The sequence below is a fragment of the Marmota monax genome, unplaced genomic scaffold (assembly GCF_021218885.2).
Source record: "Marmota monax isolate L192 unplaced genomic scaffold, Marmota_monax_Labrador192_F-V1.1 WCK01_AAM20220418_F8-fsc00051, whole genome shotgun sequence".
NCBI classification, from domain to species: domain Eukaryota; kingdom Metazoa; phylum Chordata; class Mammalia; order Rodentia; family Sciuridae; genus Marmota; species Marmota monax.
The window spans coordinates 11003828-11115957 of NW_026695202.1; the positions used below are offsets into that span (position 1 = coordinate 11003828).

The 112130-nt window shown below is 53.4% G+C and overlaps 3 protein-coding genes and 1 long non-coding RNA gene across 29 annotated transcripts; 3 read left to right on the plus strand and 1 right to left on the minus strand.

Moving 5' to 3' along the window:
• Window positions 1–23024: 23024 nt before the first annotated feature.
• Window positions 23025–45820, plus strand: Syngr1 (synaptogyrin 1). 3 transcript variants are annotated; one of them, XM_046429693.1, is made up of 4 exons: window positions 23025–23179; window positions 37396–37633; window positions 38675–38820; window positions 42693–45820. In XM_046429693.1, the coding sequence occupies exons 1-4, from the start codon at window positions 23081–23083 to the stop codon at window positions 42912–42914; spliced, it is 705 nt and encodes a 234-aa protein (XP_046285649.1). In that variant the 5' UTR covers window positions 23025–23080; the 3' UTR covers window positions 42915–45820. The 3 variants fall into 3 exon arrangements, with proteins under 3 accessions (XP_046285649.1, XP_046285650.1, XP_046285651.1); XM_046429694.1 differs by having other exon boundaries at window positions 42759–45820; XM_046429695.2 differs by lacking the exon at window positions 42693–45820 and adding an exon at window positions 40045–40743.
• Window positions 45821–46890: 1070 nt separating this feature from the next.
• Window positions 46891–61682, plus strand: LOC124083101 (uncharacterized). Of its 23 annotated transcripts, none has more exons than XM_046429677.2 (10): window positions 46891–47006; window positions 53828–53913; window positions 57136–57201; window positions 57341–57731; window positions 57933–58218; window positions 60149–60180; window positions 60296–60374; window positions 60555–60696; window positions 60939–61042; window positions 61205–61682. In XM_046429677.2, exons 3-10 carry the CDS (start codon window positions 57195–57197, stop codon window positions 61430–61432), a joined length of 1269 nt encoding a protein of 422 aa, XP_046285633.1. In that variant the 5' UTR covers window positions 46891–47006; window positions 53828–53913; window positions 57136–57194; the 3' UTR covers window positions 61433–61682. The 23 variants fall into 23 exon arrangements, 17 of the variants coding, with proteins under 17 accessions (XP_046285633.1, XP_046285626.1, XP_046285636.1 ...); XM_046429691.2 differs by having other exon boundaries at window positions 46903–47006; window positions 57330–57731; window positions 57961–58218; XM_046429675.2 differs by lacking the exon at window positions 46891–47006 and adding an exon at window positions 47013–47479.
• On the minus strand, window positions 60583–64447 carry LOC124083105 (uncharacterized). Its single transcript, XR_006848630.2, has 3 exons — window positions 62892–64447; window positions 62303–62437; window positions 60583–60683 (listed from the first exon to the last, which is right to left on the minus strand). It is a non-coding gene; the product is annotated as an uncharacterized LOC124083105 (long non-coding RNA).
• On the plus strand, window positions 64226–90339 carry Tab1 (TGF-beta activated kinase 1 (MAP3K7) binding protein 1). Of its 2 annotated transcripts, none has more exons than XM_046429668.2 (11): window positions 64226–64368; window positions 77352–77488; window positions 77824–77977; window positions 79123–79209; window positions 79645–79783; window positions 80073–80186; window positions 80846–80957; window positions 83711–83855; window positions 85774–85996; window positions 87279–87441; window positions 88762–90339. In XM_046429668.2, exons 1-11 carry the CDS (start codon window positions 64336–64338, stop codon window positions 88967–88969), a joined length of 1515 nt encoding a protein of 504 aa, XP_046285624.1. In that variant the 5' UTR covers window positions 64226–64335; the 3' UTR covers window positions 88970–90339. The 2 variants fall into 2 exon arrangements, with proteins under 2 accessions (XP_046285624.1, XP_046285625.1); XM_046429669.2 differs by lacking the exon at window positions 88762–90339 and adding an exon at window positions 88505–88753.
• The last annotated feature ends 21791 nt before the right edge of the window (window positions 90340–112130 follow it).

Below are 112130 nucleotides of genomic sequence, written 5' to 3' on the forward strand. Positions count from 1 at the left end.
TGGAGAGAATTTGTAAACTGTGGAGTGCCAGTCCCTCTTTAGGCACCCCAAAAGAGTACACGAAGCCTCTCTGGCCAACTGTTTTATGTCCTGCCATAAATGGAAGGACACGACCAATTCATGAATGGACTGGTTTAATGTCTTTGAAATGTCAGTTATGCTGGGCGCCATGGTGCACACCTGTAATCCCAGCGGCTGGGGAGGCTGAGGCAGGAGGATCAGAAGTTCAAAGCCAGCCTCAGGAAAAGTGAGGCACTAAGCAATTCAGTGAGACCCTGTCTCTAAATAAGATACAAAATAGGGCTGGGGAGGTGGCTCAGTGGTCGAGAGCCCTGAATTCAGTCTCTGGTACCCGCCCCCCAAAATGTCAATCGCTTCTATATTGGTCTATAAAGTCATTATAGTTCCAACCAAAATCCTGAGGGATTTTTTTTTCTAGCAGGGATGGGGGGATTCAAACAGACACTAATATGGTATGAAAAATCAAGGCCCTTGAAAAAGTAGGGCAATTTTGAAAACCCAGAGCCAAGATGTGGATTGTCTACCAGATTTTAAGATATGTTACAAAGTCCCAGTAGTGAAACAGTATGGCAGTGGCAGAAATAACAGAAAAATGGAATAGAATGCAGAGCCTGATGTAGGCCAAGATGGGAGCTTGGTACCCAAAGAGGCGACTTCCCAAATCAGTAGGGAGGCAAGGGTTATTTAACAGGTGAGATCGGAGAAATCTGGTCACTATGTGAAGAAATAGAGAAATACCTAGTTGTTGAGAACCACAGCCAAAGGGGCCCCAGCAAACTTCCAGCTGCCAGCAAACTTCCAGCTGCTGGCTGATGATTGGCTCACAGCGGCCCCAGCAACATCTAGCTGATTGGCTCCTCGGCCCCAGCAACATCTAGCTGATTGGCTCCTCTGCGGTGATGCTCATTGGGCTGTTTCCCTGCCCTTTCAGACCACGGAGCTGCTCATTGGGGGACTTTTTTGGCTCCGCCCACGTGACCCAGCCAATCGGCCTCAAGAGCAGGAGGATTGTGGGAGGTGGAGAGAAGCTTGTGTGGGAGAGAGAGGCTTGTGGAAAGCCGGTGGTGGCAGTTGAGGCTCTGAGGGTTTTTCCTGAGAGGCTGTTTTGTTTGGCGTGTGTGGTTCTAAAAATAAAGTTAGTTTCTTTTGACAAGTGGCTCCTGATTGTGCCCAGCCAGACTGCGGCATTTGGTGGCTCGCACGGGGAGCGACTGAGGGTAAGTGAAACTGCTCGCCCCTGAGGGCAGGGCGAGAGGATGGGTAGCCATTTTAAGATTCCTCTTTTATTTTGCTTCACTTTTGTTTTAAGTTGCCTGTCCCTGGAGATGAGTGAGACGGAAGAAAAACCGCTCACATCTGAGGAAAAACTATTTACGTCTGAGGAACAGATAGGGAGAAAGGACGGATGCCCATGTCAGGAGGATAGAAAGGCTATAATGACTTTTTGTTTTTCCCTTTTTATTTCATTCTGTCTCGGTTTTGTTTGGCGTCATCTTGTTGGGTTGTATTATAGTAGAAATACGGGATCAGAAATTAGTAAAAAACAAACTGAAAGAGTGTTAAGTAAATTGTTAGAGGAAGGAGGCATCTCAGTAAAATCAAGAGCAGTCAGGGCATACGTTGATACAATACAAAAATGTAGCCCATGGCTTTTTAAGGAGGAGTTGTTAAATATATCACAATGGAACCATCATGGTGAAGATTTAAAAAGAATAGAAAAGAAAAGCCCAGGGACTCTGCCAGTTGGCACATTGCCATTGTGGACATTCGTATCTTGTTTGCTTAGTCCAAAGCCTTCAGTTCAGACAATGGTAGAGGAAGGAGAAGACATAATGATTCAAGTAAAAGAGAAGGTCTCTCAAGTTAGTCAGACAGAGGAAAAGATTCAAGTAAAAGAGAAGGCCTCTCAAGCTAGTCAGACAGAGAAAGAAAGTGTAAAACAGAAAAAGCCATCAGGGGGAAAGTTACAACAGGAGACTGCTACTAACACCTTTCTATCACCAGAGGGTGTAAGTGTCCAACCAACAGCACCACCTCTACAGGAGACTGCTACTAACACCTTTCTATCACCGGAGGGCGTAAGTGTCCAACCAACAGCGCCACCTCCATATGCTGGGAGGCCCCCAACCCCCGCAGTTGATAGTTGGGATCCTGAGACAAGGTCTCAAATACTAACATGCCCTGTATTTGAGGCAGGAGGGCAGCGATTTTACCAAGTTTTAAATTTCAAAACAGTGAAGCAGCTAAAAGAGGCTGTAACAACCTATGGTCCTCAAGCACCCTTCACTGTAAGCATGGTCGAATCCATTAACAACTTGAACATGACGCCAGCAGATTGGGCTAATATGTGTAAAGCTGTGCCAAATGGAGGACAATACCTGTTATGGAAGGTTGCCAATGAGGAATTTTGCAAGGAGACGGCTAGGCGAAATGCAGCAGCTGGTTATCCTCAGAGAAATCTAGATATGTTGTTAGGAAAGGGACCTTATGAGGATCAGCAGCAACAAATTGCATATGATCCTGGCGTATACGCACAAATTGCTACAGATGCAATTAAGGCATGGAAGACTTTACAAGGACATGGAGGTTTACAAGGTCAATTATCTAAGGTAATACAAGGAGCTAATGAACCTTATGCTGAATTTGTAGATAGGCTTATTCAAACAGCTACCAGAGTTTTTGGGAATACAGAACAAGCAATGCCATTACTAAAACACCTGGCTTATGAGCAAGCGAATCGTTGGTGCAGAGATATCATTAGACCATGGAAACATGAAGATTTAAACACATATATTAAATTATGTAGAGACATTAATGAACAAGAGCAAGTCGTGGCAGCTGCAGTAAAACAGGCTTTAGATGCCAGAGACATTAATGAACAAGGGCAAATTGTGGCAGCTGCAGTAAAACAGGCTTTAGATGCCAGGCCAAGAACATGCTACAATTGTGAACAAACAGGACATTTTAAAAGGAATTGCCCCATTGGAGGAGGGTTTAACAAAACTAGGTATCAAAGGAGTAGAATACCAGGTATTTGCCCACGGTGCCGTAGAGGGAGACATTGGGCTAATGAATGCCGTTCTCAAACCACCATAGAGGGTACTCCATTATCAAAAAACGAACAAGGACCAGGTGTTTATCCACGATATCGTGGAGAAAGGCATCGGGCTCCATTGCCAAAAAATGGACAGGGGGGCCCAATGCTCCGGGGCCCAAAACCACAAATATACGGAGCACTGGAGGAACCCAGCAACCCCATCAGGGTAGTGCCCAGGACACATTGTCCATCAGATCCCTCATCAGACAAACCAGAGGGAGCGCAGGGTTGGACATCTGCGCCTCCGCCAGAGCAGTACTAACTCCAGAGATGGGAGTTCAAATCATTCCCACAGGGGTGAAAGGACCTCTTCCCAAAGGAACAGTAGGCTTATTATTGGGACGCAGCTCTTCTACTCTAAAAGGACTTATGATAAGTCCTGGGGTAATTGATCCCGATTATGAAGGTGAAATAAAAATTATAGCCAGTTCTCCAAAGGGTATATCAGTAATTTCACCAGGAGATAGAATAGCACAGTTACTAATAATACCCAGCCTACATGATAAATTTTCCAGTCGTACTGTAGAAAGAGGTTCCAAGGGATTAGGCTCCACAGGTGTAGATTGGGCTATGCTTTCTTTAAATTTAGATTCTCGCCCCATGCTAAAACTAAATATTCAAGGACATGAATTTAATGGGCTACTGGATACAGGTGCAGACCTTAGCATCATCTCTCGTCAAGAATGGCCAAAACATTGGCCATTACAACAAGCCACTCAAACGCTTCGAGGCCTAGGAGTGGCGACTAATCCCCATAGAAGTGCAATGGTATTAGATTGGAAGGATCCTGAAGGATGTGAAGGAACTATACAGCCATATGTATTGGATCATCTTCCCGTAAATTTATGGGGACGAGATGTCCTAGATCAATTAGGTTTGACATTAACAAATAACATCAACCAAAATGCACCCACTATTATGACTAGACAAGGTTTTAGGAAAGGAAAAAGATTAGAAAAACAAGAACAAGGTATAGCAGCACCAATACAAATAGATCAAGGAACAGACAGACATGGGTTGGATTTTCAGAAAGGGCCACTGAGACAATAAAAATTACTTGGAAATCAGAAAGACCAGTATGGGTTCCTCAGTGGCCCCTGACTAAAGAAAAGATACAAGCAGCCCATGACCTGGTCAAACAACAATTAGCAGAAGGACATATACAACCTTCTGTATCTCCCCATAATACTCCCATTTTTGTCATCAAAAAGAAATCTGGTAAATGGAGATTATTGCAAGATTTAAGAGCCATTAATAATGAGATGGTTATTATGGGACCTGCTCAATCAGGGATTCCTCAGTTGTCTGCTTTGCCAAAAACCTGGTATGTTTTAGTTATAGATATTAAAGATTGTTTTTTTTCAATTCCAATTCATCCTGAGGATAGTCCACGTTTTGCATTTACTATCCCTGCACTGAATCATGAAGGTCCTGATCAGAGATATGAATGGAAAGTACTCCCTCAAGGGATGGCTAACAGCCCAACTATGTGTCAAATTTATGTTAACAAAGTAATCCAGCCACTTAGAAATCAAAATCCTGAACTACAAATATTTCACTATATGGATGATGTATTATTAGCACACAAAGATAAAAACACATTGCTAGAATGTTATGCCACACTTACAAACTTATTAAAAAATTATAATTTAGAGATAGCAATAGATAAAGTACAATTAAATTTTCCAATTAATTATTTAGGAGTTCTATTATCCTCAACCATGGTCCGTCCACTAAAAATTCAAATACGAGTAGATCAACTCAAATCACTTAATGACTTTCAAAAGTTATTAGGAGACATAAATTGGATAAGGCCTTATTTAGGTATACCAACAGGAGAGTTGGGACCTTTATTTGATATCCTAAAAGGTCCATCAGATCCAAATTCACCCCGAATGTTAACGCCTGAAGCAAGAAAGGCATTAAAAATCATTGAAACATATATGGAAAATATGCATTTGGATAGAATTGATATAAGTTTGCCTTTATTATTTATTGTACTACCAACAAAAAATATTCCTACAGGAGTATTTTGGCAAGAAGGTCCATTATTATGGATACATTTATCTTATTCTCCTAACACTATTCTTACTAGGTATCCTGAGGCTGTAGGACAATTAATACTCAAAGGAATAAAAGCAGCAAAGGGAGTGTTTGGAATTTCTCCCAATAAAATTATTACTCCATATACTATGAATCAAATTGATGAGTTAGCTAATGAGTTAAATACTTGGGCAATAATCATGTGCAAATCTAATGTTTCATTTGATAACCACTTACCATCTAATCCTTTATTGTCTTTTTGGTCATTGCATCCTGTAATTTTTCCAAAAATGACAAGAAAAACACCTATCATGAATGCTCCAAATATATTCACTGATGGGTCAAATAATGGTACAGCAGCAGTAGTTACCCCTGATCAAACTTTTACATTTTTAGTACCCAAACAATCAGCTCAAAAGGTAGAGCTTAATGCAGTTTTACAAGCTTTTGTGATGTTTAAAGATTCTGTATTTAATTTATTTTCTGATAGTCAGTATGTAGTAAATGCTATAGTATCTCTTGAAGATGCTGGTAGGATTTCCCCTTCTTCTACTGTTTTCTCTTTGCTTTCCACTATACAAAGTCTAATCTGGGACAGAAAAGATCCATTCTTTATAGGACATATCAGGGCACATACAGGATTGCCTGGAGCCCTTAGTTTGGGCAATGATTTAGCAGATAAAACTACACATGACATACATATTTTCTCTACACTAGAAGAAGCTATAAATTTTCATAAAAAGTTCCATGTCAATGCTAATACTTTACAAAAGCGTTTTAAAATAACTAAGGAACAAGCTAGACAAATAATAAAACAATGTCAAAATTGTGTGACCTTTTTACCACAAGTTAATCTTGGAGTCAATCCTAGAGGATTGATACCTAACCATATTTGGCAGATGGACGTCACACACTTGCCAGAATTTGGAAAATTAAAATATTTGCATGTTACAGTTGATACTTCTTCTGGATTTTTGATGGGCTCCTTTCATGCCGGAGAAAAAACTAAAGATGTTAGAGCTCATTGCTTACAAAATTTTGCCACTGTGGGTGTTCCAAAACAGTTAAAAACAGATAATGCCCCTGGTTATACTTCTACCTCTTTTAAACAATTTTGCTCAACATTTGGCATTACTCATATAACAGGAATCCCATACAATCCACAGGGACAAGGCATAGTTGAAAGAGCTCATCAAACTATTAAAATGTACTTATTAAAGCAAAAAGAAGGAATTGGGAAGGGGTATATATTCCCCAAAGATAAACTTAAAATAACCCTTTTTACTCTAAACTTTTTAAATTTGGATTCATCAGGACTTAGTGCTGCGGAAAGGCATATGTGTCCCAAAAATGTACATAAGCCCAAGGTACTTTGGAAGGATATTCTAACAGGACAATGGAAAGGTCCTGACCCAGTAATTGTCTGGAGTCGGGGGTCTGTTTGTGTGTTTCCACAGGGAGAACAGCAGCCGATTTGGATTCCAGAGAGATTAACCAAGGTCCTGACCCAGTGATTGTCTGGAGTCGGGGGTCTGTTTATGTGTTTCCACAGGGAGAACAGCAGCCGATTTGGATTCCAGAAAGATTAACTAAAGCGATTTCTACAGACCAAAAAGAAGATGATTTGGCTCAAATCCATAACAACTGATATCCAAAACTCCAGTTTGGCTATTCTTACATCTGCAACAGAACCAGGATGCTTTTTTCAATATCTATTTTATTATTGCCCTTTGCCATATCATGAAGTTCTATTTTGTTTTTTGAGCTCATACAGACCTAGGTTAATGTTTTGCTGATCAGTTCTATTTTTTGACTATAGAGTTTTTAAGCATTGCAATGGAGATTTCACCTGTAAAAAGTTATAAGGCCTTTACTATAATGTTATGTGTTGTATGTATTATATTATGTGTGCACACTTGTGTTTTGTGTTATATGTTTGAATGTACGTATGTCCATATATCATATATGATGAGCGCTCATGATAAAATGGATCCAAATATTTTTTTTCACGTGATTTATATGGTTTAATTTAAATTGGGTAAACAACTGTTGAGGATTGTTTTAATATGTAAACAAAAAAGAAGGTTAACAGATCTGTTTGTTTACTTTCACCTTTCCTTTTCATTATATTTAATAATTCTCTTAAAGATAATGTAAATTGTTAAGAAAATTGTTTTCTTTTAGTGCCTTCTGTAGTGTTACATAATTTTTTCTTTAGCCATTATTGCCAGAATTCCTATCTTCATCCCAGTGCCGGTGAAGACAATGTAAATTGTTAAGAAAATTGTTTTCTTTTAGTGCCTTCTGGAATGTTACATAATTTTTTCTTTAGCCATTATTGCCAGAATTCCTATCTTCATCCCAGTGCTGGTGAAGTCAAAGATAAAACCAATCTACAGCTTCTACAATAGCCATCACTGAACTGCTTGCAGAACTTGCCTGGACACATTGTGAGCTCACCTGTATGCATTGTGAACTATCTGTTGGTACAGCGACTTGTGGTAGTGTTGGGGTATTTTTGCTGATGATGTCACCGGTGGTACAATTTTTCAAAGGAGCCCTCAATTGGCTTAATGTCATGGCATTTTGCATCCTCCTCTACTAGTGATGGTCTAAAATTTGGGGGCCAACAGAGGTGAGGCAAAGAACCTCACCCCCCCACAGGTGCAAAGGCCTATCCACAAGTATGGCTGTATGCTGGACCGGTAGTCAGTGACGGGTATGATCCAATTGCAGTGGTACCAACCTAAGACAGGAGGCTGACGCCTAGAGGTCACTTCATCCGATGACGGGTAAGGACCATATGTTGAATTGGACTGCCTAACAGGCATGGTCCCTAAGCCACATGCTTGTTGTTTAAACAGAGAGGGGGAGATGTTGAGAACCACAGCCAAAGGGGCCCCAGCAAACTTCCAGCTGCCAGCAAACTTCCAGCTGCTGGCTGATGATTGGCTCACAGCGGCCCCAGCAACATCTAGCTGATTGGCTCCTCGGCCCCAGCAACATCTAGCTGATTGGCTCCTCTGCGGTGATGCTCATTGGGCTGTTTCCCTGCCCTTTCAGACCACGGAGCTGCTCATTGGGGGACTTTTTTGGCTCCGCCCACGTGACCCAGCCAATCGGCCTCAAGAGCAGGAGGATTGTGGGAGGTGGAGAGAAGCTTGTGTGGGAGAGAGAGGCTTGTGGAAAGCCTGTGGTGGCAGTTGAGGCTCTGAGGGTTTTTCCTGAGAGGCTGTTTTGTTTGGCGTGTGTGGTTCTAAAAATAAAGTTAGTTTCTTTTGACAAGTGGCTCCTGATTGTGCCCAGCCAGACTGCGGCACCTAGTGGGGTGACTGGTGCTCCCTAGGGGTAAGGCCACTGAGCGCTGGCATGGGGGCACACACCCGCAATCCTAGCAACTTGGGAGCCTGAGGCAGGAGGATGGCAAGTCTGAGCAGCCTCGGCAACAGTAAGACCCTGTCTCAAAATTTAAAATGAGGGCTGGTGTATAGCTCATTGGTAGAGCTCCCCTGAGTTCAGTCCCCAGTACCAAAAGGGGGACAAAGGATAAAAATACACCTAGAACCTGTGGATGTGGGTGGCCCTATTTGGAAAAAGGATCTTTGCAGGTAGAATTAGGCTAAGGATTTTGAGATCAGACCATTCTGGATTAGGAGGGGCCCTAAACCCAACATTATAAGAAAAGTGAAGCTGGGTACGATGGTGCTTACCTGTTATTTCAGCAGCTTGGGAGGCTGAGGCCAGAGGATGGCAGATTTGAAGCCAGTCTCAGTAACTTAGGCTGTAAGCAACCTAGTGAGACCCTGTCTCAAAATAATAAGTCTGGGGATGTGGCTCAGTAGTTAAGAGCCCTTGGGTTCAATCCCTGGTACCGAATCAATCAATCAATAAATAAAAACAAGGAGAAGAAAAAAAGTGAAGAGGAGGAGAAAACACAGAGAGGCCACATGAAGATGGTCACAGGTTAATGTGACTAAGCCAAGGCAGGCTAAGGGTTGCTGGCAGCCACTGGAAGTTGGGGGAGAGGCGTGGAATAGGTTGACAGAGCCTCCAGTAGGAACCAACCCTGCAACAACTTGATATTGGACCTTCTGCATCCAGAACTATGAGAGAGTAAATTCTCTACTGTTCTAAGCCACAAGTATTACGTAGTTTGTTATAGCAGCTACAGGAAACTAACACTGATTCCTACTTTGTATCTCAACTGTGAACCTAAGTTCCAAAAAATGTTTTTTAAAGTGTTACATCAATGTAAAGGTCATTTTGTATGCCAAAGACATTTATTATTTGGGGGAAATAATACTAGCCACATTTTTTCTTGGTGCTGGGATCAAACCCAGGGCCCACGCAGGCTAAGCAGCCCTCTGCCATGAGCTACACACCCGACCCTCAGCTGCCATTTTTATTTATGTATTTTTTGGTGGCAGGGCCTTATGCACCCGAGACAAGCACTCTATCAACTGAGCTACATCCCAGCCCCCTGCCATTTTTGAAGGCAGAATAATCCTTTATCTCATTTTCTCATCCCAGCAACTCTTTGAGGAAAGCACGGTTCTGTTGATCTGTTTTATATCTAAGGAAACTAAGTTTGAAAAACTTATAAATTCCTGAAGTCACAGAGGAGCTCTCGCCTTGAACCACGGGCCTTGCAGCCCCTCCAGGGTTCCTCTCACGCCCCTTTCCTACTCTTCCCTCTCCACTAGCCGAGTTCCCAGTGTCCCTCCAGGCCTAGGGCAGTGCCTGCCCAGCTTGAGCAGCGCATGACCAGCTCCAAGGCCAGAGGCCCTCCTAGGCCCCTCCCCCACGGCGCCCATTCACTTGCTGCTCAGGGAAACTGGTGGCTTCCTCACTTAGCCCACCACACCCAAGCCCTGTCCTCCTCCCCCTGGACTCCTGCGCCAGCCCCTGACACGCCATCAGGGGAGAGAACCACTCTTCTCTCCCAGTGTCCAGTGACTGCCGGCAACCACTGTGCTCCTCCTGCCCCCCCCATCCTGACCCAGCACCCAGAGAGGTCTTATTTATTTATCTATCTATTTAATTATTTATTTGTTAGTTATCGATGGGCCTTTATTTATGTATCTGTTTAGATGTGGTGCTGAGAATCAAACCCAGTGCCTCACACATGCTAGGCAAGTGCTCTACCACTGAGCCACAACCTCAGCCCCCAGAGAGGTTTTATTGACACTGTAAATCAGACCAAGGTCATTCCACCAATTAGTACCCTCCAGTGACTTCCAGGAGTTTGAGGTCCATAGGGACTTCGAGCTGCATCCAGGCACATCCCTGGGCTTCCCAGCATGGCTAACTCTTATTTTAAAAGTACATTTTGAAAGAAGATTAAGTTGATTCGTTTTTGGGGAGGGGTGGGGTATGGGGGTTGAACTCAGGGGCACACAACCACTGAGCCAATCCCCACTGAGCCAATCCCCAACCCCCCCCCTTTTTTTTAAGAGAGAGAGAGAATTTTTTTAAAAAATATTTATTTATTTATTTTTTAGTTTTCGGCAGACACAACATCTTTGGTTTTTGTATGTGGTGCTGAGGATCGAACCCGGGCCACACGCATGCCAGGTGAGCGCGCTACCGCTTGAGCCACATCCCCAGCCCCTCTTTTTGTGTATGTGTGTATGTTTATTTAGAGACAGGGTCTCACTAAGTTGCTTGGTGCCTCACTTTTGCTGAGGCTGGCTTTGAACTCCTGATCCTCCTGCTCAGCCTCCAGAGCTGCTGGGATAACAGCTGTGCACCACTGTATCTGGTCAGTTTTTTGACTCTTGGTGGTGGGGCGCCTGCCCAGGCTTTGGGGCCAGTTCCCTAGTTTCCTTTCTCAGCATGAGGAAATTTTGTTGCAGGGGAAAAAAAAATTGATCAGGAAATTGGGGAGATGGAGACTTTAATTTTTTCTTTCTTATTTGTTTGTTTTGTTGTTTTGTGTGTGATACTGGGGATTGAACCCAAGTGTGCTCTACCACTGAGCTTCACCCCTAGAATTTTTAAATCTGTGTTTTTAATTCTTTTAAATATTTCTTTTTTAGTTGTAGATGGACACAATATCTTTACTTTTAAAATTTTTTTATATGATGCTGACGGTGGAACCCAGCCTCACACATGCTAGGTGAGCGCTCTACCCCTGAGTCACAACCCAGCCTGTTTTTCAAATTTTGAGACAGAGTCTTGCTAATCGCTGAGCCTGGCCTCCAGTTTTCTGTCCTTTGCCACCACGTCCCTCTTGGGCTTACATTTTTTCTTTATTTTTTCTTGGTGTTTATAAATTTAAAGGGCTCTGTGACAACACCCACTGGCTGGGATCTATTTGCAGGTATATAGATCAGGTTCCTTGCATCACTCTTCTTTACTGGCAACATACAAAGCCTTGAAACAGTCTAAGGGGAAGAAGAGCCTGTCGGGGACACAGGACCAGACAATCCCTGGGTGCCGGCATGTCATTGAAAGAAGTGTCAGTCATCTCTTTGGTTTATTCCAAAATCTTCCCATCTTCCTTGCCCTCCTCTCATCCTCTTTCCTCGAAACCTTCCCCCGTCCCTCCTCCTCTGTCCCCCTCCCCTCCCGGTCCTCTTCTCAGCCCTGATCCTCCTCTTGAGATTCTAAATTGTCATTGTCAGCTCCACCAGAGATAGGGTCACCTCTGTGATGCCCAGTACCGGGCACACAGTAGGGCTTCATGAGCATTTGTGGAGGAACGCGAGGTGAGCATGTTTGTCTGTGGGATTGTCAACAGCACTGGGTCGCCTCCCTCCCTCGAAGCTAAGTGGTGTCCCGTGGGAGGCTGGGCCACCCTTCCTCCTGGAATGGCCATTTTGTGTCCCGGTCTTCAAGTCTCTAGGAACCTCCTCTTTACCCTCCCCTAACACCGTGGGGGTGCCCCCAGCACTTTGCTATTCTAACAAAGTGACCAAATAGCCTGAGCCTTGATTTCCTCTGGTGTAAGGAGGGAAAGGCCTTGTCTAGGGCGGTCACATGCCGGGGTCTGTTATAGACGTTACATACTATTCATTATATAGTTCTAGTAGAAGTTTTAGATTGTCTGTCTCATCAATCTTCAAAGTCCCCCAGAACAGTGCTCTTAAACCTGTTTTGTTTTTGCAATGCTGGGTTCTAACCCCGGGCTTTGTGCGTGCTAGGCAAGGGGTCCGCTACTGAGCTACCTGCCCAGGCAAAGTCTCCATAAATCACCCTCCAGCAGCTTAATACATGGGTTCTGATCCCAGCATCTAGGGAAGCTGAGGCAGGAGAATCATGTGTTCAAAGCCAGCCTCAGCAACTTATCAGGGCATTTAGCAACTCAGCCAGACCCCGTCTCAAAATAAAAATACTAAAAAAGGGCTGGGGGTGTGGCTCAGTGGTTAAGCACCCCTGGGTTCAATTTTAATACAAAAAAAAAAGTGTGTTCTGGCCCAGGAGGACTGGGATGCTGAGGCTGCGGGTTGGAACGCTCCTTAAGTAGCAAGGTCCTAAGTAGATCTTATTGTCCCCATTTTGTAGCCCAGATTACTAAGGCTCAGAGAGGTTGAGGGCCCCACAGCTGACAGAGGTCAACAGGAGATCCAGGGACAGAGTAAAGCAGAAGTCATCAGCCTTGGCTGCCCATTAAAGTCACCCAAGGAGATCCTAAAAATTCTGACTCCCAAGATAAATCTCAGAACAACTAAATTACAATTTCCAGGGGTGAGAAGCAGGTGTAGAGTTTTGTTTGTTTGCTTACTTATTCATTTTTTGTTTTGTTTTTGTCGTGGTGGGGGTCACATCCAGGGTCACACACATGCTAGGCAAGTGCTCTACACTAAGCAGCATCCCCAGCACTCCTTATTTTATTTTATGACAGGATCTTACCAAGTTTCCCAGGATGGCCTCAAACTGTGATCCTCCTGCCTCAGCCTCCCAATGGCTAGGCTCACAGGCCTGTTCACACTCCTGGCCACCATCGGGCATTTTTAAAAGCTCTCTAGTAATTGCAAAGTGGAGTAAAAACTGAGAAGTACTGGACTGAAGAACCCGGTTTGCTGGGGTTAGGGCACATCCTAGCCCTTTTTGTTTTTTATTTTGAGACAGGTCTTGCTAAATTTCTTAGGCCTTTCTAAGTTGCTGAGGCTGGCCTCAACCTTATGATCCTCCTGCCTCAGCCTCTGAGCTCATGCCCACCTCTTTTTATTTAAAGTGTATTTTTATTTTGACAAAGGATCTCACTAAGTTGCCCAGGCTGCCTCAGTGTCTGGAGTCACTGGGATTATAGGTGTGTGCCACCACACCTGGTATAAGAGATATTCTCAGTTTAAAGGTTGAACAAAAGCTGGCAGCAAGCTGAATTTGGTGACCCAGAGGAAGAGTACAGCCACCCACCTGGGAAATTATTTGCTGGTAAGGGCTGTGTAGAAAGACTAAAAAGAACTACAGATCAACAAGAAAAACACAGAAAGACTTCATTTCCCAGGCTCCTTTGCAGCTAGGAGTGGCCCGGACTGCACTAGGCCAATGGAATGTGGGCTGAGGGATGGGCCCAGCCCTGCTGCCTGGCCCAGATCGCCAGCACCTGATCCCTTAACTTTTCTCTTTGCTTCCCCCCCACCCCACCTGTGGATTGAACAATCCTGGGCCTTGTGCTCTACCACTGAGTTATCCCCAGCCCCATCATTTTTTTTTTTTTTTTTTTTGGTAATAGAGATTGAACCCAGGGGTGCTCTGCCACTGAGCTGTATCCCCAGTTCTTTTTATTTTATTTTCAGACAGGGTCTAAATTGCTGAGGGTCTTGCTAAACTGCCAAGGCTGGCCTCAAACTTGCAATCCTCCTCCCTTAGCCTTCCAAGTTGCTGGGATGACAAGCACGTGCCACTCTGCCCAGTTTCACTCTTTTTTTTTTTTTTTTTGGTACCAGGGATTGAACTCAAGGGCACTTGACTACTGAGCCACATCCCCAGCCCTATTTTGTATTTTATTTAGAGACAGGGTCTCACTGAGTTGCTTAGCGCCTCACTTTTTACTGAGGCTGGCTTTGAACTCGCCATCCTCCTGCCTCAGCCTCCTGCGCACCCAGCCACTCTTTCCTTTTCCAATATGTTCTGCAGTATCATCAGAAACCACACACTGAAGCCAAGCATGATGGTGCACGCCTGTAATCCCAGTGACTCCAGAGGCTGAGACAGGAGAATCACAGAGGCCAGCCCCCATAATTTTGTGAGAACTCGTCTCAAAACAAAAAATAAAAAGGGCTGGGAATGTGGGCATGTAGCTCAGTGGAATAGCGCCTCTGAGTTTAATCCCCAGTACCACAAAAAAGGGGTGAGGCCAGGAGATGGAGGCTGGATTGGTTTCAGTGGGAAAGTGGTTGCCTGGCATGTGTGAGGTCCAGGGTTTTTATCCACAGCACCACAAAAACAAAGACATGGTATCAAGGGGAATTGTATTTGGACACAATACTTTTATCTATTTTTATGTGGTGCTGAGGATGGAACCCAGTGCCTCACATATGCTAGGCAAGTGCTGTACCTCTGAGCTACAATGCAGCCCCAAGGGAAGTCTTTAAAGGCCAAACTGGGGAGGATTACACAAGATATTTTGAACTGATAATCTTTGGCCACAGCAATCATAACAGGTGACGGTGTGAGGTTGAACTGACAGTTGCGGGGGGTGGACGTACTTGTGGAAGTACTTTTGCCCAAGACTGAAGTGGCTTTTTTGCACGGGTTAGTTCTGGCAGTCTCGGGTGGTGGTTAGTAGCAGGCAGTCGTGTGTCAGACCCTTCCTAACAACCTCCTGGCTTTCGTTGGTGCTGGGGATTGAACCCAGGGCCTTGTGCATGCATGGAAAGCACTCGACCAACTGAGCTATATCTCCAGCCCCCTGCGACTCCGTCTTGATCCTGGCAACTCTCTTCTTTCTTTCCCACGGACGCCAGCTGGGTAAACTAGAGCTCAACTCTATCGCCAACTCCCGGGGAACTAGTGCAGACCTCCCAGGTGAAGGGCCCAGCCTCCCGGGACTGCCCCTTGCTGCAGATGCCAGTCTCAAGTCCAGGTGGTCAGCTGTCTTCTGACCCTCCCACTGTAAATCAGAGCTCCCACACCCCACCGGGGCCTCTGTCACTTGCTGGGGGGCTCACGATGCTCATGCTTTATTCCATTGCGTGGCTTATTATAAAAGATATTTCAGAATAGGAATGAAGAGACACGTGAAAAGGGACACCAATTAAGGACCTGAAAGGTGCTCTGGGCAGGAGCATCTGTCTCCTTGGAGTTGGCATGTGCCACCAGGATCCATTCCCTAACCAGGATCCTCTGAGCCCTGCTTGTATTGTTATGGAAGCATCATCAATGATTGGCTAAATCATTGATCATCGGTGATCACCTTAACCTTCAGTTCCTCTCCCCTCTCTGGAGGTCAAGGCTGGGGCTGAGAGCCAACCTGGTATGCCCTGGTTGCCATTCCCTTGGTTACTCTAGGAGCCCCCAGCTCCCAGTGATGTCGGTAGCACACGGAAAGATATTATCAATAGGACGTTCCAAGAGCGCCGGGAGCTGCGCGCCGGGAGACAGGACCCAGACGTTCTTATTTTCTGGTTATTTCACCATGCCCACAGACACAGGATGAGTATTCCTTGGAGAGCTGACTGAAGGGGGCTCACCAATGGTGGGCATAGGGGGTGGGTGCGAAAGCAACCTTCCAGATGGTTCTGTATACCCTGCTATATTCTTCACAGTGAGAATGTACGCAGCATTAATTGTGCAATTAAAAAAAATGTGTTCTGAAAAGAAACAAAACAAGGGAATCATCTGGGATTTTTTGAATTATAAATAAATACCTCCTGGCGCCTTCTGAATCAGAAGCTGGGGGAAGGGGAAACAGGGGTGATCATGAAGACCCCAGGTAGTGCTGCGGGGCACACGGCTCTACACCACTCAGCTGGGGCTCGCAAACCAACCAAGCTTAGAACACAACTCCACTGTCCCATGGTACCCGCCAGCAACCCCAGCTACTCAGGAGGCCAAGGCAGGAGGATTGCAAGTTCAAATCCAGGCTCAGTAACTTAGCAAGGCCCTAAACGACTTAGTGAGACCCCATCTTTAAATAAAATATTTTTTAAAAGACAGGGGGTGTGCCTCAGGGGTTGAGTGCCCCTGGGTTCAATCCCCAGGATCAAAAACAAAAACAAAAACAAAAAAACCTGAAACTGGTGGCTGTGCAGACCGAGTCCGGACCCCGGCCCAGGGAGTCAGTGTCCCTCTGCTTTCTACCCATGGAGCTGTTGGCTTCTGAGCCTGGCTCAGTCTGTTTTATTTTCCCTTCTTATGTTTTATCCACTGTCTCTCTGGGCATGCACCAGAGGCCTCTGGTGGCTTATTCTTATGCTGCTCCAAGTGCTGGTGACTCAAAACCCCTGCCATTTCATGACATCTGTCGTGATGTTGTGCTGCAGGCATTGGGGCTCAGCGAGTCTTCTCAGAGGTGCCAACTGAGGTCCCCTGGAGGCATTGGGCTGATTCCATGGGTTAGTCTGGAGGGTGACAGCAGGGGATGCCTGGAAGCTGCTGTCCCCTGGGACCCTTGGCAGGAGTATTTACAGGAGGTCTCCGTGGTCTCAGGACTTCTTGCTTAAAAGCTCAGGCTTAGAGAGTTCCAGTGAAAGCTGGTATTGTCTGTCATTCTGTCAATCAACCAATCACCAGCTGGTTTACATTCAAGGGTAGGAGACACAGACCCCTCCTCTCCGCTAGAGAAGTTTTTCTTTTTTTCCTTTTTTTTTTTTTTTTTGGTACCAGGGATTGAACCCAGAAGCACTTAACCACTGAGCCACATCCCCAGCCATTTTCATTTTTTATTTTGAGTCAGGGTCTTGCTAAATTGCATAGGTCCTCACTAAATTGCTGAGGTTGACTTTGAATTTGCAGTCCTCCTGCCCCAGCCTCCCGCACTTCTGGGATTAGAGGTTTGTGCCACCGCGGCTGGCCTCAGGAGAAGTTCTGACGAATATGTGTCCATACTTCATTTGCCACCTTGCTTATTTTTTAAAATATATTTTTAGTTATAGATGGACACAATACCGTTAGTTTAATGTGGTGCTGAGGATCAAACTCAGTGCCTCACATGTGCTAGGCGAGCCCAGCCCAGAACACCTTGCTTATTTTCACTCCCTGGACCATGAGATCCTTATAGGGCAGAGATCATGCACAATGTCACTGCTGGATCCCAGGAGTCTTCAATTACCTGGCAAACCGCACTGTTCCACATGTATTGAAGAAGTGACTGGCTGAGTGTGTGACACACAGGCTTGGCTTTAACCTCACCTGTGTGAATGGACTCCCTGGGTTTGATGAGAGAAATATTGTTGAGTTGTGCTAAATTTTATTTCAAGGACCAGAGGATAGAGTAGGAAAGAAATGGAAAAAATTATCAGTTAAAAATATCAGTAAGGAGGCTGGGGTTGGGGCTCGCGGTACAGCTTGCCTCCCAGTTGAGGCTCTGGGTTCCATCTTCAGCACCATATAAAAATAAATCAACAAAACAAAGGTATTGTGTCCATCTACAACTAAAATAAATAAATAAATAAAACAAGAATCAATGATCGGCTCACATTACTGAATATATGTTAAACCTTACTCAGATCCATTGGCACCCATTGCCACCCTGAAGGGCCCACCACATCCTGCTAACAACCCCCAACCAACCCAGAAGCAGCGAGTCCTTCCTGTGGTCTAACCGCCCACTCCAAGCTTCTCTGATTCACATCATCCCACCCCCTTATCCGTAGCCGATGAAGGTTTAGGGTGTTTTTTTTCCCCCCAAGTCTACCTTATAGAAACCGCTTAGCTCTAGATCCAGCAGACATTTCCCAGCTGCTATTTAGTCCTGGAACTTGTCCCAGACCTGGTCTTTCTCTAGCGAGCGTCCGGAACAGTGCATTTATATCAGCCATCTCTGGGTGTCAAGACAGTTGAACACATCGGCAAAGAGCAATCCTGAAAGGTCCCGGGGGATTGCATTACGAGATTGCAGTTATGCCCAGGTGCTCCCAGCGCCGGGACCGCCCCGCCTCCGCCCAGTCAACTCCACCTCCGACCCGCACCGAGAACACCGCGGACGCGTGGATGCCAAACCGGCCTCGTGGGGGCAGGAGAGAGGCGGCGCGGCCGTCCGCGCCTCGGCCGGCGGGAAGGTGAACTCCGGCAGAGTGGGACGGGATCCAGGCAGCCCCAGATTTGCAAAAGCCTGACTTGCAAAACCAGCCTGACTTCCTTCTTTGGCCTGATCACTTGCACGGAACACATCAGCACAGATGGTCGGGGGATGTTTCCACACTGTGCAATGAGAGATCAAAAGTAGAGGTTCACGCGCAGGAGCGCGCCAACCTCCCCACTATCCATAGCTTGGAGTTCTAAGAAAACGCCTGGTATGTTATCTCATTTAATTCCGACCATTATCCCCAGAGGCAGGTAGTATCCTTATTTCCATTTTTCAGATGAGAAGTAAGGTCAGAGAGGTGAAGCTGATGGCCCAAGATCACACAGTAGATGTGCGGGGGGTGGGGTGGGGGGAGCCAGGACCTCCACCCATCCCCCCAAATATCTGATCTTGAAGCTCAGGATCCTAAACCCTTTCATTCCTTTGTATGATCAAGTCTTAATGCCAGTGGATTAAGGACAGTCTTAATTCTTCACCCTGTGCCCCTATGACTACCACAAAGCCTGATGCAAATAAATAATTATTGAATAAAAAAGGAGTGATATTACTTATTGATCTGCAGCACATTATACGTGCACATTTTTTTCTCCATTAAAAAAATAAAGGTATTCCCTTGTTTTCTTTTGTTTGGTACCAGCCTTGGAACCCAGGGGCGCTTAACCCCTGACCCACATCCCCAGCCCTTTTTTATTTTTATTTAGAGACAGGGTGTTGCTGAGTTGCTCAGGGCCTCACTGAATTGCTGGGGCTGGCTTTGAACTCATGATCTCCCTACCCCAGCCTCCCAAGCTCCTGGGATTATCAGGCATGTACCACTGCACCCAGCTCAAGGGGTACACCTATAATCTCAGCTACTTGGGAAGCTGAAGCAGGAGGATCACAAGTTCAAGACCACTCTGGTTCAAAAAAATAAATAAAAAGGGTTAGGGATGTAGCTCAGTGGTAAAGCACCCCTGGGTTCAATCCTCAGTACTAAAAAAATAAAAATAAAATTAAGGTAGAATTTACATTCAATGAAAATCATCCCTTTTAATGGGAAATTGTGCAAATTTTAACACACATTTTCCATTTTATTAATAAAATATACTTGCTAGGTCAGTGGCACCTGCCTGTAATCCCAGCTACTTGAGAGGCTCAGGCAAGAGGATTGAAAGTTCAAGGCCAGCCTTAGCAACTTAGTGAGGCTCTGTCTCAATAAATAAATGCATAAATGAAATTAAAATAGGTATAATAATAAAAATATAAGAAGGGCTGGATGTATAGCTCAAAGGGAGATTGACATTCAGTTCAATCCCCATTACTACCATAAATAAATAAATATGCTTTATTTTCTTACTAAAATAAATAAGCAACTTTATTGTGTATCATCAACATATACAAGTATAGAATGTTTCCATCATCTCCCCAGAGTTCCCTCTTCCCCCTAGTAGTAAATCTTTTCCAGGCCCATAGTCCCTAGGAACCACTGATCTTTTTTCTGTCCTGATACTTTTACCTTTACAAGAATGTCCCATAACGCCAAGCCAAGTGCAGAGCACCTGGAGTCCCAGCTACTTACTTGGAAGACTGCAGCAGGAGGATTGCTTAAGCTCATAAAGGTGGTTTGGTTTGGTTTGGTTTTGGTACTGGGGGATTGAATTCACTCAGCTACATACCCAGCCCCTTTTATTATTCAATTTTAAGACAGAATATTCCTAAATTGCTGAGGCTGACCTCAAACTTGCGATCCTCCTGCGGAGGCCCTGGGATTCCGGGCATGTGTCACCATGCCCTGCTGCTCATTGCTTTTGCCCCTAAGTGGAATTGTAGTCTCTTCTCCACAGATTGGTTACCGCTTCCCTATTTGCAGGATGTTTAGATTGTTTCCAGGTTTGGGCTACTACAAATAAAACTTCTACAAATATTTCTGTACTGGTTTTCAATTTTCTAGGGTATATCTAGGAATGAGATTGCAGGACCATATGGTAAATGAATAATTTACTTTATAAAGAACTGGTACAGTATTTCCTGAAGAAGCTATCCATTTTGTCTTTCCATTGGTGTTGATAAGAATTCCAGTTGCGATGTGTCTCATTGGCATTCAATATTGTCAATTTTAAAAAGTATTTAGCCATCTTAATAGGTTTGTGGTGGTATCTCATTCTGGCTTTTTCGTTTTTGGCAGTGCTAGGGATGGAACCCAGGGCCTTGAGCCTGCTAGGCAAGCTGCCTACCATTGAGCTACATCCCTAGCCCTCATTCTGGTTTTAATTTGCATTTCTTTTTTTGGGTGGGGTGCTGGGGATTGAATGCAGGGGCACTTGACCACTGAGCCACATCCCCAGCCCTGTTTTGTATTTTATTTAGAGACAGGGTCTCACCGAGTTGCTTAGCACCTCCCTTTTGCTGAGGCTGGCTCCGAACTCGCAATCCTCCTGCCTCGGGCTCCTGAGCCCTTGGGATTACAGGTGTGGGTAACTGTGCCTGGCCTTAATTTGCATTTCTTTAATGGCTAATGATATTGAACATCTTTTTATGTGCTTAGTTACCATTTGTAGGCTGGGGTTGATGACGCATGCCTGTAATTCCAGTGGCTCAGAAGGCTGAGGCAGGAGGATGGAGAGTTCAAAGCCAGCCTCAGCAATTTAGTGAGACCCTAAGCAATTTAGTGAGAACCTGTCTCTAAATAAAATCTGAAAAAATGGGCTGGGGATGTGGCTCGGTGGTTAAGTACTCCTGGGTTCAATCCCTGGTACCAAAAAAAAAAAAAGTTGCCATTTTTATGTCTTTGGTGAGTGCATGTCTGTTCAAATCATTTACCCACTTTTTAAAAAGTGTGTCATTTTCTTACCATTGAGTTTTGACAGTTCTTTGTATATTGGGGATGCAAGTTCCTTATCAAATATACGCTTTACAAATATTTTCTCTCAGACTGTGATTTCTCTTTTCATTCATTCTCTTGTTTCTTCTCCCCCCACCATTTTTTTTTTCCTCCAGAGGGGTTCTCCCTGTTGGCTAAGCTGACTAGATCTTCTTGCCTCAGCCCCCTGAGTTGCTGGGATACAGGTGCCCACCACCATCCGTGGCTTCATTCCTTCTTTTAGCAGTGCCTTCAAGGAACAAGGTCCAATTTATTGATCGATTGTTCCTTTGATGGAATCTACTCTTGGTATCTATCTACTAAGAACTCTTTGCCTAATCCCCAAGTCACAAAGATTTTTTCTTGTTCTACAATATTTTTTTGTTTTGTTTTTGTTTTTGGTACTTGGGATTGAACCTGGGGTGCTCTACCTCAGAGCTATATTCCCCAGCGCTCTCTCTCTCTGTATGTGTGTGTGTGTGTGTGTGTATATATATATATATATATATATATATATATTTATTTATTTATTTACTTATTTATTTATTTAATTAATTTTATTTTTTAAATTTTGAGACATAGTCTTGGTAATTTGCCCAGGCTTGCCTTAAACTCCTGACGTCCTCCTCCTGAGTAGCTTCTAGAAGTTTTATATAATGTGAGTTGCTACTTCATAAATTTGCTAGACTAAATGTGATAGTTAATGATAACCCCTTAGCACAGACCAGGTAGAAAGTAAACAATAAATTGAGTCTAAGATGGACATTGGCCTACTCAATGTTAGAGGTGCCCTCAGCCCCACCACGCATTTCCTCTGCACAGATCTTTCTGGGATGACCGGACACCAGGGTGGCAAAAGTCTCTGCAGACATCCTTGTCCAAACTGCTCTGGAATCAGAAGGTCGGGAAAGGCAGAGACCCGGTCCGCAGGGCGCCAGACCTGGGAGGCGGCCCTTTCCACTGCACCCAGAACCGTTCCTTCCAGCCTCTGTTTCCATAAAACCCGGAGCTGTAGCCCAAGCTGTGATAGCATGATGGGGACTAGGGTGTGTTTATTGAGCACCTACTGTGTGCCAGGCCCTTGGAGACAGCAGTGAACAAGACACAAAAACCTGAGCATCGGCAGCACAGAGACTAGCAGAGACAGCGAAAAATAATTACATAATTAATCTGGAATTAAGGAAGGGGGCAGGGTGATGGGAACCAGGACGGAAGTCTGACAAAGAATTTATTGTCCTTTCCCAGTCTCTGCCCCTGGGCCGGGTCGCTCCAGGAGCGGGTGGAGGTGGCGCTGGGACTCGCATGACGTCACCTAGGAGCCAGGTGCAGAGGTGGTCCCGGGAGGCGGGGCTGCCTTGGGGGCTCTGGGAGGAGGTTACTCATTCCCGGCTCACTGACTCACGCGGTGAATGTCCCTGCGGCGCCTACTGTGTGCCACACACTCCGTGACGGGGACGGAGGCGCCCCCTTTCCTCTCTATATTTGGGGCAGACGGTGACAGGAAAAGGGCAAACCCATACATAATCACGGAGTTGGTTTCAGGCAGAGCCAAGGGCTCTAGGGCGCCCGGGACCGGACGCGTCCGTACGGGCTGCACAGTCCACTCCTCCCCCTCACTTTGCAAAGAGGTCACCGCGCTAGCGACGAGCGCGTCCTCCGCCCGGGGCCGCAGCACGCGCGCCCCCAGCACGCGCGTCCCCCGCGAGCCGGGCGCGCGCCGCCCAGACCCCGCCCGCGCCCGCGAGCTGGGCCCGTCGTGCACGACGCCCCCTGGCGGGAGCCCTGGGCCGCGCCGGCTGCGCGCAGGGGAGGGGGCGGGGGCGCCGCGCACGCGCACGGGCCGGCGGCACGCGCCGAGCGGGGGGCGCCGCGCGGTGCAGCCACGATGGAAGGGGGTGCGTACGGAGCGGGCAAAGCCGGGGGCGCCTTCGACCCCCACACCCTGGTCCGGCAGCCGCACACCATCCTGCGCGTCGTGTCTTGGGTAAGGACAGGCGCGTGGCAGGGCCAGGCCGGTGGGGTGTGGAGGGCGGCGCGCCGGGACCGACCCCGACCCCACCGGGCCCCGCGGAGACGCGACCGCGGGCGGGATCTGCCCTGCTGGCCGCGCTGGCGCCGCCGTCCCCATTCCCCGACCCGTGCGTGGGCGCTGGCTCCCGAGGACCCCGTTTCCCGGGGCCCCCGGCTTGTGCGCCCCGCGCCCCCATCGCGTGACCTCGCACCGCGGCTCTGCAGCTAGCTGCTCCGGTGGCGCGCGACCGTGGGGACCCCGCGCGGGTCAGGTGGCCTCAGGAGGGAAGCGGATCAGGGCGTGGATCACCTCGCCGGGGCGCACGCCGCGCCTGCCCTGGACGCTCTAGTAGAGGACAGGGGACCGGGATTTTGTGGCCCGGCTGGGAAAGTGTGGAGCGAGGGGTCTGGAGCTGAGCCGGATACCTGGGTTCCACCAGGATCTGCATCTCCTTCGCGGCGTGACCTTGGGCAGGGAACCACCCAGGAAATGTTAACTGGAAAGGAGAAATTCAGATCCGAGGTGCGGAGAGCTACCGCTTCTGTCATGCCTCAGTTTCCCTATTTATAGAGCAGGTGGGCGGAGCCTCCTTGAGGCCCCCTTGCCGCTTACATTTTATGAGTCCCTAACCCCGCCTAGGGTACACCTGGATGTCTCTGGGGCGCGTGTGTCTGGGAGGAAAATCCCCTCCCCACAGTGAAAACAGGGGCCCATTCTGGACCTGCAGCCCAGTGAAGCCCAGGACCCCCAGTGCTGAGTGGGTTCTTAATCAGATCTGGGGATCTGAATCCCCAAACAGTGAGCAGAGTGGGGGTTCAACATCCCAGGGAAAGAAGGCTGGGGGGGTGCTTGGGGCTCCCTGAGGTTGGTTGGTCATTGTGAAACACACTCAAGGAAGGTCTTGCCTCTGTAGTCTTGGGGCACATTACTGCTGGGCCCAGACAAGACGAGCTTGGATTGGGGATTCTGGGCCTGGAGACTGTCAGGGGACTGTTTGTGACCCCGACCGTTCGGAAGTGCCTTTCTTTCTGGGGTTTTTCAGGGCCATATCAGGATCTGGTAGGTGAGACAGCTTGGGTACTTACGAATCTCTGGCCTCCCAAAGTGGAAGCAACTCTTTATCTAAAAAAGTTAAAACCCCCTCCTGAGGCCATAGGAAGGGTGGCCCACCAGATGGGGAGCTTTTTAAGGGTAGAGAAGCCCAGTTCTGTTTGTCTTTGTGTCCTGGCACCCCAGGAATATCCACAAGGGTTTGTGGCACTGAATTCATCTGGGCTCCTAGAGACCCCAGCAGGCCTGCGGCAAGTTGCGGGCCCTGGCGGGCCCTGGGGACCTGTCTGGTCAAGTTCACTGGCTGTGTGCACTGCTCCCTCTTGCCAGCCCTAGGGCCTCTGGCCTGGGAGGCTTGGCTTGTGTGGGGGTGTGCTGTTTTATCTGCTTGGGTCATTTCTCCCGTGATGGCTTCATTTAGCAGAGCTTTATTGAGTCTGTGAAGCCCTAAGGGAATCAGGGCTGCATGACTCAGACACAGCCCTTGTGCTGGGGAGCCCACAGTCCCACTGGAGAGAGTGCCAGGTGCCCCCAGGCCGAGGTCATGGGAGGCAGGGGAGTCTCCCTGCCCTGGAACTGGTGGCCTACATGGAGAAGGGGGTGTCAAGTTGGCAGGAGGAGGAGGGTTTGCACTGTGCACATCGGGGTGACAGAAGGACATTCCAAGCGGGAGAAAGGAAAATAGCTGGATGGAGTACCCATGGTGGGCAGGCGCAGCAGCTCCCCAACACCTGAGGAGCTGAGGCAGTCCCGGCCTCAGGTTACTGAGCATGAAAGTGGCAGAGGAAGCCTGGCGTGGTGGCGCATGCCTGTAATCCAGAGACTCTGGAAACTGAGACAGGAAGATGGTGAGTTCACAGTCAGCCTGGGCAACTTAGCAAGACTGACTTAAAAGCAAAAACTGGGGGCTGGGGATATAGCTCAGTGGGTAGAGTGCTTGCCTTGCATGCACAAGGCCCTGGGTTCAATCCCCAGCACCACAAAAAAAAAAAAAAAGAAAAAGAAAGAAAGAACTGGGCTGTAGTTCAGGAGTAAAGTGCCCTTGGGTTCAAGCCCCAGTACCAAAAAATAATGCTCAATAAAGGAAGAGTGCAGAATCCTGGAAGTTCGGGGTTGGAAAGGACATAAGGGGTATCAAGCAACCCCATCCAATGCCCAGATTTCTCCCTCCACCTCCCGGCAGTGCTCACACACCTAGATACAAAGTGCTCCTCACCTTTGTTGGGGCAGAGACATCTGATACAGGCTCATTGACACCTTTTTTGGAGGGGGGGATTGAACCCAGGGACACTTTATCTTTAAACTCCATCTCCAGACCTTTTTATTTTTCATTTTAAGGCAGGATCTCACTGAGTTGCCCAGGCTGGCCTCAAACTTGTGATCCTCCTGCCTCAGTCTCCCGGGTCTCTGGCATTGCAGGTGTGCACCTGTAAATAAGCTTTGCAAGAAATAAATAGTTCTCTTTTCTGGTCATCATAATAATACCTGCTGATTATTGGAAAATGTAGAAATCACACATGATGTTTGCACAGGAACATGAACGTGCTTCATACCACTCAACTGTCCATTTAGAAGTGGTGAAATTGGGGTAGGGGTGCAGCTCAGTGATAGAGCACTTGCCTAGCATGCACAGGGCCCTGGCTCTATCCCCAACGCTACAAAATAGAAAAAGAAGAAAAGAAACGATGAAGATGGCAAATTTCATGTGACATGTATTTTACCACAATAGAGAAAACTGGGCAAAAACACCCATGTGAAGGGTCTAGGAGGAGCTGCCGTTCGGCAGTCTGTGGTGTGCTGAGACATCTTAGTGCACTCGGGCGCCGGGGGCAGATGCAGCCAGCTAAGGGCCCTCAGAGCTCCCAGTCCCCCTGCACCCAGAGGGCTTCCCTGTGAAGCTGATGGAGCTTGAACTCTGAGATGCAGGTGACTGATTCATCCTGGCTGCCAGAACTTTCCTGGAGGAAAAGGCACTGGAAGTCCTGTATCCTGGGAGCCCCTCAGTTCCAGAGAACTGAGCTGGTACTCCAGTACTACCCAGGCCCCCATCGCAGCTCTGAAGGTCCCCACCAGTATGTGCACCTACACTTGTGGTTTTCTACAATCTTACAAGAAAGGTGGTTTTCTGTTGTTTTTCCTAAGGAGGGCCCCTAAACCAGGCAAGCTGCTGGACCTCCCCAAAGCAGGACCAGCCCTGGACCCTGAGCCACAGGCGCCCTCAGCCTGGTGTGTCCCTTGACCAAGGCTCTTCTGTGTCACTGTTCCCCCAGGCTGGGCAAGGCCAGACCTGGGTTTTATCAACCCACCATCATCCCAGTGGATCCTGACTGGAGAAGCCGGGCTCGCTTTGCAGATGCAGCAGCCTCCAGAGGAGCCCCCTCGCCTGTTCCCCACCAGGCTGCATGTCGGGGCGTCCTGCAGAGAAGTTCTGGAGCCTACTGCAGCAGGAAGAGGTCCCGGGGGAAGGCCGAGCCCCTGGCCAGCTGACTTACTCATTCCACAGATACCAAGTCCCCTGCTCTGTGCCAGCTTATGTCCCACTCAGGGGCACTTGGTCCAGTGAGGACAGAATTGAGCTGGCAAGCACTGCCCAGGAGGCTCAGATCACTAAGAAAAGGAAGCCCTGGGGGTAGGAGACCCCTCTGTCTTGGAGCGCTTTCAGGGGAGGTGACAACTGAGCTGTTAAAATAGTAGGAAGGCCAGATGGCACACAGTGGCACACGCCTGCATCCCAGCAGCTCTGGAGACTGAGGCAGGAAGGTCACAAATTGAGGCTGGCCTCAGAAATTTAGCAAGGCCCTAAGCAACTTAGCCAGACTCTGTCTCTAAAGGGCTGGAGATATGGCTTGTCACTAAGCACCCCTAGTACCAAACAAAGGTAGGAGGGACGTTCCTGGCAGAGGAGCAGCCTGTGCGAATGCCTGGAGGCATGAGGTGAGGCTGGGTTTCAGAAATGATGAGCCACTGGGGCCCCAGGGAGTGTAGGTAACAGTGACAGGGGTCAAGAGGTTGCCTGGTGGCTCTGGCGAGGTCTTGGTTGACACCAGCTGGACTTCATCTGAGGACATGGGGAGCTGGAGAGAGGGCTTCGGGTGGGGGAGGGTGTTTTGAAAGCACCTGTGGCTGTCTCAGGGGCGCTGGGCCCGGAGAGGCCTCTGGGGGCTGATGTCCTTGCTGGAAAGGTGTGGTCAAGTTTGGTCTGCCCTTTCCCACACCAGGCATGGCCCTGTCACCTAGGCAGAGGTGGGTCCATGGCCTTGTTTGGCGTTCATGGCCGACTGTCTCGGCTTCCTCCTGGCCTGCCTGCCTGCCTGCGGCGACTCCTGAGCGGCCCCTCTCTCCAGCCTCTGTTGGGGTCACCCCCTGCAGGAGACGTGGGCTCTTGGGTTTCTGCCTTGTATCTTGAGCAGCTGGGGGTTGGGAAGCCTAGGGAGTCTTGGGGTTTAGCTCAAGGACCATCGTGGGGACTGAGGAAGACCCCTGCCTCTCCTGGCCTTGACCAGGGATTGGAGGCCACATTGGCCCGGGTGTGGGGAGGGTGGTGAGCTCCTGGAGGGCTCTGTTGTCCCCCTGTAGATGGAAGCTGAGGCCTCGAGAGGAAGACTGAGTGCTGGGTGGAGGGAGCCACGGCCCCGCCTGAGGGAGTCCCCAGCCACGCGGGAAGCGGCACCTGACCAGCCCCACATGACCTGCCTGGGCAAAGCCGCGGGGCAAGTCTTGGCTGGAGAAGAAAGAACAGAGGCTGTGAGGGGGGGAGATCCCACGGGAGGCGGGAGGCAGATGGCGGGGCTTGGAGGAGCCACACTTGGCATCTAGACCTGAAGAACTGGCTGTCCTGGAGGGGAGGCAGGCGGGGCGTGGGAGTGTCTGTCGCAGCCCCGTCCAGCCCTCGCTGACTGAGTGACCTGAGCAAGATGCCAGCGCTCCCTGGCCTCAGTCTCCCCATCTGTCAATCGAAAAGAGGCCAGATGGAGCGGGCTGCGGTTCCCAAGCCTTCTGGTCTTGCAGAACCCCACTCCTGCTTCTAGAGGGTTCCAGGCAGGCAATTTAGGATTGGCATGTCCATCTTTAAGTAACAAATCAAGAATGTCCCCCCATGCTCTTGGGTGGCCTGCAGCACAGCTCCCTAGGGGGGGTCCTCGTGTGTGGCAGAGCATGTTACTGGAGTCTGGGAAGGTGGCCGTGTCCCCGTGTTTCTGGGGGAGCTCCCTCTTGCAGAGATGGAGTTTGCCCAGCTCCTCTCGGCTGGGAAGGCAGGCGCCAGGTGAAGGGGACTTCAAGGGACCCGGTAGCTGGTTAGCTAGGGTGGCCTCAAGCCATCAAGCCCACGCTGTGCTGGTGGCCAGGACCCCAGTTAGCTGAGGCTCCCCAAGTAACTCGTAGCCCATGGGGTGGGACGTGGCCTGTGTCCCTGAGTCTTCCCAGTAGCTGTGGCCTTGACGTTGACTGCCTTGTAACCTGGCCTGTCCCCCACCCTCTGGTCAGCCAGCTTGGTGGGGCCTAGAGGTGAAGGTCTCCTCCTGGCTTCTGAGGCCACCAGGGGCCATTCTTCTGAAGCATCAGGTAGGAAGCCCCTTCCCTCCAAATAGACAGCCCAGGACATGTCCCCTGATGCCACTCCTGCCCTCAGTCCTGGTTCTTGTCATGCCCACTCCATGGTCCTTCCCACACCCAGACGCCCTCCTCCCACAGTCTTCTCGTCACCTGCCTCAGCCACTGTCTCAGCCAAACCTGGGCTGTTCACGGCCTCCTCCAGGTACCCAGCCCTCCCCTCCCCCTCCAGCTCCCCACGCTCACCCTGATTCCAGGGCTCCTTGGGCCTGGACCACTGCTGACCCACCTGCTGACCACCCTCAGCCCTGGTCCACCTGGGGCCTCGGCTGGTCACGGAGCCCCAGCTCTGGCCCTTCTGACGGGGCACCCCCAGCACAGCTCAGCCGGCCCGCCGCCCTCCCCTCCTCCTAGGTCATCACTCCTGTTCGTGGACCAGGCCACTAGACGTGTCCCTCTCGTGCTCGAGGCCGCGGATCCAGAGCTCCTCCCCTCCCTCCCCGCTCGCCCTCTCCTCGTGGCTCTTCCTCAACTTATGATGGGCGAAGCCGCCTCTGAGGAAGACCCCCCTCGTGTCTCTGGTCCCGTCCAGGGGCTGTGTGTCCAGGGCCTCCTGCTTTCTGTCACACACCCCAGCAGCCTCTCCCGGCTGTCCCATCTTGTCAGGGTCATCTGTGACCTTCACCTTGCCAAATCCGGTGGCTGGTTGTCATTAGCAGATCTCTGAGCAGCATCGGGTGTCAGTGAGGGCTTTTTCCTGTCCTCCCATCGGATCCCAGCCGCGCAGGACAGGACCCTGTGGGCTAGAGTCGGCCCTGGGTGCCCCACGCTGGCCAGGGAGGGCTCATTTCTAGTGGAGGGAACCGGGAACCCAGGTAAAATATGGGGCGAGCACGTACCTGAGTGAGGTGACACTAGCTCAGGCCCAGGGACAGGGAGGGGACACTGGAGCCCGTCAGGCAGAGAAGGGGGCGGTGCGTGGGCAGAGGTGAGGCGTGGCAGGGGCTGCAGGTCACTGTCCCAGGCTAGGGACCCTGGCTGCCCTGCCTCCCTCCCTCCACCACTGTCCCCATTCAGGTCTCCCGCCCCACTTCAGTTCACGTTCCCCGGCTGGTGGGGTGAAGCCTCCTGGATCCCCACCTGCGCCCACTCCCCATGGGCCCTGTGCCCAGGGTGATGGCTGCGGGAACCCTCAGAGCAGGGGCTCCCCTCCTGGCGCCGGTCTCTCCAGGAGGCGAGGCAGGCCCGGGTCTGGGTTCTCCCTCTGAGCTGGCTCTGATGTGGGGGCCGGCCGGCAGGCGGACCCAGACGAGGAGAGCAGACAGACCTGGGTGAGGGAGCCCCTGGGGCCAGGGGCCGGGAGTGCTGGTTGACAGCCCTTCCCCAGGCCGTGACCCCCGCCTCCCTGCTTCCCAAGGGCCTGGGCTGGCGGAGGTTCTGGCTGGAGGTTCAGTTCGGGGCAGGAGTGCAGGTAATTCTGCCACCCAGGGGCCCTGGGCCAGTCAGGTGAGCCCTCCCTGGGCTCAGTCCCTCTCTGATGAGACCTCAGGGCCCCTGTGGTTCCACAGCCCCGGGAGGGTGAAGAAGGGTCAGTCTGCACCCACATCTCAGCATCTGGAGCCCGGCCCTGCTGGCCAGCTAGAGCCTGTGTGAAGATTACCACCTAATCCCCTGCAGGTCCCTCCCAGGCCGCAGGGCAGGGCAGGGAGGAGGGAGCCAGGTGTCATGCGCAGCCATTTGTCCCTGTGCTGGCGTTTCTACCACAAGAGCTCGGGTCAGCCCTGCCCTGTGGAGCTGTGAAGGGGGCCCTCGCAGCACCCGGCCTTTCCCAGGCCCAGGAGGGGGATCAGGCCTGGGGCAGGTGCCTCCGGCAGGCAGGGCCCAACTCCCAGGAGGTGAGGCCTGGGCTGGGGCACAGGCCCAAGCTGGGGCACTAGCGGGGAGCCCTTTCTCCTGGCTCCCTGGTGGCTGCCTGGGCCTCTGTCAACCGGCTTTCACTCCCCTCGAGGGTCTTCCCTCAGTCTGGGAAGGGACTTTCACCCAACAACAGGGAGGAGCAGTGTTGTCAAGGAGAGCACTGGGGGACTAGGGGACACTGCTGATCTGGAGTCTGAGGAGGGCTTTTCGGAGGACTTTTCAGAGGAGGGACCTCAGGAGGGAAGTTAGGTATCCCAGGGAGCAGCCAAGACAAAGGTCCTGAGGCCACAGTAGGGGAGGGGATGGAAGAAGACCTTCATGGGGTCTGGGGTTCATAGGGGAGGGGGTTGTAATTCTGGGAAGGATGAGCCTCAGGGGAAGGGCTTCCACAGGGTAGTGACATAATTTGACTGCTGTGAGGGGCAAGACTGCTGTCCTTGCTGGAGCAGGGTGGCCAGGAGTGGCTGGGAGGGTTGAGGATGCTGGAGGAAGGATGGAAGTCGAGGGCAGAGCCAGGACTGGGCCTGGGCTGCAGCAGTTGGGGAGCCAGCGTGTGGATGAGGGGGTAGCTTGAGGTCTTGGGGAGGCCAGGAGTGGCCGGAGGCAAGATCGGTGGCCCAAGCCGGGCCTCTGAGCTGTCTAGAGAGTAGACTCCATCCTTAGCTGGGCGGGGTGGCAAGACTGGAGGGTGGCAGGATGAGCCCCGCTGTTGCCAGGGCCTCCTTGGAGGAGGCAAGGAAGCCCAGGGGGAGTACCAGGCATCTGGATGTGGGCAGTAGCCAAGGCCACAGATGGAGGGCTATTGAGCAGGCCACCTGGCTGCCTGCAGTGAAGGGCAGGGACCGTGGGCTCCTCCCAGCTGCCTGGCTTGGGGACAGATATCTCTGTGCAGAACCGGAGATGGTGCTGGAGGACGGGGTACCACAGCCGCCAGGTGTCGTTTTCTGCAGCTTATCTGGGACAACCCCTGCACTTGTCCATGGGTGTGGTAGTGACCTCTGCACCCCACGGCCGCTGGTCGCGGCTCCCTAGCAGCCTGGGCCATCAAGAGGGCAGCGAGCCCCTGGCACGCCTGAAGGCTCCATCTGAAGTGGAGACATCCTCTGGTAATCAAGACGGGCGGCCAGGGCCCCCTTTTGCCCTATAGGGCGGGGCTCAGGGATGGACTGGGGCCGCTCCTTGGTTTCCTGCTGATCTTGGAGTGTGGGTCTGGAGTCTGCTCCTTCATGGGGAGGGAGCTGATCACAGAGGTCACAGCTGTCATCTGGAATGGGCTTAGTGGACAGACCCCACTGGACACTGTGCTTCTACATCCTGCTGCAGCGCCTGCCACGGGCCTTTCTGACCTCAGGGTCCCCCTCTATGCAGTGGCCTGAGGCTACGCCATGCAGATGTGTTTACCTTTATTTTTCTTTCGGAGGGTCTTGGCGAGGGTTAGTGGGATTTCTTCCCCTCGGGCCCAGCCCACGCGGGCCCAGGTCTCACGGGGGAGACAGATGGGTAAATAAGTCCCAACCAGGGGTACTGACATGGGGGAGAGTGACTGGGAAGGTGGTTGTCCCAGAAGGTGGCGAGGGTGTCACCACAACCCAGCAGGGTCTCCAAGGCTCCTGACAAACAGAAAGGTGGGACACACCCTGGGCAGGGGACAGCAGGCGCACAGCTTCTTGACAGCCTGTGTCTGCGCCATCCCCTCCCTGTGGAGTGGCGGAACAGGCCAGGGGCAGGGACAGAGGCCTGCAGGCCACAGAGACCTAGTCCATCCCTGGGTCTCTGATTCTCTGTGTTTTTTAATTCATGAGCCCAAAATCCTGGAATTCGGGTCTGGGGTTGTGGCTCAGCAGTAGAGTGTTCATCTACAACTAAATAATTAAAAAATAATAATAATAATAAAAAGAAAAGATCCTGAGATTCCAGGAACCCGAGCTTCCTGCAGATTTGTTTTTCTGAGTCTGACGCGGACCAGCATGGAGTGCCATCTGGAGCTGTTTCTAAAAAGACTCGGGATGGGATTCAAAAGAGGGTGGGAGCCGCGGGAGAGGCCTGGCTGTTGGCTTGGTGCTTGTTCTTCGCGTTTTTCTTTAGCTCAAGGGAAAGAGGCAATTTTTCCTGGGCCTATGGGTGCCCAGCGGCCTCCTTGGGTCCTGCCCAGCTGTCACCCGAGGTCTCGGGCCCCTGGTTTTGGCTCCGCAGGCCCCTCTCCTCCCCCCGCAGGTCTGCTGTTGTGTGAACTTCCCCCAGGCCTTGGCCACTGGTGTCACATCCCGTTCTCCGGTGGCTCCTGGGGTGCCCTGGGCGTGCCTCGCTGTCCCTGCAGAATCAGCCTTAACGAGTCACTCATGGAGGCTGGCTGGCCTCTGGAACCTTGGCTTCAGAGGGACTCTGGTTCCGGTGCCGACTCGGCCCAACCCAGAGCGAGTGTCCCAGGGACACCCAGTGGCCGGAGAGAGTCCCCCTTCCTCCTGCCTCCTACTGTGGGAGGCCCAGCAGTGGAAACCTGAGGCCTGGCCTGTTCTTGGGGGGCTGCTCCTAGAGACGTTCCCTCCCCTCCTGAGCCTGGTCTTCATGTTGGACCCCTGGCCTTCAGGGACGTGGCATCTTGGGGTGTGCGCCATCTGTTCCCAAGCCCGCCTTCTCAGCACCCCCCTCGTTCCCTGGCAGGGTCTGTTGGCATGTTCCTGGGGCTGCCCCTCCCCCCCAGCTTTCCCCCCACACTACCCCCTTAGGTTCTTTTCAAACCTAAGTCAGATCTGGTCTCTCAACAGCTCTTAAGTCTGCCGTGGCTCCTGGAGTCACCCGAGAGAGGTTAAGTCACTGCCCGGGGCCACCGCTGGGCAAGCGACCGCTGGGCAAGCGGCTGGACTCCTGCCCCACTGGTAGCTCCCCACAGCAGGGTCTCAGCAGGCCAGCCTTGGTGGCCCTCCCAGCACAGGGCCACTGCAGCCTGCTGGGGCGGGAGGCTGTCCTGAGCTGAGCTGCCCTGTCCCTCCCAGGTATTTTGATCTTGCGCTTCCCCTCTTGGGGACACGTGTGCAGCTCTTTCCTTCTGGCCTCTCCAAGGACCAAGAGGACCCAGCCTCACCGCTGCTCCTCTGCTGCCGCCTTCTGCTTTCCCTCCCAGGCTCTCCTCTTGGCCTTTGGGAGCCTGAGTTTTCCTGCTTTGGGAGGGGGTTCTTTCAGGCAGCAGTGGCTTTTTTCCAGCCACAGGGAATGTGGGTCTGTTAGGAAGTATTGCCCCAAAGGGGTCCTTCTTTCCTGCGCCTTTGGAGAAGGAAGTGAGCCCTTACTAATTGCCTACGGGATGCTGCCTGGCTCTTGGTATTTGTGTGTCTAAGTCTCCCCAGAGGAGAGGTTCATTTAAATTGTGTGTGTGCTGGGGACAGAACCCAGGGCTGCACATGCCGGGCAAATGCTCTACCACTGAGCTACACTCCAGCCAAGAAGTTGATTTATTTTTTTTAGAAGAAAATCACATTTATTAAATTTCTAACCTATGATAGGCAATATACTGTGTTTCATATTTTATTCCCATTTTTATGCTTTTATTTATAGATGACAGAAGAATGCATTGCAATTCTTATTACACATATAGAGCACAATTTTTCATATCTTTGGTTATATATAAAGTACATTCACACCAAAATTGTGTCTTCATACATGTACTTTGGATAATAATGATCATCACATTCCACCATCCTGCTAACCCCATGCCACCTCCCTTTCCCTCCAACCCCTCTGCCCTATTTAGAGTTCATCTATTCCTCCCATGCTCCCTCTCCCTATCCAACTATGAATCAGCCTTCTTATATCAAAGAAAACATTTGGCATTTGGTTTTTTGGGATTGGCTAACTTCACTTAGTATTATCTTCTCTAAATCCATCTACTTACCTGCAAATGCCATGGTTTTATTCTCTTTTATTGCTGAATAATATTCCATTGTTTTTTTATCCATTCATCCATTGAAGGGCATCTAGATTGGCTCCACAGTTTAGCTATTGTGAATTGTGCTGCTATAAACATTGATGTGGCTGTATCCCTGCGACATGCTGTTTTTAAGTCCTTTGGGTATAGACAGAGGAGAGAGATAGCTGGGTCAAATGGTGGTTCCATTCCCAATTTTCCAAGAAATCTCATACTGCTTTCCATATTAAGAAGTTAATTTTTATAAAGGACCAATCTGAGGCTCAAATTACTTGCCCAGGATCCCACAGTGTGAGCAGCAGGCCTCATTTTTGGGTCTGACAGGTCTGTGTGAAAAATTTTCTCTAACCAAGAATTTTTATTTTTATTTTTTTTTAACATTGATGGACCTTTATTTTATTAATTTATTGAGAATTTGCTGAGAATCAAACCCAGGGCCTCACACATGCTAGGCAAGTGCTCTACCTCTGAGCCAAGACCCCAGCCCCCCAAGAGTCTTTTCTTTTCTGATGGTTTGGTGACATCTGGCGACATGCAGGACTAGACCTCAGACTCCTGCCCTGGCAGTTTTTGGTTGCAAACTGGAGCTTGTCGCAGTGCCAGGGTTCAAAGTCACAGTTCATAGGAGCCCACCTTTCCCTGCAGTGTGCAGAGTCTGCTTTGCCTGAGGGGTGGCCAGGAGCCCCTTTGACAGTTGTTTTGAAGCCTGGCTTCTTGTCACTCTATTTCTGTCTTCTGAGCCTCAGACTTGGACTCGGGTCCAGCTGCCTGATCCAGTCGCACTGATGCCGCTCCAGTTCTTTCTCCCTGCTGGTCCCTCTGATGCCACGCTTTCTACAGATGCCCTGAGGCTGAGCACCTGCTTGGCCAGGTGAAAGGAGCTCTGGCGGGAATCCGGAGACCTGGGCCCTCTCCCGCCTGTGCTGGCGACGCCAGGACATCTGCCCATTGGGGCTGCACCTGTTGCCCTGTTAGTTTGGGGGCTGATGGAGAGGAGGCGGAGCCGTGGTGGGCGGGGCCGTGGTGGGCGGAGCCGTGGTGGGCGGAGCCATGAGCCAGGACGCCCTGCCTCCGCCAGGGGCCTCCCAACCAGGTCTAGCAGATGGGTGCTGTGGCCAATCCAGGACACGCCTCGGGTTTTTTTTTTTTTATTGCGGCCACCTTCGCGCAGCTTGCGATTCCTCACCAGTGCCTGACTCAGTGGCGGGGGCGCACTCTCCCTGCTGCCCGCCGGATGCTCGCCACCTCTCCCTGGTTCTCCCTGGTTTCCACACCTTTCATCTGTCCCTCCGTATGGCTGAACGACGACCCTAGCGCGGCCGAGCCATTGCTCGTTTCTCTCGGTCCCTCTGCCAGTGCGCATTCGGCTGGAAATCGTGTCCTGGCCCAGGGTCTTCACTTTTGATCATGCCCTCCTTTCAGGAAAAAATGGAAAGTAAAGACAAGTGGACCTGGACGATAGCACTCCCTGCCAGGTCTGCCACCGGCGGCCACACTTGGGGCCAAATCTTCTGGAGTGTATGTGCCTCAGCTCTGGGTCCCCTCCTCGTGGTTTCCGGGGAGGCAGGCAGCCCAGGGAAAAAGCATGGACTTTGGTGTCGGGTCCCCTGGGCTTAGAGCCCAGCTGTGCCACATCCCAGGCTGTGTCTCTGGGCACGTTCACTAATACCCATGCCCTCATCACCACATTGGTAAAATGCTGGTGGTACTGATGTATTCAACAGCTACTGCTGTGTAACAAACTGCCCCCAGACTCAGGTCTTAAGGCAACAAACACGGCTGCCTCACAGTTTCTGTGGGGCAGGGCTCTGCCTTGCTGGGTGCTGCTGCCTCCAGGGCTGTCACAGGGCCATACCCACAGCACCCGCCAGGGGCCCTGGTCTCATCTGACAGTCCCCCAGGGGCAGATCCAGTCTCAACTTCACTAATGCTGTACTGGAGGAATCCAGCCTGCGGGGGGTCTCAGTTCCTGGGGGCTCTTGGCTGTTTCTTTCCGGAGCTCAGAATACCATGCTGGCTTCCACCACTGGTGCAGGGACAAGCTGGGGGTGGGCAGGGCTTCTCGTGACCTGTACCCAGGAGGGAGACCTCATCACCTTTGCCATATTTTTTGTCTGTTAGAAGTAAATTGCTAGGTCCAGCACTCTCAAGGGACCTTAGGGACACAAGGTCATGCACTGCTGGATGCAGGGTCATTGGGGCCACCTCAGCTGCTGCCTACCCAGCTGAAACATGCCTGTCTGGGGGCCGATGAGGATCTACATGAGATGGCACATGTGGTACTGCTGTTGGCGCTGGCAACAGGGCAGGGACTGAACACAGCCTGAGACCCCAGAGGGAAGGGTGGGGTGGGGCTGGGCATGTTCACACTAGGAGGGCCAAAGGCTCCCCATTCTGGGGCTAGTCCAGCCTTGATGCTGTGTAACAAACTGCCCCCAAACTCAAGTCTTAAGGCAACAAACACGTTTGTTGTTGTCCTGGGCCCTGACTAGGGGACCTTGGTGTCAGGGCCCAGGACAGTTTCTCTGGCTAGGGGTTAGCGCTTGCAGCTCAGAAAGGAAGCAGTTGACCCTACTTGCGCTGTGTGACCCCAGGCAAGCTGCCCTAGTGGTGGGCATCTCTGGGCCTCTGGGCCTCTCTCTGAAATGCCCATTCACCGCCTGTCCCATGGCTCAGAGAGGTCAGAGGGGTGGGGGCAGGTCCCGGGGCTGGGGCAGCGCCCCCCCAGGCTCACCCCGCACCCCTGCAGGTGTTCTCCATCGTGGTGTTCGGCTCCATCGTGAACGAGGGCTACCTCAACAGCCCCTCGGAGGGCGAGGAGTTCTGCATCTACAACCGCAACGCCAGCGCCTGCAGCTACGGTGTGGCCGTGGGCGTGCTGGCCTTCCTCACCTGCCTGCTCTACCTGGCCCTGGACGTCTACTTCCCCCAGATCAGCAGCGTCAAGGACCGCAAGAAGGCTGTCCTGTCCGACATCGGCGTCTCGGGTGAGCCCTGCTGGGGGACGTGGCCGCCGCCCCCTCCCCATTTTCCAAGGAGGAAACCGAGGTGAAGGCGGGTGAGGGGACAGACTCAGGGTCTGTCAGGTGGCTGGCAAGGCCTGAGACCCCAGAGTAGCCTTGCTGCGCCCCCTCCTGGCGGAGCCTGTGAAAATTAAGCCAGGGCCATGGGACCCTGGCACACAGTGTGGGTCCCTGGAGCCCGACCCCCTTCTTCTGGTATTAGCATGACATGACCTGCCACCCTTTGCCCTTCAGAAGTGACCTTCAGCCCGGCCCCCTGACGGTGTCCTGTGAGTTGCAGAATCTGCTCAGTGGAGGGAACTCCCCCGGTTTCCAGGCCTGAGGCTCCCTAGGCCTTCTAGAAGGAGCCACAAGCAAATCAATGCTTCTCAAGCTCCCGCAGAGCCCCAGGGGTCCCCAGCAGTGCCCCGGGGAGGTAGATCATGTTACCACAGACCCCTCGGAGCCTCACCCCAGGTCTCAGAGGGCCCGTTCTGAACTAGGGGGCTTTGTGAGGCTCCACCCCCGGAGCTGCCCCCACACCAGCCTCTTCCCCCAAATCCCCACTAGTTTTCTGGAAGCCTGAGCAGGGGCGCCACAGCCTTCCTCCCTGGACAGCGGCTGGCCTCAGGTGGGCCTAGTCAGGGACGTGGCTATAAATTGGTGTCTGGCGGTTAGAGAACCACTGGCCTGAGCTGACTGCTCTCTCTCCCTCTCTCCTCCTCCCTCCCCTCCCCCCTGCTGTGGCCTTCCCTCTCTGCCCCACCCTGCCCTGTCCACTTGACCCTGGCTTGACCTCCTGTGGCCTCCCCCTCTGCCTCTGCCTGAATCCTCCCGCTCCTCCTCCTCCCTTCCCCCTGCACCTTCTCCTGCTCCCCTCCCCCTTGCCTTGCCCGCCGGGGGTGGGGAGCGGGGGAGACCTGCTTGTGAACTTGCCCTGTTCCTCGGTTTCCCTGTTTGCTTTCCACACACCCTGTCCCTCACGCTCTGCACCCTCACTGTTCTGCCTGGCCCCCGGGACCCCAGCCTTCTGGGCCTTCCTGTGGTTTGTGGGCTTCTGCTACCTGGCCAACCAGTGGCAGGTCTCCAAGCCCAAGGACAACCCACTGAACGAGGGTACGGACGCCGCCCGGGCCGCCATCGCCTTCTCCTTCTTCTCCATCTTCACCTGGGTGAGTACAGCAGCCACAGGCCCAGCCCCCAGGGGGCAGCCTTCCGGCAGGTCCTCTGGCTACCTCTGGAGCTCCACCTGCAGGCCCGGCCTCACAGCCCAGCCTCACAGCCCGGCCTCACAGCCCTGCTGCCGCCCTGGGCACAGCCAAGGCCCTCACTTTGATTCAGAGCAGCTGCCCCAAGGTCATAAACTCTTGGGCTCTCTGGATGGTATTTATCATCCCATTTTACAGATGGGAAGGTGGAGCCCTAGACAGGGAGGTGGGGCTTCAAGGTTCCCAGGCTCAGGAGACCCGGTTCACACGGTGGGGCTGCCTCTGATTCCCCAGCTTCTGTCTTCCCATCTGGAGAATGAGGGGATTGGAGATGGCCGGTGGGGTGGGGGGATCACAAACCCTGGTGTCCAGGCAGGGCCGAGAGCAGGTGAGTGGCCAGGTGGCGTGTGCGCTCTGTCTAAGGGGCCCCTCTGCAAAGCGCCTGTGGCCATGCAGAAATTTTTCCAGAGAAACAAGAAATTTAAATTTTCACATGAAATCTGATCTTCACGTGTTGGTAATTTATTCACATTTTTAAAAATATATATCCTGTGAGTCAAAGAGAGCAGGCCCCTGAGAACCAGGCTGGAGACCGGGTCTTTGTGGGCACCCTGCCTGGCCTCCCGCAAGTCTAGGAAGTCTCTCTTCTCCCTGAGATCCAGGGTCACCCCAGCTCCAGGCCCCCCTCAAGGGCTCTCCCTTCCCCGCTGCGCAGTCCCCGCCCAGCCTCCTGCAAGGAGACCTTCGAGGCTGCGTGCACCCAGCCCTCCCTGCTCCTCCACCCTCTTGCGGTGACTTCTGTCTCTTCTCGAGGGTCCCTGGACTTGCACTTTCTTTGGGGACACCCAACCCACAGCACAATATCTGGAGCTGGAGTTTGGAGAGGAAACCGGTAGCCCTGTCCCCGTGGGCCAGCCAGGGCCACTCTAGGCTTTGATGTCTTCAAGTCTGGGTGGGAGACGGGATCTCAGTCCAGAGGGGCACCCAGAACTGGGCCCCGACGCCTGCAGGCAGAGCTTGGAGGCAGCTAGCCCAGAGGTGGGGCCCACAGAGGAGCGGAGGTGAGGGGACACCAGCATTTCCGGGCTATCTGAAGCACCTGGCCGAGGTGCCAAGGCCTCCCTCCCTGCTAGCACCGCTGCCCTCCGGCTCCACTCCAGCGGCCTCACCCCTGCTCTCTCCTGGCAGAGCCTGACTGCAGCCCTGGCCGTGCGCAGATTCAAGGACCTTACCTTCCAGGAGGAATACAGCACACTGTTCCCCGCCTCGGCACAACCGTAGCCCCAACCTGCAGAGCAGGGAGCCCCGTGCCCACCTAGTGCCAAAGATACCCGGGACCCCAGGCAGGGCACGGCTGGAAGAGTCAGACCCTCCCTGGCTCATTCCTTCACTCCTTGCTCCTTTGTCCGTTCTTTGTCCATTCATTCATTAAGTAAACGTTTATTGAGCAGCTATCTTGTGCCTAGTGCTGAGTTAGACAGGGATCCTGCTCCCCAGGAACCCCCAGGCTGGGAGGGGAAGACAGACACCAAAACCTCCCCAATGGGCTACAGGCTGCTAGAAGGCTGGAGGTTACTCCATCCACGGGCTTGCCAAGGGTGTCCATGGTCCAAGGTGCTGAGCTGCAGGCACCGTATGATCTCTGTGGCCACAGTTGTGGCATGAAGGATGGTCTTACTGTCTCCCTGGAGGCTGGCTGCCGAGAGGGGCCTGGCCTGGACTGTCAGAGGCCTTTTGATTTGGTTCTGCTCTTGTGTGCTGTGTGACCTGGAGCAATCCCTGTACCTCTCTGAGCCTCAGTCCATATTCCTGGACTGACAGGTAATAATGGACCAACCTTTCAAGGTTGGCACAGGAATGCTCAATAAATGTCAGCTTCTGTATTCATTCATTCACCCATTCACTCATTCACTCACTCACTCACTCACTTATCCTCCCCACAGTCAGGGGCAATTCCATCAGCGCTTTGGGAGGGAGCCTCTTGTGAATTCTCATTCTGCCGAAGGCTTGGCCTCCCTGGTGCCCTCAGCTGCCTGGACAGGAGCCTGCCTCTTGCTCTACTCTAGGGCAGCAGAAGGCAGTGGCGCATCCAGGCCTCAGGGCAGGGCCTCGGCTTGGTGGAGCTGAGCCCAGGTGGCTCCTGGCCGGGAGCCGGGGGCGCTGCAGGTGCAGGTGGCTGCTGCCCCGCGGGCGTGCTGCAGGGATGTGCCTGTTCTGAGGAAGAGGGCCAGGTGTCCAAGGACCCCAGCCACCTACTGCGGCCTGGATAGTGGGAGCCCAGGCCTGGCCTCTGCTCCCAACTTGTGGCCCATTGAAGTGGTGGCCAGATGGGGCCTTGAGCCCACAGGGTGGGGGCTGACCACAGCCACAGTCCTCGCTGCCTATGGCCAGAGCCTCTCGGAAAAGGGTTCACCGAGGTCATCTGGGCCAGCCCTCTGCCTCTCTGAAGGAGACCAGCCTCCACAGTGGGAGTAGAAGTGCCGGACGGGCCAGGACCGCAGGCCTTGTCCCTTAGGGCTGCTGACAGCTCAGGGCCCAGTCTCCGAGCCCCAGCAGCCAGGACCCCAGACCAGCACCGAGGGCAACCCCAGAGGCCACCTGACGCCTCAGCCCAGCTTCTCCGGGTCTGCTCCGCCCTCCTCGGGACCGTGGTGCTTTGTGGCGACACCCACTTCCCAGCAAGGGCTGCCAAGGCCGCTGCAGTTGGCACCTAGTTACCACGCTCCCGGCGCCTCCTGGGCAGAGTGCCCCCGCTGCCTCCCCCCGGCCCTGTGGGGAAGGAGTTGGGGACCTCCGTCTCCCAGCCCTGCAGCCGGGGTGCTCAGCACAGCGTCTCCCCCAGGCAGGGTCCCCAGGCTGAAGATCCCCAGAGCAGGCGTCACCAGACCTCTGAGCTGGATTCTGATGGCGAATTTGATTTACCCTTAGCTCAGAGTGACCAGCGTCGTTGTCCTGAAGACAGTGTAATTGCTTTTAATGAGAAAGAATGTCCCTACGCATGTGTGCACAGCCGAGTCTCTTCGCCTGGGCTCTGGGAGAACCGGGCGTGGGGTCAGATGAGGTTAGCAAAGTTTGGGTGCCACCATTCCCCCGTGGGGATCTGGCAAGTCCTATGGTCCTGAAACTAGTTTCCTTCCATTTAGTTCCGTTTCCCAAACTTCTCTGACCATGTGTTTCAGCAAGAATTAGAGTGAGCAGCAAGTGATGGAAATCTCAAATAACCGCGGTTTCAAAGAAGTCTAGGTGTATGGAGGGGCCCAGGACTGGCGCAGTGGCTCTGAGGTCTTCAGTGACCCAGCCATCTTCCCTCCTACAATGTAGCTTATGGACTTTGTGGTCCATTTTGGCAACTCAAGCTCCAGCAATCACATCTGTGTTCCAGGTATCAGAGCAGAGAGTGGGACAGAGAACATGGGGGCACCATAGTGGCTAAAACTTAGTCAGGTGTCTATGCCTAGCTGCAAGACAGAGGATGGCTTTTAGGAGGTGCCAAGATTTCTCTGACCTATTAAGAAACTTTTTGCCCCATTCCACAGAGCAGCCCTGAGGTCACAGTTCGAGGAGGAGGCTGTGGGCTTTGGGGCCATCTTAACCCTCCACAGTAGAGGTCAGGACTTCTTGGTGGCCTAGAGTGACCTCTGGGCCTCAGGCAGGGTGGCCGCCAGGACGGCCCTCCTGCCCCCAGTTGGACTTACTTTCACTTCAGTGCTTTGAGGGCCTGAGACCTTCTACTGCCTGTGTCCTGTGAACTAACTTCCACTAACCCCGGCTCTTGTCTGTCTCTCCCCTAACCACCCCTCCCACCTGTCCTTGTCCCTGCTGGCCCCCGCCCCCAGGCGGGCCAGGCTGTGCTGGCCTTCCAGCGGTACCAGATTGGCGCCGACTCGGCCCTCTTCTCCCAGGACTACATGGACCCCAGCCAGGACTCCAGCATGCCTTACGCCCCCTACGTGGAGCCCAGCACCGGGCCGGACCCCGCCGGCATGGGTGGCACCTACCAGCAGCCGGCCAACGCCTTTGACACTGAGCCCCAGGGCTACCAGTCGCAGGGCTACTGAGCCGCAGTGACCGCCTGCCCCATCCTCGCGTGCCCTGCCCCCGCCCTCTGCCCTGCTCTCCGCCCCACACCCTCCCCTCCCAGGCTGCCCTGCCCAGCACCCCACAGCCTCAAGGTGTTCCACTGAGGTCCCGGGAGCTCTGGAGGGGTGGGAGCAGCCAGGTGTTGGGTTCTCTCTGCCTGAGTCTGCAAGTGTGTCCAGGGCATGTGCCCAGCAGGGACTGGGGGACAGGGGTGAGGTGCATTCATTCATTGTGTCCTCAAGTGCTTGTTGAGCGCCTGCTGTGTGCCAGGCCTGTGCTCAGCACACATGGGAAAGAGGCAGAGGTGATCCCTGTCAAGGGCTGGGTGAGATGTGGAGGGAACCCTGTTAGCACCAAGGCAGGGCTGGGGTGATGCCCAGAGGTCTGGTGGCACGGGGCTCAGGCTGTCACCCCCAGAACCTGTCAACACACCCGACCTGCTAGGACTGGCAGGTTGAGGAAGCCGAGGCCTGGGAAGGTCAAGGTTGCTTGCCCAGGTGGCTCAGGAGGCTGGCAGTGAAGGCAGGGCTGGGCAGGAAGCCCCGAGGATGGTGCCTGCCCGCTCTTCCTGCCCTGCCCGCCCCCCGCATCACGAGCCTGGCTCCGTGGTGTCCTCGTCCTGGGGCCATGGGCGCCTCAGCCCCAAGACACCACAATCCTGCTGCAAGCCAGGGGCCTGCTCCTGTGGGTGCCCACCCTTGGCCTTCTCCTTCTCCCGGGGTGCTCACCCTGCTTGCCCATGACCCCGTGCTTCCTGCTCTATGTCCTGCAGGGAGCTCTAGCAACTCCCTCTGTGGTCTCCCAAACGACTGGCTCCCCAGGTCCATGCCCAGGGCTGGTGGGTAAGAAGGCCAGGTGGGGGGCAGGGCTGGCCCAAGGTCCCAATGAGCCGGTGGAGCTGAGCTGGGTTTGCTGCCTGGGTTTCTTGACCCCAGTCACCCAGCAGGTGCCTGATACCCTGCCTGATCTGGGACACTCATCCTCCTCTCGCTGGGGTCAGCCAGGGATTCCGGCTGGAGCAACCCTGGACATGAGGCATCTTTCCCTGGCCTTCCAGAGGCCTGCTGTGGGAGGCAGTGCAAAGCCCCCAAGGGGACCCAGGGAGGGCGGCTGGTGCAGAGTGGCTCAGGGTGACTGGGCTGCAGTGGGTAGGGCATTGGCGACCCCTGAGACACAGGCATGGGTGGGGCCTGCGGGCATAGCGGGCCCTTCTGAGCTGGGCAGGGAAGGCTCTTGCATAAGGTTCCTCCACCCTGAGCTGCAAGTGACAGGGAGGCTGCGTGTCTGTGCCGTCCGTCCTCCTGCACCTCTCTGCCCGGTGCATACGAGCCAGTACCTCAGGCAGCAGAGCAGAGGGGATTGTGGGTTGGCCACAGGGATGGGGAGAGAGAGCCCTCGCCCCCTGACCCCTTCACCCCTTGCCTTGCTCACTCTCAGCAGCCAGTTGTCAGGTTCCTGTGCTGGGGACACAGAGGGTGTGCATGGTCCCTGCTCCCTGCCCTCAGAGCTTATGGTCCATTGGGAAGACAAGCACCAGCCAGAAAAGGTACACAGAGCCATTGAGGGCGGGAGGCGTGGGGCAAACCCCCGTGAGCCCAAGGCTCCCCTGAGCAAGGGTCCTGAGGTGGGCCAGGAGCGGGGAAGGAGCGGCACTGTCCCCCTGAACAGAAGGGACGCTGAGGTTCCGTGAGCACAGGCAAGCTAGCAGTGGGCGTGGATCAGAACTGGGTCTGTCCAGGCCCCCCAAGGGCAGTGGGGGCAGAAGGCCTGAGACAGCTGGACAGCAGCTGGGTTCTCTGTGAAAATGAGACAGGGTGACAGATGTTCGAGGGTAGGATTTGGACGGGACACACCCCTGAGTGCTGCTGGAGGCCTCATCCCCCTTCTGCTGTCTGCACACAGCCCCTTGGGGCCCTGAGCCCGAGGCCCCGGCATCTCGAATCCCCTCTGGCTCCTCCAATGCCCTTTGCTTTCCTTTTTTTTCCCAAATTTTCCTTGGAGAAGTGCCCCACACCTCGCCCTCAGCCCAACCCTGCAGGGTTTGGACTCCCCCTTCCCCATCAAGCACAAGAGGCCCTGGAAATGGGTTCCACAGTGTGGAGCTGCAAGGACCCTTAGAAAGGCTCCAGTCTGGACAGGAAGGCAGTAATCTGTCCAAGGTCAAGCACAGAACAAGAGGTGGGGAGCCCTCTCTTCTGCCTCCTGAGTTGACATGATCCTGTGCAATGGGCCGTCAGGCCTGGGTGGCTCCTCATCCACCTGGAGGTGTGATAATGGAGGGGCTAATTCCCAGGGGCCTGCATCGGCTTCCCCTCTCCCTCCTTCCCTGGTGAATCTCGATCTCAAAGACTCTTGAGGGCCCCAGACTCTTCCTATGTACCAAGAGCTCCCATTTGTTACCCCTGGGGGCTGCTACCCTTGGCCCAAGGCTCCTTTGATTCTCTAAGGAGCATGAAGGGGGATTGACGCCCAGAGTTTATGGAGGATGGATTGGTCCAGCCACCTCCCAGCGCTGCCCCTGACCTGACACTCCCAGCCCCTGGTGCCCACAGCCCTTGTCTGGGTGCCCTGGCCCTTCCCGCAGCGGTACTGCCTGTGTATAGTATAAATATATATATTTTCTATATATAAGATGTATAATATAAGGCTCCACAAATATATCTATGTGTGTGTGTGCGTGCACGCGCACGTGTGGTGAAGGGTGGTCCCCATCCTGGGCCCCCATCTAGACCCCCACCACTACCTGGTCAAGTCTCTCAAGAGTGAATCCAGTGGCCCTGTGGCACCCTCCTTTATGACATCTGTCCATTTGTGGTGAACCAAGTGAAGGTGGTGACTTCTGGTGACATAGTAATAAAGTGAAGACTCAGAACCCACCAGCGGATCACAAGTTGTCAGTGTTTCTTTGTGGCTTGGCGTTGCCATCGCCTCTGTCTCCCCTGACCTGGGCCATGTCTTATTTGTTTTGCAGGACTGGGGACTGGACCCAGGGTGCTCTACCACTGAGCTACATCCCCTGCCCATTTTCCTCTTTATTTTGAGACAGGTGCTTGCTAAGTTGCCCAGGCAGACCTCAAACTTGCAATCCTCTTCCCTCAGCTTCTCAAGTAACTGGGGTTACAGGCGTGCATCACAGTGCCTGGCCATGTCTTATTTATTTATTATTGTTCGGTTAATTTTTAATTACACAGGAAGCTATTAATTACATGAAGCTCCAAATATATTCTCCTTTTTAAAAAGTAAAATTGTAAAATCACTGCAACTGAAGCCAGTCTCCCCCTGATGTGCACAAATGCACACCCCTGCCCCCCACTTCCCTGTCCTGGTCTCTCCTCCAACCCCACAGGTAACCAGGATGAGGCCAAGGCCTCATTCCAGACCATTTCCATCTCTTCAGTATGCAAGGTCTGGGACTCTGTTTTTAAAGTTAGTGGCCCTGAATTGGCCACTGAGTTAGCCTAGAAAGTACCAGACACTGTGCCGGGCCTCGGAGTTCCACAGCAGATAAGTCCCCACCCTTCCAGAGATGGTCACCAAGTAGAGGAAGTCTGGGTTAGACAACCGCAAGTATAAACTGTGAGCTGTGCTGGGGCGGGGTTGGCAAGAAGGCCAGAAGATGCGGGTGAAACCAGGAGCTCAGAGGCAGCCCTCTGAGCAAGTGACACCCCGAGTTCTCTAGGATGAACAGGGGTTTGGCAGCAAGGGGGCTGGCTGGGGAGGAGCTTGAGAGTGGCAGGCACGGAAAGAGGAGAATGAAGAGGGACAGGCTGAAGGGGACCCACCACTCGAGGTCTCAGGAATGGGGCTTGTTCATTCTCTAGGGGTTCATTCTCTGGGGGTCTAGATGGGGGCCCAGTGACATGGAAAGCCACTAAGGGTGGTGGCCAAACTGGTGTGTTGTGGGCCGAATGACCATTGAAAGATGCCAACCATTGTGCAGACAGAAGGATCACCTTGATGATGAAAGAGCGGAAGAGGTCAAGATGAATTTCGAGGAGCCATCAGAAGGACGAAAGAGGTCCCAGCTGATCAGAGCAGGCGCGGGAGCTCGGGTTGGGGTGGAGGAGCAGGTAAGTCGGCCCACTGTCAGTCATGGTGTGACCACGCCCACACCTGGTGATGGCTAAGCCAATCAGGTCGCCTTCCTCCACGATGGGGCACAAGGATTGGCTAAGCAGAAGTGGGAGGGGCCAAGGGCCTGGGGGGGTTCGCACTTCCGGTTCCCCAGGCGCTAAGCCCTTGCCTTGAAGGGACTTCTGGGCCTGGAGCCCCACCGCCTGGAAGACGCGGCCGGGAGGCTGCAGCCTGCCGCAGGGAACGAGCCCTGGGGCCCGCGGCGCTGAGCCCTACCCAGTGCTGCCGTGGGCTGGCCAGGCCACCCACCCTGCTGGACCCCGGGTTAGCTGCCCATCTCAGTCAAGAAGATTAACTGGGACGCGGAGGCGGTATTGCTTAGTGGTCACGCCACCCCCCACGTGCAACTGCTCCCCGCCCTCATTCAAGTAGGAGCGGCAGTCTTCAGACACCAAAGCACTTGTCACAGGTATTACCTGCCAGGGACCCGGATGTGCCCCGCCCCGCCCCAGGGTAATTCAGAAGCAGGAGTTTCACTTTGAGAGCTCTCTAAAGGGGATGATGGGAAGACAAATTGGAAAAGTTGGAGCTCCAGGCGAATGTGCCAGCCTTCCCAGGTGACCAGAACAGTTGTTCATGCTGTGATGTTTTAATTAATTTTTATTTATTTATTTATTTGCTAGTGGAACTGGGGTTTGAACCCAGGGGCACTCTGCCACTGAGCTGTATCTCTGGCCCTTTTTACTAAGTAGCCAGAGGCTGGCCTCGAACTTGCAATCCTGCCTCAGCCTCCTGAGTTGCTGGGATTGCAGGTGTGCACTACCTCGCCAAGTGTGATTTGCATATTGTTATTATTTGTTTATTTATTTATTTTAAAATATATTTATTGCTTTTTTTTTTTTTAGATGGACACAATATCTTTATTTATTTATTTATTTTTATGTGGTTCTGAGGATTGAACCCAGGGCCTCACATGTGCTAGGTGAGCACTCTACCGCTGAGCCACAACCCCAGCCCTGTTATTATTTTTTAAATATTTATTTTTTAGTTTTAGGTGGACATAATGTCTTTATTTTTATTATTTTAATGTGGTGCTGAGGATCGAACCCAGTGCCTCACATATGCTAGGCGAGCGGGCTACCACTTGAGCCACATCCCCAGCCCATGTATATTATTTTAATAACCTGTTTATGTGAGTCACCTGCTTTTTCTTCTATTACAAAAAAAAATTAATCTTAAAATTGTCTTCCTCAATAACAGTGAAACTTCACCTGAACATACAATTATTTTCTATAGAATGTGATGACCGTTCTACTTAAATTTCCATGTGTAAGCCTGAGGATTTTTGCTTTGCAATGTTGCAGCAGTTTTCAAAACCAGAGATTCTAAACTCTTTGGAAAATTCTCTGTTATGTTTTATTGCAACATCCAGGTGGATGCTTTTATTTTCTAACAATTTAATAATTCACATGTTATATTTTAATAACTCACATATCATGACAAAGTTTACCACCCTGGTGCAGGTGGCGGGCCAGTGGTGGGCGGGTGGCACCTGGCCAGTGCTTGGGCCGAGAGCTGGGAGTGCCTTTCCAGGTGGACCCCTTCTCTTGCCTTGGCGTGGTTGGCTTGGAAGTGCCACCACCATTGTTTCTTCTGTTGCTGCCAGTCTGGGCACAGATTCTGGCCCCTGCTGTCCCCTTGCAGCCCCACAGTGTCCCAGGCTGCCCAGCCATGTGGGTGCATGCCAGGTGGCCAGGGCAACTACTAGGCACCTGTGCTACTCATTGCCAGTCATTCTCACTGGCCTCAACCTGCTCGATGCCACCTGGTATGTCCTCTCTGCTCCCGCATGTACTTCCTTTGCACTGGATTTGCTTGCAAAACACAAGTTCAAGGATGAAATTATGGAGCGTTCCAAGACAGCACAGGGATTTGGCAGCACATTATTCTGAGAGCAGGGCCGGTCTGTCAGAGTCACGCCCGAGAATCCAGCCCCGCTCCCAGCACTGATTCCAGCCCTGTGCATTTCCCCTTTGTTCTATTTTGGATCCTTTTTGCTTTTCCTGCTCTCCCTGTGAATTTAGGCAGCTGCACTTGACTGTGGGTTGGAGCTACGTGGAGCACTTTATAAAGCGTTATCTGGTTCACAGCTTCCGATACTTGTGATAGAGACGCCCTGATGCTCCTGTTTCACAGACAAGCTAGGACAAAAGGACAGTGCCACATCCAGAGTCACCGTGGGGCAGAGCCTGGCTTGAACCACAGTGTGTCCATCTTTGAAGCCGCGCTCCCAGCCCCCGCTGCCTTTCCTTCAATCCTTCTGCACGTTTTGGGTCACTCGCGCCCCCTGAAAGCCTGTCTCTAATGTGAACATCCTCCCTGCGCTGCGTGTCTCTGGAGTGGCAAAGGCTTCTGCTTTGGCTCCCCATCTGTCCCCTGTGCTTCCTCTGTGTTCTGGTGTCTTCCCAAGCCCTGTCCCAATTATGTGTCCTAGAAATGCTACTTCAGATGTGTGAGAGATTTCAGGCAAAACAGAAAGCCCTCTGCACAAGGCGCCTCAAAAGTGCAGGCATTTCACGATGCACCTCGCTGAACCCGGCTGGGGGGAGCCCTCGGTGTCCACCTGGCGGCCCCAGGCCTATCCTGGGGCCTCCTCTCCTCCACACTCCCTTCCTTGCCAGCCCATCTGGTCTCCCAGCACCACATGTCCACTGTGTCCCTGCTGCTGTCCAGTGTCCTCGCCCAGCTCAGGCCACTCCAGCTGCGTTTACCCTGAGACACTCAGGGCCCGTCTCCCAGCTGACACGCTCCACGCTGGCGCCCAGGCTTCCTCTTGCAGCCTCTCGTCCGTCGTCAAGCGGCAGCTCAGGACAGAATCCCTGAAGCAGTGCTCAGCGCCCCTCCCTTTTTTTACATCTGACCCGTCAGCACATTCAGCCAGCTCCACTGCTGACCACCTGGCGTGCACTGTGGTCCCCCTAGTCCAGGCCACTCCATCGCTCTGCCCCACGGCAGGGGCCACTCAAATGGTGCCCGTTTCCACCCTGACCTTAGCCAGTGTATCCTCACCAAGAGCATCGTGTTGATTATCATTAGTATGATAACTGCTTCCATGTGTAGTGATCAGAATTCACCAGAGGCTGTCCTGAGCGAGACCTTTCTTTCTGTTAATCTTATTTGATCTTCAAATAACCATACAAAGGGAGTCCTGTTACTATCCCCACTTTACAGATGGTGAAGGCATGGAGTTCTCCAAACTCATCCATCTAGAGTGACAGCATTGGGATCCAAAGACCAAGGAAATTTTAACCATTAAGCATTTAAAATACAAATCAAAGCCAGGCATGGTGGCACACACCTATAATCCCAGTGATTCAGGAGGCTGAGGCAGGAGGATGTCAAGTTCAAAGCCAGCCTCAGCAAAAGTAAGGTGCTAAGCAACTCAGAGAGACCCTGACTCTAAATAAAATACAAAATAGATGTGGGGATGTGGCTCAGTTATCTAGTGCTCTGAGTTCAATCCCCAGTAACCCCCCTGTCCCCCACAAAATTTCCAAGGCCCCACAGGATCTGCCCGCTACTTCTCCCATCTCGTGCCTGGCCTCTCTCTCCCTCGTTCCAGCCACTGGCTCCTAGCACATTTCTGTCTCAGGGCCTTTGCACTTGCTGTTCCCTTGGCCTGGAATGCATGTTTCCCCTCTCCCCAGGTCTGTGCTCAAAGACACCTTTTAGTGGGACCACCCTTGGCCATGCCTTTTTAAAGGCAGTTCCTCTTTATTTTCCTACATAGCACCTGTTACCACCTGACACACATTTACTGATTGATTTTTTAAAATTGCTCTATTTTAAAATGTATCTTTAGTTATCAATGGACTTTATTTAATTTTTTTTTTCTGTTTCAAAATTTATTATAAAGCTCCAGCAAGCAAGACTGGTACTGGGATAAGGATAGAAATATCGATCAGTGGAGTGTATTTAATTTATTTATATACGATGCTGAGAATCGAACCCTGTGCCTCACACCTGCCAGGCAAGCGCTCTACCACTGAGCCCCAGCCCCAGCCCTGCTTATTGATTTTTTTTTATCGTCCATCTGTCCTCACTGAATGTAGGTCCCCGAGGGCAGGGATGGTGTTGGTCTATCAGGTGCTAAAGTCTGACACACACAGCTGCTTAATTGAAGATTGGTTAATGAACAGATCTGCCCATCAAGCTTCCTCTTTCCCCTGTGTCACACCCAGTGACCCCCAGGTATGGTCCTAGACTAGTTCTCCTCTCACCCACCAGATCTCCTTGACTCACCTTCCTAAATATTTTCCCAACCGCCCACTCCCGCCGTCCCTCTGCCCTGCTTCGGCCCTGGCCTCCAGGAGCCTGGAGAGCACACACTGCGTGCCGCGGTTTCCACGTTCTGAACTTCTCAGCGTCTCCCACCACACCCTCTGTCCCCCGCAGCCCTCCCCTGCCAGGCCTAAACCTGCTGTCCCTGGAGTGCCCGCCCCCACCATCTGTCCTGCTGCCCGAGCCAGGAGCCTGCGGTTTTCCCACCCCCCCTTCCTTCCCCTGCCGGCTGCTGCCAGCTTTGACCATTAGGATATTCCTGTGAACTGTCCCTTTCCTTCCACCCTCACGGCCATCGTGACCCTTTATCTAGGCTGTCTCAGTAGCCTCCTAAGGCTGGCCTCCCTGCCTCCCATCTGACCCAGGGTGATCTTCCTAAGTCACGGAGACATGACCATGTGGCTGCCACTCCATGAGCCCCTCACCTTACAAGACAAAGCCCCTCACCCTACAAGCAGCTCCTTCTGGGTGAGCTGCTGCCCCCCTCCCCCTGGGCTTCCTGTCCTTGCCCAATGTCATCCCCACTTGGGTCATGCTGTTTCCTTGGCCTGCAGGGCCCTTTCTCCCTGCTCCACTGCCCACTCCTCTCCCCTCCCACACCCAGCTTAAAGGCCATCTCCCTGTGAAGTCTCCCTGACAGGCCACCCCACCCCAATCCACCCCAGCTCCTGAGCCAGATCACATTGACGGAGGTGATAAAGACCAGAAAGTGGCTTGGGGCCTAATGGTGAGGAGCTGTGGCCGCACCCCAAGGTCAATGGCATAGCATATGGAGGGAGGGAGGGGAGGGGAGACCACACACCTGGAGCAGATCCCATGTCCCCCGTGCTCAGGCCTGATGAGGTTACTTCTTTAATCTCATAACACCCTGGGAAGCAGGGATTTTAAGAACAAAGACACCGGTGTAGGTGTACAGGATCTACTAAAGCGATAAAGGTAGCATTTCAAAGCAGTGAGGGGAAGAAGAGATTATTCAATAAGCAAGTTTCCTAGGAATTTGGCTCTGTATCTAGAAACAATGAAATTGGATCCCTTCCATTGCATTGAAATCCCAAACAAGAATCAAGGTTGCCCTCATAAATGAATGTTGACATGAATTTAAGGTGGGGAGTCTTTTCCTCAGGATGACACAGAAGACAGAGGTCATAGAGGAAAATATTTTATTTGGCCATGTAAAGATGTAAATGTTTAGCTGTCAGAACATAAATGAAATGAGAATGAAAAACTGGGAGAAATAATCCCAACATGTTAGCAACAAAAACATAAGCCTGTCATTGAAATAGGCAACTCACATAGGAAGAAATACACATGGGCCAATATTATGTACCCCAAAATGTCCAATTTCTCTAGCAATCAGAGAAATGCAAATTAAAACAAATCAAAGTACCTTTGTATATGTGTGTGTGTGTGTGTGTGTGTGTCCTCTAGGGATTGAAGCCAGGGGCCCTTATCACTGAGCCACATCCTCAGCCCCTTTTTATTTTTTAGTTTGAAACAGGGTCTCACCAGTTGCTTAGGGCCTCACTAAATTGCTGAGGCTAGCCTTAAACTTATGGTCCTCCTACCTCAGCCTCCTGAGCCACTAGGATCACAGGCGTGCACCACCACACCCAGCCAAAGTACCCAGACGAAAAAGTACCGTTCTGAATTGCCAATTTTCAAACATCAGTGCAAGTGGAATGAGCGCGTGGTGGGGTGCCACGGGAGAAGGCATCTTAGAGGTGCCAAGCTGTAAACTGCCATTTTTAAGATGGTGGGCAGTTTTTGCATTAAGGGCCTGAGAGGGGATTTATTCTGGGAAGACCCTCCTTTTGTTCTTGAAAGGCCTTGTCGGGCAGCTGGAGGGAAGAGCTCTGCCCAAAGCCAGGCACTTCCGACTTCAGTGTCACGTCTTCCATTCAATCCTGTGAGCTGGTGTGTTAAAGAATAAAAAAACGTTGACAGCAATATGCAGGAAAATCTTGTGATTGTGTGTGTGTGTGTGTGTGTGTGATTGTGTGTGTGTGTGTGTGTGCGCTCACATTGTAACTACCGCTTCCACAGGAGGATGTGGGGGGGCTGCCCAAGTTCAGCAGGGTGCCCTGGGCCTGCTGGGGCGCCCTGGTGTTAGAGTTTATATATGAGGCGTCCCCCCGAAACTCACGTGTGAGTCAAAGCAAGAAAGTTCAGGGGTGAAACACTGGGGATCCGAGCGCCTTAGCCCACGCAGCCCGTGATCCACTTGAAGAGACTGAGTGAGTGGAACAGGTAGGACGTGGCTGGAGGGCGGGTCACTGGGGGTGCATATTTCGTCCCTGGGGAGTGGAGCTCTCTGCTTCCTGGTGCCCTGGTCTGAGTGGCTTCCCTCCACCACACCCTTCAGCCAAGATGTCCTGCCTCGCCTCGGGCCCAGAGCAGCGGAGACAGCCATCTGTGGACTGAGACCTCTGAAACCATGATCCCAAATAAACTTCTCCTCCTCTAACTGTTCTGCTAGGTCTTCTGCTCACAGGGAAGACAAAACAACAGCAGCAACAAGACCTGAGCGGAACAGGCTGGCAGAGCTCGCCTGGCTTGGAAGATGTACGGTCACTGGCGTGGCGGTCTGGCCGGGCCTGGGGAGGTGACCAGCCCTCTAGCGGAGTCAGGACCTTCCCTAGGGGAACAGTATTCCCACTGTGGACCCTTCAGGAGCAGGAGCTGCAGCAGCCTCGGCCAGGGCCCTGGGTGCGGTGCCAGCCTGTGGCACTCCCACTGTGGGTCATGGCCTGGGCCTGACCCCAGACAGCGGAGAGGCAGCTGGTGCCATCCCAGGCAGGACCTCCCTCGGCCAGGGCCAGGCTGAGATCTGCCCCAAACCTTCGAGAAGCTTCTGTTCAGCTGATCATGGCCACGTTTCTGTGATTCAGGAAGGGTGCCCAGCCCACAGGAGCCCCCAGCCAGCCCCCGAGGCCTGGAGATGTCACCAGACTGTGGGAAGTGATGTCTCTGAGGAGTCCAGAGGAGAGGCCGTGGCTGAGATGAGGAGCCACAGCCAAAGTCGGGGCAAACAACAGGAAGCCCTGCTGGGGGGACATAAGCAGGGGTGGGGAGTGGGGTGGGGGCCTGCGAAGGCCTGACCCTAGGGACTGCCGCTGTTTTCATCTGAGTGTTAAAAAGCCCAGAGGCCCAGCTGTAAACTGAGAGTCAACTCTCCAGTCACCAACCATTAAAAACGGGCATGTGCTTATGCAACAGAACCGTTCCTAGGGGTTTAATAATCTCAGGGCACCAGGCAGGGTGGTGCATGCCTGTCATCCCAGCTTCTCAGGAGGCTGAGGCAGGAGGATCACAAGTTTGAGACCAGCCTCAGCAACTAAGCAAGACCCTGCCTCAAAATAAAATGAAATCAGTAAATGAAAAGAGCTGAGGCTGTAGCTCAGGGGTAAAATGCCTCTGGATTCAATCTCTAGTTCTGAAAATAAATGAAGCACGTAAAGAATAGTAATAATTTCATGGCCCTAGAAATCCCCTATGTATCACCTATTCATCCTTCCCTCTCTTTCCCTGCATTCCTGGATGCCCTTCCTTCCTTCCTTCCTTCCTGGTGCTCTACCGCTGAGCTACATCCCCAGACATCTTTATTTATTTACTTATTTTGAGACGGAGCCTCACTAATTTGCAGAGGCTGGCCTCAAACTCGCAATCCTCCTGCCTCAGCCTCCCGAGTCACTGGGCTTCCACCCACAGTGCCTGGCTGAAGCCATTGCTTTCTTTGCCATCTCCCCAGTTTTTTCTTTTCCAGAATGTTGGAATCATACAGTATGTGGTCTCTACAGACTGGCTTCTCCTACGTAGCAATATACTGTGAAGCCCCTCCATGCCCTTTCGTGGTCTGATAATGCATTTCTTTTCATCTCTGGTAAATACTAAGGAGCTGCTTCTTATGGTAGGAGAATATTCATCTCTGTGAAGACCCCCTAACCATCTTCCAGGTGGCTGCACCAGTTTGCATTCCCACTAGCAAAGAACGGGAGTTTCTGTTGCTCTGCATCCTCGTCAGCACTTGGTGTAGTCGGTGTTGGGATTTAGCCATGGAGGGTGTGCAGCGACGTCTGACTGAGGCTCACGATGTGCAGCACCCTCAGTGCTTCCTGGCCCTCCCCGGCCTGGCCTGACTCCCAGCCCAAATGTTGCTCTCTGCACGAAGCCTGAAGGCCTTGTTCCCTCACTGCATGGGGCAGCTTTTGCTGCAGAGCAAACCCTCCAGGACTCATCGTGCGTCTGTGGGTCCCCTGGTCAGCTCACCCAGGCTGGTTGGCCTGGGGGCTCAGTTTCAGGTGGAGGTGCTGGGGCAGGGGCTGCTCTGCCTCTCCTGAAGGGAGACGGTCTGCTGGGGGCCCTCACACCAGGTCCACTTGGGGCCCTCACACCAGGTCCACTTGGGGCCACACAGGGAATGCTGACTTGTGCTGTAGGATGTACAGGGCACCCTGCAGGAGCCTGAGAAGCAGGAAATGACAGGCCATCACATGGGAGTAGGAGGGGGGGCACTCAGGCGGGTGGTATCTGTAGGTGGGCCACCATGTGGGAAATAAAACTTCATTGCAGGATAATAGCAGAGTGAAAATGTTCACATGATAATATCAAAATAGATTTGAAAATTAACTGGGCACAGTGGTGCACACCTGTAACTCCAGCAGCTTAGGAGCCTGAGGCAGGAGGATTGCAAGTTGGAGGCCAGCCTCAGCCATGCAGTGAGGTCCTAAGCACCTGAGTGAGACCCTGTTTCAAAAAAATAAAAATAAAAAGGGTTGAGGATGTGGCTCAGTGGTTAAGTCCCTGGGTTCAATCCCTGATACACACACACACACACACACACACAAATCAGATTAGAAAATAGTATGTACAATGATACCAAATTTTTGTAAAGGTAAGTATGGAGTACACATATTACTTCTCTAGGTCATTTACCAAGTCATTAACAATGCAGTGGGGATTATGGGTGACTGCTGATTTATTTTTATGTGGTGCTGAGATTGGAACGCAGGATCTCACACTTGTGAGGCAAGCGCTCTCCACCTAGCCCCAGCCCCAGCCCCAGCCCCGCCCCATCAGACACAATTCACACACAATAAAACTCACCGCTTCCAAGTGTGAAGTGCCATGAGGTCCGACAAACGGCAGCCGAGTAACCACCGGCACAATGAGGCCCAGAACATTCCCTGGGCTCCTTTACCAGCCCTACTCCTGTAACCACTGATCTGCTTTGGTCACCATAGAGTTTTGTCTCAAAGTTAGTTTTTGAGGCCAACCTGGGCAACTTAGCACTACCCCCGTCTCAAAATAAAAATAAAAGGGGCTGGGGATGTGGTAGAGAACTTGGGTAGCAAGGCCCCAGTCAATCCCCAGAAATGCAAAAGGAAGAAAGGCAGGGAGGGAGGAAAGGAAGGGAGGAACAATTGACCAGATTCTGAGAAGTTAGCTGAGCTGCCTGGGGCTGCCCCCTCCACCAGGAAGCCTTCTGGGGTTTTCTCTGTCCTCTTCCCACCACCAGCCTGTAGGGCCCTCTTCTGTGACTCGTGGTGTGGGTCAGTAATGGCTGAGTCACACTTGTCTTCACCTGTTTGCTCCTCAAGGACAGGGGCACCACCTTACCGCTCAACCCCCAGCACCTTCCATAGCAACAACAGAGCCATTGGTGGACTCTTTGCTTAGTGCCGGCTGCGCTGGCCCCTGCCCCATGCCTGCTCTATCTCCCAGGCATCTTGCAGAGGGGGTAAAATTACCTCCATTTTTTTTTTAATTTTAATATTTATTTTTTAGTTATCAGCGGACACAACATCTTTGTATGTGGTGCTGAGGATCGAACCCGGGCCGCACGCATGCCAGGTAAGCGCGCTACCGCTTGAGCCACATCCCAGCCCCAAATTACCTCCATTTAACTGTTGAGGCAAAGGATGCCCAGAGAGGTGAAGCAACCTATCTGAGGTCACAAAGTGAGTAGTGGTTGACTTGAGCCCCAAACCAGGTCTCCCGAGAGCAGTGCCTCAGTCCACGCTCCGCCCGCGGCCTCCCTGCTGTGGCCTGACACCTGCTGGGTGCCCGTCTGCTGTAGAGATGGTGAAGTGGGTGCCAGGGGCTGGGAGGCAAACCCTGGCTCTCCTTGCCCACAGTCCTCTGGATGCTCCGGAAAGACCTTTGGGTCCACCCTTGGCCATCTTCCAGCAAACTCCCCTTCCTTTGGGGCCGGTGGGCAGGTGGTTGGAGTGGGCGGGTGGCTGTGGGAGGGGTCCGAGGCGGCTGTTTCCAGGAGCCTCCAGACGGAAGAGCAGCCTGCCTGGCAGATGGGCACTGGCAGCCTCCCGGGGGCCTCGGAAAGGACGGCTCAGAAGCCAGGGCCTCGGTGGACAGAGCCGAGGGTAAGTGCAGGAGAGGGGCCTCAGCAGCCCTCGTCCCAGGCTGGCCGGCCACAAGCCTCCGGAGGGCCAGGGATTGCCTGTGCGTTTGCCCAGGTCGGCCAGGGGTGCAGCTGGCCGCAGTTCGGCCCTCTCCAGGGGGCTGGCCGGGGAGACGGGACATGGGCCCATCTGGGGTTCACTGATGGCCATGCCACCCTCAAGCTGGTCACTCCCATCCCCTGGGCCTCAGTCTCCTGGCTGTGATCCTGTCACCGATGCCGCTCGGACACCTTTGGAAACGCTCCTGCAGCCCTGGACTCCATGTGCACCTGTGCCCACCTGGATCCACAGCCAAGGCCTGCCCGGCTCCTCCTGCAGCCCAGAGCTGCTTCTCAGCCAGAGACCTCAGACTTCTTTGCATGTGACTGCTCCTAAGGATGTCACACTGTATGAACTGCCTATGGCTGCTGTGACAAATATCACCTACTGGGGACCCAAGAAGAGGAAGGTATTGGCTTGGGTTTGGACTGTAACTGGAAGTCTGAGGTCAAAGTGTCCGAGGGTCCATTCCTTCCAAGCCGGAAGGGAGACGCTCTCCCAGGTCTCTCCTGGCTCTGGTGGCCCTCGGCATCCCTTGGTTTGTAGGTACTGCAGCCCAGGCTCTGCTTTAGTGTCCACCTGGTGTTCTCCTTGTAGGCATTTGTTTCTGGGTCCAAATTCTCCCTCTTCGTAAGGGCACCAGTTACATTGGTCAGTGGCCCAGCCTACTCCAGTGTGACCTCATCTTAACTCATTACATCTGCATTGACCTAATCCCATAATTGGGGACATAATTCCACCGTAACAATGCTGTTGTCAAGTTGGAGTCACAAACACAGCCTCGAAAACAAAGGGGCTTCGCTCCTTCCCAGCTGTGTGACTTTGGACAAGTGGCCTTACCTCTCTGGGCCTCAATTCGCAGAGCTATAAATGGCGATTGTGCACATTGTTAGCCAGCAGTTCTAGCTGCTGCCCTCTAGATCTCCCCTCATATTCCTACAGGAGCAGGCTGCTCCCAGCCAGCGACTGAGCACAAGGGGGCTCCTGAGAGATTGGGGACCCCGACTGGTTTGGTCAGCACTTCTTTAGGCTATACGAAGGTCTGAGCCCCTCCTACCAAACCCCCTTCATCTCCCCTAACCCCGGTCCCCTGTGCGGGACGCTGACCTGCCTCCGTCTGGGGAACTCCCTTCTTCTCTGGCTCCCCTCCCTCCTCCACAGGGGTCTCCCCAGAATACCTGATCTTGGCGCTCACTGCTGGAGGACCCGGAGAGCAGGGATGACAGTCACACACCCGTAAGCCCTGGCACAGGAAGTAATGAATGTGCCGCTTGGTGAGCGCTCAGTACATGCTTATTCACCAAGCATTTATTTGGTGACTGCTGTGTGCGAGACGCGGGGTGGCAGAGAGGAGTAGAACCGAGCCCCTGCTTTTGGTCTGAAAATCAGGGTGCACAGAGACACCCAGGGACAAGACCTGGGGACAATGTCTGAAAGGGGTGCCCCAGAGGTGCGACAGTCTCTCACCCACAGCCCCACAACCGGTCCTGCCCCGCAGCTAGAGGGATTGTCCTCAGGTCCTGCGTCCCCTGCTGCACTGCCCGCGGGGGGATGCCGGACTCTACCATGGTTCGGAGTGAGGCTGCTCCGGCCCTGCCGAGCTGGCCGTGGCTCCCTGTGGACTCACCACACTCAAGCCAGCCGGGCCTCTGAATCCAGTGTCCCTGCGGCCGTGCCGTCTCCACCAGCTCCCTGCCCGGGCCAGTCCCTCTCCGCCTAGGCACTCTGCAGGCTCAGATGTCACCTTGTCCAAGAAGCCGCCCCTGATTTCCGGAGTCAGAGGAGGTGGCCCCCGGCTGGGTCTCCTACCCCATCCTCTATTCTTAATTTTTTATCTGTTCTTTTTAGATAGACATGACAGTGGAGCGTATTCTGAATTTTGAATTTTTTATTAAGAGACACCCCGCACCCCAGATCCCACAGAGATCTAGATTTCACCCCACGGGTTCCACGTCTCCTTTTTTCCTTTGCTGACGTGTTATAAAAACAAATCCTCCCCTTCCCGCGGCATTTCCCTGTGCCTCTAAGAAGTTCAATAAATAGCTCTTAAATGCACGAGTGAGTCCTCAGTGCACAGCAACTGCAGAGAAGTTTTCTGACCGACCATCTCCAATTGATGCAGCCATTAAGATGCCAAGGTCGCTGGGCCGCAGGACACAATGCTCGCAATAGAGAAGGAATAAGAAGGCCAAGGGCTCGGCTGCTGCTCCTCGCCCTCCCATCAAAGCATCTGTCTGGGATCTGCGTCAGAGCAAGGGGAAGGAAGGGGGCGGAGGTGGGCGAGGGGAGAATCTTATTGTCCCTTCACGACCTTCTCCCATGTGTGTCATCTTTTCAAGGAACTGTCTGCAAACCAGGTGGCTGCAACACCGTATGTGAGGGCGAAGGGGAGACTGGCATCTGCTGGCTGGGTGGCGCTGCTGGGGGTGACGGGCCCTCCTTGTGACTTAAGAGGAGGTCTGGAACCTTCCCTTCTCGGTTCCCAGAAGGTGGCTGTTGCACCCAAAGCTGATGGTGTCTGGGTCTGGAAGGTCACAGTGTAGTCATCACCAGGGCTCCAGGCAGGTGTGCGGTCCACGGCGCATGGGGACCCTGGTCCACCCCAGCCAGCCTGCCCACGGGGACAGCCTGATGTGGCCCAGAGCTCACTCTGGCTGTCTAAATGGTTACCAAAGCCAGTGGCTGCGGTGCCTCAGTCCCTCCAGCAGGAGACAGTCTTAACTGACTGCAGACTCCAACACGCAGAGCACAGTTCTCCTGGGAGAAGAGGATCCATTTAGTTTGGCTTCCAGGTACGCTGTCCCCAGAGGGGAAGGAGGCCCGTCCACAGCAGACGTCCTTGTATCCTTCCTGCAGTCCTTCAGAGCTCAGTCCCTGCAAACAGAAGGTGCTGACTTAATGTATATTCTCCAAGGGCCGTGCTGGGCTCAGAGTCCTCTTCTTTATTATTTTATTGGGGGGACATGGACCAGGGATTGAACCCAGGGCAGTTAATCACTGAGCAACATCCCCAGCTCTTTTTCTATTTTATTTAGAGACAGGGTCATGCAGAGTTGCTTAGGCCTGTGAGGATGGCCTGAGGACTGAGCCTAAGCAACTCCATCTTAAAAACTCCAGTTTAACCTGCAGTCTCCCCAGGCACACCCACGGAGCCCTCCAGCGTGGCCTCAGACAAGTCACTTCCCCTCAGCCTGATAAACAGAGTGAAGCCCCTGGCAGGCTGTCCGCGCCTGGTAAGAGGGAAAGGCCAGAAGATCAGGGTGGGAACCACCAGATCAGATGTCTCTGACCCCAGAGAGAATGATGTCACTGAGAAATCCGGTGGTAGCTGATAAGGACTGAAAGGGGGGCCAAAAGCCCCCAAATTCTGTATAAATAATAGTGCTGATGAGCAGGGATTCAGCCAGCGGAAACAAGGGTGCACTGGAGCTGGAGAGCCTGCTGAGGACCTGACATCCCATCACTTGTCATCCTTCCCGATCCTCTGTGTGATCCTCACAGCTCCAAACTCTACCCTGGTGAGAGCCGCAACTTCTCCCCGCGACCCTCTCCTCAGCCGGCCGTCCACTCCACGCCAGGGAAAGCCTGCCTTGTTCCAGACCTGGTCACTGCGGTCGGAGTGAGTGGGCACCTGCTGGACGTAAAGCCTAAGGCTTGAGACTTCTGAACTCAGCACGAGAGGGAATGTCTGTCATGAGCCTGTCATGATTAAGTGTGTCTGCAGTGCCTAGAACTAATCTAGAATTGTTTGCTGTCAATTGATCATGTCTATTGCAGTGCCCAGCATTAGGATTGCTGTTTTCTTGATTAAGAACCTATAGAGTGAAATTGTATCGAGTAATTTGAGTGAATAAAGCATTGAAAGGGGCAGAAGCAAGTGGACATTTTTTATTTCTCCCCTCGACTGCATACGTCGCAATTTGCCCCCTCCGGATAGGGCCTTGCTAAATTGCTGACGCTGGTTTTGAACTCATGATCCTCCTGCCTCAGCCTCCAGAGCCACTGGTTACGGGTGTGTGCCATCGCACCCCACTTTTTGGTTCTTTAATCAATTCGGTGCTGCAAACATTTGCCAAGCAGCTTCCCTGGTGGCTGTGGAGAAACCCAGGGCCTAGTCTCCGGAGCTCCTGCCCTCGGGAAGTTCACTGTGAACATTTACACTCGCCTTTAAATGACTCAAAGTGACTAAATGATTAAAAGTGAGGAGGGGTTGGGCTGGGGATATAGCTCAGTTGGTGGAGTGCTGGCCTGGTATGCACAGGGCCCTGGGTTCAATCCCCAGAACCAAAAAAAAAAAAAAGGAAAAAAAAGTGACAGAGGGGCTCATACTGGGGTGGGAATCAAGAAAACTTTCTAAGGAGGAATTTCATAAGAGCAGAAGCTCAGCGGGTCGTCTCTGGGTGTGGGGGAAGGGCACTCGGGGCAGGGCCAACACGCTGTCCACAGGTGGCGACAGGAAACTAAGTGGCTCTTTAGGAAATTACAGTAGTTACCTGGAGGCTGAGCAGGGAGGAGACTGGAGAGTCCGCTCACCTCACAGGACTCCAGGAAAGATCCGGAGCCCGAGTCCTGGGTTCAAACTCTGACACCTATTGTTAGGCCAGTTGACGGACCAAGCACCAAGCAACCTGTGAGCGCAAGAACCACCAATCAGGCCCAACAGAACCGCGCGTCAACCAGCGGGGTCTCCTGGCCAATCCTGGATCATAGCCAGCTCCCCCGACCAACCCCAGTAGGACAAGGAACTCTAAAAAACCCCCTTTTCCTGTCCCAAGCCCTCCCTTCCTGTCCTAAGCCCAATAAAAATTCCAATCCCGTGGAACCCTGCGTGGTCTCTCTGCCCCGTTGGTCTGGAGAGACTCTCCTGGGAGTGAAATCTCAATAAAGCCTCGTTTGGTGGCGCTGCCTGACCTTACAGCTATCTATGGGGTGACTCACTGAATTGGGGTTTCCTGCTGTATAGCACCCTCTAACTACTGACTTGAATTCTCTTCTTGTCTCAAAAACACCTCAAACTCCACATGTTCAAAAAGAACTCACAGCCATTCCCTTCACTCTCCCCACAAGCCCACCTGTTCTTACCTGAAATCGGCGAGAATCTTTGACACCTCTCTTCCTGTCACCACTATCTAAGTCCATTTTCTGTTGCTGTAACAAAATACCTGAGACTGGAAAATTTATAAAGAATAGAAGTTTATTTGGATCATAGTTCCGGAGGCTGGGAAGTCCCAGAGCCTGGAGCAGCAGCTGGCAAGGGCCCCGCACTGCATCACAACTCCGTGGAGGGCGCTGCAGGCAAGTGTGGGAATGGAGTCTCTCTTCCTCTCAAAAAGCCATTAATGACATCGTGAGGCACCCCCTACGATCTACCCCCGACGTAATCCTAATTAAGTCCCTAAGGCCTCACCTCCAATTACCATTAACACATGAATTTGGGGTTTAAGTTTCCAATATATGAATTTTGGGAGGACACATTCAAACCTCAGCAACCACCACAACCAATCCAGGACCAAATCATTTCCTAAATAAAATTCACCCACTGCCATCAGCCGACACAACTGTTAACCTAGAAGAGTCCCTTAATTGGTCTTCCTGTCCCCATTCCAATCCCCCTGAACATATCAAAGGACTCTTTCTACCAAGGGGACGGTAATGGCTTCCTCAGGGTTCGACAGCTTGCCTCTGCCTGGCCTTGGTGGCCCTCTGTGACCTGCATGCTTCCTGAACTCACTCTTTTCCCTGGTTCCTCTGCACCAGTTCCCTGCACCTGGCCTGTGTCCCTGTCGCCAGCAATACCACACTCCAGTGCCTCTACACTTGAACTTCTTTCAATCATTCAAAACCTTTGCAATGTTTTTGGTATGTAAATTCTGTCCTTGCAAATTAAAACGTTAGCTTCCGGAAGGCCTGTTCTGCTGGTTGTGAAATTCACTATAGGGCCAGGCACAGTCCAAGAGCCTGAGTTCACTGAGTGAATAATTCACTCCCCTGTCCCCCTGATTCAGAGCCCTAAGCCAGAGCCTTAGGAATCCCCTCGGAAAGGCATCCTGGAGAAAGTCAGCACTTAACGGCCGGTGAGGAGCCGCGCGGTGGCGCACGCCTGCAATCCCCGCGGCTTGGGAGGCCGAGGCAGGAGGATCGCGAGTTCAAAGCCAGCCTCAGCAACTTAGAGAGGCCCTAAAAAACTCAAGCAAGTCCTTGTCTCTAAATAAAATAGAAAAAAAGAGGGGTGGGGATGTGGCTCAGTGGTTAAGTGCCTTGGGTTCAATTCCAGGAACCAAAAGAAGAAAAAAGAGAGACGGGCTAGGAACAATCTCGTATAGAGTGTTAAATAAATACTCCGCAAATTCCGTCCCGGGGGAAGCGCCTGCGCACATGGTCCGCGCGCCCCATCCCGCCTCCCGTCCTGGGCGGCGCTGTGCTCACGCGCCCCGGCGGCGCAATCCTCCGCGGCTCCTTAAGCCGCTCTAGCCACCCTACTCGTTGCTCCGCCCAGAGGAGGGCGCGCCGCGGGGGTCCTTCCAAGATGGCGGCGCAGAGGAGGAGTCTGCTGCAGAGTGTGAGGATCCGACCCGCTCCAAGTCTGGGGGTTGGGAGCCCGGGGGTGGGGGCGGGCTGTCGGGTGCAGGCGCCGCTCCTGTCGGTGGCGGAGTGTGACCGCCGCCCTAGCCTCCCTCTCGAGGCCGACGGCGCGTGCAGCGCGCGCGAGACCCGCGGCCCAGCGAGGCCTGCGCATGCGCGCCGCGGGCCAGGCCGCCGGGGTCTCGCCCGGCGGGAGCGTCCGCGGGCGGGAAGGGGTCTGGGGCGCCGCGGAGCCGGCGTAGTGGCGAGCCCGCAGCGGGACCGAGCGTGCGTGCAGTAATAGCAATAGCCGCCTCCGCTTGCGTGAGACGTGATGTGCCAATGGCCTTACGTCTGTGAGTTTGATTTTCATGACAGCCTCAGGAGATAGGTACCATAGTGATTCCTGTTTACAGATGAGGAAACTGAGGCACAGAGTGGCCGTCATCGGCCCCCGGCCACGCAGCTGGTAAGTGGCAGAGACAGGATCAAAATCCGGCAGTTTTTCTCCCCTTAAGTTAAAGCCCCGTAATCTCGGGGCTGTACTGAAGCCATGACAAGCAGTGGGGACCCGGGTTTTGGTCCCCCTGTAACTCACTGTGCCTTTGGCCTCCGTGAGAGTGGAGCCCGGGATGCTCCCACTCCCCCAGTCGCCCTCAGGGCTTTCTAGCCCCTGCATTTCCTGACAGGCAGGTGCACACGCAGTTGGCACTGTGGCCTACTCTTGACCTTCCAGGGCAGGGTGCCTGTCCCCTGAGTCCTCCCCTGTTATGGAGCTCTGTGGGAATTGCCTGTGGACTTTTCTGTCCCCTGAACTAGAAAGTGGACTCCTCTAAGACAGAGGCTGTGATCTCTTGCTTACCATTGTGTCTCCTCCTACCACCCCTGTACGCTGGATGCTCAATCAATATCCGTGAAATATGAGTAAAGCCAGGCCCAGTGTTAAACCTTTCCCTTACAGAAATGAGCAGACTGTGGCCCTCCTGCTTGTGACAGTTTTTGTCATTGCTCTTTTTAATTATACATGACAGTAGAATGTATTTGGACATATACACACTGGGGTATAACGTCCCATTCTTGTGGTTGTACATGATGTGGAGTTCCACTGGTGGAGTCTGGGAGGGTCTTGAAGCCTTGGAGCTGGTGCGTGAGGGGTGGCCATCACTGCTGCATGCTAATGTGGACTTTGTGTAGCCTGGAAGCAGAGAGTTCTGGCCCTCTGCTCTGTAAACTCCTGGAGGGCAGGGCCCCTGTATAAATGTCCTCATTGTAGAAAGCATCCAGGAAACACTAGCTTGATTGCACCCTTAAGAAAGAAGGACTGGGAAGAAGTGGTAAATAGGGCAGACTGAGCTGTTTTGCTGAGGAGCAAACGGTCACCTGGATCATGCAGAGCAGGGTGGCTGCCAGCTTCCCTCCCTCCTAGGTGTAATTGGGCCCAAGGGACCTGAGCTAGATAGAAGTTCAGCTTTATGAGCTCTAGAATGTGCTTCTCTGGATGGTGGTGGGCTTTTTTAAAGAAAGAATTGTGCCGTGGGGCATGGTGGCACATGCCTGTAATCCCAGCGGCTCAGGAGGCTGAGGCAGGGGGATCACAAGTTCAAAGCCAGCCTCAGCAACTTTGTGAGACATTGTTTCAAGATAATTTTTAAAAAGGGTTGGGGATATGGTTCAGTGTTGAAACACCCCTGGGTTTAACCTCTGATCCAAATAAATAAATAAATAAGAATTGCGTTAAAAACATAGCATCTTGATGTAAGGCAAGGGGCTGGCTGGCAGGGTTGTCTATACAAGGTCCCTCCTGGCCTCATAATAACCAGGACGTTCCTACTTACAGGGGGTGTGAGGGTCTAGTCCATAGTGTAGGCCTTGCTGACCTGGCCTCTGACCCAAGTCTGCTGAGAGCATCTCAGACACCTGTGCTTAGCCACCTGCTCTGTGGCTGCTGGCCCTGCAGGTGTGAAGATGAGTGAGGCCTGGTGTCCATTCGTACTGTGTTTGCAGTTCAACTTTGTGAAGGAGCCTATACCACTGGCACGGTGGGTAAGGCACTCTTGAGAATGTAGACCTGGGTCAGCTAGGAGCCCTGGGCAGATAGCAGAGAACTGCAGAGGCTTTAAAGGACATTGGAGCTTGCCAGGCAGGGGAAAGGAGGGACATTCCAGGGGGACATGTGTTTAAATATGTATGCATCAGGTGTCTGGAAAGCCTTTCCCAGGCTAGAATGGGTACCACAGTCTGTGTTGAGCAGTGCAGCCGTCTCAAGTGACTGGGGCAGTGGGATTGCAGGCAAGGGTGGGGGTTTGCTGATTTGGAGCTTGCCAGGCTGTACCCTGATGTTGGCAGAGCGGAACATCATCCTGAAGAGTTTCACCTCCTCCCTAGGTGGATTGATACCTTAACACATCTTTTTGAAGAAAGACTTTCAGAGAAAGCTTGATATGTTCTAAAGAATCCAGCCCTCAGCCATGCACAGTGGTGCACCCCTGTAATCCCAGCAACTTGAGAGGCTGAGGCAGGAGAATCTCAAGTTCAAAGCCAGCCTCAGCAACTTGGTGAGGCCTTAAGCAATTCAGTGAGACCCTGTCTCTAAATAAAATATAAAAAAGGGCTGGGATTTGGTGGTTGAACGCCCCTGGGTTCAATCCCTGGTACCAAAAAACCAAAAAAAACAACCTCCCCCCAAAAAAAAACCCAGCCCTTTCAGCCTGATAAAACAGAGTGGAAATCCCACATGGGCTTGGGCAAGTCACTTATCCCTGAGCCTCAGTTTCTCCAAACCAAGAAGGTTCCTGGGAATATTGCTGGTGTTAAATGAACTCACATTATTCCCCTAGCCTGGCATGGTCACACTCTAGCCATGAACTTCCAGCTTTAATCCTGCTTTTGAATGTCTTCGTTTGTCCCCTCCAGTGTCACTGAGCACTCACCATGTGGTAGTTGCCTGCAGGTACAGGAACATTGCTGTGGTGAAGCTTATGTGTGGAGACAGGCAGTGAGCCCTGAGCCCACACAGATGATCGTGACGGCACAGTGTCTCTGATCCAACCGCAGGTGTGTTGTGAGGCACACACAAGGGTGGAGGGCCATTTTTGGCAGGGGATGACATGTCAGTTTTTGATGAGATGAAGTGGGGGACATGGGAAGGGAGTTGGAGGTACAAAGGCCTGCCCTTTTCAGGACTCCCAAGAAGGCCAGTGTGGCTGGAAAGGATCACGTTGGGTCAGTACCATCCAGGGAAGCTGGGCCCTTTCAGGTCTGTGGGTGCTGGAGTAGCCTTTGGATTCCATCCTAAGCATGATATGAAGCTTCTGGGTGGTAGGGGCCTAATGTGGTGTGATTTATGATCAGAGAAAAACCCTCTTTTTAGTGGCAAGAATGGATACCTGGTACCTGCCAAGTGGCTACTAGAATAACCTAGGTGTGATAGGACAGTGGCTTGGCCAGCTGGTAGCAGGAGTGGTTGGAAATGTCAGAGTCCAGCAGTATTTTGGCAGAAAAGCTGGTGTGTTTTACTGATGTTGGGGGCATGGCAGAGGAAGAAAAGCCAAGAAGGGCTTCAAAATTAGTTTTGAACAACATTGGTGCCTTTTATGGTTTGTGGCCAGGGAGGACAAGTGTTTGAGGACGGTCATGTAAGTATAAAAAGAAAATCATGGGGTCTGCCTGTAACCGCAGCTACTTGGGAAGGTGAGGCCATAGATTGCAAATTTGAGACCAGCCTGGACAACTTAGCAAAACTTTGTCTCAAAATAAAATTTTAAAACAGGGGCTGAGGATGTAGCTTAGTGGTGGTGCGCTTGCCTAGCAAGCCTGAGGCCCAGGGTTGGGTCCCCAGTCCTGAGAGAAAAAACAGTTGGCCAGGCACTGTGGTGTGTGCCTCTCTGGAAACTGAGACCAGAAGTCACTTGAGCTCAGGAGTTTGAAGCCAGCCTGGGCAACACAGTGAGACCCTGTCTCCAAAAAAATAAAAGTTAAATACAAGATAATGAGGTTGAAATCAATTTTTTAAACTTAGACATGCGTGTTGTAAGCAGTTACATCTATGAAATCACAGGTGCTAGTCATGCATTTTTTTCTATTAAAATAAGTATATACCTACAAAAGTAAAAACATCTTTTAAAAACATCCATTAGGCTGTCACCTGTAGCTGTTCAGCGGCAGTCAGTCATGCAGTCCATCTGCTGCCCTGGTCCCCTAAGTACCCCTACAGGTGTGTGCTAGGGCCTCTGTAATCACAGCTCAGGGGGCCTTTGGTGGAAACCCTTGGGGCAGTGGAGGCTAGGAGGGAGTTGGCCTTGGAGAAGTGGGTCATTCAGCAGGATAGAGATGGCTGGAGGCTTTCTGGAGAGGAGAAACTGCTGTCCCTGTCGCTGAGCCACCTTCCCGGAGGCCTTTAGTCCCTCCTGTGAGTGCCCTTTTGCCTCAGACATCCGGGTGCTCTCAGCACAGGAACACTTGGCCTTTCACACCATAATCTGACGTGGAGGCTGAGCCCTGAGCTTGGAATTGTGCTTTGTCCTCATGTGCGACCCAGGAGTTGGAGATGAGCGTGGGTGTTTGCTCTCAGTGTGACACTGACACATGTGCGTGTGTAGAGCTCATGCTCAAACAGACCTGCTCAGGTGTTCGGAAGCCCCTGGCAGGTTAAATGGGTCTCTGCAGAAGCTCTTCATGCCAAATAGGGCTTCTGGACACAAAGTCAGGTCGGCGTGGGACCCTTTTGAGCAGCCTTCTCTTTTTGCCATATTTCTCATAAATTTCCTTTGAACGGCGGAGGAGGGAATGCCCTTGTGCTCACTGTCGTGTGCGAACAGCTCTGTGCTGAGGGTGCCAGCAAGAGTCGCCCCCTTCTCAGCTTCCTGGAGGCTGGTGCCCTGAGCTCACCGCCTGGCATTTGGGGATGTGGGAGAAAGCATGCCTCAGGGATGGCAGGGCGGGTGGGCGGCTTGAGAATAGCAAACGTGACCTTTCTTGAAGCTGTTCCAAAGCGGGGGGACAAGCCTTGGCAGGCTTGCTGGTGGAGGGCCCTGGGTGCCTTGCGTGGGTGACTCCTGCCAGAGATGAGATGGGAAAGCTCGAAGCTCGGCCTCCACACTGCGAAGTCTCCTGTTGGTGGGACCTCCTGGAATTCTGGGCCACCTGTTACTGAGTCAGTGTCTGAGATGCTCTAAGGACCACCTTCCAGGCAGGGCTGCCACCAAAGGAGGGCCCAAATGACACAAGAAAATGCCCTTTTGTTAGTGAACCTGAGACACCATTATGGTAAGGACACATCAGTATTTTTCGGTACTACTTAGGAAAAAAAATGCTAATTAGCTTGTAACATACCCTCTGCAGACATCATAAAACAGAAAGTGCAGGTACTTAAGTCAGCGGACTAAGGGAGCTAATTAACAGTACCAGGCTCTGCCTGGGCATGGTGGCGCACGCCTGTGATTCCAGTGGCTCAGGAGGCAGAGCCAGGATTGTGAGTTCAAAGCCAGCCTCAGCAATTTAGTGAGGCACTAAGCAACTAACTCCGTGAGACCCTGTCTCTAAATAAAAATACAAAAATAGGTCTGGGGGGTGTGGCTCAATGGCTGAGTGCTCCCGAGTCCAATCCCCAGTACAAAAAAAAGAAAAAGAAAAAAAAAACCCACCAGGCTCTAGTGTGACAATGGACAGAAGCCACAGTCTGAATGTACACAGAGTGCCAAGGTGAGGCCACGGGGAGAGAGTCTCAGGGCAGGGGCTCCAGGGTTTGAGCCCTGTGCCCCGAGTCTGGGCCTCCATGAGCTGGTTCAGAGTGTGCTGGAGGGACAGGGAATAAAACTGATCTTAAAAGCTGAGAAAGCTCCTTGCCTTTCGGTTTTCAGATTTCTGATGTTCTCCAGGGAAAGACTTGATTTGGTCTTACCAGTCTCTGGGACTGTACCTGTGGGGTCAGAGCTTCTTTATTTGAGGTCCCAGATTGTCTCCTGCCTTCCAGGAGTGCAGTGTTTGGTGGAAATGTCATTCTCTTTTCTGATATTTGCTAATCTCCCTTTTTAAAAACATAAAATAGGCTAGGTGTGGTGACGTACTGTAGTCCCAGCTACTCAGGAGGTAGAAGGATCACAGGTTCAAGGTCAGCCTGGGCAACTTAGCAAAACCCTGTCTCAAAATAAAAAAAGGTCTGTGGACATAGTTCCATGATAGAATGCTTGCCTAGCACATTTGGGACCCTGGGTTCAATGCCCAGCATGAAAAACCCCAAACAAAACAGAGTGGGACTGCTGCTCAGTCTGTAGCAAGCAGCGGGTCCAGCTAGAATGAATAGCTTTGTTTTGTCTTGACTTTTTTAATCTAATAGAATGGCAAGTACTACTGGTTTTCTACTTATAATACAGGGAAAGTTTACATTCAAAAATGAAATCATTTGGGTGTAGAAACGTGTGTCTGTAATCCTAGCAATTTGGGAGGCTGAGGCAGGAAGATCATGAGTTCAAAGCCAGCCTCAGCAGTGGTGAGGTGCTAAGCAACTCAGTGAGACCCTGTCTCTAAATAAAAAACGAAACAGGGCTGGGGATATGGTTTGGTGGCCAAATATCCCTGTGTTTAATCCCTGGGAACCCCCCTCCAAATTTTTTTTTTTTTTCGAGAAAAAAATGTGGTAATTTAAAGATAAAATGAAAAGTATAAAATTTATTGAAGAAGGTGTAGGGATGATTGAGGTTTGGGAAACCCTGATCCCTGGCACCAGCTAGATAAGACCGAGACAGACGCGCTTTTAAATATGTTCTCTGGGTAATTTTTTTCTTCTTTATTTTAATAGCAAATCGAGACAAACTAGCTAGGTATTTAAAGTTTAAAGAATGCCAGTGTAAAGTAAGTAGGACTTTGCTCAGCAAGAGACATGTATATCTATAGTTGTTTAAGTGTGCTTGTCTCTGGGACTGTACCTGTGGGGTCAGAGCTTCTTTATTTGAGGTCCCAGATTGTCTCCTGCCTTCCAGGAGTGCAGTGTTTGGTGGAAATGTCATTCTCTTCTGTGTTTGGTGTGGGCCCCTCCTGCCAGAAGTGGGTTGGTTAGCTTCCCAGGAGTTTGGTCTGGTTACAGTTTACAACAGTCATTTGGAACCCTGCGTAGGTGGCTTTATCTGCACGGGATAGAGGCTGCGTGAGGTTGTTGGTGTGAGAGGGCAGTGTTCAGTACTGCGCCAGCCTCCTGGGATGAGAGCATGAAGACAGAATTGACCTATATAAATCTAGATTTAAAAGTTTTCTGCAGGAGTGTGGTTGGGGGACACTGACACATCAGGACTTACGGGAAGATGTTGCTGGTTTAGTTAACAGCAGATAGGAACTTTGAGAAGGCAGCTAGCTGCCGTCTTTCATTTAATATATGAAGGCTGTTGGTTTTTGTGTGTTAACGTTCTATCCTGCCACTTAATTTCTTTTATTGAGTTAATTTTAATTAATTCTTTAGGATTTCCAGGTATGCTATCATATCAAATGCAGATAGTCCCTCCCCCCTTCAGTTCTTATGCTCTTATCTTTTTTCTGGTCTAGGTGCATGGGTTGACTCCTCCAGTTGAATGTTAAGTAATGGGGAGAACAGGCATTCTTGCTGGGTTTCTGATCATAATGGGTTCCTAGTCATAATGGGAAAGTCTCTTCTGTTGTCTTTCCTACTAAGTAAGATGCTGGCATTGGGACTGACTAAAGTATACATTTATAGCATATTTTAAAAGTATTGATCACTGGGTGTGGTGGCACATGCCTGTAATCTCAGCTACTTAGGAAGCTGAGGCAGAAGGATTGCAAATTTGAGGCCAGACTCTGCAACTTAGACCCTGTCTCAAAATAAAAAAATGTAAAATGAGGGCTGGGGGTATAGCTCAGTTGGCAGAGTACTTGCCTCACATGCACAAGACCCTGGGTTCAATTCCCAGCACCACAACAAATAAATAGATAGACAGACAGACAGACAGACAGACTAGGATGCAGCTCAGTGGTACAGTGCACCTGGGTTCAATCCCAAGTACCTCTTCCCCATCCCCCCGAAAAAAAGTCTTAATCAATTTCTGTTTTCTTGATTATTTTTTTCAAGTTGAACAAACCCAGTTCATAAGAAGGGTTAGGAATGTAGCTCAGTGGTAAAGCACCCCTGGATTTAATCCCTAGTACCAAACGAAGAAAGAAGGAAGTAGCTAGATGTTAGTCTGACTCACTGTTCAGCAGACTTCCTCAGAAACAGGGTGCTTGCTGAGTAGGTTGATCATTGTCACGTACATAGGTTTTCTAGTTTGGGAGAATTTGTTATTCCCACATCAGCCAAATATGACAAATTGTCAGTACAACTTCCTGCCCCTGGGCACCCCCATGAAGTGCTTCCAGGTGAATTGTCCTTGTGCCATGATACCAATGTGGCGAGCCCTGCAGTTGCCAATTTGAATAGTTTCCTTCTTGGCAAGACAACTTCACTAGTTTTTTTAATAGTGTATCTCTAATATCGAGTTGGCCCATAAATTGTTTGGGTAATGTTTACTTTTTGCTGGAAAGTATGGATTGTTAGAAAGATTCCAGCCCTGGATGCCTGTTCCTGCCCCTTGTGGGAGTTAGAATACGGCAGAAGAGGCACAGTGACTGCAGTATCCATGACAGGCTTTGTATCGTGGGCGATGCATTTGTATTGTTCATCTCACAGGATGAGCTCAATCAACCCTTTGTTTTTCTCTTTCAATACTGAGGATTGAACCCAGGGTGCTCTACCACTGAGCTACACTCCAGCCCTTATTTTCTATTTTGAGACAAGGTTTTGCTAAGATGCCAGAAGCCCTTGAACTTGGGATCGTCCTGCCAGCCTGTTGCAAATGCTCATCAGATGTTTGTTGAATGAATATATTAGTTGAATGTACTATAATCACATAATATCACAGGTGGGTTCCCAAGACCTAATTTCCCATTTATGTAAAGAGAGATATTTATTTTGCTTTAAAATGAGACAGGTCAAGCTGGGCGTGGTGGTGCATGCTTGTAATCCTAGTGGCTTGGGAGGCTAAGGCAGGAGGGTCACGAGTTCAAAGCCGGCCTCAGTAACTTATTGAGGCCCTAAGAAACTTAATGAGACTCTTTCTATAAATAAAATACAAAAAAACTTGTTGGGGGTGTGCCTCAGTGGTTGAGTGCCCCTGAGTTCAATCCTCAGGACAAAAAAAAAAAAAAATGACATAATAAGTATGGAGACATGCCATGTTGATGGTTAAAAGAACCAGCCAGTGAAGATTCCGGTTCTTCCCATATTGACCCATGGGTTTAAAACAGGTGTAATCAAATTCCGAACAAGACCAGGTGGGAGGCGCACACCTGTAATCCTAGTGGCGCAGGAGGATCGCAGGTTCAAAACAAGCCTCAGTGAAAACTCAGTGAGACCCTGTCTCTAAATAATATTCAAAATAGGGCTGGGGATGTGGCTCAATGGTCCAATGCCCCTGAGTTCATTCCCCAGTAAACCAAAAAATAAAAAATTCCTAACAAGATTTTAAAAATAAAATTTATATGGAAAAGCAAAGGACAAGAACAACCAAAAGAATTTTGAAAAAGGATAAAGTTAAGGTTGGGGTTGTGGCTCAGCAGTAGAGCACTTGCCTAGTATGTACGAGGCCCTGGGTTCGATCCTCATCACCACATTAAAAATAAAAATAAAGATGTTGTGTCCACCGAAAACTAAAAAATAAATATTAAAAAATTCTCTCTCTCTCTAAAAAATAAATAAATAAATAAATAAACAAAATAAAGGTGTTGTGTCCAACTATGTCTAAAAAATAAATGTTTTTTTAAAGGATAAAATTAGAAGAATCACATTGTGTGATTTTAAGACTTAACCATAAAACCACAGTAATAAAGCTGAGGTAATAAACTGTGATATTGGCAGAGAGACACACAGATCAGTAAAATAGTGGAGTCTGGAAATAGACCCATATAATGTGGCCAGTCAACTTTGACAGACAAACAAAGGTAATTCAGTGGAGGAAGGCTAATCTTTTCAACAGATGGTGTTGGGATAATTGGATATCATGTGCAGGAAAAAAAAATGAACCTCAAGCTCCTAGTTTCTACACAAATTATTTCAAAATACATCACAGATCTGTAAGATGTAAAACTTTCAGAAGAAAACAGAAGATCTTTTTGACCCGAGCCTGAGCAAAAAGTTCTTAGGACTCCAGAAGTGTGAACCATGAAAGGAAAAAAATTGGTGAGATGGATACCATCAAACTAAAGCCTGCTCTGCAGAAGACACGGCTGAGGGATTGGCGTGAACGGCTGCGGACTGGGAATTTATTTATTTATGTATTTATTTATTTTTGGTACCTAGGATTGAACTCAGGGGCTCAGTCACTGAGCCACATCCTCAGCCCTATTTTGTATTTTACTTAGAGACAGAATCTCACTGAGTTGCTTATCACCTTGCTATTGCTGAGGCAGTAAGAACTCAAAAAACTCAATAGTTAAGGAAACTCCATTAAAAGGGGGCTTAAGGCTCAGATGCTTGAGCAGGGAGACAGGTGGCAAATAAGCACATGAAACTCAACATCATTGACCTTGAGGGAAGTTTGAATTAAAGCAGGAGGAGCGCCTGCAGCCTCCTGGAAGTCCAAAACAACAAATGAAACCACACAGTGGGGAGGGGGAAGTGCAGCCAGTATAGCCACTCTGGAGGACCGCTTGGCAGAGTCTGATAAACACACATTCACCGTATGACTCATCAGTCCCACCCCTGGGTATTTACCCCAGAGAACCAAATGTGAATGTTTATAGCAGCACTGTTAATGATCACTAAACCCTGGAATCAGCCCTGTGCCCTCCGGTGGATGAGTAAGTAAACATCCACTGCTCAGAGAATGGTCTGCAGCATGAGGAGCAGCTGTGGGTGTGCACAGGAGCACACAGAGGGGTCTCGGGCATGGTGTGGATGAAAGAAGCCAGCCTCAGAGGGCACTGGATGCACGCCCATAATCCCAGCCACCCAGTAGGCTGAGGCAGGAGGATGGAGGATGGCAAGTTCAAGGCCAGCCTTGGCAGCTTAGTGAGACCTTATCTCAAAAAGAAAGGTGGGGCCCTCCTCTGGGAATGTAGCTCAGTGGTAGTGAAATACTGTCTCAAAAAATAAAAAGGAAGAGGGGGTGGGAGGTGGCTCAGTGACAGGGCATCCCTGGCATCAATCCCTAGTACAGAAGGGAACGTGAATGTACACTGCATGATTTCACTTACATGCTTTATTTTGTTTTGTTTTTTCCTTGTACTGGGGACACACATAATAGACAGGTATTCTACCACTACTTCAACCCTTTATTTTTTTGAGACAGGGGTCTCACTGTTGCGCCAGCTGGCCTTGAACTTGGGATCTTCCTGCCTTAGCCTGCCAAGTTGCTGGAATCAGGGGCATGCACCACTGTGCCCAGCTGTTGCAGTGATCTCTCCATGTGTTAACAGGACTCTTAAAGTGAATTTTACTACGTGTTAATTTAAGAATAAAATAGACTCCCACACCCTGCCAAAATTGCTCCTGTGTACTAAATGTAGAACTAAAACACTGAAATAGATAAATGTAGCATAAAAGCATTTAAAATGGGGGAAAAAGGTAATAAAGCAATTCCCTCTAAGTATGTAAATAAACAAAAGATGAAAATAGTCACAAAAGCTAGACGTAGAGCCTGCTGTGGTGGCACATGCCTTTAATATCAGCTATTCAGGAGGCCGAGACAGGAGGATTGCAAGTTGATACCAGTTTGGGCAATGTAGTGAGACCCTCAGCAAACTAGCAAGACTCTGTCTCAAACAATAAAAAGGGCTGCGGATGGGGCCGGGTGGCAGAGGCCCTGTTCAGTTGTTTAGTTTGCTCTAGTTCAACACAGTGGCAGGACCTGTGTGAACCAGGGGTGGTGCTCAGGTGAGAGGCCAGGCAAGAAGTAGGAATCACACCTGGGCCGGGTTTTGGGTTGTCTCTGGGCTTATCAAGATACAGCTACTCAGAGCATACGTACCCCATAGAGATACAGGAAGTTCATCACAGATCAGGGCCTGGACACCTGTGTGAGCACGCACAAGTCAGCCGCAGTGATAGTGTGTGGCGTAGGGTGGGAGTCAGATGCGGACAGGCAGAGGGTGGAATGGCGTGTAGAATGAGTCCCCCAGAACAAGGCTCCTGAGCCAGAGGACGTGGAGGATTGCTGGGCAAGAATTGCGGGGTGCTCTGCGTGGAGGGAGAAGGGTGTGCGCAGGGCTAAGGGCTATAGGTGTTGGCCCAGGAGGACAAGCTGGAGGGGCAGAGGGGAGGATGCCAGCAGCAGAGGCCCCAGTGTCAGGGAGAGGGTCTGCGGCCAGCTTGTAAGTGGGAGTTTCTCAAGTTCAGGCCCCAGTGAGAGTCCCATGTGGGGAGCTGTTTACCAGGCAGATGTCCAGGGCTGTGCCCAGGTTGGACGTTGAGACCTGCAGGTGTAGCTGGTGCCAGGGGACTCCTGTGCACGCAGTCAGAAGCTCTGCAGGGAGGAGTGGGGCTGTGGGGAGCTTCCTGCGGGGCATTTGCTGCACAGCTCCCTGGTGGAGACCTCCAGTTTGCGGACTAGCAAAGCCCCCTCAGGTGTCTGTTCACAGAAGCATCACTGTTCTCCAGAAAGAAGTGGAGCCCTCTGTGCGTGTTGCAGGGGGTGGGGTCCAGGCTCTGCTGGGCCTGCTAGGATTTTGTTGGGAAAGAAGGTAAAGGGAAGCGGGTGGTGCACACTTGTGTGATCCCAGCCGCTCGGGAGGCTGAGCGGGGAGGATTGCAAGTTCAAAGCCAACCTCAGCAACTTAGGGAGACCCTGTCTCAAAATAAAAACTAAAAAAGGCTGGAGGTATAGCTGAGTGGTTGAACGCCCCCAGGTTCAATCTTTGGTCCCCCCCCCCAAAAAAAAAAGAAAGTGAGATGGGGTCTGCCCTGGGAAGGTGACTTCATGGCTTCCTGGCCCCCTTTTCTAGGAGCAGCAACCGAGTTGGACAGACGACCTGCCACTCTGCCACCTCTCTGGAGTGGGATCAGCCTCCAACCGCATCTACTCTGCTGATGGCAAGGGCACCGAGAGCCACCCTCCGGAGGACAGCTGGCTCAAGTTCAGGTGTGCATGCTGGCCTTGCTTTTGGCGGAGGAAGTTGGTTTGTAAGCAAGAAAAGGCGCCAGTCTTGCCACTGTCTTGTGGGATTTGCTGATGAGATGTGGCCTACAGGAGTGGCCTCTGTTGTGGTCCCTTCCGTGTGTAATTCAAGGCCTGATACAGCTGGGGGAGGGCATCCCAAGAGAGCACAGCTACAGTGACATGATAGCCAAAGTGGGGGGACCCCAGTGGGTACCTGAAGCTGCAGCTGATCTACCTTAGTCTCCCCAGTTCCTTTCCCTCTCCCCCGCTGCCTGTGAGGCCCTGGTCTCAGGCCTCCTGTGCCTTGCTTCCGCCAGGAGTGAGAACAACTGCTTCCTCTATGGGGTCTTCAATGGCTACGATGGCAACCGGGTGACCAACTTTGTTGCCCAGCGGCTGTCCGCAGAGCTCCTGCTCGGCCAGCTCAACGCCGAACACACTGAGGCTGACGTGCGGCGGGTACTGCTGCAGGTACGGGGTGCAGGCTGCTGTGGTACCCTCGCCCACTGTGTGTCCTCCCCGTCCCTCCAGAACTCGGGTTCTGCAACTGTGAAATGTGACAGGATTGTTCTGAAGACTCCTGGCTTCTTCATCCCACCCAGGGTCAGCCCTGGAAGCCCTTCCTAGCGGCAGGGAGGAGCCATCCCTCCTGCGACTGGCTGGCCGAGGAGGCAGCTCGGCTGGAGAAGGGGAGCCAGGGTTGTGGGCTTGGGCTGAAGTATGGGTGGGTACAGCCAGGCCTGTAGGTGCTTTAGAGCGACTCCTTTCCTTGGATGTGGTCAGGTGCTCGCCTCTGACTGCAGAGAGTCCTGGGTGGGTGTTCGGGGGCCTGGCCTCCCCACGCTTGCTGGGAGTCTGCCTTTTTTCTTTTAATGTATTTTTAGTTGTATTTTATTTATTTATTTTTATGTGGTGTTAAGGCCAGAACAGCAGGAGTTAAGGGAACAGTTCCTGATGGGGAGGCTGGTGAGTCCCAGCCCCCCAGGGGGAGTCTGCCTTTCTGCTGCTGCTATGTGGGGAGCCCTCCTGGGGGCTCTTCAAAGCATAGCTGGAGGCCATTGCCTGAGGTGAGGCTGTCCTCCTGGGCCTTAGGGCTTCTGGGCCAGTGGTTCTCAGCAGGCCCCACACCCCAGGGAAGGTGTCAGTGTCACCAGTGTCCAGGGAGCAGGAGGATTTGCAGAAGCCCTGGGAAAGGCACCCTGCTCCTGCAGAGGTTGTGCCCAGCCCTCCTCTGTGCCGGAGATGTGCCGAGGGCTGGGGAAGCTCATCTCACTTCAGAACCTTGTGGTCCCGTTCTGCAGCTGAGGAGCCCAAGGTGGCGGAGCAGGAGTTCACACCCTGCCAGTCTGATTCTAGGTCTGTGCTCTGGTCCTGCCTCCCTGAGCCTGTCTTGCTGTCCCTTCTACAATGGCTCCCGTGCAGTGTGCCTGTCCCTTGGGCCTAAGTTCTTTGTCAGAGGTGATTTGCAGGAAGCATTGGGTGCCTTGCAGTTTGTGAGACAGGACTCCTGTGTGCAAAGCCCCTGTCACATGACAACGGCGTCATCAGTAGGGACATTTTTGGCGTCAGGTGCAGTGGTGTTTGAGCCAGGCTCTGCCCCCTCTCTGTCCCCACAGGCCTTTGATGTGGTGGAGAGGAGCTTCCTGGAGTCTATCGACGACACCCTGGCTGAGAAGGCCAGCCTCCAGTCCCAGCTGCCAGAGGTACTCTTTCCACGCACCCGAGGAGGTCAGGGCCAGACACCTCCACTGTGTCGCTCGCATGCTGGGCCAGAGCAGCAGGAGCTAAGGGAGCAGATCCTGATGGAGAGGCTGGGGGGTGCCAGGGGTTGTCCTCAAGGGGCCTCCCTGGCCTGCCATGGGCAGTGAAAGGCAGGAGGAGAAGCCTTTCCAGGGCCCAAGGCCTAAATCAGTCCTCAGCCTCATCACTTATCCCTCTTGTCACCCACCAGCACCTGTGGGGCCACCACTGAGCTGGGTCACTGCCACTCCCTGGGGTTCAGCCCAGGCCTCCCTCCTGGTGGTGCCACAGACCATCTGTCCTCCGGGGCTCACATCCTTGCTCCCAAGGGTAGGAGGGGGTTGGTCAGCTGGCCCTCGAGGCCCAGCCCTGCCCTGACCTCTGGTGGTGGGTTGCAGGGCGTCCCTCAGCACCAGTTGCCTCCTCAGTATCAGAAGATCCTTGAGAGGCTCAAGGCGCTGGAGAGGGAGATTTCAGGAGGAGCCATGGCCGTGGTGGCCGTCCTTCTCAACAACAAACTCTACGTCGCCAATGTAGGTGAGCTGCTCACCCATCCAGGCAGGGGGAGGAAGGTTGGCTTCAGGGTCCACACACGTGGATGCTTTGGACGCAGAGTGTCTCAAGGCCATCCCCTGTTTCCTTCTCACTGCCACCGTGTGTTGCGTCCCACCTGGAGGTGGGCAGATGCAGGCATGAGATGCCAGCTGTGGGCCGTGAAGGGAAGGAGGAAAGGCCTTTCCAGGGCCCGAGGCCTAAATCCCTCCGGGCTATGGGTTCCTCTCCTCCTCCGCTAAGTCTCTGGTCAGCTGTTCAAATTCTACTGCAGGCACGAACCGGGCACTTCTATGCAAATCTACGGTGGACGGGTTGCAGGTGACCCAACTAAACGTGGACCACACCACAGAGAATGAGGATGAGCTCTTCCGCCTCTCGCAGCTGGGTAAGAGGGGGCGCCCGGCTGAGGGATAAATAAGAGAGGAGACTGGCTCTTGAACTCCCCTGTCCTCCTTTGGTGGCAGGCAGACAGGTGCATAGTGGAAGAGCCATGAGACCCTGGGACCAGCCTGCCTGGGGCTTTGTTCAGCTCTGCTGCTTACTACGTGGTGATTCGGGGACATATTCAAGCTTTCTCTGCCTCAGATTCCTCATCTTTGTAATGAGAATGGTAGTAACACCTACCCCAGGGTGTTGTGAGGGTTAAAAGAGTTAAAATTACATGAAAATGCTCCCTAACGTACCTGGCACATAGTAGTACTCACTGTTATTGACAGAAACTGAGAAAAGCCAAGGAACCCTGAGATTCCAGCCGCTGCCTAACTTTCCTTCTTTCCCTGAGCTCCTGGCAGACATGGAGGCCGCTGAGGGCAGCTTGCTGCTCCCAAGGCAGACAGGGCTGTGGTGGGCGGGGCCGCGGTGTGTGGAGGAGGGGCCTGGGCATTCTCATGGGAGTGAGGCTGAGGACAGCAAGGGACCTTAGGTTGCTCTCCAGTGCCCTGACGTCTTCACTTCCTTCTTGGTAGGTCCTCACTCCTCGTCTTCGTGGATCTGTCTCTGTCCCCTTTTCTTGGTTTTTCATGTGCACTGTTCTCCCTCTGGTAGGTTTGGATGCAGGAAAGATCAAGCAAGTGGGGATCATCTGTGGGCAGGAGAGTACCAGGCGCATTGGAGATTATAAAGTCAAGTACGGCTACACTGACATTGACCTGCTCAGGTAGGTGGCCAGCCCAGCTGCCCCCAGTTCTTTGTAAGACTTGAGGGTCTGAGGCAGAAGCAGATTTCAGGCTGCAGGGGTGGGTACAGTTGAACTAGTTCAGAGCACAAGGGTATTCTGTCTTCCTCCCAGAGAGGTTGGTGTAGGGTGGGACCCAAGCCTAGCAGAGTTGGGGTCTGTGAAGCCAGACCGGCAAGGTGTCATAGTAGGGCGCTGGGCCAAAGCCCAAGACAGTGGTAGTGCCCCAGAGCCTGGGGCATGAAGCACCTGGCATGGATGTACCTGGCATGAGGTACCTGGCATGGATAGGGATGGATGGCTGGTGGATGCTGCCTGTGACAGGCAAGGCCAGAGTTGAGATTAGTTATCCATTTCCCTCCAGGGACAGTTCCCTTCTGGGTGTCACCCAGGTCCTCATGGCAAAAAATTAGCAGTAGTAGTGATGGCGAGCCCTTGAGTCCACCCTGCACAGCTCCTCAGACATGGACCTCCCACTCAGCAGTGACGTGCATGCTGTCACCACCCCATAGGCATGTTCCTAGGAGGAAACTGAGGTGGCCACCAGTCTCAGGGCTAAGGATGGTTGCTGCGGGCCTGGATCCCAGGCAGTCTGAACTTGGAGCATGTGTCCTCACCTGCCGGCTGACCTTCACGGCTGGGCAGACACGCCTGTGCACTTGTAGGTCACCAGTCACAGCCAGGGCTACAGGGATCCTGCCAGAGACCCCAGCTGCAGGCAGGCCTCGTGGCTTAGTTTCAACTCCTTGTCCACCCAAGGTTTAGGAAAGCAAGTTTAGAACCTTTGTCCCTAGTTTGTGGGGTTCTCTTTGCTTTATTTGAAAGTTAGGTCTTTGGTGGGCTGGGGATGTAGCTCAGTCGGTAGAGTGCTTACCTCGCATGCACAAAGCCCTGGGTTCAACCCCCAGTACCATGGAAGAAAAGAAAAAAGAAGAAAAAAATTATGTCTGTGGTACCTGGGTGTGGTGACCCCCTGCTACTTGGGATGCTGAGGCAGAAGGATTGCAAGTTCCGGGTCAGGCTCAGAAACTTAACAAAGCTGGGCATGGTGTCACATGCCAGCCACCCAGGAGGCTAAAACAAGAGGATTGCGAGTTGAAAGCTAGCCTCAGCAATAGCGAGGCACTAAGCAACTCAGTGAGACTCTGTCTCTAAATAAAATACAAAAAAGGGCTGGGGATGTAGCTCAGTGGTTGAGTGCCCCTGAGTTCAATCCTTGGTACCCCCCCCCAAAAAAAAAAAAAAAAAAAAAAAAACAGTGAGACCCTGTCTAAAAATCCCAGTCCCACAGGGCTGGGGTTGTGGCTGAGAGGAGATCACTTGCCTAGCACATGTGAGGCACTGGGTTCAATCCTTAGCACCACATAAAAGTAAATAAAGTAAAGGTATAGTGTCCGTGTGCAACTAAAAAAATTCATACTAAAAAAAAAAAAAATCCTGGGCTGGAATTGTGGCCCAAAGGTAGACCGCTCGCCTAGCGTGTGTGAGGTACTAGGTTCGATCCTCAGCAACACATAAAAATAAAATAAAGATATTATGTCCACTTGTAGCTAAAAAATAAATATTAAAAAAAAAAAACCAACCCAGTACTACAAAAAGAAGGAAAGTAGGTCTGTGGTTAAAGCGCTTTGAACAGGCCTTAGGATGTGTGTGGTGAAAGTCAGCCAGGACCCCCACCCAGAGCCTTCTAGTTTCTCATGTGTCCTGCCCACAGATGTCTGTGCACGTGTGCATACATGTGCCTCTGCATAAGTTTGTGTTTTGTGGCAACTGAGAAGCAGGCTGCCACAAGTTTGGACACACCTTCCTGGCGTTCTGATCTCACCCTTTATTGAGGTCCGGTTGACACACAAAAGCTGTGTATATTTAATGTATGCAGCTCGGTGAGGTTAGAGCTAAGTTTACACCGACCCCCTATTTTCACAAAGAATGTGCATCCCTCCTCCCCGCACACCTGCAGTGGAGGTTGCTGGGACTCCCATAGGATTCTTTACCTGAGTAGCCCCCAACTGACCAACCCTCAGGATACACTAGGCTTCTCTCTTCCAAGTATTGTTACCAGGCACATCCTCATGTGCACACACACACAGACACACACTAGAGTTTTTTTTTTTTACATCTAATGACCCGCACATCAGAAATAGTCCCTATGCCCTTAGTCAGCATGGGAATCTGTTTTGGTGGAGCCCCAGTAATAGCAAGAGGCGCAGGCTTTAAGAGGCAGCCATTCCTAGCCAGCACGGTGGTGCCTGCCTGTAATTCTAGTGGCTCAGGAGACTGAGACATGAGGATCACAAGTTCAAAGCCAGTCTCAGCAACTTAGCAAGGCCCTAAGCAATTTAGTGAAACTATCTCAAAAGGGCGGGGATGTGGCTCGTGGTTAAGTGCCCGTGGGGTCAATCACTGGTATAAAAGAGAACACACAAGTGTGCACATGCTACCTCTTGCTGCTCTGCCCTGCAGCCTGCCAGGGCTGAGCTCTTGGGGGTAGGAGGATGGAGCAGGGCCAGAAGCCAGCACTGGGCCTTTGCTGTATTGACCCCCCAGCCTGCCAGTTTTTCTTGCCCTCTGAGCTTTATTCTAGCAACTCACTTTCTCTTGCCTCTCTTTCTTTCCCTCTCACCAACTCATGCGTTTTATTTTACACTCTGGGTGTAGATTCTTCCCCTCAGCAGACTCAACATTCACCTGGAGACCTTTCCACACAAAGTCCTCCCTCCACTCTCTCCCCATAGTGCTGCCAAGTCCAAACCCATCATCGCAGAGCCAGAAATCCATGGTGCACAGCCTCTGGACGGGGTGACCGGCTTCCTGGTCCTGATGTCTGAGGGGCTGTACAAGGCCCTGGAGGCTGCCCATGGGCCTGGCCAAGCCAACCAGGTGAGCTGGTCGGGACAGAGCTGGCAACCACAGGGCATGACTGGCTGGCCTGCAGGGTGGGTGCTCCCCTGGCAGCCCAGAGCACTGATCCCCAGATGCCATCACCAGACACCTTTTCTGAGTGCAGAGCTGAGGGAAGGGACAGCCCAGAGCTTGGGCTGGGGATGTGGTAGAGCACTTGCCTAGCACGCTTGGGGCCCTGGGTTCCGTCCTCAGCACCACCAAAAAGAAAAGCCCATAGCTCTGAAAACACCTGTCCCTCCCAAAGCTCTGTTCCTGGGTGAGCAGCAGTATCAGCGCCCAGGGCCCTCAGGCCTGAGGGCAGTGAGTTCCCCCTGGCAGCCTTGCTCTGGGGTGCTGGACAGAGGCCTGGGCCCAGGAGGGCAGTGGGTCAGGCTTGTTCCCCTTTCCAGGAGGGGTTCTCTGGGGCTTCATTTCCTGGTCAGAACACCAGAGTGTCCTCCCTCCTGTAGTGGATGGGGAGGGTGACATCTCCCTTGGAGGGACCGTGGTGAGGTCATGCGTGGGAACATGGAGTGGTTTATTTCTTCTGCACCGTGGCAGGAAGTGGGACTTGCAGGCAGGTGTTCAGGAGGAGGCCGCCCTCGCCTAGCCTTGGGTTGTGTTTGGTGTCTTCCTCCATCAGCAGTGGGTATGATGGGAGGCTCACCTTTTCTGCCTCATCCTTTTTCATTAAAAGGAAGAAGTCTTAAGTGCCTGACTATCCCTGATCCCTGTGCTCAAGGTTTTCCCACCATTTTATCTTATTATTCATCCCAGCAGCCTCCTAACAAGAGGGGCCGGTGGCTTACTTAGTTCTATTCAGGATCTTCCCTGAGGTGACACCGCTGATGGCAGTGGAGCTGGGTTCCTCAGGTCCAGGTCCAGGTCAAGGACATTGCCCTTAATTGCCCTCCCTTCCTGCCTCCAGGAAGCTGGAGCCAAAGACTGGGTGCAGTAGTGATGCCTGTTATCCAGCAACTCAGGAGGCTGAGGCAGGAGGATTACACTTCAAGACCAGCCTCAGCAACTTTGTGAGATCCTGTTTCAAAAAGTAATAATGACTGTGTACAGAGCTCCGTGATAGAGCACACTTGGCCCAGTAATGGGGGAGCAGGCTGTAGCCAGCCCTCATGCAGAGGATTTTGTGCTTCTAATTTTTTATTTTTTGGTACTGGGGACTGAGTCAGTACTAGCTCTACCACTGAGCCATATCCTCAGCCCTTTTTATTGTTTATTTTGAGGGCCTTACTAAAACTGGCCTTGAATTTACAACCCTCCTGCCTCAGCCTCCTGAGTAAAATGGGATTGGATCCATTTTTGATGTTTTCATCAGTGTGGTTTTCTTTTTCTTTCATTTTTTTTGTCTAATCAATAGAATTTTCCAGTGGCTTCTACTGGGTTCTAGATTATGCTGGACAGGAGATTTATCTGAAGGCAAGCATCCCTAATTGCTAATAAAATGCCTGATCTGGTGCATCATAGCCTACATGAAGTCTTTCCAGAAGGAATTCCTTACTGATGTGCATCTACACTGGGCCCCGTGGTAGTGTGCAGAGTGCTATCACGTCCGTGTCATGTAACCCTCATAATGACCGGCAAGGTGGATATTACCCATTTAAACAATCAGAGAGGTCACAAGGTCACACATTTTTTCTAATGAGAAAGTTCTTAATACTCTTAATACTCTGGTTTCTCTTTGGATCATATAAATCTTTTGCCTTTTGCTAATGAGAAAGTTCCAGAAGGATTATCCTGAATGCCTTGACAAGCCCAGATTATTGGCTTGGCTAACGGGGTACTTCCTCCACCTGCTGGTCTGGTAAAACCTAAGTCTCTCAAAGAAGGCTCTGGAGTGACCACCCCCAGTCCCTTGGCCACCCCTCATTCCTCACCAGGTTCATTGCCCTGTCCCCAGGAGATTGCTGCAATGATTGACACTGAGTTCGCCAAGCAGACCTCCCTGGACGCAGTGGCCCAGGCTGTGGTGGACCGGGTGAAGCGCATCCATGGTGACACCTTCGCCAGTGGTGGGGAGCGTGCCAAGTTCTGCCCACGGCACGAGGACATGACCCTGCTGGTGAGGAACTTTGGCTACCCGCTGGGTGAAATGAGCCAGCCCACACCAACCCAGGCCCCAGGTATGTGTACCTTATAGAGAGGCTGTAGGTGGGTGCAGAGCCGCTGAGCCTTGGACTCGCACCTGGAGTGCAGGTGGAGCTAGGAGGTTTGGGTTGCAGTTCTAACCCAGCCCCTGACCTCCAGCCTCTGAGCTGCCCCTTGTTGTTTTGTTTTGTTTTATTTATTTATTTATTGGTACCAGGGATTGAACCTGCTTAACCAAGAGCCACATCCTCAGCTCTTTTTTTTTTTTTTTTTTTAGTTGTTGATGAACTTTTATTTTATTTATTTGTATGTGGTGCTAAGAATCAAACCCAGTGCCTCACACGTTAGGCAAGCGCGTTACCACTGAGCCACAACCCCAGCCCCCTCAGCTATTTTTTATATTTTATTAAAGGCAGGATCTCACTGAGTTGATTAGGGTCTTGCTGCTAAGGCCGGCTTTGAACTCGTAATCCTCCTACGTCAACCTCCCAAGCTGCTGGGATTACAGGCGTGCGCCTTTACACCTGGTTGCCCCTTTATTCCTTCTGTATGTGAAATGAGGGTAGCACCATCTGCCCTGTCCTCCTGCAGACCTAAGGGGTGAACAGGTGGTGTGCAGGGTCACAGAGGCACATGAAGGTGATAGCACCCCTGGCTGAGGGCCCGCGAGGCCAGATCCTGACCTGCATTGCTTGCTGTAGTCCTTGTGAGCAACCGTAAGGACAGGAAGAGGAAACAGTTTCAGAGCAAAGGGACCTGGGTAAGATTAGGTACTGGACAGATGGTCAGGCCGCAGCATCTGGCTCTGTCTCTGGCCTTGTTGGACAGGGGAGACGTGTTACTTTCTTCCTTTTTCCTTTTAATTCTTAAATCATAAGCACAGAGGTGGTCGTGCCTTGGGGTGTCCCTCCCAAGGCATCACTGGGCTCCTCAGGGCTGACTTTCTTTTTTCAACAAGGAAACCTTGGAGCCCAGGCATCGCTGATGCTTTGTGCCCCTGGGCTTGCTGGAGTTTCTCAGGCTCACTGTTCCTGCAGCCATGTTTGCATTGGGTCGAGATCCACTAGGAGCAGACCATCCTTGGATCATCCACGGGAAGCCGGGCCCTTGATTCCATTGAGCACCAGTGGCTTCCCTGGTGGAGGGAGGTCCCAGCCTGTCTGGAAGAGTCTCTGCCAAGGGACACTCCTGGGCTGCCCCAAGGGGCAAGGACTGCGCCAGGGCTTGAAGGGTTTCAGCCCCCAAGTGCTCCTCAGGCCTCAGAGTAGCTCTACCCCTCCTCCTGATCTGGTGCCCAATGCTCTCTTCCCCCTACAGCTGCAGGGGGCCGCGTGTACCCCGTGTCCGTGCCCTACTCGAGTGCCCAGAGCACCAGCAAGACTAGCGTGACCCTCTCCCTCGTCATGCCCTCCCAGGGCCAGATGGTCAACGGGGCCCACAGTGCTTCCACCCTGGACGAAGCCACTCCCACGCTCACCAAGTAAGTCCTCGTGCCCCAGGGAGAGAACACAGGCAAGCCCTAGGGCCCTGGCTGAGGGAGATCTCCTTAGAGCCCAGGGCAGGAAGAGGTGGCACTGTTGGTCCAGCAGCTGGATGAAGCTGGACCTGGGGGGGGACTGCAGGGGGACTGCCAGGGAGCGGGGCTGCTGAAGGTGCCAGCCCGCTGCTCTGCCTGCTGGGGCCTGTGTTCTGGCTTTTGTTCACCGGGACATGCTCTCATTCTTCTCCCTGTGGCCTGGCCTGGCATGGCTGCTGCTCTCAACTGTGATGCCCAGAGTCCAGCTTCTGAGGGGGCTGTCTAGATTAAGAGGGGTGCATGGAGGCCGCAGCCTGGGTGGGATCCAGGGGGCACCTCCGTGCAGAGCTGCCTGACAGGCCTGGTGTCCACCACCCACACACCCCCCACCCCAGGAAGGGGGGAACGACAAATCTGGTTTCCACATTCCAGCACCGAATAATAGAGATGCCACACCCAGCCCGTCCCAGGGTGGCTGACAGGATGTGGCCAATTACAAGTGGCTGAAAGGAGGGAGTGGCCTGTTTTCCTCCACTCTGCAGGGGTCCTTCCTTCCCTTGCCTCCCCCCCCTGCTGTCCTTGCTGTCCTTGCTGTGGCCGCCCCTGTGGGTGGGAGCCTGCCAGGCAGCCAAGCTCCACCTCCAGCACAGGGTCAGGGTGGCCGATCCTTCACCCCTGTGGGGCTGCCCCAGGAAGCTACCAGCTGTGTCCACAAGGCAGAGCCTGATGGCCGTGGACTGTCCACTCAGCATCCTCTGCCTCTGGCCTCCTGGGCTGGGTGTCCTGGGCATTGACAGGTCAGCGGCTAACAGATAGTTCTGTGTAAGAGAAGGTGGATGTCCAGGGCCTTGGAGAGCATGGGCACCTGTCCCTGTGTGGCCAGGGAAGGAGCAGGCGGAGGGGAGTGGAGGCAGGTGTCTGGAAGGGACTGGCTGCCTGCGCTCAGTGGGCCGAGGGTGGGGTGGGGTGGAGGCGTGGCCAGGCAGACTGGGAGGCTGGCAGGGGTGTGTGTCTGCCTGTCCCACAGGAGCCACTCACCAGGAGTGGCTGCTTCTACACTGGAACCGGGTGTTCTGTTCAGCCTGAGTTGATTTAAACAGCCACATGCGGCCAGTCCTGAAGACACATGTCTGACATTTTATCTGTCCTTCTGCGGCCACTTTTGCCAGAGGTTCCTGTGGCCCAAGGGCCTGGTGAGTCAGGGAATGCTCTGTCCCCAGGCCGGGGACCAAGGCCCCCTTGACCCAGCCATCCCAGAGTGGCTCTCCCCTCTTGTCCCTGCAGCCAGAGCCCGACGCTGACCCTGCAGTCCACCGACACGCGCACCCAGAGCAGCAGCTCCAGCTCTGATGGTGGCCTCTTCCGCTCCCGGCCCGCCCACTCGCTCCCGCCTGGGGAGGACGGCCGTGTGGAGCCCTACGTGGACTTCGCCGAATTTTATCGCCTTTGGAGCGTGGAGCATGGCGAGCAGAGCGTGATGACGGCGCCGTAGCCTGGCCGGCGAGTGTAACCCAGTGGACCTCGAGTGAGGGCAGGAGCCAGCTCTGGTTCAGCCTTTCCTGACTGCCTGTGCCCAGGAGCAGGGGCACTCCCGCCCTCGGCCTGCACCGGCCTCTGCCCCATGGCTCTTGGGCTGTAGAGCTGCAGGTGCAGACTGTGCTGCTTGTCCACGCCTTGTCACCTCGCGGGAGGCTGGAGGCCACTCCTGGCCGCAGCCTCAGCCAGGACATTGCTGTTCCTCAGAGCAAGGGCCCAAGTGTGGAAGCTGCAGCTGGCCTGCAGGCCACCGGGAATTCCTTCAGCCCTGCAGCAGCGTGGGAAGAGGCTGTCCTGTGGGCCCCGAGTGCCACCATCTCCTGTAAAATAACCTGGGCCACTGCTAGCGCCCCTCCACTCCCAGGAGGTGGTTTCCCCTCTCCAGCTTCTCAGCCTCGTGCTCCCATGGCCACAGGGACCAGGTCAGACAGAGAGGCCCCGAGAGAACTGGCCTAAGAGAAGCCCTGGAGCTGCCAGAGGGGCGTGCACTGGGCAGCTGGGCCTTCCCAAGAGGATGCGGGAGAGGTGAGGCCGAGCCCCACTGAACTGTGAAGAGGCAGGGGAGGCCCAAGTCAGTGAGCCAGTTCCACCCTGCATCCTCCCTACTGGTGCTAGGGAGGCCACGTTAGGAACAGATGAGATGCGCGGCCTTTGCACTGAGGACGATTCTGGAGGTCCCTGGTTGACACACTGCCTGTGGGTCAGGCTGAGGGGCGTGGTCAAAAGAGAAAAGAGCAAAAACTGGTTCCACGAGGGAAGAGGTGCCTCAAGGCCTTGAAGGGGAAGGACTGGGCTGGCCAGGCCTGGGCTGCACCTCTTCACACAGTCTGTCTCCACTGGAGGGACACCACCAGGGCTGCCAGACAGGGTTGCCATTCCCATTTTCAGAGGAGGAAACAGAGACTTGCTCCTGGCCAATGTCACACCATCGATGGCAGAGCTGGAGCTCAGGCCTGTGGCTTCTTTAGAGTCTGCAACCCATGATGTCCCTCTGGCCAGGGACCTGCCACCACTGAACAGCCCCAGTGTGCTTATTCTCTGCAGTGTGGAGGCTGGCCCCAGGGTCCTCTGCCCACTCCATGATTCCAAAGTCCATTTCTGCAGCAGAATTGAGGCCAGTGCAGTGCCAGGGACAGGCCGAGTCTCCTGGGAAAGCAGAGGAAAGGCCCCTGTGAAGCCACCCATCGCTCTCCTGCAGGGAGCAGGTTAAACCGTCACAAAGGCTCTGGAACAAAGGGAATTCTCCCAGGAATGTCTCTGTCGCTGTTTGGTCTCTAGCAATAGAGTCCTGTTTCTAATGCAGTAAAGTCACACACGGTGGCGTCACATGGTGCAGTGTTCGTGCTGGCACTTCTGTCCCACATGACTCTCTCCCTGGGAGGTGGCTGCCTCCTGTCCTGCCCAGGATGCTAAGGACCATGCTAGCCAGGCCGATAAGGGCAGAGATGGGGTGGAGCCAGGGGTCCTGACTACATCTGTGCCCATCGTCCCCAGGGGAGCATAGGCGCTGTCTGTCAGGCGCTCACAGCCACACCGTTGCCAGGCGGCAGGGCCCCAGCCGTGCCAGGGGCTCCCCTGTGGTGCTCTCCTCACTCCCTGAGAGAGTGGAAGCCCAGGGCCTCTGTGTGTGGGAGTGGTGCTGTGCCTGCCCAGGGCTCAGGTCACCAGGGGAGGGGCCTCGCCCTCTGGCTGGTTTGCTTTACTTGGCTTTGTTTGGTAAAGGATATCCTGTGAGCACCAGGCCCCAGCGGGCCTCCTGCTCCCTGGGACAGACTCTTCCCTCTGGAAGCGTAGGCCTGGCAGGCTGGGTGCTGCTTTGGTCCAGAACTGGGTGTGGTCAGAGAGTCCCGCACACCTGCCTCGCTGTCGGGCCTTTCAGGGTCTCTTCCTCCCTCAGCACCCAGCCGTGCCCTGGTGTCTGATGACCACAGGGCCCTGCACACTCCTGCAGCCATGGTGTCCCTCCGGCCACCCTTGGGGAGGTGGTGAGAGCACTGCTCTCTGGTGAGCGACAGGTGCAGGAGGCTTGGGCTGGCCAGGCCTGGGCTGCACCGCTTCACACGGTCTCCGTCTCCACTGGAGGGACACCGCCAGGGCTGCCGGCAGGCTGGCCATTCCCGTTCTCAGAGGAGGAAACAGGCCACATCCAACCCGAAGGCCCTGGGCACACCCTATTGGCCTTGTCTCCATCCCTTGCTTTGGTGTCATTTAGCTCTGTGTGAGCCCTCCTGAGGGCAAATGGAAGGACACCACTGGAGGCCGGGTCCCCTTGGCTGATGGTGAGTGAGACCGTGGGACTGAGGGAAGAGCCAGAGGTCAGGACTGGGAGAACGTCCGACGGCCAGGCAGAGCTGTGCCGTGGCCAGGTCACTGGTGAGCCTCTTCTCCAGGTGTCCAACAGGTGGCAGGCGGCTGGCCCTGGGCCCAGGGTCTTAGGGCTGACCCCTCCCACAGCTCCAGGGGGAGACCCTCGTTCCCTGAGGCAGGTGAGAGCCGGGAAGCCCACTGCTGGCCCCATCCCTTGACAGCAGCCTGGGGCTCCACTGGGGCCCTGGACTGGACCAGCCAAAGAGCAAGGCCCCCAGAGCCACTGCACGGCCCAGCTGAGACAAGAGGGCACTGAGGGAGGCCCACAGCACCTGGGCCACCACTGGTTGCTGTGGCTTCCAGGCCTGGCCCCGGCCTCTGACTGTCCTGAGCTGGTCGTCCACCAGGCTGCAGCGCAGGTTCCCAAGACACCCCTGCTGATGGGGCACCTCCATGGGTGGCTGTGGGAGGGGACAGGAGCAGGGACTCTGCTGCCCTGAGTCACGGGGGAAGGCACAGGTGCTTTCTTCATGCTGCCCCCTTCTCGCTCCCTCCTGTGGGAGGCCACCCGTCCACTCTGCTCAGTTTTCCTAGAAATTCTCGAATGTCACTTGCTCCTTTATCTGTGTCATCTCCCTTGTCCACTGTTATCCATTTTGTGGGGACAGCGACTTTGTGACCTTTACTCCACTGGGTCCAGCCCTAAGGCCCCTAGTGGGCCCTCTTACAAGTGCTGAGGGACTCAGTGGACAAGTGAGTGGGGGGAGGACTCGTCCTGTGACCTGGGCCAGGGGCTCGCACTGAGCCTTGGTCTTCCCCTCTGTGAAGATAGGACCTGCTTGTTGAGGTTGTCCAGTGGTCCCAGGCGGTCCCCTCCCTACCTGTGCCCTCCCGCCCGCGTGGAGCCTGGTCCAGGACACGTCCCTAGAGGAACACCACCCACAGGCACAGGCACAGGCACATGCTCAAACCTGGTGGCGGGGAGGCAGCAGGCTTGATGCCCCTGTGGCTGCTGGGACCCAGGGGCTGGGTGTGGCTGTGGTTCTTGCCTCCTCTCAGCCGCAGACAGAGGCCGTGGCCAGGTCCCCTACTCCCCCTGAGGAGTCTTTGGGGGACCTCCTGAAACCTGGGAGAACTCCAGTCACTGCCACTCCTGGTGGGCTCAGCGCAAGCACACTCTGTTCCCACTCAAAGGTGACACCAGCCCGGAGCAGACCAATGCTGGACATTTCCGCGAGACTGGGTGGCCTCATGAGGACAGACCGCCTGGCAGCCAGCCTTGAGCAGTGTTGACCCCTGCGCCTGGACCCCATAACTGCCTTTGGAGACCCCACAGGTGTCGGAGGACCCTGGACTGTGGTCGTTGCCAGATGCAGCCCTCTTGCCTTGTTCTCGGGTCACCAAGAGGCCGGGGTAGGGCAGAGGCGGGCCTTCAGCGCTGTGGCTGGTTTCCACGCACACCAGGATGAAGGTCCTGCACTGTGGCCTCGCAGAGCCATCCCAGGGCCCACTTCTGAGCTCAGGCACCTCCGTGGCCCCAGCCTCTACCTCCAGCACCTGCTTTGCCGCTGGTCCTCCCCAGCCCCAGGGCAACCACGGACAGGTGGTGAGCCACAGAGCAGGGCTCCAGTGTGTGGCTACAGGAAGGTCTTCACCCCAGGCCCCAGGGTTTGGGGGTCAGTAATATTAAAATTCTCTCTCTTTAAAAAAAAAAAGAAGAAGTTATATGTGTCCTCATTTTGTTATGTGTGTGGGGGTGCCGGGAATTGGGCCCCTAGGCAAGCACTCCCCTAGAGCTACGTCCCCAGCCCTTGTCGTTCATTCTGTAATTAAATTCATACTATCCCTGTGTTAATTTTATTTTTTTATGTAAGAAGGATATTTAATAAGAATAGAAAAACAAAGTAAATTTTTGCCTTTCTATTTATTTACCTTTTTTTTTTAATGCAGCAGAGTGCATTTCTGTTGCACACAAATGGAGCACACCATTTCAATTCTCTGTACACGGTGTAGAGACGCACTATTCATGCAATCATACCTGTACTTAGGGTAATGATGTCCATTTCATTCCACCATCTTTACTGTCCTCAGAACCCCTCCCCATCCTTCCCTGTGTTAATTTTTTTCTTTTTTTCTTTTTTTCTTTTTTTTTTGGTACCAGGGATTGGACTCAGGGGCACTCAACCACTGACCCACACCCCCAGCCCTGTATTTTATTTAGAGACAGGTCTCGCCGAGTTGCTTAGGGCCTTGCTTTTGCTGAGGCTGGCTTTGAACTAGCGATCCTCCTGTCTCAGCCTTCCAAGCCACTGGGATTACAGGTATATGCCACCACGTTCCCAGTTCCCTGCGTTAAATTTTTTTTTTTTTTGGTTTAAAGTAGGGATAGGAATTATTTCATTTATTTAATTGACAAAAGTTATACATATATGTGTTTGTGTACCTTAATATTTTGATACATGTATACATATAGGAATACTAAGTCAAGCTAACTAATGTTTATTAGCTCACACACCTATCATTTTTGTATGTCAGGTCCTGTGTTAATTTTAATACAAAAATAGCATCACTTTTTTTTTTCAAAAACGATATTTCAAATTACTCATTATCAAAGTAAATCAGTGCATCAGAAAAAAAACATGTTAATCATACAGGTTTGAAGACCCATGTGGTCTGGCCGAGGGGCCCAGGTGATCCTAATTAGAGACTGACTGTTTCGTGTGGCCGTGTCCCCTGGGTGCTCACAGTGCCTTAAGTAGGGCCTCAGATAGGGGTGTGAGCTTAGCAGGGGGTGTGGGTCTGGGCAGGTGCGGGGGCCAGGCAGTGGAGTGTGGGAAGAGGTTGCCATCGCCAGTCTTGTCCAGTCCTGGCCAGGAGCTCAGGCCCCTTGGACTGAGCCCAGAGAGCGACATGTACACCAGCAGTTCTGTGACCTTGGGGGCAGGGGCGGCTGGAGTCCACTGGCAGAGAAAGACACTGGCCAAGCAGCAGGCCCCAGACCTCACTCAAGGCAGCTGGGCCATCCTTCAGGCCTGGGACTGGCCTGGACACTGGGCAGCTGTGCCTTTGCTGACACTCCCTGACAGAGCTACTCACCTGCAGGCCACAGCTCGATGACACCTCCCTCCCCAGGGCATCCCTGCTCCCAGTCTTTCCTTGAATCCCAAAGGCCCAGGGCATCCGGGACAGTTCCCGGACTCAGTCCACAGTGTGACCCTGAGGCTCCTGCTGAGACCCACCTGTGGGTCATCTGTAGGTCCCAGCACCCTGTACAGGGCAGCATCTGGGCATTGAGTGGGACTGGAAGGGCCACTACTGTTCTGCGGAAGGGACCACTCTACCTGCAGATTCCGGGAGCTCAAGATGGTGGGTGGCCCAGGGCATGGGCATGGGTGTATTTGGGCTTCCATGGACCTCTTCTGCAAAAGAACTTAAAATTGTATTTTCTGGCTATGTTGGTATCATGCACATATATATTGGTCCTGGGGATTGAATCCAGGGGTTGTGCCCCTGAGCTACTTCCTCAGCCCTTTTAATTTTTACTCTCTCCAAGTTACCCAGGCCTCGAACTTGCAATCCTCTGCCTCGGCCTCCACAGTTGCTGGGATTGAGGGTGTGTGCCACTGCATCCAACTAAAATTCTTCTTTGAACTAAAAGTTTTGGGGTTTTTTTCTGACTCAAAGAAAGTGAAACATTCTCATAGGCCCCTAAAAGCATAGAGACCCAGGGCTCTGCCCCCTGCACCCAGTCAGGAAGACAGCTCTGTCACACGGACCTGCAGGGCCTAAGTCCTCAGTGGGGTGGCCTGGGGGAGGCCTCCGTTCCAGCCTTCCTGAACCTGAGACCACTGGGGTCTAGAACTAGGAATGGGGTCTGGAAAAGTTTTAAGAACAGGCCAAAAGAGACTGGAGAGGGAGGCAAGGGAGGTGCCCACAGGGGCCCTTGGTGACCTCCCAGGGTTTGCAGGCTCTGTCCTCCACAGTGCCCGCCCCTCTGTTCTGCAGCACAAAGCACAAGACGGGGGCTGCAGTTGGAGGGCGCAGAGAAAGGACTCGGAGGACTGGGTGAAGGGAGCCTGGAGGCCCAGCCAGAGTGGGCACTGAGGCCAGGTCGGGGGAGCTTCCCAGAGCAGGTGGGCGCTGCACCAGGGCTGGGCACTGCTGGAGGCTGGCCTTGTCCTGACCAGGCTGCTAAGTTGGCAGGCGGAACACAGGAATTTCTCATTAAAACGACAGAAGAGAGGGCTGGGGCTACAGCTCAGCTGGTACAGCGCTTGCCTCCCATGCACAAGGCCCTGGGTTCAGTCCCCAGCACCACAAAATAAATAAATAAATAAAATGTCAGAAGCGGACGAGCACTCTCCCTTCCTCTCTTCCTTCTTTCCTTCCCTCCTGGTTAAACCCACAAGGAGGGCTGCTCAGTGGCTTCCCTGAGCTCACTTGCCCAGCATGCCTGAAGGCCCTGGCTCCTCCCCAGAACTGGAAACAAAACAGCAACCACAAACAAAAAACTCTTAAGAATTGAACGGTGGGTGGGGTGAGCTGAGCAGTAGAGAACAACTCCCTTCTTTTTTTTTTTTGATACCTGGTATTGAATGCAGGACGCTTCACCACTGATCCACATCCCCAATCCTTTTTATTTATTTACTGACTTATTTATTTTGAGACAAGGTCTTGCTAAATTGCTGAGTCTGGCCTTAAACTTGTAATCCTCCTGCCTCAGCCTCCTGAGTCACTGGGATCATAGGCGTGTGCCTGGCCATCCACATGATTTCTGAAGCTGGGAAGTAGATGTAAAGAGGCAGCTGCCTGGGCGGGCTGTGGATCGGAGGCAGAGCACCCGCCAGCATGCGTGGGGCCTGGGTCCCATCCCCAGCAGCACAAGAACAACAACAATAAAAACAAACCAAATAGGGGCTGGGCCTGGGGCTCAGTGGTGGAGCGCCTGGGTTCAATTCTCAGCACTGCATATAAATAAAGGTCCATCAACATATAAAAACATTTTTTTAAAAGCCTTTAAATAAAAAAATCCAAATAAAAAAAATTAAAGGTATTGTGTCCCTCTACAACTAAAAATATATTAAAAAAAAAAAAGACAACTGGCCAGGTGCCGAGGCCCACACCTGTGATCCCAGCAGCTCAGAAGGGCCGAGGCAGGAGGATCATGAGTTCAAAGCCAGCCTCAGCAACAGGGAGCCAAAGCAACTCAGTGAGACCCTGTCTCTAACTAAAATACAAAGGAGGGGCTGGGGATACAGCTCAGTGGGTAGAGGGCTTGCCTCACACGCACAAGCCCCTGGGTTCGATCCCCAGCACCACCAAAAAAAAAAAAAAAGAAAAATAATTTAGGGCTGGGGATATGAATCAGTGGCTGAATGCCCCTGAGTTTAATCCCTGGTATTCCCGTGCCCCATAAAAAGAGGCAACTGACTTAGGGACACTGAAAAGCTATATCCCAAGTGTTCAGGGTAGCAGCTGAGTCACCAGTGGGCAGCCAGGCCTACACCCTCCAGGAAGGACATGAGAGATGCGCAACAAGTACTCCCACACCTTACCTCACTGAAGTCAAATGTCTGTCCTCGCACTCTTAGGAGCCAGTTGACCTTGGCAACTTGGAACTTTGATAAATAAGGTAAATGTTAAAAAGACAGAAGGAGTCAGCCATTGCTGTATGAGCTTCAATTCTACTCCTAGGAAATGAAAACACGTATCCATACATAAACTATACAAGACAGTTCACAGCAGTGTTACCCGTGATAGCCAAAAGGAGGAAACAATCCACACATTCATCAACAGATCAAGGGGTAAACATATTGCAGTATGTCCATACAATGGAATATTATTCAGCTGTGCAAAGGAATGAACGTTTTCACGTCTTACAGTGTGAACAAACCTTAGAAACCTCATGCTCACTGCCCGGTATAGTGGCACACACCTGTAATCTCGCGATTCAAGAGGCTGAGGCAGGAGGATCACAAGTCCTAGGCCAGCCTCAGCAACTTAGCAAGACTGTCTCAAAAATAAAAAGGGGTGGTAGAAACCCCCCAGGTTCAATCCCCTGTACCCACAAAACAAAACGAAAGCATCATGCTCAGTGACAGAAGCCAGACACTGAAGGCCACGTGTTCTATGATTCCCTTGAAAGGAAACGTCCAGAAGAGGCAAACCCATAGGGATGGGAAACACTGCAGTGTTTGCCTGGGGCGGGGGCAGCATGGAACCAGCCAGGACCTCGTGTTCTCTGTTTGCCACGTCGGCAGAATCTGGCCGCCTTCTGCTCCTACAGATCATTCCCACAAGGCCGGCCACCCTCTGGGGCTGCTTGGCCACGGGGTTCAAGGTTGCCCCACAGGATGGTACAGCTCCAGAATGTTTCCAACAGAGTCTGGACATAATCTGAAGAGTGTGAGGATTTTTTAACTTGGTGGATTTTTGAGTCTATAAATTAAAAACATATTGACTATAATCCCATTTAAGATCATGTAAATAAGCACCCTAAAAATGTCCTAAATAAAAAACCGACTTCCCTTTGGACCCCACAATTCTTCTTTGGGGTACACATCTCAAAGATTTGAAAGCGAAGACTCAAGCAGATGCTCGCGGTGACGCTTGCCGGGGATTGCTCACCATGGCGGAAGGTGGGAATGGGCGCCACGGGGGATGGGCAAGCCAGATGCGTCTGTCCAGACAGCAGAATGTCATTCAGAGAAAGAGGGTGGGCATCCTGCAGGGGCCACAACCTGGATGAACCTGAGACCCTGCCAAGCAAAACGCACCAGTCACGAAAGGACAAATAGCACCTGGCTCTCCTCGTGTGAAGACCAAGGGCCAAGCTCATAGATGGAAAGTGCTGGGGAGAGGAGGAAATGGATCTCTAGAGGGGCAGAGGTGACCAGTGGAACACGCTCAATGCCCCCAGGCTGTGCTCTCCACGCCCCCAGGCCATACCCTCAAAAGTGGCCAACGTGGCACTTATTTATCACGTATATTTTACCACAATCTTTTTGTTTATATATGTGCTTATTCAACACTGGAGATTGATCCCACTGAGCCACATCTCCAGCCATATATTGTATTTTATTTATTTATTTTTTTGAGAGAGAGAGAGAGAGAGAGAGAGAACTTTTTAATATTTATTTTCTAGTTTTCGGCGGACACAACATCTTTGTTTGTATGTGGTGCTGAGGATCGAACCCGGGCCGCACGCACGTCAGGCGAGCGTGCTACCGCTTGAGCCACATCCCCAGCCCTAGTATTTTATTTAGAGACAGGATCTCGCCGAGTTGCTTAGCGCCTGGGTTTTTGCTGAGGTTGGCTTTGAACTTGCCATCCTCCGGTCTCAGCCTTTTCCTCCTGCCTCAGCCTCCCCAGTTGCCGGGATTCCAGGCGTGCGCCAAGCTTGGCCACCACAGTTAAAAACTGTCCTCCTACTCAGTGTGTTAGGGTTTGAGTTGACCAGGGCACTGGGGCCTTGTAGTCACCAGAGGTCAATCAGAAAAGACGGGGAAGACTTAGTGCCCAGCTGAGGTGCCCGGAATGGCCCTGTACTGTCAGGCACTATGTCAGCCCACGGCTCATGGGGTGGCTGGGCACAGGAGGGGACAGGGAGAAGCCTCCTGGGCTCCTGAACTCCTGCCTGTCCTGAGGGCAGGGAAGCCTCTTCCTGCTGCCAATCTGGATTTGGATTGGCTCCGATGCCTCCTCTATATTCCTTTGTAAGTTTGCTCAGTCGGAGGGCAGCTGCACACAGCTGTTTATACCTGGCTCAGTGTCTGCACATATTTAAGAAACACCATAATAAAAATGATTGAGGACCACCCCAGGCTCCATGAGAAGAAAGCTCAGGCATCGCCGGGTGGTGAGTCAGGCTGTGGTTTGGTTTCTGGTATCTTCCTTTGAAGCCAGGTCATCTGTGTCCCCAGGGGTTGCATCCAGGGCCAGTCTCAGAACTGTTTCCTGAGTGAAGCCAGTGAGGGAGGGGGGGAGTGGAGGAGCAGGGGAGGAGGAGCTCGGCCCAGGGGAGGGGAATCAGGGAAGGCTTCCTGGAGGAGGCCTGCATCCCAGCCTTGGAGGAGCAAGAGATGAAGGTGGAATGGCATATCCAGGGGGGCCTCAGCCCCAGTGCAGGGAGGGTTGAGGGCACCTGGCTCTGCCCCCATTACGTCACACCTGGAACCCAGACTCTGAGCCCGGTTCGCAGGTTTGCAGGAGTGGGTAGCCAAGGGGCAGCCTAGCCCCTCAGAGCCCAGTCAGTGCCCCACCCCTTCCTGCCCCAGCCTCCCACAGAGTGCCTGGACCTGTTGGCCTCTTCTCCTTTCTAGCCTGCACCCCTGGCCCAGGCCCCTTAGCCACACCTCTCGCTACCCAGCGCCCCCCATGGGCCTCCCCTCTGCCAGTCTTGTCCATCTGACCTGCATCTCCAGGAACGGCCAGTGGGCGCCGACTCACTCCTTTGGCAAATACGCATTGAGCACCTAGTATGTGCCCGGGGAGAGAAAGCCAGCACAAGAGGAAATGGTGCCTGCATCACACCCAGCCAGTGGCCAGGGCAGCAGGGGGAAGACAGGCGAGGGAGGAAGGGCACTCGGGAACCTCTGTGCCCTCAGGGGCCTGGCCCCAGGCCTCTCGGGAATGCCAGCCCTGCCCGGTGTGACCCCTCAGCCTCTGTCAGCTGTCAGGTCTGCACACAGCCCAGTTGCCTCGGCCGGGCCTCTGCCCGACTCAGTCCCCGCAGAGGATGGGGTGGCTGCGTGATCTGGAGCAGGTCAGTCTCCAGGGGGAGTGTGGAGCTGCGGGGGTCACAGGATCCCCAACCCTTCTGGGAGGCTGGGGGACCCCATTTATAAACAGCCCCTCTCCTGTCCCCAAGCACAAATGCGATTGCCCATGGGCCACGAGTCCAGTACCAGATGTCCCCTCCTGCGGTTTCAGGGGCTGCCATGTGATCATCAGTGCCTCCTCCTGTCCCCAGGTCCCAGGCACCGGCAGACCTGGGATGTGGAGGGACCCGCAAGGCAGAAGCGAGCCAGGGTTCCCCGGGCAGAGACACCTGCTCAAGCCACGTGGGGCCCCGATGCCCAGCTCAGGGCTGGCGCCAGGCACCTGCTGGATGGATCCAGGCTTCCCCGCCACCTGTGACGTGGAGGTGGCCCCTCCAAGGGGCGGGGAGCAGGTCACGGGAGGAGATCCGCACACCTGCTTCTACTGGAATCAAAGGTTAAAAGTTGGTGGCAGAGGAGCAGTGGCCACCTCCGTTCTCCCTTCAGCCCCAGGGAAGGAGACGCCATTTCCGAGAGATGCTGAGATCAGATCAGAGCCAGGTGCCAGGCTCAGCCCTTTCCTGCTGTGTGACTTAGGCAGGTAGGACCCCCCTTGGGCCTGCCCCATTACAGCCTGCCAGCAAAGGTCACAGGGGACACAAAAATTTATCTCTATCTTCTTGGGGACTTTGGATAGGACATGAACATTAAACTGATATAGGATAGAGAAGAGAAAAGCACGCACATTTATTTAATATGAATTTTAGCACATACAGGAGCCCTCAAGAGGAAAGGAAGACCCGGGGAAGTCCGGAAACTGGGTGGGGAGGCAAAGGAAGGGTTAGAATCATTCAACGAGGTCCGCAGAGAACCTCTCAGTCTGGGGTGGGGGGATGTGGGATGGGGTCCAGTGGCCCAGTGGTACCGCACTAGCTGAGCATCCGTGAGGCACTGAGTTCCGTCACCAGTAACACACACACACACACACACACACACAGAGCTGTGGTGCCTTCCCAGCAACTCAAGAGACTGAGGTAGCAGGACAGTCGGGGGCAACTTGGTGAGCCCTTGTCTCAAGTTAAAAAATAATAAGGACTGGAGATATGGCTTGGGCTTGAGCGCTTGCCTAGCATGTGCAAAGGCCCTGAGTTCCATCCCCAGCAATGGAAGCAAAAGAAACCTCTTGATCCCAACTTCCTGCCTGGAAGGTAAGCATGGTCCTTCCTGGTGGAGAACAGAGGACATCTTTGACATGGAATTTCATCTGTTTTCAGGAGGAAAAAGGAGAGGCTCAGAGAGTCTTGCACCTTTTGTTTAAGGGCCTTTAGCCCCAAATAATTCTTAAAATGACATCTCTGGGGAATGCCTGTTCTGTCACCCTTCAGGATGTACCACCAAGGGCAGAGGCTGGAGAGGCCTCTGGCTGGGTGGGCCCCCAGGGGTCAGCCCCAAGACCTGGCTGCCCTGAACCCTGCTAGCGGATGACAGGGTCTTGCTTGGGTCTTGTCTGTTGCAGCGGTGACCAAGATAAGGGGGCTGGCGAGCAGTGGGCAGCGTCCAGGCCGAGCAGGAGGGTCTAGGGTGGGCTCTGGGGGGAGAACCGTGCCCAGGCCCAGGGGATGGAGCAGGCAGTGGGAAGCAGGCCCTGCGGAGGGCAGACCACGCAGCACCGTGGCGGTTTCCAGGGGTCTTGGTGACCTCCAGTCCCCATGGGCCTCAGATGAACCTACCACTGACTTACAAAGGACGTGCTTTCTGGCCAAGCAGACATGTGTCCCCAGGCCCCGCTGAGCCCCTCTGTAGAAATTTAGTCCCACAACCCTTCTGGGCGGGCTGAGCACCCTGAATTTCTGGCAGTTCCTCAAACTGGAGAGCCTGACGTGAGGGGTGGGGGCAGGACTTGGCCGAGGGGAGAGATGGCCGGCGGCCATCCTCTTGCTGTGTGGCCGGGGGCGTGGCGCCCACTTCTCTGGGCTCTGGGGACACTGGGCTCCTGAGGGTTCTCAGGAATGTTGCTGACGGGGGAAGGCGTCACCCCTCCCCACAACAAGCAATTGGCTCCTTGAGCCGAGCTCTTGGTCACCTTGCCAGAGAGTGACAGGCACGGGCAGCAGGGATGGGGGGAGGGGAAGAGACACAGGGTGGACACTGTGCCACTCTCCAGTTAGCCTTGGCAGGTGGCCCTGCTCATCTTCCCCTCCCCTAGAGCAGGAGAGGACTAAGGTCAGGTAGAAGGAGGACAGGCACAGGGCCACCAGACCTGCCAGGCCTGGACTGGGGGCCCAGCTCTGCCCAAATTCTGTGACCTTGGGGAAGTCACTTATCCCTCAGCCTCCCGCCTGGGACTGGAGGAGGCTCAGACGTGGCGCAGGGCGGATGTCACTCAGCAGTACCCTGTCGTACGGTGATGTCCATAGCTCCCTGGGGGCCAGCTGGGAGGGGTCCACCTGCTTCCGTCCTGGGACCTTTTTACCTTAGAAGACCCAAAGCCCAGGAGCCCCATGGCTTCCCTGAGATGGGGAGAGAAAGACCCTCTTCCCCCAGCTCCATCTGCCTGTCTCGACTGACGAAAAACAGCCACCATGGCCGGGCAGAGCAGTGACAGGAAGAGGCCACCCTCCCGTGGGGTGGCGACCCTCCAGGGAGCCCCAGTGCCCACCCCCTAGCAGCAGTGAAAACGTCCCTGCCCTTAGCCCCCTAGCTAGCAGAAGTGGGACTGGGACCTGCTCTGTCAGGTCATCTCTGCAGCACGCAGGGCTGGACGCTGGGCCCCTGTCCCTGGGGGTCTCCAGGGCTGCTGCCTCCTTGGTGGCCTCTCTCCCCAGCACCAGGGCCATCAGGTTTCCTTCTGTGACCTCTGGCTTCCACACGGGAGGACAGGGACACTGCAAGGTCTCCTGAGGCCAGGCCTGGAAATTTCCAGGTCACTTCCCCTATTGGCCAAGGCGAGTCACAGGCCAGCACAGATTCCAGGGGAGGGGGACTGGGAGGCGCAGGCTTGGAGGCAGAGTGGGGACACAGAGGGCTGCCAAGGGGCTCCTGGGCGACAGGGTGGAGGGTGGGTGTGCCCGTGAATGCTGAGGCGGGGCCCGAGGTGGGCGCTGGGTGGTCAGCTGGCCTGGCCGGGCCCTTTCTCCCCAGGCCCCAGGACCTTTGTCTTCCTCGGCCACTGTCACCCTGCTTGCCGTCCAAGGGTGAACCGCCTGGCCCCAGCGAGGAATGAGGCCGGGCCTGCTCCTCCTGTTGGGGGTCACTCAGTGGGCCCTGCCTGTCCTCTCAGGCCTGCCCCTCCCTGCCTTGGGCCTGAGAACCTTCCTCCCCTGCCCCTCCCTGGCCGCACCCTGTTACAGGTTCTGAGAAAAAGTCCAAGGATAATGACGTTAATGATGTTGATGATCTCTGGGGAGGGTGGGGTGGGTGGAGGGTCCTTCTTCCTCCTCCACCCTTAGAAAGTCCCAGGAAGTCTCAGTGGCCACCCTACCCAGGATGCACCTGGCTTTATAGGCAGGAGGAGATAGGCACAGAGAGGTCAGGTAACTTGCCTGGGGTCACAGTTGGGGAATTCGGGATTTGGGCCGGGGTGGCCGCTCTGCCCCCCACCCCTGACTGGTGTCTTGGCGTGTGGGAAGAGCCAGCCAGCTGTGGTCAGCGCCTCTCTGTGGCTCTGATCACTGTCACACACTGTCACCATCCTGGATCCTCGGGGGCCAGCTCTGCTCTCCTCCCTGTCCATGCGGCTCCCAGGTGCAGGCCCAGTGGTCACTGCGGTGGAGGCCTGCGGCTTTGCCCTTTTCTGATTGGCTCATTCCGCTTGGCACCACTCCAGGCTCACCTGACCCTGGCAGTGACAGACGCCCTTCTTTTTAAGGCCAACGTCCCAGCGCGTGAACATACGACTCCGCTGGACGGCTGGCTTTCCTCCATCTTTGAGGATGGAGTTTGAGTGGCGCAGCCGTGAACATGGCGCCCTGCTTGCCTTCCTTTCTTTTGGGTGTAGGTGGGGACTTGCCGGGTCCCGTGCCAACTCTTTGGTGGCTTCCCGGGGGCCGCTGCGCGGTTCGACGTCCCTACCTGCGGTGCACGGGGGCTCCTGGGCCTCCGGCACCCAGTTTGACTCCATCCCGGACACCAGGCTGGCCGCTGCCGCAGGTGCCTGGCAGGATGGGCAAGGAGCCAGCAGAAGTCAAACAGCTCCAGGGACGGGTGGCCGGGGCAGGGTGCCCTTGCCACAGGTGGGCCCCAGAGCCGGCTTGCCGGGTCCCCACAGTGGTCACTGAGCCCTTGGCCCTGCTCTACCAGGCCAGGTAGCCCCAGGGCAGGGAAGATGACCGAGGCCAGCCTGGGGGACACATGGCACCTGGTAGGGCTCAGGCCTGGGGAGAGTCAGGCCCTGGGGTAGAAGATTCCTGCTCACAGGGTCCCTAATGTGACCTGCTGTGTGGCCTCTGCCACACACCCTGCCTTTCCTGGGCTCAGGGTTCCCCTCCCCTGCCTGGGTTGACACTCACTGGGGACACAAGGCTTGAGGACTGGCTTTATGAACTCGGAGGCTCCCGGCTCCTCCGAGGAATTCCCAAACAAGCTGCCCAGTGTCCAGGTGACTCTCGGCAGATCAAGGGGCCTGGCCCCAGCTCCTGGAGCCCACCCCTGCTCTCTCCACCCCCGCTCAGGCCTTCGGGAGGTAGGTGTAAGGACAGCAGGCCCAGAAGTCCCAGGTCCCGTGCTGAGGTGTTGGTGCTCTATCCTCCGAGGGGAGGTGCCAGAGGCAGGTGTCCCTTCTGCAGACCCTCTAGTCCTGGTGGAGCCTCTGAGGGTCCCAAGGACCCAGACTCTGCAGCCCCCATCTTGGCTGGGGGTGGGGTGTCCATCATTCTCAAGGGTGACAGCACAGTGCCAGAGGAGTGGTCAAGTGTGGGGTCCTTGGTGCCATAGCCCTGCTGAGTTGGTCCTGGTGCTGGGGTCCTATCCTAGCAGCTTCCTGTGGCCCTGAACAGGCCAACCTCCCTGAACCCCATTTCCTCACTGGTGTAATGGGGTACTCCAACTCAGGAGCTGCCAAAGAGCTTCCCAACTAGACTTCATGACCCTAAATCCCCAGAAGGAGGGGGACCCTGAGCAGCCCGTCTCTGGGCAACGCCCACAGAGTAGTGGCAGTAGTGGCACTGAATGCGCATGCACCCACATTCCGTCCCTGTCACAGCTGCTCCAGGTTCCCCTTCCACAGATGAGGAAACCGAGGCACAGAGAGGTTGAAAGATCGGCCCAAACATATTTGAATTTGAAAGCTTTCATTTTTGCAGTACTAGGGGTCGAACCCAGGAGCCCTCTACCACTGGACTGTACCCCGAGATGTTTTTATTTTATTTGGGGACAGGGTCTCCCTAAGTTGTCCAGACTGGCCTTAAACTGGCGGTCCTCTTGCCTCAGCCTCCCCCCAGGGCACCTAGACCCTGGGCAGGGAGGTAAGTGGTGAGAGGGCTGCTGGGTTCCTGAGGAGGACCTGGTCCCACGGCAGGTTCTAGGCAGCCAGAGCTGCCCCATCAACAGGAGCTGGCAGAGCGGCATGGGGTGGGGGAGGACACGGCCTTGAGCCCCGAGAGCCTGGCAGTTCTGCTGCCTCCGGGAGGCAGGACGAGGTCACAGCAGAGCCCCTGCTTCTAGCTCAGGCCCCCAGCAGGCAAGTCGCCTTCTCCTGCTGCAGGTCAGATTCCAGGGGTGAGATTCTCTCTTCCAGTTCCACCCACAGGCCTGGCTCCGGCTGGACACCAGACCCTTGCCCAGGGTCCTGCAGCAGCTCCCCAGCTCATCCGAGTTTCCCGTCATCAGCTGGACCAGAGAGACCGCTGACCCGCGCAGGCCACCTCTGGGCCTGTCGTTCTCAGGCTCAGAAAAGATAATTTATACCAGATGCTCCCAAGGTCCCTTCCAGGCCTGGCCCGCACCCGCCTTCCTGTGTCCAGGGGAGTGTGTGGCCCAGTGTCCGGGCCTTAGAACCTGAAGCAGCCCAGGAACTGCAGCTGCATTAGGTGGACGGGCTGTGAGTCGGCGCTGGCTTATGGCCCCATCTCTGTGTCACAAACCACCTTTGCCCAAGCAGGCGTGGGGTGCGGCTGGAAGAGGAACCCGGAGGAGGGGGCTCTGGGGGGCTCATGCCACTGTCCTCGTGGTTCCCAGCCCTGCCCCCCCCCGCCATGACCCCGCGGAATACTGTCAGGGGAGGTGGGGGGGGCGTGCCCCACCTGGTGTGTGGGTGTCCACTTCTCCTCTGGAAGGGTCCCCAGGCAAGAAGAAACCAGTTGGGGCCACTGGTGTGACTTGGCCCGTTCCCCTGGGGCATCCAGCCTCGTTCTGCAGGCCACGTGCCTGGGCCAGCGTGGACAGTTTTTTCTTGCTCAGGGGACCTTGGGAGTGTCTCATTACTTGCTTCTGCTTGGGGACTGCATCCAGCCTGCAGCACCTGGGCATCATTGGAGCTCACAAGTCCAAGCCTGAAAGACCTCCCTCGTCCCATCCCTGCGGTGACCAAGCCCTCCCCTAAAGGCACTTGGCGCTGTTCCTCAGCCAGATGCTGCCCGATCCTAAGGGCCTGGGGGAGATGCTGGCCCACTCCTTGGTCCCTGTGTCAGCTTTTTCACTGCTGTGACCAAAAGACCCGACAAGAACAGTTTTAGAGGAGAAAAGTTCATTTTGGGGCTCACAGTTTCAGAGGTCTCAGTGCCTAGATGGCTGACTCCATTCCTCAGGGTCTGCGGTGATGCAGGACATCATGGAGGAGAGGGTGGTGGAGGAAATTGGCTCCGGACAAGGGACCAAGAAGCAGAGAGAAGGAGCTCTGTTCACTGAGCACAGAAAGTATCTACAGCCCAAAGGCACATCCCCAGCACCCTCCTGCAGCCCGGCCTCCTGCCCACAGTTCTCACCAAGTGATTAGGTTAAGGCTCTCCTGACCCATCGCTTCACCTCTAAGCTTTCTTGCATTGTCTTGCACAAGGGCTTTTATTCATGTCTGAACCCTAAGAGTCCCGAAGGCAGACCATCCCTCCTCCCCTCTGCTGGCTCCTCCCGGCCCTGGTCCAGGCTCTCCTGGGGGTAGGGACAAGTTCGACTCATATTCACCCCCAAGATAGCCGGGAGTCCAGGGCCTGGCCTATGCAAGGCACCCAGTAAATAAGTGAACACCCCCCATGCTCATCTTCCTCTCTGTGGGGTCGGCCACTGTGGGAGAGGCCACTTCTGGGTGGGTCGCTGGGCGGGGCCTGGCCCTGGTGGCCAGAGGGACCGCTGACCCTGCGGGTGGGTGGAACTGGAAGAAGAGAGAAATTCACTCTGGAGTCCCAGACCCAGGTCCGAGTCCTAGCTCCCTCCCCTGGGGGCCCCACAAGTGGAACATTTGGGCACCATGGGAAAGACAGAGAGCCAGGGCTGTGGTCACAGTGGGGTGCTGGAGACACAGCAGGTGCCTGAGTCTTCCAGGAGCTGTTGCCAGGACCCAGCTAAGAGGACAGCACATGGGTGTGTCCTGTATGCAAAAGGCTACAGCATCCCAGGTCACACTCAGGTGACGCGCAGCCACCCTGGCCACACTCTGGGGACTTTCCAATGCCAAGGTGTTCCCTTGTCTGGAGGGCTGGTGCTCCTCTCTCTGGGTTCCTACCAGCCGGCGCCCCGGTACTAGACACTTCCAGCTGAGGGGTGTGCACCTCAAATCACACCAGAACCAGGGAGGGGGGTTCTGACGCACCTTTCTGTGCAGCAGTATCTACCAAGCGCCTACTGGGTGCCAGGCTGAGCTCGGTGAGGGGTCAGCAGCAAAGGTCCCTGCCCTCCTATGGGATGTTCTCGAAGGAGGCAGGCCGACGGGGAACTACAGTGAGCTGCCTGGCACCTGGAAAGTGAGACCTGCCCGGAAGAGAAGGAAAGTGGGCAAAAGGACCAGGGAAGCTGCGCTCGGTGTCGGGGAGGAGGCCAGGATGTGAGGGAGGCTGCAGCAAGGAGCTGTGGGCACCCGGGGAGAGCCGTCCAGGCAGAGGAAGCAGCTACGGGGGACCTGGGAAGCCAGCGTGTTGTGGCCGAGCCTTAGGGGCCCAGGGCGGCACCAGCCAGAGCAGGAGGCCCTGAGCAGAAGGACGCTGGCCTCATTCTGGGCAGGGTGGGGGCTATGGCAGGTTTGAAGGAGGGAAGGCAAGGAGCTGGATCCAGGATCACCTGCTGCCCGGGGCCACTGAGGGTGTGGAGGTGGGGAGAGAGGCTCCGGGAGCCCTGGATCCCCTCTGGGAGGAGCACTGGGAGCCCAGGATTCCTCGCCTTGGTCATGACCCCTTGGAAAATCGGAAAACAGCATGGAGCCTCCCCAGGGAGCCTGCGCTGGGCAGGCCTGTGTCCACACGCAGGGTTGGGCGTGCAACACACCAGTGTTCACAAGCTCACCCATGTCCACATGCGCACGCATGCCCTTACACGCGCGCGCACACACATAAACCCCGCCCTGGATCACACACAGTCACACATGCTCACCAACACTGGTGCCACGCTCCTGGGGATTTTAAGAGATGCCTGCGGGACACCCTGGACCCCAGCTAGCGGATCGTGTCTAGTCCACGGTCCCCGCTTGATGGTGAAACTGAGGCTTGCTAGAGGAAGGGACTCGCCCACGGTCACACAGGTGGAGAGGGACTGGTCAGCAGGACTTGGCCAACACCCAATCTGAAGCACCAGGGGTCCCTGCCTGAGGGTCCTCTGACCCCCAGCTTCAACTAGGAGCCAGCAGGAGCCCTTCTCATCCTCGTGCCCTGAGAGCCAAGAGCAAGCCAGGCAAGAGGCCAGGATTCCAGACAGAAGGTGCTCGGGTCCCAGGAAGGTCCCAGGCGACCTGTGGTGGGCCAAGATGAAATTCTGAAGGAGCCTGGCGAGGTGGCCTTTGAACTGGGCCGGCAGGCTGGCTCGGGGCCTGCCTGGGTGGAGAGAACAGGGACAGGGCTGGAGGGACACTTTTGCCCAAAAGCGGCAAAGGCCTTGAGATGGATGGGAGCGAGGCCTCTGGAAGCCAGAAGTCCCTCAGGGCCCTTCAGAGAGGGGCCATCTGAAGGACATTTTTCAGAAAAGCCTTCTGGGCGGGACTTACATATGTCAGGTGCAGAGAAGAGAAAAACTAGCTGCAGAAGCGGTCACTCCCGAGGGCTGTGGCTGTGTGACAAGGCGGGTGGGGGTTAGGGTTGGAGGCTGGGGGAGGGGAGGAGGCTGGGAAGAAAGGGACCCAGTATGTACTGGATGCCTGAGGTGCTGCCTAGCGCTACCCTTCCCCTGTTCTCTGTGCCGCGGCCCCGGATGCCGTGGGGCAGCCCCCTCCATGCCCATGGGGGCAGACAACGCAACCAAGGCTTTGAGCACAGAGCCGGGCGGGCGGGCAGGGAGGGCGGACTCCATTGGAGCCGGCTGCTGCCCACCCACCACCATGCTCCCTGCCCCCAGCGGGCTCCCGCTGCTGGTGGGCAAGGCATGGGTCAGTAGACCCCCAGGAGAATGCGATGACCAGGGAGGACCAGGGAGTGCAGGTCCCCAGGCCAGGCAGCTGCTGCTGAAGGATAACAGACCTCGCAATTGTTCCCAGAGCCCAACCAGCCCCAGGTGAAAGGGGACGGCAGGGCTGTAAGGCGACACCCTGGGGCTGGCTAATCTTGTACTCTGCCTCTCTGGCTCCCACGGACTCTGTCAGCCAGCCAGTCCCCAGGGGTGCGTGGCGGGAGGACCATCTGCCCAGCCCTGCCTTCCTGTCCTCACTAGGGACTGGAGAGGATGGAGAGGACTGTGTCACTGATGTGGAGCCAGCCATCTTCCCATCCTACAGAAGAAGAAATGGAGGCTGCAGCACCCAGTGGAGCTGGGTCAGAACCAGGTCTCCACATCCTTCACTCAGCTGCTGCACCTGCTGCGCACCTACTAGGTGCAGCCTCTATAAACGCTGGAGGGCAGAGGCTGAGAGGCGGCTGGGGGAGGAAGGAACTAGGATTCATTTTCCCCTGTGGCCAGCTCTCTCCGAGGGGACTACGGGTGCCACAGGGCAGGAGCTGGGAGGGAGGAGGGTGGAGCCTGGCTCTGCCAGGGGCTGGCTGTGTGTGACTCTGAAGGGCTGGCAGAACTGCACTGGGGAGACGGCAGACTTTGGAGGCGGACTTTGGTATGGCTACACAGGGCTGGCTCCCACTTCCTCCCTGAGGCCTCCCAAGAAGCTTGGGAATCTGGAAAGGTCGGGAAAACAAAGACCCCAGTGGGGGAGGGGGGATGGAGAGCAGGCAGCAGGCCCCAGAACCCTCCTGAAGGGGCCAGCTCTGGGCAGGGTAGGGCAGTTCCACACTCAGCCAGCCACACAACTGCCACACAACTGCGGGTGGGTGGCGGTGCCTCTCTGCATTTTATGAGCAGAGGCTGGAGGTCAGGGACATGCTGGTATTGTCTGTTTTGCATCTTGTTTAGAAACCAAAACAGACTTAGCTCAGTTATCCAGAGCACTTGCTTTGCATGCACGAGGCCCTGGGCTCCATTCTAGCCTGCAAATAACTAAACCAATTAATTGATTAATGAATTAATTTAATTAAAAACCTAAAAGGGAGTCAGCTGTAAGTGTGGTGGATTGGTTCTTGAGCGTCTTTTTTTGCACCAAGAACAATGCCTTGCCAGATGTAAAAGACACACTGCTGTCATCCCAGCAACTTGGGAGGCTGAGGAAGGAGGATCATAAGTTTGAGGCCAGCCTAGGTAACTTAGAGAGACACTGTCTCAAAATAAAAAATAAAAGGACAGGGGCTGCAGTTCAGACTTAATGCTAGAGAGCCCCTGGGCTCAAGCCCCCATAGTGGGGAAGGGGGAACAATGTCTTGAGGGTTGGATACTTACAGGTCAATGGGGGGAGGTAGGGGCAGGGGCGTGGCCTTCCTTTTTTCCGCTGGATGCTTTGGTAATATTTTTTTTTAGTTGTAGTTGGACACAATACCTTTATTTTATTTATTCATGTTCTATGTGGTGCTGAACATCGAACCCAGTACCTCGCACATGCTAGGCAAGTGCTCTATGGCTGAGCCATCACCCCAGCCCAAGTTTTTTGTTTTTTTCTTTTTTTAGTGGTGGTGGTGCTGGGGATTGAACCCAGGCCTTGTGTATGCAAGGCAAGCAGTCTACCAACCGAGCTATATCCCCTTATGGTAATTTTCATAATTTTGTGTGTAGCTATAATCTATTCACCTGAACTCATTTTTTTTTTTAATTCAAGGGCAGGGAGGGGCTGCAGAGGTAGCTCAGTGGTAGAATGGTTGCCCGGCAAGCAGGAGACACTGGGTTCCATCCCCAGCACCACAACAAACAACAAATATAATAAAGGACAAAAAGGCACATTTTTTTTAGCTCAAGTTTTGCTCCAGCCCTCAGGGCACAGAGTCCTGGGAGAGCAGAGTTTGTCCTAGGAAGAAAGAGTACGTGCTAGGTGGCAGATGAGCACTAGGGACACCCACCCCGAGCACGCTGACAAAGGGAGTAAAGAATGAGACCCTCCTATCTGGGGGTGAGCCCCAGTTTCAGTGCTTCTGTGCCCAGGTGGGTCTTGGGGGACCAGCCTCCAGGCTTCTTTGATGACCAGAACGTGGCCCATGGAAATGTCAGATTAGGAACAGTGCTCTTCTCCGGGGGATGCCGGTGTGGGAGGGGCAGAGATCCGGGCAAGGACCATGTCTGCGAGGAGCCAGGGATCTGGGGCAGAGGCTGCCCGTGAGCACCTGTGAGCAGTAGTGAGGGTCGGGTGGGTGGTGGAGGGTCAGACAGAGTCCCCTGCAGACACAGGTAGGGGACAGAAGGCTGACATAGGGGCAGGGGAAACAGACTGGATCTGCGTGAAGTGACGGATACCCCAGGCAGGGAAGTGGGGACGTTATCATGGGCTCAGAGAAGCACTCAGAGCAGTGGGGACCAGGAATGCCTTTTATATCCCCAACTGGTTGGGGGGACAAACGAAAAGAATAATGCTTCTGGACCCACGAGCATGATGCGAAATTCAAGTCTTAATGT

Coding starts and splice junctions, on each gene's coding strand:
- Syngr1 (XM_046429693.1), top strand. CDS start 23,081: ATGGAAGGGGGTGCGTACGGAGCGGGCAAAGCCGGGGGCGCCTTCGAC. Junction 23,180..37,395: donor TCCTGCGCGTCGTGTCTTGG/GTAAGGACAGGC, acceptor GCACCCCTGCAG/GTGTTCTCCATCGTGGTGTT. Junction 38,821..42,692: donor TCTTCTCCATCTTCACCTGG/GTGAGTACAGCA, acceptor CCCCGCCCCCAG/GCGGGCCAGGCTGTGCTGGC.
- LOC124083101 (XM_046429670.2), top strand. CDS start 46,920: ATGAATTTCGAGGAGCCATCAGAAGGACGAAAGAGGTCCCAGCTGATC. Junction 57,732..57,960: donor CTCGGTGGACAGAGCCGAGG/GTAAGTGCAGGA, acceptor CCTGGGCCTCAG/TCTCCTGGCTGTGATCCTGT. Junction 60,375..60,554: donor ATCACCAGGGCTCCAGGCAG/GTGTGCGGTCCA, acceptor TCCAACACGCAG/AGCACAGTTCTCCTGGGAGA.
- Tab1 (XM_046429668.2), top strand. CDS start 64,336: ATGGCGGCGCAGAGGAGGAGTCTGCTGCAGAGT. Junction 79,210..79,644: donor TCCAGTCCCAGCTGCCAGAG/GTACTCTTTCCA, acceptor GGTGGGTTGCAG/GGCGTCCCTCAGCACCAGTT. Junction 87,442..88,761: donor GCCACTCCCACGCTCACCAA/GTAAGTCCTCGT, acceptor TTGTCCCTGCAG/CCAGAGCCCGACGCTGACCC.